Below are 144,179 nucleotides of genomic sequence, written 5' to 3'. Positions count from 1 at the left end.
TGAACATAAGTGATGACATCCTCATTCACTCAAGAACCCCGGATGAGCATTACAAACACCTGAGAGCTACACTAAAGCGACTCCTGGAACATGGCGTCACCCTCCACGGAGAAAAGTGCCTACTTTTCCGGAAGCAAAGAGTTCTTCTGATACACCTTCGACCAAGAGGGAATCCAAGTCGACCCGCGGAAGTCCCAGGTTATCAAAGACGCCCCAGTCCCACTGACAGTATCAGAAGTCAGAAGCTTCCTGGGGATGGCCACATATCGTGGCAGATTCATCCCCGATCTAGCCACCATCGCGGAACCCCTCCAGAACCTCACACACACCATGTGGCAGTGGGGGACTTTGGAGCAAACAGTATTCCAGTCAAGAATGCCCTCCTTGACCACACCACTCTGGGGTATTTCGACCCAGCAAACAGGGATACTGGTTGATACCAGCACCCTAGGCCTTGGAGCAGTTCTCACTCTAGAACAAGACCCAGGGAGATGGGCAGCCATGGGCCTACACCAGCAAGGAGCTATCACTGACTGAAAGGTGCTATGCGCAAATTAAGAGAGAGACCCTAGCCATCAAGTGGGCATGCTACCATTTTCACATATACATCTGTGGCCAACCGTTCAGGGTTATCGCGGACCACCAACCGTTAGTACCACTGTTCAAAGGGTCAGCACCACGAGCCATTGGGCTCCAACAGTATGAGATGGATGTGGGGTATCAACAGGGCACCCAGAACCCGCCGACTTCCTCTCAAGACATCTCGCCCCGCAAAGTGGCGAAGGAGAAGAGCCGGAAGCAGAAGCACTGGAGGCCCATTTAAACATGATTTCCACCATCACGTGCCCAAAGGGACCAACGTTGGAAGATGTGGCCGCTGCAGCAGAAGGGGATCCCGTCATCACCAAGGTCCGTACCGGTGTCCAAGGAGGGCACTGGCACCACTTCCTGCAGTCTGCTAACACCTGGACAGGCCCCAAGAAAGATGGCCTCAAGCAAATGTGGAGGATCTGGAACGACCTAAGCGTGACTCAAGGAGGAATCCTGCTGAGAAGCGCTCGGACCGCCATCCCTGCAGCCCTACAGCACCAGGCAACCAAGCTAGAGCATGGGGGTCACCAAGGAGTTGAAAGAATGAAAGCACGCATACGGGAAAAAGTCTGGTTTCTAGGACTGGGAGCCCTGGTCAAGGAAGTTGTAAGAAAATGCCCTGCCTGCCAGTTGACGAGTGCATCCAAAACACCAGCACCCGTCCAGACAGAAGAACATGGGAAGGTCCCATGGGAGAAGGCGAGCCTTGATTTTGGGAGTTTCACAGATGGCCGACCAACCCTGGCCCTGATCCACAGCTACTCCAAGTACCCCATCGTAGAAGTCATCAGCTCCACCGCCTTCTCCCAAGTCGCACCGGTACTTGAGAAGATCTGCGCAATGTTCGGGTGTACGGAGGAAATCAAAAGCGACAATGGACCCCTGTTCCAGGGCCGTGAATTCCAGCAACATCATGGAACACAACACAGTTGCATCATCCCACAGTGGCCCCAAGCCAATGGGGAGATTGAAAAATGTATGAGGACTCGCAACAAGGCACTCCGCATCGCGGTGGATGAAAATGTAGACCCCGAAAGGCACCTACAGATGTTCCTACGAGAATACCGAAGCACTCCCCACAATACCACACACCAAGCTCCGTGAGCGCTCATGTTCAATGTAGCATGCCGTGACACGCTCCCTACCTGCCCTGGGTGGGCGCCATCCCCCTACAAAGAAGCGGACGCCATGAGACGGAGAGAAAGACAAAACCTAGCTGCCAGCCGGACAAGGAGGGCCATGGCCTGAATGTTGCAAATAGGGCACACGTTCATACTGAAGGACAGGAGGCCAGGAGGGAAATTCCAGACCTGTTTCAAACCAGGTCACTGGTCAGAAGTTTGCCTTTAAGGGACCATTATAAAGGCAGAGAAAGGAGGAGAAACATCTCATGGTTTAAGAAAGTACCCGAGCAATCTGACGGTACAGGAACTGACTGGGTCGCTGACAAGTGGGAGGACAGTGGACCAAGACTGGAGGAGTCCTGCGAGAGCCAGCCGGCATGACCGCTGCCTGCCACACCCCGTGAGGTGATGGCAGCTGAGAACCCAGAGGCGGCGCCGGCGTAAAGAGTGCCAGAACCTCCGTCCAGCACCGAGGCTGCCAACCCAGGTATGAGCTGAGGGGAAATCCCCGACCGAGCACCGGACTGATGGACTTAGCATGCCAAGTAAGTGAACTGCATCGCCCCTGGAAAAAATAAAGGACTGAGTTGGTATATGATGTAATGAGTCAGCGGTCTAGCTGACTGCCCCGGCACACGCTGAATGTTGCACCCACTTGCTCACGCTGAGAGGGTGGAGTGCGCTAATAAAAGGGGGCATGACCGCACGTGGTCAGTCGGCACCCAACCTTACATGAGTGTAGTGTCTCATTCCATGCGCTCAGCCACGATACGCAGGTAGCATCGGCAGGGCCCAGGGAGGGTGGAAGGCTCTTTCTACAAGCCATAGTTTATTTTTTTGTCAAATCTGTTTTATTGGCATTTTTGGTTATATAGTGCATTAGAAGCATCATCAGCGCCAATGCAACAGCATAGGCACATCAGTCATATAAGCACGACCACATCATCATTTGATGCTGTGTTTACAATGTTCAAGTTGTGCAACTAATAAGACATGGGCTAATCGCCCAAAGTTGACTGAACCATGATGCTCCTCTCCTGATGCAAACTCCGGGACTGTCCATGAGGACCAGCATGCTGGACTCTCTCCCATCTGCGTGATTCTGGGTAGGCTCTCCAGCTTGAACTTACAAACAGGTGATTTATTTGGGAAACAGAAAGAGAAAACTTTAACTATAGCGGCAAAATCACATTCATACTTCAACCCTCATCCTCATTGGGAGCCGGGGGAGGGGGGCCTCCCTTCGCCACTCCCCCTCCCCCGGCTCCCAACCCTCCGCGCTCAGCCCCCGAGCACGGGCGCATCCCAGGCCACAACTGCACTTGCGTGGTTGCCTTTGTGTCTTGCTGGAGCAGGAGCTATACATAACAAGCTATCACGGCAGGAGAACGGCCTGTGGTATGCTCCCATCCTCTTGTACCTCCCCTGACCCCTCCGTGCCACCCGTGCCTCCCTCCCCGTCTGCCTGTTGTAATGTATTAAGCATTTGCTCCCAGAGTTCCGCTATGGGTTCCTTTCGGAGCCCCAGCGTTTCCTCCCTACGTATGGCGGTTCACTCTGCCCGGGCCCACGCCTGGAGGGAGGAGGTCCACGCCCATATGCATGGCGGGTCATGCGCCTTCCACCTCTTCATGAGGAGGCGCTTCGCCACCACCAGCCCCAGGTCCAGGAAACGGGACAACACCTTATGTTTAGGGGGTCTCCTGAAGTGGTGTAAAATGTACTCGGGCCAGTCAAAGGGTATAGTGCGGCCTGTGCATCTTCTTAACAGCTCGCTAATTACACTCCAGTAAGTGCCTAGCCCCGGACAGCTCCACAGCGTGTGCAGGAAACCTACCCCCAGCTCATTGCACCTGGGACAGAACGCATCAGTGCTGCAGAAGTACTTGTTGATCAGCTCAGGCTTGAGGTAAGCCCTATGGACAATGAAAAGTTGGATTTGACGGAATCGCATGTTTCTGGGGATGCGCATCGGACTTTTAAGGACCCTTTCCCACTTCTTGTCAGTTAACGGACGTCCCAGGTCTAGCTCCCATTTGCCTCTAAGGGGGTCTAAACTAGTTGGCACATGTGCCCGTAACGATGCCGCAAACAAGCGAACGAGGTGCTTGCCCCTTCCCATAACATGGAGATACTGCATAGTTAAATGCTACTCAGGCTCTGTCTCTACGTCCCCCCATCTGGCAGTCAGTTTCGCTATCAGTGAGCGACTCATTAAGAACCCCCCATGGAGGAGCCCCTCCTCTGTTACCAGCATCTCGTATGCCACGAGCACCCCATCTCTATAGAGATTGCCAAGTGTCTGGATGTCAGCCTCCCGGCACTTCCGCGCACCCCCTCACCTCCAGGGGAGTCCTCCAATGGTATAGCAGGCGCGAAGGGAATCATGCTGCATGTAAGGTGCAAGGCTCTTCGGTAGCACTTGTATGCCACTGCCAGCAAAAGTGGGGTAGGACGCTCAATCGCTGCTATCGGGTGGAAACGCTTACTTATACGTTATAAAGAGTATGGCGGGATCACCGTACCTGTGTCTTCCCTACCCTTATCCGTCAACCAGCGGGCGACCCACTGTAGCTGCGCAGCTAGGAAGTAGTGCTCAAAGCTGGGGGCAGCCAGTCCCCCCTATCCGTTGGCAGGAATAGTTTCGCCAGCGCCAGCCCGTGCCTAGAGGTGCCCCATATAAAGTCCCTCAGTGTCTTATTGAGCATGGAGAAGAAGGAAGCCGGGATAAATAAAGGCAGGGGAGCATGACCATTTTAGCAAGAGACACTCTGCCCGTGGTCGTCAGTGGGAGCGTGGTCCAAAAGCATTTCTGAGACCAGAGCGCTGCAACCGCCCTTCCAAGATTCCTGTCGAATAGGTCAGCCTGTTGGCGGTATATCTGGATCACCTATCTTAAGTGTGGGTCACACTTAACCTCTGTGCACTGCTGCTTTTTGTGGTTCACTACGAACACCACTGAGTTTTAACAAATAATGTTTTCAAAAATAATACTAATCAATTTTTTGCTTAAATAACTGTTTTCATTTACTTCATAGAATCACAGAATTAACTTTCATAAACATTTAACATCAGCATTAATTTTGTTTGAATCACAAAACATTGCTAATACAATATTATGCATTATCACAGTTATTTGACATCAATAACGGATAGCTCTTCTCTGTGCCCAATGCATTTTGGATCCCCAGATACCGAAAGGTGTCCGCTTTCCATTGGACTCATGTGCCCTCGAGGTGGTATCCCGGGTCTGCGGACCATTCACTGAACGCGTAAAGGCAAGATTTACCCGCATTTACTCGGAGTCCGGAGACTTCCGCGAACGTATTCAGCAGCTGGATTAGCTGTTCCGGTATACATCCCACATCCCTCACAAACACCAGCAGGTCATCTGCATAGAGCGATACCTGATGAACTGCGTCCCCCATCGGGATGCCAACGCCAAGAGTCTACCATATGGCCACAGCCAGGGGTTGGATAGCCAGCGCGAACAGTAGCGGGGATGGGGGGCATCCCTGCTTGGTGCCTTGGCCCACCGCCACCGCCTCTTAGATGTAAGGGCCCGGGCACACTCGAACTATGGGGTTCTTGTATAAGAGATAAACCATTTGCAGGAATCCCACATCAAACCCATAGCGCATGAGTACTGTTGACAGGTAACCCCACTCCAGGCAATCGACCGCCTTCTCCAGGTCTAATATCAGGCACCCTGCCCTAGGCCACTCCCGCGATGCCTCCGCCGCCATTCTGAAGTATCTCCTAAGGTTCAAGGACGTGGATCTTGCTGGTACAAACCCGTTTTGGCCAGTGTGTATTAAGCGAGGGACCACCGGTGCCAACCGTTCCGCAAGTGCCTTAGCGAAGACCTTATAGTCCACGTTAAGTATCGCCAGCGGCCTATATGAGCCTAGGGCTGTGGGGTCCCTGTCCGGTTTAGGCAGGAAAACCAGAAACGCCTCCTGCATAGAGGGGGTAAACAAGCCTTCCTCTATCGCTGTAGTGTACAACTGGTGAAGTAATGGTGTCAGGACTTCCTGGTATGCTTTATAGTATTCGGCAGGCGGGCCATCCGGCCCGAAGTCTTCCGGGATGCCATAGACTGAATCACCTCTCCGACCTCTTCCGGTGTGAGGGGGCCCCGAGTGTGTCCCTCTGCTCCTCGGAGGCCACGGGCAAGTGGAAAGAGCCTAGGAACCCCTCCAAAATATGCCTGGGGCCAGTACCCCGAGCCCTGTACAGCTGTGTATAATGATCAGTCAAGGCTCGGTGAATTTTGCGCTGCGTGTATACCATCTCTCCCCTTGCTGTACAGAGAGCTCCTATCAGGGCACCGCGCCCCTCCCGCTGTATCCACCAGGCCAGTAGTCGGCCCGCTCTATCCGCCCTAGCATGAGTTCTGGCCGTATGCGCTGCATAGTTGTGACACATTAACCTCTCCAGAAGCACAGCGTGCCTGGCACGGAGGTCTCCTAAACTATGCGAGTGCTCACCCCCCTGCTCGTATTGTAGGAGCTCAGCTTCCAGGCGCACCAGAGAGGTGGAGAGTGTTATGCGTATATTCCATGTGACCCCCATACAGTGCCCTCGGGGCAGCTACTTTGTGTGCATCCCACTCTACCATGGCATTGCTTGCGGTCCCTTCATTGACATCTAAGTAGGCGAGGATGGCCGTGTCCAGTGAGGACCGGAACTCCTCATCCTCCAGAGCAGCCAGCTGTAGCCTCCACATGGGGACAGGTGGGCGATCTGCCTCCCAACTAATCTGGAACCACAGGGGGTTATGATCGGAATATGTTCTCCCCAAGTACTCTGATTTTGCATTGAGTGGGAGCAAGGACTGGGTGCCCACCATCCTATCCAACTAAACAGGCAAATCGTAGGCTGAGGAATAGTAGGAACAGACCTTGTCTAATGGGCGCTGTACACGCCACAAGTCGGGTAACTCCCGGTGGGATAGCCAGTTCTGGAACGCTTGCGCATTGGACGCTCCCGCTGCAGCTCGGAGGGGGGGAAAGGACAGGTCCAGGTGTACATCCAGCACCATATTGAAGTCCCCGCCAAGCAGCCAGGGGAGGCCAGCATACGGGTGGAGGACCTGGGTCAACTGTGCCAGGAAGGAGGGTTGGTCTGTGTTCGGGGCGCAAAGTGATCCTAGGAGGACTTCCTGACCATTAAGCTTCCCCCGCACTAGGGAATACCTGCCCTCCTGGTCCACCCTTGTTTCCTTGCAGATGAAGGGGACACCCGCCCTTACCTATATCAGGGTGCCGCGTGCATGTGCAGAGAAGACCGTACCATATATTTGCCCCCTCCAGCGTCTACAGAGTTTATCAAGTTCTGTCTAGGTCATGTGGGTCTTCTGCAAGAAGGCAATCCCAACACGTGCCGCTGCAGGTAGGAAAAGACAGAGTAGCGTTTCGATGGTGTGTGCATACCATGTATGTTCCAAGTCGCTATGTTAGTGTGCGTCATGTGTCTGGTTGCGTCGCACCAGCGCAGAGCAGGGGGGTCGCCCGGGAGGAGAGGCCTAGAGATACTGTCCAGGGAGGGGGGGGAGTATCAGTGTGCTGCAACTGAAACATAACAACTGCAAACAGTGCAACTAGTGGGACGAATCCCAGAAGGAGCATACGTCCAAACCTCAAGGTGAATCACCAATGATGAAGTGTTAGTCCAGCGTAGTAGTGTGTAATGTCAGCAACTACTCTACACTACGCCCCTATCTCAAGCCTCCTGTGCTCGCTAGAGGTGTGTAATAAGGCACAGGCTAGTCAATCGTGTAGGTTCGGTGTCGACCACAGCAGCGGAAGCCCGCGGGTGCAGTATCTGCGCAGCGCATCCTGCCCTCCGGCAAGCAAGTCAAGCCTCAGAATTCACATGCATTACATCAAATAGCAGAAATCGCACTCAGCATATAACACATTTCAACAGCGTGAGCGTAGACATGTTAGAAAGATGCAATGTACAGAGTACCTAAGGGCATGGGCCCTGGGCGTGTGCCGCATTGCACCACTCGTTCACATGATCTGGTGAGCCGTTTGGGGCGTCACTTCTGGCATGTTCAAGTCTTCGGAGTACTCAGTGGATGGGGATGACAAACCACTCGTTCCCGGGTTACTGCGTGCCTGGGTCTCCAGGCAGATAGTAATGTTCATTGCTCCAAGGGTCGCTACTGCCTCAAGAACTTCCTGCCTTTCCATTCTCATCTTCTCTGGGCTGGGCGCAACTGGGCCTAGGCCCGTGTCTCGGCGAGCCCCTCGCCTCCTGCGTCGCCTCAATCTCCTTTCCTGCCAGCCGCCTTCCTCCATACCTGTAGGTCTTGTTCCTTTCCATTGCCCTTTCTCCTCCCGCCAGTCCCAAACGTCTGATGGGGCAGCAAAAAGCAGGTACCTTCTTTCGAGACCACACGGAGGCGAGAGGGGAAAAATATGGAGTAAGGCAACTCTAGCACCCTCAATTGTCGTTTCACCGCCATGTAGGTGCTACTCCATCTCTGAACCGCCGCTGTGTAGTCTGGGAAGAACATCACTCCGCTATTTCCCACCATGAGATCACCCAAGTTCCTGGTTTCGTCGAGCACTACGTCGCGATAATTAAGGAGTTTGAAGAGGAACAGGCGAGTCGAGCCCCCGGCCGAGGCTTCTGCGCTGGCACTTTGTGCACCCTCTCCACCGCAAAGTGTGGTGACAGGGCCCCCCGAGGCAGGAGTTCGCGCAACCAGTTTTCAATGTACTACTCCAAGTTTTTGTACTCCTCGCCCTCCGGAAGGCCTACCACCCGGACATTGTTTCGCCGAGAGCACCCTTCCGCATCCTCTATGCGGTCTTCAAGCACGTGAACCCGGTCAATCATGTCTTGGAGCGCTATAGTGTGGTTTTGCTCTACGGGCTGGATCTCTAGGAGTGTCTGGTTCTGCACGGCAACTGACTCCGCCAGCTTACGATGATCGGCATGGAGGAGACTGAAATCCGACGTGACTTAATCAATCCGGGCTTCTAGCGACACTTTTGTTTGCTCCAGGGTGGTGCTTATGCGCTCCACCGCCGCCAGCACAGAGTCCATCTTGGCCGCGAGGGCCGCCGCCTGTGGCTCCATGTTACCGCTCTGGTGCCCCAGGGGAGCGCCAAGACCATCAGCCTTCTGCTGTTTTTTTTGCGATTTGTCTCTTACCCAGCCCATCACCAATTGTTGCACCGTAGGCATCCGCGGATATTTGTTGAGGCAGACGTGCGCAGTCAACCACAAGCCCTCCGTTGCCAGGCCTCTGCTCGAAAGCTAAAAAGGGAGTCGCTGCACCAGTCCTATGGCGGCACCAACAGCAGACGGGGGAGCTCCCTCCCTCTGGGCCAGATGCCGCCGCTGTCAGGGGACGTGCCACGAATTGTTAGGGCCAACTCTGGGGATAGCTTAGGTGACATCCCTTCTTCTCCACATGGCACAGGGGTTTTTGATTTCTCCGCCGTCCCTAGGTGCCACCCCTTTTGTTGCGCCTCGTTGTCAAACGTATTCCGACTTCCTACTGGGTCCCCCAGTCAGCGGGAGGTTCAGTGTCGCAAAAAGATGAGCCCAACACACCCAGGACCTATTCGACCGCCCAGTGCCCCCTCTACATGCAGTGCAGTCCTCGCACTAGGGGGTATGCCGCTTCAACTGCCGTGTTACCTAAAATGTCGCTGTCTTCAAAATGGCACCCAGGTCCCAGCGTGCCAGGTCACAGTCTCTCAATCCCCACCGGCAGGCCTCACCCCAGCACCTCCAAGTAATATCCACACAGCAGAGTCTCAGTCACTTGCGCTACTAGGCTGCCCCTTCAATCGCCTCACCAGGCGCAGTGCAGCGCCTCATTTTCGTGCCAGCCATGAGGCTCATGAGAGCAGCCGCCTCAGTTCTTCCAAGCCACCAGCTCGGCTTCTCACTACAACCCCTGCCGTGTCATCCACTAGCACCGGCAACACTCATAGGCCGTGTCTCCACTGCAGGTTAGGCCAGATTCTGGACCCAGGCTGCCTCCCAGCTGGCTAGCGCAGGAGTATCAGCCGTGCCCCGTGTCACCGAGCTCACCGCTACCACTCGCTGCTGCCGTCGCCCCAGGTCGCAACACCGCACCGTCCGGCCTACAGCCAGAGGCCTCTTGGTTTCACCGCAGCTATTTCAGGCGTCGTGGGACATCAACCGGGACACCTCCTCCAGTGCCTCCGCGCCTCCGAAGGCCCTTCTTCGTCCGCCCTGGGCCCCACTTCTCACTGTGGATTTCCAGCAGCGCTGCAGTTAGGGCGAGCCCGCGGGTCTCAGCAGGTCTAAAGCCCTAGGCGGTACATGGCCCAGTCGTCGACGAGTCTCAGGGGCCGCCGTGTCCTCCGTCAGCACCGTCTCGCTCTCCGACTCTGGTCCTTAGGGCTCCCCTGCAGCAATTGCGGCAGCCCGCTCAGGCCGCAGGCCCAGGCCTCGTCAGCGTTGCTCAGCTGCCGTCTTACGCCCGCCTCTTGCCCTGGACCATGCCCAGTGGCAACCACAAGCAGCTCAGGACTACGGGGCCTGTCGATCCCCCGAGGGGCGTCGCCCGGTCAGTCTCACGAGGCGCGAGGGTCCAGGGCAACGTCCGGTGCCGTCAGTAGTGTTCCGACAGCGCCGCAGGCCTCGCCAATGGTCGTTGGACTCCTTTTCGCGCCTTCCCCCATCCGGGCCGCTCCGCCGCAGCCGGTCCTCGATCTCCGCTGCCACAGCTCCGATCCGGGAACTACCGAGGCCCATGGGCTCCTCGCTGCGTCCTCTCGCCATTCCCGCACAGCACGGATGCAGGAAACACCTCAGAAGGATAAACTGCAGGAAAATAAGGAGTCTAAGGACAGAGCGCTAACAGATCACGTCCGCCATGATGGCTGGCTGGCCACGCCCCCTTACACAAGCAACAGTTGCTCTTATTTATCTTATGCAACTAACAACCATTGACAAAGCCAAAAGTCCTGACTTGTGGGTATGATGTTACTTGTTATATTATGTATCTATCTGGCTGCGATGACAGAAACAGAAAAATACAAGGCTGTTGTGTAGGGTATTTCCTCTGTTGTATCTTGTCCCCTTCTTGCCCCAGTCCCTGCCGCGCGCGTCCCTGCGCTAGCCCTCAGGACGTCAGCTGGCATTCTAGAATGCCATCAGACAGTTACCCCTGACAGTGGCATGCCTGTCAATGAGGCGACTTGATTACAACTATGAGGTGCAGTACTTGCCGGGAACTAAAAACGTAGTGGCAGCCAATTCATCTCAGAAGGATTCAAAAGGTTCATAGAAAGGAATGGTATAAAACATAAAACAACCTCGGTGTACCATCTGGCCGGATATGGGGCAGTAGAACGCTTCAATAGAGTAATCAAAGGTACCATACAACTCGCAAACAACAATAGACTGTGTTGGAAAAAAGAAGTATACAAGATGATCTGGGCTTACAGGATTGCACCAAGCAATTGTACACACTACTGCCCTTTCGAGTTCATGAAAGGGAGAACACCTTTATCCGAAGACAATGTCGGATGGCTGAAGAGCGCGAGGCGAGCGGAATGGTTGAGTGCATCAGCTATTGGAAACATCCAAAAAAGCAAAGTGCTTGTAAGGAAAGATATGATGCGAAACATAAGAGCCAGGAATTCAAGATCAAAGAAGGAGACCGAGTGAGAGTGAAGAAAAGCGGATTCATTGAAAAGGGTCAAAACAGATTTACTCAACCTTTAGTAGTAGAAAAAGTGTTTTGCAATTCCACACTCCTCAGTGATGGGAGAGTGTGGCATGCCTCCGCATTATCAGCCTGCAAATCCACGGTGAAGGGAGAAGATGTTAGAACCAACGACCAGACTAAGGCAAGATCTATTCGACGCGAAGGACAGGAATACGCAAGCAAGAAGGACTACTATGACTGGTTGTTCGATGAAGTGTCAGCGACTGATGGTGAGGAGAACTGCACACCTACACGACACCCAACCAACGGCGTCGTGGAGGGTGGTGACAAAGTGCATATCGAGTCCATCGGAGAGTACAGAAACTGTGGGTCCAATAACTCTACCGGGTCTTCATGCGGGATAAGTGGATCCACGTTCGAGGAAGGTCAGGACCTAGAGGAAGTTGCTACAAAAGAAATAAACCCTGTCAACAGCAACATCGAGAGTGTTACTGGTACAGAGGACATCAAAGAGTCAGAAGAAGGACGAAATATAGAAGATTACACAGTGGAGGAAGCCGGTTGCATGTGTAGACTTGGGCGTCACGTGGTTATGCCTGAGAAGTACAAAGACTTCATTTGTGACTAAACTCTTCCTCCTGGCCCTTCCTCCGTTATTTCATGCCACTACTTTGTTTCCCTCCGGAAGGAGATGTGTTGTGTAGGGTATTTCCTCTGTTGTATCTTGTCCCCTTCTTGCCCCGTCCCTGCCACGCGCGTCCCTGCGCTCGCCCTCATGACGTCAGCTGGCATTCTAAAATGCCATCTGACAGTTACCCCTGACAGTTGACAGTTGTCATTGTTATTGAGCCTGTAACTATAATGTCGCTGGGCCGCAGTACAAGATGTAAATAACACCAGGACACCTTCTAGGGTAGTAAATATGTTTATTTCACTACCGACTCTATTTTATGTTAATTTGCTCAGGAGTGCCGGATTGGGCCGCTGACGCTGTCGGAATCCGCGCTATCATGCCATGCATGGCCGCTGCCGGATATCCGCTGACATCACCCAGGTGACGCAGAACTAGACCGCTACACCACATCTCCCCCTTTTACACTTACAACATACAACAGTCTTACTTGCTTTCCATGCTGAACTCTTCAAACCTCCTGGGTAGCATGATCCTCCTACCTCTCCGAGTGTGCAAGTCTTTCTGGGCGTTAACCGGCGACAGCCTCACAGTTGCTGGGCTGGAGATGACTTCACAGTTCCCGCCTTCTTCTTTCCAGTCCTCGTTGCTCTCCTGTCTCTCCGGCGACTGGGTCTCCCCTTCTTCTCTCATTCTCATCCACGGCGAGTCCCCTTGGGTGCTGATCTCCTTGCAGCCCGTTGGGCTCCTGATTGCTCCATCCGCCTTTGTTGTGCCTCTCTCTCCCTCCTTCGCAACGTCCCAGTTTTCAACCCGATTGCATTTCGTCATACGGTCTTCAGACCATATCTTGCCATCGCTAAGTAGTGCAGATCTGGAATATGGTTCTACTACCTGCAGGGGAGGTGTGAATTTGCTGTCCCCTTTCTTCCTCCGGACTGGTGGCTTGACCCTCACCCACTCTCCCCTTTCCAGACTGGTCTCTTGGGTGTTGCGTCTCTTATTGTAATGTTCTGTATATATTTGCTGGGCTTTCCCACCGCTGGTGGCCAGTGACTCTGGACTGTGAGGCGCTTCCATGTGACATTATCCTTTGTGAAGGGCTCACGTCCTCCTAGTATCCTGAACGGGCTGTATCCTGTGGCCGTCAGTGTTATGAGGTATGCCCATACCAATCGCTTCAGCTCCTTTTCCCAGTCCTTTCCCTGGCTGATGGCCGCTTGGATGGAACCCATGATAACACGATTAAATCTCTCCGCCAGGCCGTTACATGCCGGGTGATACACAGGAGTGTGTTTGACTGCAATGCCATTTCGTTCCATGAACTTAGCCCACTTGGTAGATGAGAATTGGGGCCCATTGTCACTTAGTATCCCATTGGGGATACCTTCCCTTATGAAAACATCCGTTAGGAAGGTCAGTACCGTTTCAGTTTCGGTGTTTTCCGTCACATCAATCTCTAGCCATTTGGAGTATCTGTCTATGAGCACTGTGATGTATTTCTGCGTACCGTGCAGGTCCAAGACAGGTCCTAGAATGTCAATCGCAACTTCTTCCCACTGATTCTCTGGGTATTCATGCCTGCCCAGGGGAGGGCGTAGTACCCTCTGCGTTTTATCAGCGTTGCTACAATGTTCACATGTTCTGACATATCTTTCAATCTGTTTGTCCATTCCCGGCCACCAATAGTCTTCCTTCAATCTCCACTTAGTTTTGACAATGCCTTGGTGCCCTTTATGTCCCAGGTGCAAAAGTTGTTCTGTCAGGGAGTGCGGTGGTATCACTCTGTACCCTCTCGAAAGGAAACACTGGTTGTCCCCACCGACAATTTCTCTCGGATCTCCCAATATTGTTTCAGTTCATCATCCAGCATCCTCTTGTCAGGCCATCCTGTACTCACATATGACTTCACTGCTTCGAGCTTGTTGTCTTTGGTGTACTCCGCTTCCCACTCCTGGATGCTTATCGCTCTCTCCGGGTCGGGTGTCGTCGCTATCACATACTCTTCCCACTCATTTTTTTCTTCCTCCTCCGCCCTTTCTTTGGCTGCTGCCCGACCCAAGTAGTCAGCCACTTTATTCTTGTATCCCGGCAGGTACTCCACGTCATAGACATAGTCCCGTAGTCTCAATGTCATTTTCGTAATCCTCGGGGTCGCACGCTCATGACCGCTCGATGTGAACACTTTTATTAATGGTTTGTGGTCTGTGCGTAAGGTGAATCTTCCTCCCCACAAAAACTGCTGGAATCTCTCCTTGGCCCACACCGCCGCTGGCATCTCCTTCTCGATGATGCTGAACTTTTGTTCATTAGGGGCCAACGCTCTTGAAGCAAAGCTAATTGTGGTGGTAGTGCCCCCTGCAGTTTGTTGAGTTAGCACCGCTCCCAATCCACGGTCACTGGCATCCGTGGTCAGTATTGTGTGCGCATCTTGGTCGAACCCTTGTAGGGGCACTGCTTCACAGATGCACCGTTTCATCTCTTCGAACTCCTTCTGTTCCTCCTCGGTCCAACGGAATGTCGATTTGTCTTTTAGTATCTGTCGCATGTGGTGGGTTTTTGCTGCAAAGTGTGGGACAAACTTTCCGTAGAACTCTGCCATTCCCAGGAATGTTCTTATGTCTTCTTTACTTCCTGGAGTGGGGACGTCCCTGGTGGCGTTTACATTCGCCGCCTTGGGCTCAATGCCTCGGTTGCTGATCTTGTGCCCTAGATATGTGACTCTGTTCACTCCGAATTTGCACTTCTCCCACTAGGCCGTGAGCCCGCTGTGCTGCAGAGTGGTGAGCACATCTCTTAACTTTTTGTCGTGGTCTTCCCTTGACGTTTCCATTATCAAGATATTGTCTTAAAAATACTGGATGCCTTCCATCTTGTGGAACAGTCGGTACATCAGTTTTTGAAAAACAGCCGCTGCGGAGGCCAGCCCAAACGTCATCCTCAAGAACTTGTAACACCCAAAGGGCGTGATAAATGATGTTAAGTGGTTGCAGGACCGGTGTACCTTGATCTGGTGGTAGGCCGAAGTGAGGTCAATAGTGGAGAACCATTCCACTCCCTTGGTTTTTGCCAGCATCTCATTTATTCTGGGGAGAGGAAACTTGTCCACCACTATACATTTGTTGAGTTCGCGGAGGTCGACACACAACCTCGCCTTCCCATTCGGCTTCTGCGCCACCACCAACGGCGCCAACCACTCCGCACTATCAATAGCTTCTATCACTCCATTCTCCTCCAACTTCTGCAGCTCTTCTTGTACCGCTGTCCTGATCCTGAATGGAACGTTATGCACTTTATGACTCTTGGGTCTAGCTCCCTCCTTTAGACAAATCTTGTGCGTGAACTTCCCCAGGCGTCATATGGTGTTTTTGAACACTTCTGGGAATTCCTCTTTCCAGGCTTTCGCTTCATACATTCCGGCTTCCTCCATTGCTAGTACTTGTGTGCGCCCACCTGGGTTTAGCTTTATCCCAAGGGCTCCTTGATCTTTCCATCCCAGTACGGAGGGTCCCTTCTCAGCGACATACAGTTTCCCTCCTGTTGATCTGCCTTTGAAGGTAAATGTTATTGGACATTATCCCACCATGGGAATGGGTTCCCAAGTGTACGTTACAGGGTGAATGTCTGACGGTAGGAGTTGGCGTCCTATTATAGGTTCGAACTCTCTCTCCTATATGCTTTTCTGGATGATCGTATACGGCGACCCCGAATCAGCTATCATGGTCGTTTGCACTCCCCCTATCTCCATTTCACATTTAGGTTTCTTATCAGTGGCACTATCGATTCCTAGTATTTGCTCACTTATCATCAGGACTTCATCGTCTTCGCTTCCGTCCGCGTCTTCATTTTCCTCGTTCGACTCTTGTGCCACGTACTTCACTTCGTTTCTTGCCGTCTTCCTTCTGCACACTTTCTCGTAGTGCCCCACGAGGCCGCAGAATGAGCACTTGGCTCTGAATGCCGGGCGACCCTTGTCATTCGCTGCGTGCGTAGTGCTTCTGCAGCTGTAACACGAGTTCTTGCTCCAGCTTCTTTGTCCTTGAGTCTTGTACGTTTTCTGGCTCTGTCTTTTGAACGTGTGTGTTCCTTGGCGTCCTGACCCTTGATGACTTGATCTTTGCTTGGCTTCTGAACCTCTTCTGTCTGTTACTCTGCAAACGGCCACACTTGGGCTGTTTCGTGTTTTGCCGCTTCTGCACACCTCTTGGACATCTCCGCCTTCTTCACCAATGCCACTACTTCCTTTAAGGTGCGTCACCGTTTACCCACGTTTTTCTTGGATAGATGTGATGACGGTGTGCATGATTATTTGGTCGCAAATTAATTCTTCTTGCAGGGCTCTGAACCTGCATGTGATGGCTAACTTCTGTAATGCGGCCACGTATTTGTCTACCGTCTCCCCTTTGGATTGCTTCCTTTGAAAGAAGTTGAACCTGTTGATGGCTTTGCAAACTACTGGTCTGTAATGAGCATCCAGATCCTCCAGCGCATGCTGGAACACGTGCGTGTCAGCGGCAGGTCTTTCCGGCTTGACTAAGTTCATATATATTCTCTGGCCCGCTGGGCCTAAGTTATGTAGTAATATCTTCTTGCGCCGCGCTTCCGTATACTCGCGGTCGCCTTCTTCCTGCAATGCCGAGAGGTAGTTAAGGAAGTATTGCTTCCAGTCCTCCGAGGGCATTTCTAGCTCGCCCATCTTGGGAAGGAAAGGCATAGGGTTCGTCAACGCCGATGTCTGGGCGCACATGGTGGGACTTCTGGCGCTACCGACAGCTTCCCCGTCGCTCTCTTCTGGGGTGGAGGAGCTTGGCGATGCTTCGCTTGGTTCAGCGTCCACTGGATGAGCCTGCTCTCCCCCCTGCTCTTGGCTTCCGCTCTGAGGATCCAGCGCAGCCTCCTTGGGATGCCTGGACGCCCACGTGCCCTTCTAGAGATTGAGCGTACTTGCTTGTCGAGGGTTTGGCTTTACAGCTCTCTGTGGCTGCCCGTCTCTGCCACGCTCCTGCTCGTCACTTCAGATGACTGGTGAAGACTGGTGTGGCCTGTATGGTGATCTTCTGTTGGGTTCAGGATGCGACGGTAGGATCCCCTACCTCCTCGCCATTATAATGTCGCTGGGCTGCAGTACAAGATGTAAATAACACCAGGACACCTTCTAGGGTAGTAAATATGTTTATTTCACTACTGTCTCTATTTTACGTTAATTTGCTCAGGAGGGCCGGATCGGGCCTTTGACGCTGTCGGAATCCGCGCTATCATGCCATGCATGGCCGCTGCCGGATATCAGCTGACGTCACACAGGCGCCGCAGAACTAGACCGCTACACCACAGTAACCTGTGCGCACCTATCCTCTTACCCAGTGTGTTATTTCTACTTGAGTATTAAACCTGACTTTGAAAGTTAACAGTGTGTGCCTTCTTCTTTACAAAGGCTAAGCACAGATTTTTAGCTTACCTGTTTTGTAAGGCACTGTTGTACTCGTTATATCTTGTCCTGGGGGAGTGTTAGACATGTGTCCCAGTATGTTTTCTATTTCCATTAGGTAGCGTCACTTGGAATGTTCAGATGTTATTTATGTGACGTCACTGTCATCTGTGTGACAGATGACAGCTGACTCCCGTTATGATTACTGTTATTCCCGCTCTCTGCGGGCCCTTGTACTTATAATAAATCCTTATTTGACAACACATCTTTTCCTGTCGTGTTGTCACACTACAATTGGCGACGAGGACCGGTGCAACAAGGGCCTGCGGAATTAATTGGAGGACGCAAGCTTGATTGAAGAAACTTGCGACCAGAACAAGAGCGCTTTCTTAAAAGTGAGTACTCAACTGGGGACGGCGAGCGCTGTTTGAGTTGAGAACGATAATAATTGGAAAGCAGGTTAAACACCAGCAGCGCGTAACGGAATGACAGACTCAAATTACATTAAATGAAGCGGAGAAATAGAATTGAAAACGAGACTGTGCAGTACGTTTGAGGAATTTGCTGTTGGAGGTAATGATTACGCTGCTTTGCCTGAAAAAACTATCGTGAGAGGCTTCGGCGCTTCGCTGACAGGGCAACAGCTGAGGCGTCAGTCAATTACCTCAGCTGAGCCGCGTGAAGCATGCCGGGTGTGTAAACGGATTGGTCGATAGCGGCGCACGTCACTGAGCGTGCATAGCGTGCGGCCATTTAAAAAAAAAAAAATCTGTCTGAGTAAAACGAGCGCAGAGGAGTCAGCGCTTGCAAAGTAAACATCGCGCATTTGAAGTTAATCGATCAGGCAACAAAACGCAAGTAAGCACAATCGCAACGCAGCAAACGGATAAGAAATAAACAAATAAGCAAAGTAAAGAGATAGAGTGCTGTGAAGTAAAAAGAGAAGTTCTAAATAAGCAAAGTATGGCTGAATGTAATAACATATGTGCCCCTCCTCGTTTTTTAGACGAACCTGGTAAGCCCACAATGAAATGGAAAAAGTGGGTGAGGGCTTTTGAGAACTACATCGTATCAATAGATGGAAAGGCATTTGATGCTGAAAGAAAATGTTCATTGTTGTTTGGGCTATTGGGAAAAGCAGGTCAGGATATTTTTGACAGCCTGCCTGAGTATGAGAGTCCACCTGGAACATTTGTGCCTTTAAATGAATATCAGGAAGCGTTAAAAAGGTTAGAAAGACAATTCGATGAGGAGAACAATATTATGGTGGCTAGACATAAATTTGCCCAAAGGAAACAACATGAAGGAGAAAGCGTGGAAGACTATGTTGCATGCCTAAGAGTTTTGGCAGTAGAATGTGAATATGAGGAGATGACAGATGTGTACATAAGGGACCAAATAGTATTCTACTGCTATACCAAAAAGGTGCAGGAAAGACTGTTAGCGTGCAAAAGACCAACATTACAAGAAGTCATAGACATTGCTAGGGGTATCGAAAGATCTCTGATTTCCACTAAAGAATTGTCTTCAACAACAAGTAACACTAATGTATTTTATTTACAGGACAAACGGAAAGTTGATGGTAAAGCAAGTGAAAAAAGTGTAAGTGAAAGAAAGGTGGGAGGTAAGCAGTTGTGCTGTTTCAGGTGCGGATCAAATGAGCACTTAGCTGATTTTAAAAATTGTCCTGCAATAGGCAAAAAGTGCATAAAATGTAAAAGATATGGTCATTATACCACCTTGTGTAAAACTAAAAGAGTGAGTAATAACATGAGTATAAGCGCAGTAGGAAATTTTGATGAAGAAATGTGTGAGAATATAGTTCTATATGTAGAAATGGAGGAAGGAAAAATAAAGGGTCCTGTAAGTGACGTGAAAATTGGTAAGGTTGAACTAAAATTTACAGCAGATTCTGGTGCACCCATAACAACCATATCTGATACCCTTTTTGAAGAAAAATGGAAAGGTGTACAACTAATAGAATCAGATGTTAACCCGAAAGCATTCGGGGAGAAGGAAATAAATATGCTTGGGTATTTCTTTGACACAGTGTGTTTCAAGGGAAGAGTGATTGAAACAAAGATTTATGTAGCAGAGAAAGGGAGGATATTGGTAGGATGGAGAGACTTAGCCCAACTAGGGGTGGTATTGGTGCCGGGGGAAAAAGACCCAGTGATACTAAGAGAAGAATGGATGAACAGCATATGTATAGAGAAATGTGAAGATGACTTAGAATCTGTTTTTGAAAAACATAAGGAAGTGTTTAAAAATGAAATAGGTTGTGTAATGGGGTTCAGCCATGACATCAAACTAAAGGAGAATGCCATGCCATCTAAGCACAAAGTGAGGTCAATACCTTTGTCCATAAGGAATGAATTGAGGGAAGTACTTGAGAAGTTGAAGGGGGAAGGTGTAATAGAAGAAGCAGAAGAATCTGAATGGGTTTCTGCTATTGTAGTATCGAAGAAGAAGAAGACAGGGGACATCAGGTTATGTGTAGACTTGAGGTCGCTCAATAAAAACATTATTGTAAACTGCCATCCCCTACCCAAAATCCAGGACATCCTTCAGTCAACATCAGGCTCAAAATATTTTTCACTGATTGATTTAAGGGCCGCGTATCATCAAGTATGCCTGTCAGAAAGGTCCAAGAAACTGACAACTTTCATCACGCCTTTTGGTGCATTCAGGTATATAAGGCTCCCATTTGGCCTAGCATCATCTTCAGGGGTTTTCCAAAAACTCATGGATATTCTGTTTGGAAAAATGAAAGGAGTGGAAGCCTTTCAAGATGACATTCTTTTGCATTCTAAAACGGAACGAGAGCACATAAAATTAATTGAGATGGTTCTAGACATACTGGAGAAGAAAGGCATGACTGTCTCGAAAGACAAATGCAAATTTATGTCTAAGGAGATTGAGTACTTAGGGCATGTCTTAACAGCTGAAGGTATATTGCCAAAAGAGGATCTAGTACGAGCTATAAAGGAGGCCCCGGAACCAAGAAACAAGGAAACACTCAAGTCGTTCCTTGGCCTCAGTGAGTATTATGCTAAGTTCATTGATAAATATGCAGAAAAAGTGGAACCACTTAGGAGACTATTGAAAAAGAATGTGGTATATAACTGGAAGGATGAACAAGTTGAAGCATTCAAATCAGTCAAGGAGGAAATAGCAAAGGCACCTGCACAGAAACCCTATGATCCACAACTGGACAGTGTAGTGACTGTGGATGCAAGTAATGAGGGTATCGGTGCTGTATTTTGTCAGAAAAAGGGAAGTGAAGAGAACACAATAGCGTTCATTTCCAGGAAGCTAAATGAGACAGAGGTCCACTACAGCACCATCGAGCGCGAAACGTTGGCTTGTGTGTGGGCTGTGCATAAACTCAAGGACTATCTATGGGGGAAAAGTTTCACCTTAATAACAGATCATAAACCATTAGTTTATATGATGGATGGCAAAGGTCGAGGCAATGGGAACGCAAGCTCTAGATTGATTAGACTAATGTCAAAACTCCAGGAATATAATTTCAAGATTGAGCACATTAAAGGAGGGAAAAACAGTCGAGCAGACTGTTTGTCCAGACTACCAGTAAAGGAGCAAAAAGGCGAAGAACAAGACGTCAATGAGTGTGTGGTTGCACATATTGATGCCACATTTATGTGCGAAGGATCTATAACTGAAAAGGAATGGGAGGAAAGTATGGAAAAGGATAATGTCATGTCCCAAGTAAAAATGTATGTGCAAACTGTATGGCCACATATCAGGAATCTTCCGAATGAACTGAGATCTTACCAACAGGTAAATGATGAACTTACACTAGAGAATGGCTACTTGAAAAGGGGTGAAGTTTTTGTTCCACCATATGAACTCAGACAAAAAATCATCAAGATGGCTCACAGAGGGCATCCTGGCACCACGGCCACTATAAAAATATTGAGGATGCATTACTGGTGGCCGGGAGTGGACAGCGAAATCAGGAGTTATGTGGACAAATGCGAAAAATGCTTAAAATCTGATAAGCATTGGAGAGTTGGAAAAAACGAACTACAAAAAGTGGAAATTCCCGACGGGCCTTGGGCCAAAATAGCAATAGACTTTGCTGGACCCTTCAATATCTTGCCAAATGAATGCAGGTACCTGATAGTTTTGACAGATTACTATACCAAGTGGGTGTGCTACAAGTTTGTGAGTGGGGTAACAACAGAAATAGTCATAAAATTCCTCGAAAAAGTATTTGAGAGTGAGGGACAACCCAAGATCATGGTGTCAGATAATGGATCACAACTGATATCACGAGTAATGGTTGAGTTTTTGGAGAAGAGAGGAATTGTACAAGAAAAAACACCCCTATACAGTCCAAAGAGCAACGGTCAAGTAGAGAGAATAAACAGATTCTTCAAAGAAGGAATCCAAATGGCCATTGCAAATAATATGGATGTAAAAGAATTCATCAAAGTAAAGATTAATGCATATAATAACACACCAAAGGAAGCGACAGGCTATACACCATTTTTCTTGATGAGAGGAAGAGCATGTAATGATATCTTGACGCCAAAATTGAAAGGATGGAAAGGAACAACTATGGAGGTGAGAAAGGTGTGTGATACAGAACTTAAAGTGAAGGAGAACATAGAGAATAAACAAGTTAAGAACAAGGTGTATTCTGATATGGTGAATAGAGCAAAAGACAAGTGCATAGCGCCTGGAGACTGGGTGCTAGTGAAGAAGCCTGGATTGGTGAGTAAAGGAGAATCTAGGCTTAGCAAACCCATGAAAATTGGCAGATCGTCAGGAGGTGCTGTTTACATTGAAGGAGAAGGGTGGCGTAGTAAAGATGATGTAGTAAGACTCAAACATGGGCAAGAAAAAATCATAATGAAGAATAGGGAAGAAGGAGATACAAGTCTAAATGAAAGTGTGCTGGAATGGGACGACATGTCGAGAGGCACAGAACTGTCGCAATCCAGCGCCAGTCATGAGAGTTCATTTGCATTGAGAGACAGTCCAAGAAGTTGTTCTGTTGGCAGTGGGGATACCGTTCTGGCTCAAGAGGACTCTGTGCTAGAAAACAATGCTGAGGTGGTTGGTTCCACTGTTACAGTAGCAAAAGACACAGAAATCAATCACACTGGGGGATTGTCTTCCAGGGTGGGCAGAGTTATCAGTTTGCCGACAAGGTTTAAGGACTATGTTATGGAGTAATCGTTTTGTTTTCATGGAGGGAAAGGAGATGTTGTACTCGTTATATCTTGTCCTGGGGGAGTGTTAGACATGTGTCCCAGTATGTTTTCTATTTCCATTAGGTAGCGTCACTTGGAATGTTCAGATGTTATTTATGTGACGTCACTGTCATCTGTGTGACAGATGACAGCTGACTCCCGTTATGATTACTGTTATTCCCGCTCTCTGCGGGCCCTTGTACTTATAATAAATCCTTATTTGACAACACATCTTTTCCTGTCGTGTTTTCACACTACAGGCACGCCCTTAATTACATTGGACACGCCCCTTTGAGAGATCTCACCCCCCACCCCCAGATTTTTCATCCCACTTAAATCCCTGAGTAACAGAGACAACAAAGAGCTATTACTGCAAAGTCTTGTGGCAGTATTATATTGTCAAAGAAGACAAGAGTTTTTAAAAGCATGTTTGAGTCGCACAGGTCGGCTACAGCACATAGGGAGACACAGTGCTTAATTTGTGCCGGTGCTTTCCGGTGCTTAGCACCGGCACTTATTTCTCAGGGCCGGGTCTACGTCGGAAAATATTTCAACTTGAATGCCTCTTTAATGCATGCATTGTTAAGCGGCACATTCCGCCTCCTTGAGGAGGGACTGCCCGAGACCGAAAGCATACAATTAAGCAGTGCCTGCCCATGATCCTAAGCCTAAGGTGATAACGATCATTCTTCTTCCCGGCTGTAAGGCTGTAATCACGTCCCCCCTGTCATAAAAAACAACGCTGCCCAGCCTCCAGGGCAGAGCGTGGGGGCACGGCACCGTGACCTTCCCCCAACGCTCTGACTTCCGCCGCCTCTCTGTTTCCGCTTCCTGCCCCTGCCATGGTCCTGACCTGAGGTCATTCGAATAGCAGCTAAACTTTTAAAGGCGGGCATTTCTGTTATTTATTTCCTCTCCCACGCTTAATTCAATAAATATCCACAGTCCAGTCAGTCTGTCATCATAGGACGGCCCCGCCCAGGACTCACAGGAGTCAGAAGGGGTCGCGTGAACGTGCCCAGCAAGACCTTTGAAGCAGCTGCCCTGAGGAAGGTGCCGTCCAATCAGTGAACACCATCCCAGTGCCCAGGGAAGAAAGCAAAAATATTATTTTAAAAACGACGTATGAGTCACTGTAATCTGCCCCTCTCCGCAAGAACTGCGGCGCAACCACGAGGCAGTTTACACACAATGCAGAGGTCATGTCACCTGCACAGCGTCTGCTCAAGTGTTAATCGTTATTTAATGAATGCACCTTGTCGCCCCACTCTGGTAGCTCCGTCTGCAAGCAGGTAATGTCTCCGTTCCAGGTCCGGAGAGAGCACTCAAAGGTCGCCAAAGGTGCTCACTTTGTGCAGCCTGCCCTTCCTGACTACTTCTTTAATACTCCTGCTTAGATAAGGATGGATGTGTGAGTGTGAAAGAAGAATGCAGGGCTCGTGTCGAGGGTAGACGGGGCGTGCCAAGACTTTGGGCCCCACAGAAATGTGCAGAACTGGTCATGTTGTATTTTTCCTGACACTTTCAGCAGCGCCTGCACGTTCTGCTTTTGTCCTCAGCAGCAAGGTGCAGGGGGGGGAGAGGGTTTATCAGTTTACTGCTTCGCCCATAACAAAATCGTAAATTAAGGGGGCATCAGGTCTCTTTTCCCTGGAGTATCCTGGCTGGGCCACATTTTAAATCTTCCAGGTATTTATCAAGGAAATGCTTTTGACTTTGTTCGGTCCCAGTTTATATGAGATATGCATACACTGTAAGAATGTCAGATGTGTTGGTCGCCCCAGTATTTACACGAATAACAATTTAAATACCACTATTTTGTTTTATTTCTTTAAAGCGCTTTAGCAATACTCATTCCTCTGCAGGTTGTCAGAGTGCTTTACATCACAGGTACATTGACAATAAATCAGGTGTGTACATCAAGATAAAGAATATGTTACATAAGACAATGAGGGTTATGAGGGGTAGGAGCCACATGCCCTGGCATCAGTGCTATAATTAAGGTCGGCTGACTGGCCTACTGCCATTCTGCATGCACAAGTGGTCTCTACTTTCAGCAAAACCCAGCAGCACCCTTTTCAAGGTAACTTTTCCTACTTTATTTTATTTATGTAAAGGGTAGTTTCACTATCTTTGTGTAACCTCTTCCAAATCATCTCCCCTGAAGCTACAGGATTATCTCTTGGAAATGTCTAAATGCTTCTTATTATTTACACAAGCAGTTTATTCATATTTATTTTCGAACAACAATATTGCTTGCACAAAATACCGAAATGTACAGTCTAACATGTACAATTTCAACCCTACGTGGCGTTAACCAGGTTGAAAGAAAGGCAAACAAAATATACTCAAATATACCACCAACTGAACTTTTCACAAGCATACATCCTACATCCACGGGGTCAGGCGGGCCAGCCATCCAAGAATGTTCCTGGCACAATAATTAAGCTCAAGAACAGTGCAAGGATCATGAGGCCTCCGCCCAGGGACCTGGCTGCAGCCCTTAAGGGAGTTTGAGGGGTGGTGGGGGTGAAAGGTTTGTTGGTAAGCATGCTCTGGACATGTTTGATGTACTTTTACTTTTATTTGGCTAGGCTCAAAAGAAAATAAATCCGTTAAAGGAATAAAAGGTGTGATAATAATCTTTTTGTTAAGGTGATTTGCACGGTGTGGGAAGTGTGAAGAACACTGCAAGAATCATGAGGCCTCAGTCCACGGACCAGGCTGCGGCCTTCCAGGGGAGTTTGAGGGTCGGTGGGGGTGAAAGGCTTGTTGGCAGGCATGTCCTGGTACATGATGTTCCTGCTTCTGAGTGGTTAGTCTGTAGACTGAGGCGGTGAGTTGACGTCACATTGGGGCACCTCCCTGTAGGGGAGTATGCAGTGCATTCCTAGAGAAGGTTAAAAAGTGGGGGTGGGGCTGTCCTGGAAATCCCTCCCAGTATGGACAGAGGAGAGAGCGGGAGAGATGGTGGATTGGAAGCCTGCCTGTAGAGGGCTGAGGAGGGCAGGTGATGTCAGGAGACTGGAGACCAGGAGGGGGGGCAGGGCAGCGCTGCAGGAGAGAGCACGAAAGAGGGGCGAGTCTATGTTTAGAAAGCAGAAGAGAGGAGCAAGTGTGCAGGCTTGCGGGAGGGAGGGAATCAGAAGGGCGTGTAAGATGGGGAGATGTCAGGCATAGCGAAAAGACCCAAAGGAAAGTAGGGGACAACCAGGCGAGAACTTGACATGGGGAAGGGGAGTCATGATCAGGGCAGAGCGGGGAGGAGGCCTCAAGTAGATATCTGAAGAGATGAGGACACGCCGCAGAAGACGGTGAGTTTACAGGCCTTGGAGACATCAGAAGGGGATAGGGGGTTAGAGCTTGCCTAGATAGAGGCTGAGCGCAAGAGGGGAAAATGCGCAGGTGTGTGGAGACAGCAGGAGGGAGGGAGGTGTAAGGGCGTTTGCAGGTCTGGTGGAGGGAACAGAGGGGCTATGGGGAGGAAAGGGCCCACTGTGGAGGAAGTGGGCGGAGCCAGGTGGAAAGTGGGTGTGGCCTCGGACAAATATTTGAGCACCTGGACTTCATATTTTACAAATTAAGCACTGGGGAGACAGTCTGGGGATGGAGGGCGGATGAGCCGTCCGCGCTGTGAAAGAAAACAGTTTACTTAAGAAGAGCACACCTTCACCTTTAGTTCTCCTTTCGGCATAACAGCATAACTTGACCTTTGTCCCAAAAGCCGGGACATTCGTTTTAAATTAAGAAAAGAGTCGAGACACCAGGGCAGTCCTTTGAAACCCGGGACTGCCGCGTAATCAGGAACGCCTGGTCGCCCTACTCTTGTGTCACCGATCACTGTCTGCCGTGGATGCATTTCTTTCCATCCTATTTCCTTAGGCAGTTGCGCTTGTTGTCAGCGCTGCTTAGCAACCGCAGCACTACCGAACAACAAGAAAGCATCCCTTAGCAACACGAAGAGAGCGCGGAATGGAGGGACAGCCTGAGAGAAAATTAGAAAGAAACGAGTCCGATTCCAAGAAAAGGAATGAGAGTTTTACGAAGCACATGGATGTTGACTTTGAAGAAAAATACGATGAAGGTTTACTATTGCTCCAGCAACGAAACCGGATAATAAAGCAATCAAAAACAAAGGACCTACTGCAAATTAAGTTGGAGTGTATGGAAAAGGGGTTTTCGTTATACTTAAATGGAGCTAATTCGGAGCTTAAAAAGCAGCCCCGACATCCAGTCCTAAATGATGAATTAAGAAGTGGGACTCAGACTGCAAAAACAAATGGTCGATCTTCGGCTTCTCCCTGCCGACCCCCTCGAAAAGAGGAAACCACAGCTAGAGAGGTGATCAAATCACCTCAAGATCCCAGAAGCCACTGTGCACCTGCCAAGACACAACGCAAGAGATGGAGTCAGGACTCGTTGAAAATGAAAACTGAAACTGGTCCTTGTGTGAACATCGATCTCCCTTCTAAATACTCAGAAGATTTTGAAATGGATGAAAGCGTTGACATGGGCATAGATGACCTTATTGCTGATGACTCCAGGGCAATACGGGCAAGCCCAAAGCAGTCAAACAGTCAACAAACGAATACGGAACCTGCTTCTATTGAAGAAGATGTTCCTGAAGAATGGGATCCAGAAGCAGAAACAAACAGCAGTTGTATACAACTGTATACAAACACAGCTTCACATATGAAAAGGAGTGAGTCAGAATTTCAGAGTACAAGAAAACAGTGGACCATAGAACCTGGAAGTGTATTTCTATTGGAATTTAGACCTAGCTCCAATGTGATACACAAGAAGCAAGAAAGAATGTTGTCAGCACAACGGAAACATGATGCCGAATGCTACATTCCCCAAAAGGCTGTAATTATAAAAAGCAAACCAGAAACGTCACATTTTGACTTTTCATTGTCACGATCGTCCAACAACCGAAAACCACTCTCTTCAACCCGGAAAACTCTAGATGGGAATGAAGATTGCGAACATTTCGCTTCAAAAGTTATAAGTGCGATGCAAGCAGAAAACAAGACTTTAAAGACAGAAAAGAGTTCTTTCTCACATGACATGGCTATTGGCCAACAAACAGTAGCCTAATATATATGTTTTTAAGAGACGTAAAATCCAAAGTCAAATAATTATCTTAGCAACATGTTTGAATAAGAGAACATACTTCTTTGTCATGTTGTCTTTTCACAAATTAGCTATGTGTCTTTCTTACTTGTTAAGTTAGACTATATTTCTCTATTTCCCGGTTGTAACGCTCTTTTATTTTTATATGTTGCATGCCTATGATGATAAAAAGTTTTCCTTTTTAATTGCATAAATCTACGTTTCAAATATGTTTTTTTTTTAAAAGCTTGTTTGAGTAGTTCAGGCTAAGATCTATATTACAATTAGATTACTGAAAATGTAATTCTCCGTTGACGTAAGATATATGCTACAAAAGGTCACAATAATGATTATCAGAAAAGAGGTTAAGCTTTGCTATTCAATAAACTAGAAAATTAACCATTTCACACATAGGAACCCCAGCTTATTTAGGTTCTTCTTTAGCACAAACACTGAGAAGTACTGTGAACTTCCACCATAACTAGAGCTCTGCCAGGACACAGTGGACTTTTGGGAAGGCCATAAGGCCATACGGGAGACAAGGAAATGTGATTAAAGAAGTTTAATGCTCAGAATGCAGTTCAGCCCAGTGATTAGAGACCATATCTGAACTGAAAGTGTAGTTTGCCAATTGTACCATACATGCAAAGACTTGGTCTATTAAACACCCACCCAAATATCAAAGAAAGAACACTGCCTTTGAAAAAGGTACTTTCCAGAGACACACTTGTTCCCATTTCAAGGTGGGGGAGAGGGGGTATGAATCAAAAGGTGACCAGTATTGTGGTGATATTGTTGGAAAGGAAATATTACCTGCATGCTACTCGAGTGTGTACCGCTGTCCTGAGTGCTCAGCTGCTTGCTAAACTGATATATTGACTTTATATTTTGAGACTGCATCGTGTGACTCTAACATGTGTGTACAGACCATGGACAGGCCCTAGTAATGTGAGTCCGAGAACCTGTTCTGTGACCTGGTGGTGCGAACCAAGTCCCCATAGTGGGTATTAAACTACTGTCCCTGCCTTGGGTGCATTACTTGAAGTAGTTTTGGCAGCATACCTTGTTTTGCTCATTTTTAGTGTGACCACAACTTTTTCTCTGTTAGAGAGAGTGCTGTCTACTCACACCTTTCATGCAAACTTCTTCTGTTATGTGAGCCCCAGAACCTTGTTCTGACATTCAATGTACATGTCAGCGTGTATGTAAAGTGAGTATGAAGCACATGCATGGTAGCATGACTGTGTGTGGTATGAGATGCATAGGACTATTTTGGAAGCCATATGCTAGCATAGGACAAGATGGAAGAGGACAGTGTCCCCAAAGAGTTAAAGTGTATTGATTTGTCTTCTGTCTGTAGGGTTGAATCTCTAACCCTGGTGTGAAGAAGGGTGGAGACTACACTCCACTTACAAATTCAATGAGGATCACGTTGGCCAAAGTCTGCTGATTAGTTCTTCCTCAGCACTGTTATTACGTAGATGTTAAGGGTGAGGTGTGGGACTGCAAGTTCTGTTGTTCTAAGTGAGGACATTTCTATATCGAGCCGTTCCCCAATTACTGCTTTAGGAAAGCTGATACCAGCAAAGTTGAGAGATCTCACACTTCATTTACCTTTGTTCAGTATAGTCTTGCTTGAAGAAAACACTGTTGTAGCCAGCTGTGAGAGTCCTCCCATCGCACGAAAGCCATGTCTGAGAAGCAGACAGAAAATGTGAAAGGGAACCACTCCTAACCAATTTTGATACTGTGCACAGAGGATTCACATCACGTATGGAAAATCTGTATTATAGTGGGATCCGACCCACCCCACTTTACTCCAGTTCTAAGTTCTTCTTGATTAAGTGAGTACTTCACAAAGTACTCAAAGTGACCACAGCTGGTGTGAGCATTACAGCCAGTCTCCCACAGGTAAGGGGATCTCACCTAAGTTTGAACAACCTGCATGAGAAGGTGAAGTTGTGCTAGCACCTAAAAGCCTGCCTGCTCGGGGATGAAAGGAGAGTGCCTGGACCTGCAGGAAGAGAGACTGTCCAGGAGGAGAATCCAGCTGCGTTCCCAGAGTGAGGAATATCAAGAAGTAGCTGATTGTCCTAGGAAGCAAAGCCGGGGCCGACTCATACTGAACTGGACAACAGATTTACTGTATTTGTTGTCTATTTTTTTAGTTCTGATCTCTTACTCCCTATACTACCTAATTGAGAACTCTTTGACTGCTCACCCTCGCTACCTAAGTCTTGTGTGAAAAGGGTGTACTTCGCTTAGTTGCAGAGCCATAGTAGGACGGACCCCATAGTGGAGTGGTGTGGCTCACTGGTTAGAGGCAGCAGACCCGGAAGCAGAAGTCGACCTGGGACGAGGGTTCGAATCCCAACGCGGCAGGGTCGTGGACCAGGGTCAGCGGACTCGATAATTCTCGCCTAGGTGCCCACTCTAACCAGGGGTCCCACTCGGCAACTCTGGGCATTAGCTTGCCTAATCTCCACAACGGCCCCGTCAACGCCGAAGATGCCTGGCTCCACCTTGGGGACTCCCAGTAGGGACCATCCCACAGGGAAAGCCAGGACGGGTTCCCCAGCGGTATACAGCACCAGGACGCCGGCTGGCAACAGTGTGCTTTACAAGTAATACATTACATTACATTACCCCATAGGCAAATTACCTCAATCCCAATAGCTGGGGACCAGTAGCTCCTGTCTGCCTTAATCCTACACCTCCCACAAACAGGAAATTATAGATATCCTTTGATGTGGAGAGGAAGCTAGTGGTTAGCACAGTCAGACTAGGAGAGAGGTTTTGTGAGTTTATGTAGTTTTAGAAAATGCAAAATACAGGAGAGGACAGTTAAGGAACATTCCCGTTATAAGTTTAGCGTCACAATCAATCACTGCAGGATTACCAATACAGAGTAGGGCTCCCACCCTCTGGAACTCCATAATGCTGTTGAAATCTGGATATAGAAAAGTAATGCAACTGGCATATTCCTACCACAGGAGACCTAAGATTAAATTCCTGATTTCATTAGACTTCCAAGATCTTAAGGCTAATGTCATGCTCGATAGAAACTGACCTCTTGCTGGTTTTGCAATGAAAAGAGACCTCACACTGAACTAAGATGGGCAATGCTGTTCATCTACTTTCGTGAAGGCTGTGATAGGAAGAGGTTATCAAGAAACAGAGTGCACTGGGATGGCCTGGAGAAAACCCGAAAGCCAAGTGTGGACCTGAAGCGAATGGTTGAAAAGTCAATATCACACTGAAAAACATCACCTGACACCCCAAATAGAGAACCTGAAGATTTGGGGATATTTCACAATGAAATATTAGCCATTTGCTACCAGTTCTGAACGTTTGTTCACTTGTGTTCATCATTACTGTTGGATCGGGGCATTTGCTACACAGGTGGCGCTGTGGTTCTAGACAGTAAGCATTTTCTTGTAAACTGAACTGCTTTAAAAAACATTCTCTGGTGTATTCTTTGTTCTAGTGTTAAAAAATGCACCAATGTCCCCTAGTGGTTGTTTTTGAAAAGTGCAAACATGTCACAATTGCACAGAAATGCTTTAAACACACAATAAAGATCCAAATTCATTGTTTCAACATTGCCTCATTCCTACATAAGATTAGATTATTTGTGTGACATTTTAAGCAGCTATTTTAACTTTTTGTAATTCGAAAGAGTATTTCTGAAGTTGAATGCGTTCTTTTTTTAATATCTATTTATAACCCGTTGTGTTTGTGCACTGCTGTCCGGGCCGTAACCCATATGTACTTTCTCGTAGCCTGCACACTTCTACGAAGTTACCAAAGGTAAACCCAGAATTCCTCACAGAAACCTACTTTGATTTTTTTCGGAATTAGATTATTCAATTTGTGGGAGCTCAGACGCAATTTACATTAAGATCTCCCACCTTCCTACTCATCATTCCAATTTGTTTAAGAGCTGTGTTCAATATACTAGTTCTGCTGCTAAAGTTCTGGCTTAACTTGTCAAAAGAGTTACATATTACAACTTCAACTCGTTCTAATTTCTTCTTGGTAACTATATCAAAACTTCCATTTAAAGAAACATTGAAATACTAACGGATTAATATACTTAAATGCATAATTATAAACAATTTATTCCCAGCAATTGCTTGCAGAGACTCCCGGTTAAAATAAATGTGGCGCCAACCACAACGGGGCAGATTTACAAGAAAGGGACAAATCTGTAGAGGTGCCTCACCCTGAGAAACACTTGCACCAACATGGATGCGCCGTATTTACAATACGGCGCACAATGTCACAAGGATTGACAGATGCGTAAAAAATTCTGACGCATGTTTGCGCAAAAGTCACGCATAGCTGGTGTTATGTCGCAAGCACGACGCAACTCCAGCAATGCATGGGAGGCCTATCTTCATTAGGCTGCTTCACTCTTTACGCCTGCTCCAAGCAGGCATAAGCTTTTGACACACTGGTGTCCTAGAAGTGGCGCAGTGAAATCTTGTAGTTTTCAATGCGTCACTTCTACTAGGCTTTTTTGCTTGGGAACGCCCACCCTTCATACATTATACCTGACGCTGGTATAATGTGACCCAGGACTTTACAACTTGACGCATCTCCCTAGATGCGTCACGTAAATGAGCCGCATTGTTACGCAGCAGCTGCGTCACAAAAAGTTATGCAACGGCAGCGCTAAAGTGACGCAAGGGTCTTGTAAATCTGCCCCTAAAATGCACCATTAGTTACAGAACTGTCCCAAAAACACTTGAAGCTGAACCCTTCATTTTCCATCTCCACATGAATTACTGAAACTAGCTTTCAGAAACGTAAGGGGAAAAAATGAGAGAGAAGTTCCTAAAAACACCATTTACTAGTTCGCTTTCTCTCACTGGACAGCATCTACTGCAAAATATTCGGGTGGGTGGCGTGCCTTTCAAATTCATGTAAATCTAGTATCATTCATGGAGATTTTAAGATACATTTTAGGTGGATGATGGCAAAGGGGTGTCTCCAGAATAATGAGTTTAATTAACTGTGAGGCGGTCAATGCAAAGTAAAGTAGCATAGACATCAAAACTGTGTCTATTTTTTTGGGGGAAGTTTTAATAGGGCGAACTCGAGCCGAAGGTATCTGCACTTTATATGAGCACAAGTTCCATTACAGACGTACACATTCATTTCTAGGCAGGGGGAGATTAAATGATTTGTCCAGAACCACAGGATGTTTGAACCTCCCGCCAAACTCGAAACCGGTTCCCTTGCTTCAAAGTCGACCGCTCTAACGGGGTTACAGCCCATATATCTATTAACGCTGAGGAAACAGACTTCCATGTCTTACGCAAGATCTACCATTTTTCATGTCAAACCGGAGATGTGAAACGAACTAAAAGTGTAATCATCTTGTATTTTTCCTTAGAGTATTCGAAGCGGAAATTACGTATGCGATAACTCAAAAGTAAGAAAAAAGACTAGAGATTCCAGCTTCCAAGCCTTCAGCTGTCACGACAAAAGCGGCCATATTGGAAAATTAAATTGCTATATTTACGATATAAATCGCCGAGAAAAAATGTTTTATATACATAAATACTCGATTGCAATATTTAATTCACTTTCATTATTTTCTTTTTATAATTATGTAGATTTTTTTAATTTCAAAAGTATAAATATTCACGGCATGTATAGAACAGTAAGCCCATTATCACACGTGTTAAAATTATATCTGTATATGAAAAGGTATGAATGAGCAAAATTTGTATTCTGCTTTCGCGTACAAGGAGATTCCCTGCTTGTTCTAACAAAGGCAGGCATTTCAGCGTCTTAAAGAGTTGCGCGCGGCTTGCTCGCCCTTCTTTTATGTCTATGCTGTTGAAGTCTGAATCTGTCGATGCGGGCAGTGCAAGCTGTAGGCTGCGGACATGCCTCCAAAAGGCAAAGGTGGTGCAAAAAGCAGCAAAGGTACTGTGGATGAACAGTCATGTAATCCTCTGTTAACCTCTGTATTTAAAGGTTGAACAATTAATACATTTTGGTTAATTTACCTGCTCCGTTCACTAGTTGTTTGTAGAGGTGTGAACTCTGCCAAGTAGTGTCTTTATTTTTTTCGGTATATACTGATTTCTTGACTCCCAACTTCTAGCTCTCTACATGGATATTTCCCTCTTCTTGCATAGCTATTTTGGGCCTTAAAACTGCTTGAAGCTTCCCAGATTTCCTGTTTTGAGAGCATCGATTCCGAGGTGAGTTATCAGATATAACCGAGACAATGGTTTGTGATCTATATTTCCCTGTTGAGTTGGTAACTCGGTTATCGGCCACATTAGGAATCATGAGGTCCGCAAAGTTACTGCAGACCTGTAAAGCAGACCCCAGATATTTCAGCTTCTGAAAGCAGCAGAAATCCTGCAAGGAAACTCGCTGTACCCCCGACGTGCCCATGATGCGCACTCAATATGGAGCTGCAATTAGAGCTTTGCAGTAGGGAGCTGCAATCCTTTGTTGTGCGTGTCTGTTTGTCCATTGCACAGAAGTTGCCTGTCACTGTCTCTCTCCCTCTTCTTATGCTCCCAGTGTGGACCGATCACGTCACCCTTACTTTACTGCTTGGGCTTTAGAACACGTGTACGGTGAAAGATGCACATTCGCCGAGTGGTGGCTGTCACCATCGAGAAGAAGAGCGTGGCATAAGTGACCGACCTGTGGTGGTAGCTGACAGATGAGGGCATTTACGTTTAATGCGAGTTTAACCCATACGAGGCTATTGCTACCTGCTAATACCTTAAATGTGAATGGTGAGCAGAGCCGGTCTGTTTAAAACTCCTGCATCCTTTATTTCACACCGTTGCAAGGCATTCTTTGGTATGGGGCCCGCAAAGCCCTCGTACATCTCAAGGAATCTTAATTCAGCGAACCGCATTTCTTTCTCAAGCTCCCCAAGGCACAGTTCCTGTCAATAACAATTGTTAGAGTTCTAGTCCCGGTGTCGCCTCCCCATCACTTCATCTATCTGGGCCTAAAAGAAACATGTGTCTTTCTGTACAGTAACTGGTGTCAATATAACCTGGTCGTGCTCATGCAAAGTGCTCCAGTATGAGTTTGCGCTACGTAAAACTAAATAAACCGTTTCAGGCACCATTACCCTTTAATCAACAAATCTAAATCAGCAGAAGGCGAGAGAACAGCAAAGAATCAGTCTTACCAAGGTTTTTTTTATTCCTGGTCCATGTATGATGTGGTGCTTAAGTCTGTCACATAGCGCTACGACCAACATCGATTTCACATTCATTCAGCCATATATAGACCCTATCAGAGGAGAGACCAGGTTCGAGTATCCAAGGCTTATCAGTGAGTTTTGCCTAGAATAATAGGATGTTGGGATCTGCTGCTCTTGTGATGTCACTTCCTGCCGTAATGTCATTACCTGTGACACCACCTAACTTGGAGAGTCCCCCCACTTGTGCCCTGGAAACTACATAGAAAAACTGTCAACACTCCCCTTATTAGAGCTATTGTACTTACTGCTATTCTTTAATGAATGAAGGAGTTAAATTTAGCCCCAATATTTCGCGTTGGCCCACAGTAGTGCCTCCCTGAACTCAGAATGTTATTACAAATAACAATAGCTATTGTTCATGAATCATAGAGGTAATATGTCGTTCTTTTGGGTCTGCTACAAATTGGAATCCTTGAGTGACTGTCAGGGTCCATAGCCTTGTTTGTAAACAAAGTCATTTTTATTGAAGCAGCACAACGTAACAGAACATACATTACATGTGAGATGTGGGTCTGCGATGGATAGAAGTACGTGTGGGGCTCGAGGGCCTTCCTGATGACATTCCAAAAATAATCCAACCAGCAGAATTATAGCGGTATAGACAGTGCTGCAATAACGGAAAAAAACACTCTGAATAGACCCCTTTCCCCTACCCCCCCCCCCCCCCCCCCCTCCTGGACCCCTAACTCCCCAAGCCCTCCCACCTCCCTTTTCTCCGTCCAGTGCTCAGGTCCATCCCACCTCGAATCTCCCTGCTGCAGCCTCGGAGGGAACTCCCATGTAGAGCCAGTTCAGGGATCCTCCCCTTCAGGTGCAGTGAGCCGTAATAGGCAGAGATATCTCGGGCAGGTGATTTCATTAAATTCAGTTTCCAACAGGGAGTGGAATGGTTGCCACAGTTCATCATACTGGTCTATGTCTCCGGCTAAGGTAAGTGACAACTTCTCCATCCCCAGCACATGCCACAGTCTATGTAACCACCCCGTAAGTGAAGGAATCGTATGAGTGCGCCAATGTGTAAGTATATTCTGCACCGCAGAGCCTAGGGCGATGGCAATCTGAAGTCCCCTACGTGAGCGCAAGGGGTATGTCAATCGGTTAGGGAGCCCCAGTAGAATGTAGGCCGGGAAGCGGGACAGTTCGGTCTTAAAATGGGCATCAATGTCATCGATCACCTGTTTCCAGTAAGAATGTAAAAGCGGACAGTCACACAAGATGTGTTAGTGTGCCTACCTGCCCACATTCCCGCCAACAGGTTTTGGGCTTTCTGCGGTCCATCTCATGTATCCGTTCCGGGGTGTAATACCAGTATGTAGATACCTTGGTCAGGGTTTCCGTTAGCCCTGTGTGGTAGGCTGAGTGTCGGGCTCTATATAAATCTGGTCCCATTGTTTGACTCAACTGCCTGCCCAGTTCCCATTCCCAGCGCTCCCGGCCTGGATTATGAAAGTGTGTGGATGGTGGTTGCAGGAATCTGTAAAGATCTGATATATGTTTAGCGTCGAAGTGTGGGATACAAGCCACTGTTCATAGGGTAGGAGTTTCCTATCAGCCGTATCTCTCACTTGTGGGTGCAGCGCCCAGTGATAGACCTGCATGTAGCACAGCCGTTCTGTCTCTGGTAACGTGTATTCTTGTTTAAAGAGTAGGAATGGGATGACGCCATCCGGACCATAGATATGGTAGAGGAAACAACACCCCGCGGGTCGCCAGTGTGTGAAAGCTCCCTTGTCTAGCCCCGGGGTGATATCTGGGTTATCGACCAGTGGAGTAAGTGGTGAAGGGAAAGTGGTAAGCTCGTGTATGGTATTGGTGGCATCCCACACCTTCAGGGGAACTCTCGTGATAAACGAAGCGTATAAGTTAGCGGGCCGGTGGGCTTTCCGTAGGAAGGGAATTTCCTGGAGTTGGTGCCCTGCTACCGCCTGGTCCTGGAAGAGCCAGTGTTTGTCCGACTCCCACCTGCTCCACTCCACCAGGTAGCGTAGCTGTGCTGCCTGAAAGTATTTGTGCAGATCCGCTATCCCCAGCCCCCGGCCTCTGGGGCCAGAGTGGACAGTGTCCTCTTTAGGTGGGGTTTCCGACCCTGCCAGATGAAGCGCGAAAAATCTGCCTGCGTTTTGTTGAATCCAGCCCAGAGGTGGCTGCAGTGGTAGCGCTCTAAATAAATAGAGAATCTGGGGGAGGACGGTCATTTTGACTGCGGCAATTCTAACCAGCCAAGAAAGGGTACTGCGTCTCCAACGTCTCAACTCCTCCTTTATCTTCCCATGGAGTGTGGTATAATTGGCCCTTACTATGGCCGGCAAAGTAGGGGCCAGTTGGATCCCCAGATACGGCAAGAGGTCTGATGACCAGTGTAGGGGGAAGAGGTCCTGCAAGAAAGTTCTGGTGGCGGGAGCAAGGGACAGATCTAGGGCTATGGATTTATCTAAGTTCATTTTGAACCCCGCCACCTGTGCGAAGGTGTCTATCTCCGCGATGCAGGCCGGAAGGGCTGTTTGCGGCTACTCTAGTGACAGTATGACGTCGTCTGCATAGAGACTGATAGTGTGGGTGAAACCTCCAAACTTCACCCTTGTTGCCGCTGGGTCCTGACGGATTCTCTGGGCGAATGGCTCCATATATAAAGCGGAGAGAAGGGGCAACAACGGGCACCCCTGTCTCGTACCTCTCTCGATGGAGAAGCTCCGTGAGGTGTAACCATTCACGCGCACCACTACTGCCGTAGGGAATTTGTAACAATTAAATACGAGGGAGCGAAATTTTTCTCCGATACTGACTTTCATTTGGACCCTTTCTAGGTACGGCCAGTGTACACGGTCAAATGCCTTTTCCGCGTCCACCGCCAGCATCAACCTCTCCCCGGGGATCCGGGAGGCCTTTTCTATGAGATGGACTATTCGCTTGGTATTGTCCACAGTCTGTCGTCCGGGGATAAACCCCGCCTGGATCTACGAGTCCTGGCAGGTGAGGTGCCAGTCTAGCCGCCAGGATCCCGGTATATAACTTAAGATCCACATTCAGGAGAGATATCGGTCTATAGGAGCCGCACTTGGTTCTATCTTTTCCCGGTTTAGGAATGACTGTAAGGGACGCCCTCAGGAGGTCAGGTGGGATAGCGCTCGGAGCTGAAGGAGTTGAAAAGGCGGGTGAGGATCGGCGCTAACGTCGTGCAAAATGTTTTGTAGAAAAGGGACGTGTAACTGTCCGGCCCTGGAGCCTTCCCATGTTTAAGTTTGGCAATGGCGGAGATCACTTCCTCTATCCGAATATCCCTGTCTAGGAATTCCTCCTGCGATTGAGTCAGAGAGGGGAGAGCGACCGAGTCTAGATATTCCTCCGCTGCTAGGTTGTCTAGAGGGCTACTTGTGTAAAGAGCTGCATAGAATCTGCGGAAGGTGTCTGCGATTTGGGCATCCTCCGTGACCACGGACGCGCCGGGTCCAGAGAGTTCCTTCACCAGGTGCCGTTGGCGCGCTACCCGCAACCTATACGCTAGGAGACGGCCACATTTGTCCCCTCCAGTGTAGTAGGCGTGCCGCAGTCTCAGTGCCGCATACTCCGCCCGGTCCATGTCCAGGGCTGCAAGGAGTTTTCTCGCCACTTTAAGTCGCTTTCAGAGTCTGGGAGCTCCCGTGCGTTGGTGCATGTGTTCGAGTTCGCGCACCCGTTGCGTGAGCTCATCTTGTTTGCATTGCCTGTCCTTACTTTTGGCGGAGGAAAGGGCTAGAAATTCTCCCCTAAGGACAGTCTTCATGGCAGCCCATTGGGTTGCTAAGGAGGTGTTGGTGTCGGTGTCGGCGTTGTGGGCAAGGTAGTCACGGATAGCGCCCTGGATGTGTGTCACCACCGCTTTCTTGTGCAATAAGGTGTCTCTGAGGTGCCAGACCCTGGGGGGGGTATGATATCGGTGGCAGCTGAATTGTGGTAGATACTGGTGCATGGTCGTACAGGGAGATAACTCCTATCTCCGTCTCAGTTTCTAAGGCGCACACAGGCCCCATGACCAGTAGATGGTCCAGTCTGGCGTACGTTTTATGCGCATTGGAGTAGTACGAGTATTCCCTATCCTGGGGGTGTGTACGGCGCCAGAGATCATGAAGATCAACGTCTGCCAACCTGTCCCTACACTCGGACGAGAACATACCAGTTTGAGGGGTGCGTTGGACGTACCTGTCCAGGACATTGTCGAAGACCATGTTGAAGTCCACCCCCCCCCCCCCCGAGGACGATGTGTCTGTCAGGTGTGCCTGTGATGTCCGTTAGGTCCGAGTGGAGAAAGTGTTCCTGGTTCTCGTTAGGGCTAAATAGGGAACCAACTGTAAACGTGAAGCCCCCTATCCGAAATCGGTATGCCAGCAGTCTCCCCTTCAGTTCAGCGCATTTGTGTAGAACCTCCCCTTTAAAGTGCCGTGCCGCCAGAATCGCCACCCCTGCCGTCTTGTTATTACCTGAAGAAAAGAGTTGTGTCGGGAATTTGTATAAACGGAGTTGGTGGCAGTCGAGGGCAGCAGATGAGTTTCTTGTAATAAGCAAATGTCTGCGTGAGTGCTTTCTTAGTGGGACAGTATCGCTCGCCGTTTTTACTGGATTATTTAAGCCCCGAAAGTTAAGGGACAGAATCTTAAAGGTTGTAGGTGGCATTTGGGACCGTGGAGACTAGAATGCTGTTTCCCTGCCGAAGTGGCGGTTGGCGTGGACTTGTACCTCCTATAACTGAGACCTGCTTTGAGCACTGGACGACCCAACCCCTCCCCAAACCCCCCCTCCTACCCTTCCCGGTGCCCACCCTAACCCCAACTTCAGAATCCTCAGCCCTCTCTCCCAACTTCAACCTCCATCCCCCCACCCCTATCCCAACGTGAAAAGAACGAATACACACCATAGTCTCAGGCCTGTTAGGACAAAGTCCAGGTCTGTAGCGTGTCATCGTGTAAGGAAACATGGCAGTGGCAACCCCTCAGGCTCCCCGGCATGTCCCACCCGCCATAGCAATGCGTTAAAGCTGTCCCCTCAAATACGAGGCCTCTTAGGGCGTAGCTGTGGTGTCCTAGACCACCTCCTGGACGGCCGCTGCTTGCTCCTGGGCCATTGTCTCCGGGTCATGGTTGAGGAGAGCCCTCGATTGGCATCGTCGCCGAACTCGCTGCCAGCCATCGCGGTTGTGCTGTACGGGCCCACTCTGCGGCCCACGTGGGGAAGCCTCCCAAGGTTCCGTGTCGTTCGGCAGGTCGATTTTCAATATAGCACATGTGTCCCTAAGAGAGCGGAGTTGGTGCAAAGATCCCTGCCATTTGAAGACAAGGCGAAAACGATGACCCCAGGAGTATGGTACCTGATTGTCGCGCAGAAATGTCGTGACCACCTTGAAGGATCTCCTCTTCTGCAGCGTGATGGCCGATAAGTCCTGGAACAGAGCGATGGAGTCGCCCCGTAACTGCAGAGGTTGCTTCTGGCGAGCCACCTGTAGAATCCGCTCCTTCAGGGGGAAATCCGGGAGGTACGCCAGGATGTCCGGTGGTGGGGCCGGTGCACGCCTCGTCGGGCCCACTCTGTGTGCACGGTCGATCCGGATGACGAACTCAGGAGGTTCCCCAAGGATATCCCTGAAGAGGTCTTGTAGGTAGCTGGTGATGCTATTCCCCTCCGCCTTTGACGGCACACCCCGGACCCGAATGTTGTTTCTCCAGGAGCGGTTCTTGAGGTCCTCTGCGTGAGCCTGTGGGTCCACTTGTTGTTCCTGAAGTCTGTGGACCTCCTGCTGAAGATGAGCTAGCTCTTCACTGCGGGCATGGTCCGCTTCTTCCACAGCGGCCACCCGCTCTCCTAGCCCATCAATGTCCCTGCGGAGCTCTCGCTGCTCTCCAGCCAAGTCCTGGTTCAGTGTTCGGAAATCTTCCCGCAGGGTATTAAAAAGGGATTCCAGGAAGGACCTTGTAATGGGCGCCTCTCCTTCCTCTCGATGTTGCCCAGTGGAGGTGGTCGTTGGCGAGGGGTGCGCCTGAGTCTACCCCCCCGCCCCCCCTGAGAGGTTTATGCTGAGCATGTCGGCGATCGAGCAATTGCTTTTGCGCCCCCCACTGGCCATGCCGCAGCTGGGTTCAGGGATCTGGGGGTTCTTGTGGTCTTCCGGGGGTCGCTTCCACGCATCTCAGTCTCTGTCAGTGCCCCAGTCCGTCTTGAGAAGGGGGCCAACCCAGGAGAGGAGTCAGCCGGTGTTTTCTTCGGTGCTGGGCCTTCGGGATCGGGGCCGCCGTGGCGCGGATAGCAGGTAGGCTGGGAAGCAGTCCGCGGCAAAGCCCACTCCGATACCGCGCTGCGGCGCCGACCGCGGAGGGCAGAGTCCCCGGCCCAGCCGCAGCGGGGCCCCCAAGCTGGGTGAATGGATGTCTGAGGGCTCGCTGGGACGGTCCGCCCCCTGGCGCGCAGGCCAAAGACCCCTCCTAGCCGACGCCAGTCCAGGCCGGAGCCGGGGACTAAATTTGGAAGTTCCTCTGTGCAGCGCGAGTAGGCCACACCGTCCGCCGCCGTCACCCAGGGCCGCACACGCCTGGGGGGCGGCCCGCCCCAGACTGAAAGGTCTCCCTCCTCCCGGAGTATGGCCTCCGGGCAACGTTATGGGCGTAGTATTGGGCGCTGGGTTTAGGCCCAAAGCCGGGGGCTCAATTTCAGCAACTGCCCGCTGCTCACCTCCATCGGATGTATGATGCTCCCACACCAGCTTCGGTGCTCCGGGGACCGGCCACTCTTGCCAGGTCCACAGCTGAGGGCAAGTCGGGGTAAATAATTGCCTTGCAATGGCATGCAGGGTAAAAGCATGAGTTGTAACGTCATACAATCGGCAACAACATGTAAATAACTGTAAATGAACTGCACTCATTCAGCAGTTAGGAAAGCAAAATCAAGCATATTTGTTTTTGTAATTCTGAAGTGTGATGGAAGCTAAGATTTTAGCGGGATCAAATCAAATCATTACCCTTTACTGGGTGATAACCAAATAATAAATATTCACTGAAACCCGTTTCCCAAAAATTATCATTTTTGTGCAGTGTAGTTTTATCTATAAAACTGTATGTCTGTGCATATTTAGTGACCATTTTAACAGAAAATGTGCTGTCTGCAAATAACTGCGCTACCACGCGATGCTTTGGTTACATTAAAAAATCGCCCACCTCGTGTCCATTAAAGCTACTTGGGACACAAACGTTTTGTAGTGCTAAAAAGTGGGTTGCTGTTCTTATACGTTTGGGCGCACTGCTCTAATGCATTCTTGAAAGACAGCTTTACAAACTGTATCCAAAACTATAATTTCATGTTTGATGCATGCCAATATTTAAAAAAAGATAAGCAGTATCAGTGTGAAATCAATATATAAAAAATGGGTTTCATTCTTTAAGAAAGTCACAAAGCTGCACCAGCAGGCCTGTGACCATTCATTGGTGCAGATTTAGGACTTGCAGGAATTCAGTGATCCTCAGTTGGGAACCTAGGTACTCGACCGCAAGTAAAATCTGAGTTTATTTGCAGCAACATTTTATGAAATCGAGTGAATGCTTAAAAGAGCATTTGCCAGAGCAACTTACAAGACACTACTACATCAGAAACGAAAGTAAGGAAGAGAGCAATGATATATCCCGAACTCTTCTATAATCCGAATTCCACATGTGCTAGCATATTCAGAGTCCTATCGTGGTTGGAATGCTAGTCTTACCAGATCCCATTCATAAGCAGAGCCTCTGCATTTGTAAAGGCTGTGAATATTCAATGATTTGAGATAACTAGATCTCTGGTATTTTTCATAGTTGCAGATAATCAGAAAGGTGCACGATCAGAGCCTTGCTAGAATCCAAATTCTGATCCAACATGAGCCTTGCTATAATCAAATAAGTTATTATCAAATTTCAGATCTAATGAGCATGCTGCTATTGTTTTGCCTCAATACATGGCACCAAATGGGGCAAGTCGATTTGTTTTACATTACAGTCAATTTCTGAAGCTTCTAGTCTCTTGGACAGATAGAACGTTTACAAAATTGCACAACATTGCTGGTTGCTACTTAAAGTCACTCCTCATAATACCCTGTAGGTTCTTAAGGAAGCCACAAAAAAGAAAGCATTTGCCATAGTGGCCAGTGATTCGCCATATTCTTATAGATATTTAATAATCGTGAAATAAAAGGGAGCCTTTGATACAAAGAGTAGCGTTCCTCATTTTGCAGTTTGCAATGTATCTGTGGTGAACAAAATGCACAAAGATCACAACGAGAGTCCTAACCATTTTCTGAGGAGTGAACTGCACTCTCAAATGCATTGCAACCGGTTTGAGACATAGCTCCGTGATCAAAATCATCTTTGACTGCTGTAGTCTTAGGTCATCTCTGTAGGATCTGGGTTAAAGCTTAGATATGTCCTAGTAGAGTGGAATAACGCAAACATTCTCAGAATTTGAAACTCGGTCCGTCAGTGCACAAAGTAACCACAATTTAATTTGTGGTGTTTTAAGGACCGCCAAGTTCTATTTATGTCGAGTCTAATGACTTCTTGTGGACATACTAAAAGCTTCCCTGGGAATGCATTTTGGCCATTGCTTACCATTGGCTTTGTGGTTTCTAACTCACAGTTGCTTACTTTCTATTTGCTGGCTTTATTTGTTTTAGGCTGCCCAGCTTATTCATCCGCCTAGTGTAGCAACCCTTGTGTACTGTATCCTTCTGAGTACTTGTTTTCTGTAAACAGGCCTTTAAATATTGTTCTTATCTTGTCACGTTTGCTGAGCTTTCAAAGACTGAGGTCAATTGTCAGGCTGTCTTCCAAGGGAGCTGGGTCTTCACTTTTCATTTTATGACTTCAAAGTGAGAGAATGTATCTGACAATCCTGCTGGGTACCCATCTGAGAGGAGAGGCTGTATGATGTTATTTTTTCTAACATGCAACAAAAATTAACTGTGCTAATATTTTAGAATTTTTTAGAATTAGGAAATTACAAATGAACCACATTTGTTTTGTAATTCTGAGGTGTGGTGGAAACAAATATTTGAATCCGATCAAAACACATCAATACACTAGGTCATGACATTTCCACACAATCTGTAAAACTGCAAGTCTGTGCAAGTTAAATGTTCATTTCAATTGAAAATGTGTTGCCTATAATGGCAGTGCGCTACCACACCATACATAATCCACACTACGCCACTCTATCTATGCCACTCTGCCACAGTACTCTACGACACTCCACAATGCCAATCCACTCTACGGCCATCTGCTCATAGGACCCTCTAAGACATGCCAAACCACTCCACTCTATGTCCCTCCACTTACCCCACTCCACCCCAATCCAGTCCACTACTCTCCAGTCTGCCCCACTCCACTACAATAGACTCCACTCCAATCTACCCCAATCCATCCCACTTGACTCCAGTTTCCTCTACTCCACTCCATTCTACCCCACTCAGTCCACCCTACTCCACCGCAGCGCATTCCAATCTACCAACTCTACCACTCCCCTCTACAACCTATCACAATCTACCCCACTGTAATCTAGACAAATCCATCCTACTCCACCCTAGTCTAACTCACCCTAATCTACCCCACTCCACCCCAATCTTCACCATTCCAATCTACCCCACCCAATCGACCCTACCCCACTCTAATCTACCACACTCTCTCCAGTTTACCTGACTCCAATATACCCTAATCCACTTCACATCTATACAATCTACTCCACTCAACCCCCAATCTACTCCACTCCACCCCAATATACCCCAGCATGCCCCAGTCCACTCCAATCTACCTCACTCCAGTCCACTCCGCTGCAATCCAAACTACCCCAATCAACTCCATTCCAATCTGCTTTACTCCACCCCACTCTACTCCAGTCTACCTCACTCCACTCAGTCTAACCCAATCAACCCCATGCCGCTTCAATCTACTTCTCCAATCCACTAGAAACTACCCCACTCCAATCTACCTCACTCCACTCTACCTCAATCCACCCACACTACCCTAATCCACCCCACTCCACACCAGTCTACCCCCTCCACCTTAATCTACCCCACTCTACGTGACTCCATTCTACTCTATTGTTATAAAAACAAGCACTGGCGTTGCCGATAGGTTTCGCATTTGGAAAGTTGGAGCTATTGGTTTTGTAAATGACATTTTATATTTATATATTGTTATTGACGATGCCAATAACGATATATAAATATATCAGAAATACTACAGAAATCAGGGGTTAAGAAATACATTGGCAATGGTCTCTGTATGCAAATCATGTCACCCTACCTATCACTGCCTATGTCAAATTGGGAACGATCTCTACTGTTTCGTCTAAGGGCAGGAACTGTGAAATTTTTGCTCTCTTTTCCTCTGGGGTATCAACACCATACTGACCTTACCCCCTGCCCCTGTGACGGTACAAGCACTCAAGACGATTTGCACTTTCTGTTTTTCTGTAAATTTTATGCGAGATATACCAAATGGCTTTTAATCCCATATTTTAGAAAACTTAGACCTCTTACACTTCAGGAATCTTATATGCTGCTGCTCACCTTGGACAATGATGAACTGACATTTCGCACTAGCACTTTTCTAAGACTAGCCATACGCGCACGCAAGACTATGGAAAGTCCTTGAAATCAGATTCAGTCAAAAATACTACTGCTAAAACCTTATAAGTTTATGAAATGTATTGTCTAACCGCTGTATGAATTGCTTTGTCACTATGAAATGTAAATTATTTAACTGTTTTGTATTATGTGTATGTATATGTTCTTTGATGTGTTCGGTACTTTTATGAATTTTAACAAATTCGAATAAAGGTCTTTTGAAACTTGAACTGATATATAAATATAAAATGTCATTTACAAAACCAATAGCTCCAACTTTCCAAATGCGAAACCAATTGGCAACGCCAGTGCTTGTCTTGATAAGGTCCAGGCTCGCCTCCAGAGAGCTGTGAGAGGCGACACTCCCTCTGGAAATAGTGACTAGAAACCGCATTTACTGGTCATGAAATGTAGGCCCAAAAATGTTTTAATGCCGCTGGTAAATACAAAAATGCAAACCATATTGTTTTCGTATACGATAAAGTGACATTAATATCCACGGTAAACAAAAGGCACTTAGGTAATTTGACGAAGAAAACGACATGAAGCAGACCCACTTTGGTGGAGCTTCCCCGCCCCCGTTTAGCCTCAGCTGTGAACAAATTCCAAGCACTGGGGAATGCAGTGCAGATCTGCGCAGAGCGCTGGAAACCGGATGCGGGCCTCACTCAGCTCTAGTCTAGCAAGAGAATGCACTGCATCCTTTCGGTGCTGGTGCCGGGAAACTTGCACGCTGCTGTTTTGATGGCAGAGAGAAAAAGAGACATTTTGGAGGAAGGCTAGAAGTACAGTTAGCACAAATAGTTTTATTAGTTGAAGAAAAAGGCACACACACTGTCAAGCTTTTAAACTAGAAAGCAAAGTGCAAGCTGTGTTTAAAGAGACGCGGGAGTAAAAGTGAAAGCGAAGTGAAAGCGATGACACAGCCGGGCGGCCGTGAGATGCGATCTGTGTTGGGGGAGGGGGAGGGGCGGTTGTGAAGGAATAGAGAAAGTGTAATATAAATCGAAGAGGATGGAGTAAGATACAAGTATAGAGAGAGCGGTAAATGAAGTAATTTGAAGGGAAATGTTTCTCAATGTTTATGAAGGTAGGCAGCACAGGACTGCAGATTGCTCCGATAGCCACGACCACTCAAATTATGTAAATAAACCGGTCTGTGACGTAAGGCTTAAGAGGGTACAAGGGAAGCCGGATGGGGGCGGGAGAGCCTGGTGGGGGGGCGGGAATGCGAGCGAGGGGAGGAGAAGTGTGGCAGGCAGATGCGCGGAGGGAAGCCGGATGGGGGCGGGAGAGCCTGGTGGGGGGGCGGGAATGCGAGCGAGGGGAGGAGAAGTGTGGCTGGCGGATTAGGGAGATGCGCGTGCTTGTGTGGTCACGTGACCCGCTTTTGTGGTCACATGACTCACATGCACTGTGAAGAAAGGGCAGTGGTTTGACGAGTCGATCGAGCCCTTGAATTCTCGCCTATTACATTCGCAAGCGAATGATAATAGGCGAAACCTAAAAAGGGGGGGTATGAGATGGGCTTATGGTAGGTCCAGCGTACTTGCCCTGAACACAGTGAGACAAAGAGGTGTACGCAGTTCCTTGGTGAAGTAGTATTCACCACAATGATCCAAGACCGGGTTGTCTAGCCATGTAAAAGGGGGGAAAAGAGAGGGGGGAAGAAGAGGGAGGAGAGGGGGGAAGAAACAGGGGTCAAAGAAAGAAGTAAGGAGGAGGGGAATTCCTCCTTTCGGAACTAGTACTCTCACACACCCAGCAAGCTAGGTGTCATGCTTCATCATATAAGTATGCTCCTCGTTGGGCTGGCGTGATGGATTAAACCCAGATCAGTTGACTGGGGTGAGTGTTTGATTTGCTCTAACGCTCCGTCCATCATCCCCTTTTGTTTTATTTTAAACCACAGCACACTCATCTGCACTTAACTAGGCCCCTCACCCCCACTGCACCCTTACGGCGAGGAACAAAAGATCTCCGACAAAGAGCCCCTCTAAGGGTGCCCGTTGGGCATTGCAGCGCCGGCCCAACGAGGGGCATGTTCATATGATGAAGCATGACACCTAGCTTGCTGGGTGTGTGAGAGCACTAGTTCCGAAAGGAGGAATTCTCCTCCTCCTCCTTACTTCTTTCTTTGACCCCCGTTTATTCACCCCTCTCCTCCCTCTTCTTCCCCCCTCTCTTTTCCCCCCTTTTACATGGCCAGAGAACCCGGTCTTGGATCATTGTGGTGAATACTACTTCACCAAGGAACTGCGTACACCTCTTTGTCTCACTCCATTCTACTCTACCCGACGCCTTTCCAATTGACCCCACTCCAGTCTATCCCACAGCATTCCATTTTACCCCACTCTCTAATCTACCCCACTCCAATCTGCTCCAGTCTACCACAGTCTGGCCCACTCCAGTCTACCCCACTCCACTCTGATTTGTGCCACTCCATTCCTTTCTCCACTTTATCCCACTCTACCCCACTTCTCTCTTCTCCAATTTGCTGCAGTCTACCCCACTCCAATGCACCCCACTCTACTCAAATCTACTGCACTCCATTCTAACCCATTCCACCCCCCAAAAAACACGTCTCCCCAATAAACCCACTCCACTCCAAGCTTTCCCACCCCACTCTACTCCACTATGATTCAATCTACTCCACCCCAATATACCCAACTCCAGTCTATCCCACTCCATTCTTCCCCACTCCACTCACTACAACCAAATCTACCCCACTCTGCTCTATTCTATCCACTATAAATCGACACCAATCTACTCCACTCCAATCTACTCCAAACCAACCCCCTCCTCCTTAATCTAACCCACTCACCTCCAATCTACACCACTCCAACCTACTCCCCTCAACTCCAGTTTAGCCCACTCTCTGCTCCATCCCAATCTACCCCACTGCACTGTCCACTCCAATCTACCCTACCCCACTTCTCACTACTTCAATCTACCCCACTCCAATCTACTCAACTCAATCTACCACACTCCACTTTAATCTACCACCCCACTCCAATCTACCATTGTACTCCAATCTACCACACTCTACTCTACCTCACTCCCTCCAATCTACCCCACCCCACTCCCATCTATCCAACTCCACCCACTCAGTGTACTCCATTTAGATTAGAATTTGGGGGTCAAATTCTATGATAATCTGTCCGTTAAGACACTAATTATGTCTGTGGTAGGTACTTGCTTTGGTGTACTGCACACCCTAAAAACTTTCCTACAATACCAGCCGTTCACTGCCAAAAAAACGGTTATCCAGGCCCTGAAAACCTCTAGGTTGGACTATTGTAAAGCTCCCTATTTTAGTCTGCCAGAACATCTGTTGGATAGGCTATAGGTGGTCTGAAATGCTGCAGCTAGTTTTCTCCTGAATCTGTCACTTAGAGAGCTTATTTCCCTTCATCTGCGTGGTCTTCACTGGCTTCTTATCAGGGAAATAATCTTGTTCAAGGCACTAGTACTAGTTCACGGGACACTTTACCAGACCAGTGCGGTCTACTTTAGAACAAGGTGCACTGGTCTACTTCAGAACAAGGTTCGGTTTCTATGCTTCGTCAAGAAACCTGAGGTCTGAAAAGCAGTGACTCTTAGAATTCAGTGGGTTAGAGCGGGAGATAAGTCTCTTGCCCATCTAGTACCAGCAGCTTGGAATTAGCTCCCTCTCAAGCTCCACGCAGTAATCAATATTGCAGTGTTTAAAAAAAAAAAAAAAGGCTAAAAACCTGTCTTTGTGTAGGATTAAAACGTCTGGACCATCTATCACATCTGAACTGTGCTTGGCGCCGGGATGCTCCTTGGAATAGCTGTACGCGATACAAGTCAATTTCATCATCATCGTACTCCCTCCAATCTACTCCTCTCCAATGCTATCTACCCCACTCTATTCCAGTCTACCCCAATCTACCCCTCTTCAGTCTACCCAGATCTAACCCACTTTAGTCTAACCCGATATATCCCACTTATGCTACCCTGATCTATCCCACGTCAATCTACCCCACTCCACCCCAATTTATCCCATCCAATCTACTGCGCCAATCTACTCCAATCTACCCCACTGCACCTCACCATGCTACACTCACCCTTCTCAACTCCACTCTACCCAACTCTACTCCACTACAATATACCCCACTCTACCCTTCTCCACTCACTCCACTCTACTCTAATCTTCTCCACTTAAATTTACCCCAGTTGATCCAATTACACTCCACCTCACCCTGCCTCAATCGACCCCATTACACTCCACCCTGCCCCACTACACGCCACCCTACCTCACAACACGCCACTAACTTTGTGCCTTTCTGAACAATAGCCACACTGGTGTACGGCATGGCTAAAATACATTGCCAAAACCAGTGGCTCTAGCATAGGTGAGACCTATTGGCTTTGCCAGTGCTAGTTTACAGTTAGCTTGTGTAGGAAGGTGGCTACCTGACTATGGTTACCCCAGATTTTTTGCCTTGTGTTTAGCTGGTTTTCGACTTAGTTGGCCTGGTTCCCTGCTAATCAGGGCCCCAGGCTATCTGCTCTCTCTGTAAAATGGATTCCATGTACCCTAGGTGCATAACTAGATTGGCTTGGGTCACCTTATCAGCCCCTGTACAGAGCACTATAGGTGCCCAGGGCATAGGTGCATCCAAGGCCTACCAGGGGCTGCAGCATATCTTTTGCCACCCCTGGCTGGCTATCTAAAATTGACACAACTGGCTGATCACTCAGCTGGGGCAAGGTGGTGTAATCACCCCTTGCTTAGATATAGTATGCCTATATCTAAACCTATCTGGACACGTATAAACCTGTGAGCCACTCCTATGGCAGGCCTTAACCATCCTGAAGGCAGAGTGCGTGGTTTAATGTGAGATGGTGCTCTAGCAGGAGCTGAGCCTGTCTGCAGCTGTCGGGACCAATTCCCTTAGCTGTTCCGGGATAATGCCAAACCATATACTATTAAGTGCATTATAATCCTCGCGGTTATATGTCAACTTTGGTTTGGCCAGTCCTGGCGACGGGGGTAGCATTCCACCCCTCTAGAGGGGACGACATGTTACTTTTGCTAAAACGCGGTTGATTTTTAAAAGAGCCTCAGATCCACAAAATGGATGCTTCTGCCACAGACACATGTCTGACCTCCTGCTGCTGACCGAAACTCAGCAGAGGAGGCCTGGACAAAGGATTTCCTGTCACAGGGAGGTGTGACACCACCCCAGACAGGAGATAGTGGATTGTAGCAGGGAGGTTTGAATGAAACCAGACAGTGCCTGGGGAGCACAAGGCTTCCCCTTGCATAATCCGGTCAAACCGGTTCTGGGGCAGCCCAGCCCCAGCTCCAGTGAGACCTGGACAAAGGAAAGGGGGTGTAACCACCCCCCTTCCTGGTCCCACCCATAGGGGAGGGACCTAGCAGGAGATCCACCCCTCAGATTGGAATAAGAGGGGGAGCAGTGCCAATGCAACTCAGATCATCCTGAAATCAACTTTAAACTAAGAAGACGACTGGACTTCGACATTCTGATGATAGAAGACTGAAGAGCATCTCCCTTGTGGCCTAGGAGGGGCCACCCCGTGAACACAGGCACCACCCAGCACCTCGACGTCTGCTTTGCCGCCGCCTCCCGCCGGAGCCCGAGTGCAGAGCCTGACAAGACCCAGCTTCCCAGACTTCTCCCAGCCCGATCCACAGTCCCTGCAAAGAAGGGACCCGTGGAGGCACCGAGAGACGTGGGAGCGGCCATCTTGAAAGACCCCCGAGACGCTGACTGCGCAGCACCCGAGGCACCCTCGACTCTGTGCTTTGGGGTTTGAGAAGCCCCACAACCGAGCAGCATTTGCACCAAAGATCAGCCCTCCAGCATCTCCACGATCTGCGTGGGGCCCTTTTGTTTTGTGCCACTCGACTCGCCATCCCGTCCGCTTGTCACGTGGTCAGCGGCCATCTTGGCGACGAAACCTACGATTTACACTGTGGGTCTGGTTGCTCCAGACCTGCCCTCGCTCCTGTAGATAGGAGTACCCGCTCTGACCTTGCTGGTCCGAGTAATAAGCCTTTTTCACTTTCCCCGTGGCTTGCATTAGCCAAGGCTTGTTTGCTTCAATCGAGTTGCCGACACCGCCATCAGCTAGAGCCTTCAAGGGACAGCTCGTGACCGACTCCTGGACGTCTTTGACCTCTTCGTGTCCACGCAGCTGCAGAGAGAAGCAACCCCTGATCACCTGTTTGCACCCGACTTTGCCTGGTTCCAATCTGGTTCCACGGTGGTCACTGGTCAGTGACTTTGAACATTGTGCCCTCTGCTTTCAGGTCTTCACCGCTTCAGATCCACCCTTGGATCCACCGGACACTTCTGCTTCCCATCGCCTGAAGCATCTTCAGCTCCAAGCGCCAAGAACCTGCGTGTCAAGACCCGACGCCACTTCGACCCTGTGCACCCACGGCCTGTGGGTGAGGTAACATTGCAACGCCGGTGTTCCCACACTGGTACACACCTCTAGGGTCTGTGTCTAAAGTTTTGTTCCTCTAGGTTCAGCGGAAGTATCTTTTAATTCACTTTATCTAACTTTTACGCACCATTGACATTGCATTGGTGCGAGCCGCACTTTCCGTGCTGCACCCGTCTCCTGTGGGCTACTCCCGACTTCAGCATTGCTAGTCCTGACTGCTCCCAGCGAATCTCTAGGCCCTAGGCCTAACCATTGTTCGATAATTGTTCCTTATACCACTTTTATAGTATATGGTCTGAGTGGCCACCCGCCCTCATCCATAATTGTGCAACTTTATATGTTTTACTGTGCTTTTGATTTAACGCTTGTGCCCCTTTCCTCATAAAGAGTACTGGGGAGTAATTTAGAAATAAATACATATATTTTTATAATATATACTTGTGTGGTGTCCTTTCATTTGATTACAGGATTGTATGTGGTAAAACAGCTCGCTTAACACGACCTCTTAAGTTAAGCCTTTAAGGCTGCTTAGTCCATGCTACCACTAGGATAGCTTGTCTAACAAGGTTGACTTACAACCTGACATCTTTGGGGTTTGTTTGGACTGATACCCAGTGGTTCCAGAATTGGAAACACTACATATCAGGCCAACTTCTCACAGCTTGAGTACAACTGAAATGCAGCGATGTCCTCGTCATGCAGTGCTGTTTACATCTGACCCTTCAACTGTGATAGTAGTCTTTTTTTTCTCTTTTTCTTTGAAGGTGGAGGAGCATCTGGCAGTGATGGTGGCGATAAAAAGGCTCAGGCTCCCAAAGGTGGCACTGCAGTAAAGGTGAGTTTACATTCCAGCCTTGTAGACTTACCCCAGTAAGGTACTATATATGTCTCTGCTAGACACTGCATGCTCTGTATCGAAGAGACATGTTTACAATTTGTGGGCTTCAGCCCTCCCATAGGCTTACCATTTGTTTGCTCCATCGTCGCTTTCAAATCCTTCCTTCGCGATTGTGCATGGCATGGCATGGCATTCTTATGTTTACCCTTCTCCCAGAGCATGTACCAAGTACTTGTGTCCATCCACTGTTCCCGTTTTAGGAGCCTCTTTTTCTTTGTTTCAGCACTCCTCACAAGTGTTGCTGCCTCTTCTCCTCCCCCCCCCCCCCCGCCCCACCACCCCCACCTGCCCATCCCAACCAGATCTCTCTCACATCCAACGAAGTTCAACTCTGTATATGAGATTCATTAGTTCAACTCTGTATATGAGATTCATTAGTTCAACTCTGTATATGACATTCAAGACTAAACAAGCATTTGCAATGCAATAGGTCTCGCATTTTCGAGCGTTTGAGCTATTAGCTTTGTGAATGACAATGCTTTTTATTTCTGTTTTTAAAACCTGCAAGCAGTGCATAACCACACACTTTGTTCTTATAGTCCTTGCTTATGAGAACCAAGGCTGGCAGTAAAACAGGCCGTTGCGGCCAGCTTTTCTTCTTGTAAGCAACGCCTATAACTAGAAATGTGTTTACGCACCGCTTGCAGGTTTTCAAAACATCTAAATGCAAGACCTATTGCATTGCAAATGTTTGTTCCTCCTGTGTTCCTCTTCTGCCCTTCCCAATTCTAAAAATAGTTGAAATGTAAAGCATGCAAAAAAATTTGAATATGGTAGTGTCTCTTCAAAATTAATCAGAACGTGTTTTTGTTTTACCTGCAGTAGCATTTTACCTTCGGACATCAGATGATATCACTGTATTGAGAGGAAATTAATCAAGTTTCTAAACATGAACTTAGAAACATTCCCATTAGTGAACTATGAGGCACGTCACGTGTCATATGTACTCTGTGTGGTCTTATTAGACCTCTAGATATACTGTAGATCAAATGCATGAGGTTTTTATACATCGCACATCCTTCACTCATTGAAAGCGATTTTACATTTGATAATAAATTAAAAGAAAGTCTTTGTGAAATAAAATATTTACCTAGGAACAAACAAGGCAGGATTGCTCTCATTTCTGGTTTCACTTTGTGCAATTCAGCCACCGGATGATTATTGATTTCTCATGTTTTTACATCCGAGATCTATGCTCCATTTTTATTCTTGCAAAAACCACAGTTGATGGACAGAATGCAGAACAATGTCATACATTCCCCCCCAGTACAGAGATCTGGGCCTAAATCCATCGTTTTTTTGCACTCCACACCACCCCAGTTTAGACATGGCCATATGCAAATCAGTCTGACCCTGTGCCTCATGGGAACAGTCCAGCCCGAACTGCCAAGCCATGCCTTCTCTGGACCGGAAACAAGCTTCCGAGGACCGGTTTCTGGCATTCCAGCCGTCTTCAGCCCGGCTTGCTTGAATCCAGTGGTGTGGAGAGCATGGGACTCACGTCTGAGCATACCCATCCCATCGGGGTGACAAATGCAAAAACCACAGTTGATGGACAGAATGCAGAACAATGTCATACATTCACCCCAGTACAGAGATCTGTGCCTAAATCCATCGTTTTTTTGCACTCCACACCACCCCAGTTCAGACATGGCCATATGCAAATCAGTCTGACCCTGTGCCTCATGGGAACAGTCCAGCCCGAACTGCCAAGCCATGCCTTCCCTGGACCGGAAACAAGCTTCCGAGGACCGGTTTCTGGCATTCTTCCTGTGTTCCTCTTTTGCCCTTCCCAATCCTAAAAATAGTTGAAATGTAAAGCAAGCAAAAAAATGTGAACATGGTAGTGTCTCTTCAAAATTAATCAGAACGTTATCAGAACATGTTTTTGTTTAACCTGCAGTAGCATTTCACCTTCGGACATCAGATGATGTCACTGTATTGAGAGGAAATTTAATCAAGTTTTTAAACATGAACTTAGAAACATTCCCATTAGTGAATTATGAGGCACGTCACGTGTCATATGTACTCTGTATGGTCTTATTAGACATGTAGATATACTGTAGATCAAATGCATGAGGTTTTTATACATCGCACATCCTTCACTCATTGAAAGCGATTTTACATTTGATAATAAATTAAAAGAAAGTCTTTGTGAAATAAAATATTTACCTAGGAACAAACAAGGCAGGATTGATCTAATTTCTGGTTTCACTTTGTGCAATTCAGCCACCAGATGATTATTGATTTCTCATGTTTTTACATCCGAGATCTATGCTCTATTTTTATTCTTGGCACATGGGAATAGAGCGCAGGTGTCATGTGCAGTCACATGAAAGCTTGGCTTGATTCGGGCTCGAGGGTCTCGGGCGGGTCAAGAGCCTAACATCTGGCTGGAAATTTCAGTGACTCACCCACCTCTAGGTCATGAACCTTTTGAAGTTTATCATTCGAGAAACACTTGTAAGCAGAATGGTGCTTAATCATTAACATATACGCTTTTCAGCAAAAAGTGATGGTTTGCTTGCTGCCTTGAGCAGGACAGATCAGTTATGCTAAATCTAAAGTATGCTTTGCCCAGAAGTAGTGTGCTGCCTGGAACAAGTATATATACACACACACACACATACAGCAAACATGCACCACTGCCTACTGCTTGTTCACATAGGGCCCAGGCCACCGTCGGGGTGGCTTTGAGTCCCCCTACCTTGAGCCCGAGTGACTACGAGTGCATCTCTTATTGGCCGACAGAGGGTTTCTTGCAGTTGCCATTGTGGTCACCTTTTTAGGACTCTTCTGCTGACACTTTAAACTGTACTTGTTTTCTGTTGGAGAAGTTTGCACAGCTGCTGCCTGAGCTAGACCCAAGTCCATCCTGCCAGGTACCACGCATCAGACTAACTAATTTCAGTGTGGTGCTCCGCATCACCGCACTGAAATGCATTGAGCCACAAATTTGCATGATACGTTGGCTGTAACTGAGGCGCTGCAAACCTGTGTGTAGCAGCTGTCCGAGTGCGCCGCCAGTGCTTGCACGCTGCTCCCGCAGGATTGGGGCGCTCCATGGTACTTAACCCCTTCGATGCTCATGACGAGCTCAGCTCGTCATGAGGCACAGTGGAGCTGTGCTGATGACGAGCTGAGCTCGTCATGAACAAGGGGCTTTCCAACAATTCAGCACCGGAGGAAAATTTCTCTAGCAGCCAAGGTGTTAACAGGACTGGCAGCTAAGGTCACTCTGGCAAGCCCACAGTCAGCGCTCCGGCGCTGCTTGTGCAGCTCTGTACAGTAGTACACCCAATAGTAACTAGTACTACTGAGACTGTCTCGTTGGATAGATTGGCTGTGGCGCCGCAGGAGGGGCGTGACGTCCTGCCTCCTACTAAACTAGTGTCACCATGGGATCCAGGAGTGTGAAGGCGGGCGGCTCAGTGGTTTGTGGGTGGCACCACCAGCCACAATCATTATGGCGTTCCTGGCTCTGCTCACAGCAGTCCATGCCGTCTCGAGCAGCGCTGAGTGATCTAGAGCAGTGCTGAGTGACTAGTGCTAGCACAGGCCAGTGCCGCCCACGGACAGGCCAGTGCCGGCCACGGACAATTCAATATTGCCGAGCCCGGTAGGGAGAGTGCAGTGCATGGCATTGTCGGAGTCATGACCTGTGACCGACCGCCACACTCATTCACTGCAGCACCGCCAGGAGAGGACTCTGACAGGCTACCTGAACTAACCAGGCACTGGCGGCAAACTAAAAACTAGCTTTAAAAAATAAACCCTCAGAAGCTGGGAGCAGAAATGGGTGTGAAAAGAGAGGCTGAATTCCAACAGCATGATCCCACCTGCTGAGTCAGAGACTTCTCTGCTCTCTTATGCCTACCTTAGCACTATTGTATTGAATTTGCTTTTATATAACGCTTACAACCCCTGACGAGGCATCGAAGCGTGTTATTCAGGAACTCAAAGAATTTGTTGCAAATCGCTATTAGCATTGGTCGCGTTGCCCTGGAAACAGATTGGTGACATTCGTGTCACCCCACCTCGGAATACGCAGCTCTTGTTTGACGCGCAGTAAATAGGACGACCACAACACAACTTATAAAAAAAAAAAGCAATGGCCGCGCGGCCGTGAAAGTGACCAGGCCGCGCGGCCGTGAAAATGAAAGTAAACCAGTGGTGCCCACGCACCACAGAGGAGCGGTGACGAGGGAGCATGGCAGCGAGGTGAACGCGCGCTGCTGCGCGTGCTAGCCACGGAATGGAATGGGCAGAGCACAGGCAGGACATGCGCCCGCCTTTGCTCAATTGCGTGCCTTTCTTTTTTTAAAAAAAAAACACTCGAAACCCAATGGCTGCCGGCAAAAGCAAAACCACACGCACAAGCGTGTGGTTAGCCTTCGAAACCCCCTACATAAGGTCTAGTGCTGCGCACTGCAACGCTAGGCGCGAGACCTAAAAACTGTTAATGCTCGGGTAAGAAGTAAGCAGGTTAAACATGCTTGAATATAAATGTATGTAGCCACATATTTACTTCCAAAACATTACTTCTTGGGGCTGTTCCTATGTTCACATTCGTATGTGCTCCTCCATTGGTGTTTTATTGCTTCTTTCACTCTGGGCCGGACTGGGAACCAAAACCGGCCCTGGCAAAGTGCTTGGCCGCCGGGGTCGAGGGCGAAGTTGGGGAGGTTGGGGGGGGGGGGGGGGGGGGGGGGGGGGGGATTGCCGAGCACTTTGCCAGGGCCGATTTTCAGCCGATTTTGTTACAGGGCCGATTTTACAGCTATGCTGCAAAAACGGCCCTGTAACAAAAACGGCCCCCAGGGGCCCAAAACCGCCCCCACCCTTGCGGCACACACCGGGGAATTGCCCGGTGCCCGCAATGGCCAGTCCGGCCCTGCTTTCACTCCCTGGCCACGAAAACGCGGCTTTATCTGGGTTTATCCACGCATGGTGCGCGGGAAATCGATCTTAAAGCAGTAAAGATGACCCTGGTCTTCCTTTCCTTGTTGACTTCGGTACAGCCTGATCCACTTTGCTGTTCAATGAAATTGAAGCTGATTTGTATTTTCAGTTTAATCCCATAATTCTCTTTGTTAATTCTGTGTGATGAGAGCTTCTGGCACACGCCGGTAGAAGATGGTACAGAGCAAGAATTCTGGCCGGGATTAGAGACCTGAAGCCGCCACAGGTTTTTGTCAGCTATAAGAAGCAGCTAGGCTCTGCTTCCTCGGCACAGTTTCTCTGTAATAAGGTAAATGTGGGCACGCACTGGAAAGTTCTATACAATCGGACTCCAGCTACAACTTGGTGACTTTGCCCTCATCTGTCATAAGTCTTTCCAGGCTTCTTAAGCTTTTGGACGATGCCAATAACTATCGTCCAATCTCTAGAATTCCATTCTGTGCAAAGGTCCTGGAGAAAATTCTTAATATCCAACTCTCCACCTTCATCTCCTCAAACAATCTGCTGGACCACTCTCAAAATGGATTCAGAGAAGGGCATGGGACTGAATCGGCCCTGTTGACTGCTAGTGAGGATCTTGGTAAGAGCGACTAAACTCTGGAACAGCCTACCCATTACGATTAAAAGTAGTCCGAACCTCATCATGTTCAGGAAATCTTTAAAAACCTGGCTTTTTCAAACCGATATTTAATACACATGCATTTGCTCTGATGTCGATTTTTAATGTCAGCGCCAAGACGCCCCCGGGCATTCGTTGCGCTTTATACATTTTAAAATCAAATCTTAAGTGAGCTCAGATCCAATTTTACTACAGCACACTGCCCAAGAAAAAACAAGCTGTTTCATCTGCCAAACATAAAATAAAAGGCACCGCAAAACCAACTGATTTAATTTCTGCTGTAACTTTGCACTTTGTACTTCCTCTCTGTTGAAGCTCACCTTTTCTGAGAAAATATTCTTTTTGAAATACAAACAGAAAAATAAGTGTACTCTGGTTCAAAACATGTTGCCTTTGATTGGACTAATTGGATGAAAGCAGCAACAACCACTCAACACTTTTGAAAAGCCAATAGCTCTCACATTGTGACTATTTGCAAGCTCAGTGCATTAATATACAGATTTATTTTGTTTTCTTTGAAAACAAAACTTCCCTTGCCCAACAAAGTGCGCGGACTGTGCACGGGAAATTTCACTGCTCACTAATACAGCTTTAATGTTCAATCTGCCAGCACCATTACTTCCTCTGCAATTCCTTCAAGAGGTCATGGTGGAACAAAGATGAACCATTACAAATTGCAAAGTTTTGTTGATGGGTCTAATTATGTACTTGTGCGAAACAACCTGGTGATAAATGTAAGTAAATAATCCAAAAAGAAGTTTGTAGCTGCAAAATACACTTAGGAAACAAGGCTATACAAAGCCTATTAGTCTCACCTCTAGGTCCTAATGGCTTTTCCAATGGTTTAAAACAATGCCCAATAGCATCCTTGATGCTGTGTAGCATAGGTAAAGCATTAAAAAAAAAAAAAAAAAAAAAAACACTTTTGACTCGGCTACCCATGCAATTTTATGGGCATATAGAGGAAAATTGTAGGAAAATAGCCAAAATATAACTGCATTCTGTTTACATTTCAAAGCCATAATATAGATAATTCTAATTGGTAATAACAAATGTTCTACTAGTCTCTGTTCTCACTTGTTCTTCAACAAAAACGGTCCAGTGCTTCTATGGCTGGTTTTGGCACCTGTGACACACGGGGCCCGATTCACAGAATGAACTTAAGACTCAATCCTAAACTTACTACTATTTTGGTATTCACAGAATGCACTTACTCATTTCGGTATTCACAGAAGGCACTTACTCATTTCGGTATTCACAGAAGGCACTTACTCATTTCGATATTCACAGAAGTTAGTAGTCCTAACTTTAGGACTCCTAAATGCCTTCTGTGAATACCGAAAGTCTTAAAATTAGGATTTGTCTCAATTTAGTAGGAGTAAAGTTAGTAGTCCTAACTTTAGGACTCCTAAACTGCTGCGAGGACTTGGGTGGCGGCCCAGTCAGCAACACAGCCGGAGTCACGCTCGCAGGGCAGGGGGCCCGCTGCCGTGAGGAGGAGCCGGTCGCGCGGCCGTAACTGCCCAGTCGAGAGCCCGTGAACGGGAGGACGGAGCGGCAGGGGGGAGAGCGACGGTCTTGTAGGAAGGTGTTGGTGATCCTCCGTGGGGTTGGTGGAAGAGCTGGCGAGCGGAGAGCAGACGGGACCACCATCTTGCGAGGGGTCCGCAGTGCAGCAAGACCGATCGGAGGGGCGGCGAGATGCCTGGAGAGATCGTCGGGGCGGAGGGCACTGTCGAGGCCGGCCCCCCGCTGCTGTGTGAATTGAGGGGTCTGGAGACTCTGCCGTTGCGGAGAGCGCCGCCATTTTGGATTAGGCTGAGGCGGCGGGCCAGAAGGCCGCAGAGGCTGTAGTGGAGCGAGACAGTGGCGGTTGGAGTTGCCCGCCTCTTCAAGGGACAGCGCCTGGGAGCTGACGGCGGAGGAAGACGGGGGCGAAAGGGGGGCCTTGCTGTGAGCGCCGGGGAGCGAAGAGACTGTTCCGGGCCTATTCCCATATTCACATTCCCTGCACCGGCTTGACGCATTACAAAGGGCACTGCCATTGGGACAGAGGCTGCATCATATCCCCCTGCGTGGGTATCTGGCGAACATCTGGGGGCACGGTGAGGAGCCTGGGCGGCAAGAGCCTGTGTGGATGTGAGCGGCGCCCATCCCCCACAGAGCCATAAGCGAGGCTAAGAGAGGCCGCGCTGTGGATCCCGAGGCCCGGGTGCTGAGTGCAGGGCGGCTGCTTGTGTACCCCGGGTGAGCCCGGTTGTGTGCTGCACCGGCGCCGTGGCGCAGTGGGAGGAAAGCGCAGCGACGTCCCGGGGCATCGGAGGCCCGGAGGAGCCGCGGAGCCGCGGTGCTGCGGGGAGAGTCCAGGGAGCCGGAGTATCGGCCGGAGGTGTGGAGGAGGCGGCCTGTGACACAGCCGGTGTGAGGTTGCCTACGCTTGGGGCAGAGAAGTGCTCCGAAGGCGAAGTGAGCGCCCTAGACAGACGAGCCTACACAGGAGTACTGAGGCGAACCAGGGGTGACGCATGGGGCCTTGGTCACATCTGACAGGCGAAGGCGGCGAGGCCTTGAGGAGTGTCCCGGCGAGGCGCCATTGGGTAATTTTGCCTGACATCTGGGGTCCCGGCTGCAGTGAGGCCAGTGTCAGAAGTCCACAGGCCTCTGAGCCAGTGCAGGTGAGGAGGCCCACCGGCCCGGGAGCTGGGAAAAGGTGAGGAGGACACCGCAGGGGCTGACGGCGGCAGTTGCCAGAGCGCCCAGAGGAGTGTGTGGCCCTCTTGTAAGTGTGTGGAAGAGGCCGATTGCCCCAGAATTTGCGAAGCCGGGCGCGGAGGGACGACGAGCGGGTGCTGGCAGAGCGCAGGGAGTTGAGTGTGCCAGACGTGGCGGGTTGGGAGCGTGGATACTGCGACAGATCAGAATCGCCCCGCAGGCGCGGCAGGGAAGGAGGCTAGGCCTACAGTCCGAGGGGTCATAAAATGTCGGCTAGCAGGGGAAACCGCGGCAAGACAGTAAAATACCTTTTTGCGAAAACACAGACCCCCCCCCACAGAAGGACACCGCAGTCCCAGGCCCGAAGAAAATGGAGCAGGGCGCAGACAACGGGTCGGAGCCCATCACGAAGGCGTTTTTGGAATCCCTCTTTACTTCCCTACGGGATGACATCCAAACCTTCAAAACAGAATTTGACAGCGAAATTAAGGAAGTCCGGCGTGAGATGGATGGTCTAGGAGAAAGGGTGGCGGACCTTGAGACCAAAAGCGACAATAAGGACACTGAATTGGCGGCTCTATAGCACGAAATCATCCGCCTGCATGACCAGCAGGTGGATCTTCAGCTTTACATGGTAGATTTGGAGAATCGTTCGAGACGACACAACATCCGGATTCGCAATGTTGCCATGTCCGAGGCCACTCAGGACATGTTTCGCTATGCCAGGGAGCTCTTTAATCATGTGCTGGGGCGCCCATTGGACTCCACCCTCCTGCTCGACAGGGCACACAGAACGGGACCTCTTAGAGCATCGACGGCGCCCCCCTCCAGATATACTGGTGTGTGCCCAAGACTTTCGCACCAAGGAGGAGATACTGCAGAAGGCGCGACAGAAGCACCCTCTCTCGTTCCAGGGTACGTCACCATTGCTTTTCCAGGATTTGGCAGCCCTCACGCTACACAAGCGCCGTCTTTTCAAGTCGGTCACATCCCACCTACAACAAAAGAACATTCCATATAGCTGGGCACACCCCTTCCGTCTAGTCTTCAGGCTGGAGTACAAGCAATACCAGCTCCGATCGGTTTCAGAAGCCTGCTGTAAGTTGGGAATTGAACAACCGGAGACGACCACGAGACCCAGAGAGCCACCTCGGAGACGGAGGAACGCAGGCCCCAATGGCGCCAGCAGCGGCTGCGGAAAAGAGTGAAGAAACCTCCAGCGACGGAAATTGCAGCGGGTCAGCGTGCAGCATTGGAGGCAGTGGCCATAGATGGGGGTGCTGACCCCATGGGGTGAAGGACCCACGAAGATCTGGTGGCATTGTTACCCGTTCAAATCACGTGGCCGTTGGCGGGAGAGTGCTCCCCAACACATTAGTGAGACTACCCCGTGTTGAGAGACTTTTTCCTTTTCATCTCTAGATGAAGGACTACCACAGTTTGCACCTTTGGTTTTTTGGGGGGAATAGGGGTGGTAATTGTTTTTTTTCATGGTGGGGAGGGGGGTTTTGCTGGTACGGGGGGAAGATTCCGGATCCGAGAGAGTGTTAAAATGAAAGAGGGCTGTGAGCTACGGAGACTAGAGGGTCCCGGGTGGTCGGGGCAACTGCGGTACAGACTAGGGCTGATGTTTAGGCCCATGGCTAGAGTCTCAGGGTGTGTATCGGTGATAATTCTTTATGCCTGTGACTGAGTTGTGTGTCCTCACGCTGAATGTGCGCGGGCTTAATAACCCCGTAAAAAGGCGGACGGTGCTGTCTCTGCTAGAGAATTCCAAAGCAGATATCTGCCTCCTCCAGGAGACGCACTTGCTAGCTAAAGACTGCCACAGGCTGAAGTCCCGTCACTTTCCAATGCAAGTTTTCTCCTCCGCATCCACAAAGACTGCAGGGGTGGCGATCCTGGTGTCGAAGCGATTTAAGGGGAAGATGCTACACTGGGGGACCGAGCTTAAGGGGCGACTTCTGTCCTGCGGGTTCTCACTGGGAACTAACACCTTCACGGTAATTTCGGTTTATGCACCAGATGAGGGACAAGAGAGGTTTTTCCACCAAGTGCTTAATGAGGCGGCGGCAGCACCTGATAGACACGTTCTGGTAGGGGGGGGGACCTTAATTTAGTTTTTGACAACCTCCTTGACAGATCGGCGCAACGGTCCACGCAGGCAGGTACACTATCAGAAGGGGGACGGAGTAGACTGACAGAGCTGGGCATGACGGACTTGTGGTGCTCCTTCCACCCGGGTGACCGGGACTACACGTACTATTCCAGTGCCCACAAAACCTATGCGCGCCTAGATTACTTTCTAACATCTACCTCGCTTCGAGCGCTAGCGTCTAGTGTGGAGATAGGAGCAGCAGCGCTTTCTGACCATGCACCTCTCACTGCAGTGTTCGCCTTTCCGCCTGCAGGGCGCAGCGCGCGTTGCTGGAGATTGCGTGACACGTTATTGCATAGACAGGAGGTAGTGGCCAAAATCAAGGGAGCCATAGCTGAGTATCTGGTGCACAACCATCCAACGGACACTTCCCATGCGACTCACTGGGCGGCACTCAAATCGGTCTTGCAGGGCGAATTCATTGCAATCGCGGCGGCAGAAAATGCGGAGAGGGCCCGTAAGAGGGAAGAGCTCTTCCCGCACGAAAGAATTAGAACAGGTACATTAAAGGACGGGGGCACCACGGGTGTGGAGAAAGTTGCGCGTAGCGCGTCAACAGCTGGCAGCATTGGACCAAGATAGGGCAGAATATGCGGCACTGCGGGTGAAACATGCGTACTACACAGGGGGCGACAGATGCGGGAGGCTGCTGGGCCGCGCTCTCCGGGAGCAGCAACAGCGACACACGGTGCAGAAGATCCGCACGCAAAGAGGGGAAATAGTGACTGAGGATGGAGCCATAGCGACAGCCTTCAGCGACTTTTGTACTGCACTATACGAGGGGGCTCAACCAGATCCTGCGGACTGTGCAGCCTTTATGGACTCAGTGTCCCTTCCGGCGTTATCGACAGAACAGTCGGAGCTCCTTGAAAGAGTGATCCGTCCCGAAGAGGTTATTGCGGCGATTGCGCGCCTCAAGCTAGCTAAGGCGCCGGGACCGGATGGCTTCACCGCCACCTTTTACAAAACTTTTTGCCCCCAGGTTGCCCCGTTATTGACTGCTCTATTTAACTCCTTCTCAGACCCCGGTGCCATCCCGAGGGACCTGATGGGTGCCATGATATCAGTTATTCCCAAACCGGGGAAGGACTGAGCACAATGCGGGGCCTACCGCCCTATATCATTGCCTAATGTGGATCTTAAGCTCTACACCAGCATACTGTCGAAACGGTTAGGCCCACTTATGCAGGGTCTGATAGACCCGGACCAAGCCGGCTTTATCCCGGAGCAACAAACGGTCGATAATACCAAAAGGGCGCTCCACCTGGTGGAACGGGCCTCTAGGTTGCCGGGAGAGTTCATGATGTTGGCGATCGATGCGGAGAAGGCCTTCGATCGTGTCCACTGGCCGTTCTTGGAGCAAGTGCTCATCAAGGCAGGGTTAGGAGCAAAATTCCGCACGTGGATTCTAAATTGCTATACCTTCCCCACAGCGTCGGTAAGGGTAAACAGCTGCTCATCACCCACATTCCCCATCGAATGCGGAACTCGGCAGGGTTGTCCGCTCTCACCCCTGCTATTCGCGCTGTATATGGAACCTCTGGCGCAGGCCATGCGTACGAATCCAATTATTAGAGGAATTAAATTCGGGGCATATATCCACACAAGTTTATATGCAGATGGCATCCTGCTCTCCTTTGCCTCCCTGCGACATCCTTACCGGCCGGCGCGGCAATCTTGGATGCGTTTGCAAAGGCTTCCGGTTTTAAAGTTAACATGGCAAAGTCAGTAGCCCTCGATCTCTCCCTGGAGGCACAGTCGCGGGCTTCGTTGGAAGCGCAATTCCCCTTCCGGTGAGCAGACGGTGCAGTCCCCTACCTGGACATACAACTGACGGCCACACTGCCGGACACGGTGCGTATCAATTATGCCAACCTTAGTCGCACTATTCGTACGGAGGTCGGGCGGTGGCGTCATCTCCCGCTCTCCTGGCTGGGCCGAGTGGCGGCGCTAAAGATGACGATTCTCCTGCAGATTTTGTACGTTTTTCGGGCTATCCCGCTTCGCCCCCCTGAGGGGTGGATCTGTCGCACACAATCTGAGTTGGCGCAGTTCGTTTGGAACGGGAAGCGGCCCAGGCTTAAGCTGAGGTTAGCGTTGCTTCCTCCGGAAGGAGGTGGTCTGGGCCTGCCGGATTTACAACTCTATTACCAGGCGACCCAGCTACGGAACCTTGTGGAATGGAGCAAATGGGAATCGGAACGACATTGGCTGTTCCAGGATCAGGCAGTGGCAGGCGACCGTTACAAGAGGTGCCCTTCTTGCGTCGCCAGCATCGGCCCCCAAATCTATATGCCTCATTTATTACAAGGGTCCCGCTTGAGGTCTGGGATCAAACTTGTATCCTGCACGGCTTGACGACCTTTCCGTCCCCCCTTACGCCTTTGTTGGAGAATCCCGACTTTGGCCCGGGCAGGGATGTCCAGGCATTTGCACGGTGGCGCCCAGCCGGATGCCGGTGCCTCTTTCATGCGTACTCAGGTGAAGGAGTGAAACCTTTTGAAGAATTCCGGACGGCCTATGACCTACCGGAAAACGAACGTCTTAGGTACCTGCAGGTCCGACACTGGGCGCTTCACCCCCTGACCCGTGAGGACGCAACACGCAAGCTTAGAAAATACGAATACTGGCTTCTTACGCGCACTACAGACAAGCGGCTCATTTCAGACATATATCGGCTCCTCCTGGACAGATACTCGCGCGTTTATAATGCAGGACGGGCAAGATGGGAGAGGGAACTAGGGCGAACTCTGCGCAACAAAGAATGGGAGGACATTTATTATCGCACTCGGCCTACCACATGGGGTTGACTGACACATTTACCAAACTAGTAACCTACTGGTATTATACACCAGAACGCTTGCATGAGATGGGCCAAATTGGGGATGCTTCCTGCTGGAGAGGTTGCGGGGAGAGAGGCACATTGACACACCTTTTGTGGGACTGTAGACACATACAGGGCTATTGGAAGTTGATTCTGGATGAGTTGGACATCCACTTTGAGACGGAGATCCCGCAATTTTCGCCCTATGTCCTGTTGGGGCTTCCTAACGCTCTTAAGCTTCCCATTGAGAGCTCGCAGGGGTCGGTTAATGGCGATAGCGCAGGTCCCCACCCTTCAGAATTGGCTGTGGCGACTCTGGTCTGTCCTTGGTATGGAGAAACTCTCCCTGGTGAAAGCAGGGGAGGGGCCGAGATATGCGGAGCTGTGGCAGCCTTTTCTGTCCCTGCTGGCCACCGAATTTCGAAAAGTGACCTGTCCTAGGTATTTAAGGTTGCTCCGCTTGTCACATGTGAATGACGGAACTGTATAGAAGTGTGAGGTGGTATGCATGGGGTGGGAGGTTGGATCCGGAATGTGGGAGAGGGGTGGGGGGGTTGGGGGATAGTTCAGGGGGGGTGGTTTGAAGTTAAATGTATTTCCTTTTTGTGGCTCTAGGAGCACTGGCACTCTGAGGTTGGCTTTTTCATAAAGTGGAGCTTTGCTGATATTGCTATAACATTGGGCACATTGTTATCTGCACTGTATCTTGATATTTCTCAGCTTTATGTAAGAGCCTTTCTTTTTGCAATAAAAAGATTTAATACTAAAGTGGAGGGAGGAATGGGAAGACTGTATCTCCCTCTATGCCGATGATGTATGTCACCTCACCTACGCAATCCCTTCATGCAATACTTAATATCTGTGCTTTGTTCGGCTCCGTATCAGGATATGCCATTAACTGGGACAAGTCGGTACTATACGTCTTACATGGAGCACCCCCACGGTTGCCGAGAGACTGTAAGTTTAAGGTAGTCATGAATAGCTTTGGGCATCCATGTCACCTTAGATCAAGATTCCTTTTTTGTCCTCAACCTACAGCCCCCATTGCGAAGACTGAAACGGGACATTAAACATTGGAAGGCACTACCGCTCACGCTGCTAGGTAGAGCGGCCCCCTTTAAAATGATGCCCCTGCCCAGATTCCTTTACGTCCTGCATAATACGCCATATCGAGTCCCCGACTCATACTTTAAGGCAGTGAACTCAGAGGTTGCGGCCCTTCTATGGGACGGCAAACCGGCCAGAGTGGCTGCTCATAAATTGATGCAGAGTTGGTACGATGGCGGGATAGCCCTGCCAGATATAAAGGCGTACTATTGGGCTTCGAAACTCACGGTAATCAACCAATGGCTGCATATACCAGACACAGACCCTACATATCACCTAGACAGAATGACCCTGAGGAGTGGACTTTACACCCAACTAAGAACCCTTGGCTTCATGGGCCCAGCGATGCATACTATTCGTATATGGCGTACGGTTATTAGACACATGTGATGGGCGGGCAGATCTACACAACACACGCCGTTATGGGACACAGGCCGACTAGGAACATTAAGCAACAGCAAAGGGTTTTGCAACTGGGACCTGATCGGTATCTCCCGGCTGGGGGACCTTTGGCGTAATGGAGAGGTAGTCAGTTTCACCTATCTGCAAGAACAGTACAAAATGGGAACAGTTCAGGTATATGCAAATAAAACATGCCATAGTGGCGGTCCTCCCTCCTGCCGAGATTCTCCCGGAATCGTCACCGCTAGAGGACCGATTGCTCATGGACCACTTGTATAAACGAGCAACTTTACTAACATATAAAAAAACATCAATAACCGAGCAGATCCACTGGGCCGACTCAGGAAAGCCTGGCAGTTAGAGGTGGGAGACATGGATGAGCCCGACTGGCGAGACGCCATAGCGTCGCCCAAAGAGGTGGCAATCTCCTCTAGACTACGGCTGGTACAGTTCAAAATATTGCATAGGACCTACTACGCCAGGGTGGTTTTACACAAGATGGGAAGGTTCCCTGACCCGGGTTGTCTACGGCAGTGTGGGGACATAGGTACCTTCTACCACACATTGTGGGGCTGCATGAAACTGGGACCATATTGGGAGACCGTGGTAAGAATCATTGCAGAGGTAACAGGGAAACAAGTCCCGATGGAGCCCAAATGCGGTCTTTGTATGTGTGGGGACCTATGGATCTTACTCACGCTGAACGACAATGGGCAAGGACAGACATGATGATAGCCAAGAGGAATATTGCGTAAAAGTGGGGGAGTCGAGAATGTACCATCTGTGATGGAATGGGGTAATGATATGGATGTAGTCATGGTAGCGAAGAAGGCCACATTTATTAATAGGAAATGCCTCAAAAATGGGGTAGAATATGGGGAAAATGAAATGCATATAGGGGAGACATCTGCACCCCCCCCCCCCTCCCCCCCCATAAGAAGAGAGTGATTCAGATGATGACGTGTAATAGTGGGGTGGGCATATGTGAATTCTTAAGTTCATAAATGTATTGAGTAACTGTAATGAAGTGTTGTGCAGATGATTAATTGTACATGCAGATCTCTGTTGTTTACAATAAAATTTTATAAAAAAATACCGGCGAAGGGTATACTGAAAGGTAAAGGTAATTGTAAAAGGACATCCTGCAAACTGACAAGCAATTGTTTAAGTCACCACCATGATAGATTGAAGTGGACTGGCAGATTGGGCCGTAACCCTGGGGAGAACCCCGACAGGCCACTAGCAGACTTGTACTCCGCGCTCCATGGCAAGTCGGCGGACTGTACCCACTAGGTACAAAGACCAACAGTCTTGTGGTGGGAGTTTGGTGGTGCAACCCCCCCCCTCCCCATTGGTGATACTAGCAGGCAATGTCTGGAAACAAGGGAGCAAAAACCACGCACCAGACAAAAGTGGACAAATATGTCTCCTCCAAGATTACGGAGGCAGATGGGGCCAGAAAGACCAAAGTGAAGAGTGCAACCAATCATGATGTCGAGGATCCCTCCCTGAAGGCTATCATGGATGCCATCACTGGTGTGCGTACATCGCTCGAGACTCAGATGGACTCAATCACAACTGAAGTAACATTAATTCGAGCATATCTACAGAAAATCCTTGAAAAGGTTAAATCGATAGATACAGTCACAACAGAACTTTCCCAGGAGTCCAAAACACTGCAGCAACAAATCAAAGACCTACAGGCGAAGGGTAATATGATGGAAAATAAACTAGACGATTACGAAGGGAGATCACGCAGGAATAATGTTCGAATGTTTGGAGTGCTGGAACAGGCTGAGGCACCTATGCCTGATCTTTGTTGAAGATCTGATCACAAAACGCCTTCCAACCAAAAAATCTCTGAAGCTTCCTTTCAGTGGAGAGGGCGCATCGGGTCCCAGATGGAAGGCCGAAACCTAGGGCACCCCAAGACCTATACTGGCCCGCTTGTTCAACTTCAGGGACCAAGGTGTGATCTTACAGACGGCCCGCTCGGCTACGCCCCTCAGGATTGACAATAGCACAGTGGCATTCTTCCCTGATTTTACAATTAACGTGCAACAACAGAGGCGATCTTTTCAAGGCATTAAATCTCGACTATGAGAAAAAGGGATTAAGTATGCTATGTTTCCTGCGAAGATCCAAGTGGAGGCTGATGGGAGGGTTTCGTTTTTATTTTTTATTAAACAGTAGTCGGCGTGCATAAACATGATCTTTTTCTTAAGTTGGGTTACATACATTTTCAATGGCATACCAATTCCACTTTACAAAACATGTCATGATACTTGTAGTTCCTCTTGTCTCCAGCTGTCGGATTTCCCCATCCTTGCCCCTCCCCACCTAACTAGTCTATACCCCCGAACCTCCTATAGTCTTCCCACCATTGCCAAATTTTCTCCCATTTCTTGGGACATCCCCGGCTTTCATAGATTGTTTTTTCGTCCGCGTATCACCAATCCATATCTTTTTCCCACTGGGAGATTCTAGGCGGCTGAACCACCCCCCAAGCTGCAGCAATCTTACTTTTGGCCACCATTGCTGCCACTTTTTGCCATTTTCTCTGATATTTAGGCCAGTTTGATTCACCCGACACACATAATATAACACATAATATATGCCACCTGGCATCAAGGGGGACTTCTTGTTCCCACACCCCTGACATGATTCTGACCACCTTTCTCCAGTATTTTTCTATGATTGGACAGGCCCACAGAATATGGAAAAAGGTCCCCTTCTGAGTACAACCCCTCTGACACTCCTCCGTTAAGATGCGTCCTAGCTTATACATAAGTTTGCTAGTGCAATAAGACCTATGCAATATCCATAAGTGGACTAATCTTTATCGTGCTCTGATTGCTACCTCTCTGGGACTCTGTACAGCCTCTACCCAAACATATCTTCCAGCAGTCCTACCTCGGATTCCCATGCTTCTCGCACCTTGGGTTGTAGATCTGTTGAGTTGTTCATGACTTTTTTTTATATGTGCAGGACAATGCCTTCTCCGGAATCAGATCAAATAATAATCTATCTTCGAATGGAATGTACTCAGGGACCCGGTCCCCATCTTTAAGATGGCTGCCCAGCGCATGCTTCAATTGCAGATATTTATAGTGCTCCGTGTATGGCAAGTGAAATTATTTCTGTAGCTCTGAGAACGACATCAATACCTGACTTCTTCTCACATCCCCTAAATGTACAATGTCAATCAATTTCCAGTTTGAGAAACCCTGCAGCCGACCCTCCTCCCGAAGCATTTTGCTGGTCCATAGTGGAGTCTGCTCCGTCAGCCTTCCAGCCCATCCCAGGAATCGATTAGCCTTGGTCTATGCCAAGGGTTTAGTTTTTTGATACCCCGGAACTGGTAGAAGACTGGCTTGATGGCTGGAGAGTGGTTAACGGAAACGGTGCTAAACAAAGGAAAGATCAATTATCTAGACAGTCAGACACAGCAGAGTCTGCTGGTGAACAAGCGCTATAAAGGTTCCTATAAACATAACATAACCCCGTTTTCTTTAAGAGTTCAGCATGGGGCGACAGCCAATCTGCATCGTTGGGGATATGGGCACTGTTTTGGCCAGATTGCAGGGACGAGGGTTGGGGATTGCACTCATGTTTAGTTTTGTTACTTAGATTAGTTGACATTACTACATTAGACACAAAAACAAGTGACACTGTTCAAGATATATGTCTGAAAAAGTTATCCACGTGCTACATCACCGTAGTGGTTGCAAATGCTAGCGGGAAGCAAACGCAGAAAGAATCATTCAACAGACTGGGTTGTATAGACAAAGAGATAGATAGGCTAGATGGGGTAACAAAGCATTAAGCTACTGTCGTAGAATGTGACCGGCTTGGGTGATCAGTTAAAAAGGGGGATTTTACTCCAGCTCATAAAGACGCACTCACCGGATGTGGCGCTCTTCCAGAAGAAGCACCTGATGGGAAATGCGTGCGGGGCCCTCACTAGATGGGGATATAAACTAGAGGCACATTCGGCGTTTACGTCCAGCTTTAGAGGAGTTGGCATTTTGATCAACAAGAGCTTTCCACTTTTGATTGACCGCACGTGGACAGATAATGTGGGCAGATACAACGCACTATCAGGTACGTGGGAGGGTCAAACTTTAACACTACTCTCCATGTACCTGCCTTTCCGGCCTAAAGGCGGCAGCATTTAAGGATCATGGGGACCTGCTATTGACTCTCCCTAATGGAATATTATTAATGGGAGGAGACTTTAATGCAATAGTCCACGAAGAACTAGATTGTCATCCGCCAATGGAGGCCCCATCCTCGAACGCAGATTCGAGATTTCATGGAGGCAATGGGTTTGGTAGACCCACGGCGAATTCTTCATCGCAGTTTACGTATCATTTCAGAGCTCACCGATCTTTATCCAGACTAGACAATATAATTGTGCCAGCGGCACAGATGAGCCATGTTAGGGAGGTACGGCAAATGGCAAGCGGCATATCGGATCATTCCCCACTGCGGGCCGTAGTGGAGACTGGAGAACGACAGATGGGAACGGTGGCACCGATAAACCGCTGGTTTCTCAAAAATTATAAAATATAATAATAACCAAAGAAATAGAAATGTTCATTCGTGAAAACGGAATAATGATGGAATCGACACAAGCGCTGTGGGAGGCCTTTAAATTGTCATCCAGGGTCATGCACTCACCCAGATAGCTGGGGTGCGCAAAGAGAAAGCCGCCCACCTGGTGGAGCTGGAGGAGGCAATACTTCGACTAGAGGGGAGGCTGGGAGAAGAGGATGAGACAACAGTTAAGCACATGCTGGAAATTAAGACCAAAGAATATAAAGACCTGGCCACAGAAGTGAGCAGAGGGCGTCATAGAGCCATAAAGAGTAAATTATACGACATAGGGGGCAAAGCTGGCAAACTTTTGGCAGGGTTGGAGAGAAGGGAACAAGTCAACAGACTAGTGGTAGAATTGACAACTGAGACGGGACAACCCCCTGCAGAACCGCAAGACATAGTGCAATGGTTTGCTGACTACTTCCCTAACATATACACGTCACACACGACCTCCACAGAAGACGCTAGTGCCCTGCTGGTGGATATGGCCCTCCCTGCTCTCTCTGGAGAGGACTCCTCTAGCTTAGATGAGGTACTCACACATACTGAGATTGAACAGGTGATCTGGGATCTGCAATCTGGGAAGGTGATGGGTTCCAACGGGCTACCCATCCAATTGTATAAACTTGCACCTTGTACAATAGCGCCACATCTCACGGATATGTTCCTGGAGAGCTTGGATAGGGGGATGCTCCCGGAGGACCAGAGACTGGCCATGATAGTAGTTATTCATAAGATTCGTAGGCTCAGAGACCGATGCTCCTCGTATAGACCGATATCATTGATAAATGCGGAAGCAAAGATCTTGGCCAAGTTATTAACCACCCGTCTCCTAGGGGTAATCGCAAAGCTTGTACATCCGGATCAATCCGGCTTCATGCCATTAGGAAACACCTCGCTCAATCTTCGGCGTCTACACATAGTTATGTGCAGAATAGAGACATAGAGAGGAAGCAGTGGTGATATCCTTGGATGCCACTATTGCTTTCGATAAAATAGAGTGGCCCTATATGCTGGCGGGCCTAAAAGAAATGGGCTTTGGCCCTAACTTTGTTGTTTGGGTGAGACTCCTATATAATGAACCACTGGCGCAAGTAGTAAACACTAGAAAGTTAAAGACGTTTGTGCTAGAGAGAGGAACCAGACAGGGCTGACCCCTTTCCCCGTTGCTCTTTTCCCTGCTGCTTGAATCCCTGGTGCTGTGGATAAGGAAGGATCCAGGATCCAGTCATGAGGGGACTATAGTGGGCAGAGGACTGGAAGGATCAGATCTCCCTGTACGTGGACGATATACTACTATATATGGCGTCACCAAAAGCTTCCATCAATAGAGTACTTCACGAACGTTGGTAAATAATCTGGTTATCAAATAAAATGGTCAAAATCGGCCATTCATGTATTGAGGGGAGACTTTCTGGTCCTGCCTAGAGGATACGAGATACAGGAGGCAAAAAAAGGGTTTAAATGCCTAGGTATCTTCGTTACCAGAGATTCAGTTCTCTATTATGAGCGCCCCCCCCCCATTGCTGAAACTCAAACGCGATATTCAACATTGGAGATCCCTCCCACCGACTTTTTTGGGACCTGCCGCGCTATTTGAAATGATGGTATTGTTGCGATTCCTTACATATTACAGAACTCTCCGAGCCCAGTACATGCAGAATACTTTAAAAGAATTGAGAACGTGCAGGGGGAACTAGTATGGGGGAAAACCATCACGAATAGCGACCCGAACGTTGACGAGAGGGTGGTACGCCGGTGGCATAGGGCTCATGGGCATCAAAAAATATTATTGGGCGGTGCAACTGTCTGCAATCAACCACTGTATATACAGTACCAGAGACAGCCCCTGCTATAGGATGAATAGATGGCTCCTTCCTGAGGGGCACTATACACAAACTCTGCAAAACTAAACTTGACGGGCCCAACCAAGCATGCAGTCCAAATATGGCACACTGAATTAGAGCATTTGATGGTAAGGAAAAATAACACAGGCAACATCTTTGTGGGATACAGAAAAACTAGGCACTTTAAGGAAATCCAAGGGATTCACTGCTTGGGACTTGATTGGCATCTCTCATGTAGGTGACCTATGTGGAAAAGGAGAGGTGATTCCATTTGCCCAGTTGCAAACAGAAAATGACATGGCCGAGACAGAAAAGTTCAGATATTTACGGACCTGACACGCACTTCAAGCACTCATTCCGCAGGGTCAGCAGCTCCCAGAGTATATCCACAGGAAAGCAATCTCATTGGTGTATAGGAAGTTAATAAATAACATGCTCTACCCCCTTTTGCAACTTCGAGAATACTGGGAAAAAGACATAATGGAAATGGTAAACGAGGAATGGCAAGAAGCTATCTCGTCCCCTAAAGAGGTTGCAATCTTGTCAAAACTCCGACTGGTGCAACAAAAGATACTACATTGAGTATATTTAGTGAACACTGTTCTCGTGAGGATGGGTTATAAGGAAGATCCCAGATGTAACCGGTGGTGTGGCCAGGAGGGAAACCTTTTCTATTTGATTTGCTTATAGAGCGCCCGAATCACCCCATAAGGGTATCTCCGCGCTAGGACCGCCTAAATGAGCAGATGAGGGACGATCAGAACAGCAAGGTTTTCAACAATTTTCTGAATGCCAGGTAATCTGTGCTGCATTGATGCATGTGAATGGGGAGTTTGTTCCAGTAGTGTGGGGCCAGATGGTAAAAGGTGTTACCACCTTGGCGGGATTTTTTAAAGCGCGGGACTTGGAGCAGGGCTTTAGCTCCGGAGCTGAGGGGTCTGGAGGGAACATAGTTAACACATTTTTCAGTTAGGTAGCTGGGGCCTAGGCTGTTTACAGCTTTGTATGCCATATAGCAGATCTTAAATCTGATCCTTTTCCGTATTGGCAGCCAGTGCCGTTTTTGAAGCAAAGGAAGTGAAGTGGTTCTTGGGGGGGGGGCATTGGTCACCAGTTGGGCTGCGGTGTTCTGAACCACTTGGAGTCTGTTTAAGGAACTTTCATTGGCTTAAATCAGCAGCGCATTACAGTAGTCCAGGCGGCTTAAGATTAGAGTCTAAATCAAGGTTTTCCTGGTTGATAGTGGCAGGAAGGGGAAGACTCTTCTGAGCTTGCTGAGGCTATGGAAACCAGCTCCAACTGTAGAAGCGTGATCTCCCAGAGTGAGTTTGTGGTCCAACCGAACTCCAAGTTTTTTTACCACATGTTTGGGACATGGGGTAGGACCTAATTCCTCTGGCCACCAGCTTGGGGATCATTTCACAGTGGCTTCGCCAAATAGCATTATCTCCGACTTCGCAGCATTAAGTTGGAGAAAATTGACTTTCAACGACTCCGCTATGGCCTTCATTCCTTCAGCAAAGGTGTTATGAATATTGGAGTTCGATTTGTCAAATTAGAGGAGTAATTGGGTGTCATCAGCGTTAGGATATGGGGATAAATCCCAATTTCCTCAACAATCTCGCCAAGGGACTAACATAAATGTTAAACAAGGTGGGGCTCAGGCATGAGCCCTGTGGTACTCCCTTGGTCTCCCTGGTAGTCTGTGAGTGAAATGGACCTAGATTAACGGTCTGAGTTCTGTCGGACAGAAAGTTGGATAACCATTTCAGTGCATTTCCTTTGATGTCTATATCTCCCAAACTTCTAAGTATAGTCTGATGGGAGATGCTATTGAATGCTGCGGAAAGGTCAAGCAGCACCAAAAGCACCGCTTGACCATTATCCAGCAACATCCTGATGTTGTCCGTGACTGCCACCAGTGTGAATTATGTGTTATATCTGGGACGGAATCCCGATTGTGAGGGGTCCAGGCAGTTAGTGGATTTAGCAAAGTCTGAAAGGTGTTTATTAATGTGTTTTTCCAAAATTTTGGTGTGAAGGGGAAGAAGAGAAATGGGGCGATAGTTACATCTTCCGTAGAGATTTTAGGATTCTTTCTAATTGGGAGGATCTGCGCAGATTTCCAATCCAGGGAGAGGGTGCCTTCCTTCATGGAACTGTTTAGAATAGAGCAAATGGGTCCGGCTAGTTGTTCAGACAGAGTAGCGGCTATTTTCGCAGGAATGAGGTCCAGTGGGGACCCTGATTTAGTGCAACTTAATTAAGCTTCTGTCTCCTCTGTCGTGAGTAACAGGAAGTTCTCTAACAATTTAGAGATAGGCAAGGCTGGGGGGGAGATCAAACTCTGGATCAGTTTGGGGATCTTTTGTAGAGGTAATTTTATTATAAATCATATCAATTTTCTGGGTTAGATGGCTAGCTATTTTGTTGCACAGTGTTTGAGATGGGGCAGATACAATGTCGCAGGCCTTAGGGTTTATGAATGTTTTTAGGGTCTGATAGAGAATTTTCTGAGAGCTCCCTGCTTGTTCAAGTGTGGTTGCGATGTGTTTTTAAATTTTGGCGGTAATGAGTTAGCGCATACTTACATGTTTCTTTATTTGTAGGGTCATGTGTGTGCCGCCACAGGCGTTCACATTTTTTACATAGACTTTTTTCTAGCTGCAGGGGGGCAGAGTACCATGGTGCCTGGCGTTGTTTTATGTTCGTGGGGCTTTGTTTCAAAGGGGCTAGGCTGTCCATGGTGGATAGAAGGCTGGCATTAAAGGAGGCTAGGCGTTTTTCTACATTTTCCGATTTAGGTGTTGAGGTGGACAAAAGGTGGCTTGAAAGTGTGCTGGCCTTTATACATACCATTTGGAACTGTGTGTATATCCAGCGTTATTGGGCAAAAGTGACTCAATGCATTACAACTGTACAGTGTAAGCAAGTAGAGCCCAAGAAACAACTATGTATTCTGAATGCATGGGGCCCCACAGACAGGGAAAGAAAGAACCTGGGTGGCATTGGGATTGATGGCAGCTAAGAGCAACATTTCCAAATTATGAGGGGAGATTGAGACGCCTTCACTGGATGCATGGAAAAAAGATATGGACTGGTACATGTTAATGGAAAAGACGAGGTATATGTTGCATGGTTGTCCTAAGAAGTGGTCGCAGATTTGGGATAAATGGAACGGATATAGAGGGAATATTTGTAGGAACCCCCCCCCAGCAGCGAGACACTCCGCACTAGAGGTAGAATAAGCACTGGGATTGGCAACATTCATAAGTTATAGATGAGAGTGCTGGAATGTATCCTATGGATATTGTAAAGTTTAATATGTACTTATTACTATTGAAGATGTCGACAATAAAAAGAATTTTGAAAATATATAGTTGGGACCAATTTTTCACATATACAAAGTGTTTTTGTTTTGGTTTTGCTAATAACTTTGACCTTGTTTGATGAATTTGTACAACATATTCAAAACTATTTTGCCACTAACTTTAGCGGCGGTCTGGAAATTTCGGGTTCATTTTGTCAAAGGGAGGGGTCAGGGTCCCAAAACCCTTTTTCCCCATGCAATGTCTGAGTTTTTTTTAAACACTACTGCAGTAGTTTTGGAGTTATTAAAGAAATACAAAATTCTATATCTGGGATGTGGATACTCGCGGATCCGAACCCCAACTTAAGGGAAAAAATACCTTACCACTCACACACCATACTCCTTCTACAAAGTCTGTGTGCAGCGTAGGGTTGATTGCAGGACCTGCAGCCATCCCCCGCTGACCTCTGCTGAAAGCAGTGTGTGGTAGTGCTTGTGTTAATTTACGGTAATTATATATTACTTTGCATTACAACACCTTAGAAAGTCACTGAAAAAAAACAAAGGTTAGAGGGACATTATAGTTAAGTTTAAGCTTTACCCACATAAAACCATAGACATTGTTATCTTTATGCTGTTAAGTAACCTTAGGCCATGGGTTTTAGCTCCTTAACATAAGCATAACTAAAACTCATCAATTTCTATGGTTTTGTGTGAGTAAAACGTAAACCTTCACTGCAACGTTCCTGTAGCGTTTTGTTTTTCAGTGAATCTATATGTGTGTGTGTGTGTATGTGTGTGTGTGTATATGTGTGTGTGTGTGTGTGTGTGTGTGTGTGTGTATGTGTATATATATATATGTGTGTGGATACACTGAAAAAACCACAGGTTTCACACCAGTTATAGTTAGGAATTAGCATTTAAAAAGCCTATTAAATTCACTGAAAAAACCATAGGTTTCACACCAGTTATAGTTAGCTGGAAATGTTACTGACCTAAAACCATTGAAATTCCCACGTTATAGTTAGTTGGATTCACTATAACTTGCGCGCCTGCAATGCACTGCTGATGACATCACATATTACATCACTCATGACATGGTCAGTGACATCACTCATGACAGCAGGGAACCCTGCAAAAAAATATTCATTTGGGAATCACACAATGCTACGCCACATGCAACAAAAGCACCCCAATAACTATTCTGCAGCAGAGGTCAGAGAACTGACCAGAAACCCTCCCCAATCTTCTCCGAGAACCTCTAAACAACCCACTCCATCGGGTCCTGAAACTAGAGAGATGGTCCCATGCATCCAACGCCAGTTTGGAGACTACAAGATTACTTGTATATTTTGTGGGACTACTATTTCTTATGGGGAGCAGAGCATCAAACTTATAAACCGTGCTGGAGACAACCACCGGTGCCGAAAGAAGCCTTAATTTTTTCCTGTTTTTTTTTTTGCTCCAGTTGAGCTGTTTACAATTCCCTGTTTTTTGTTTGTCCCCATAAAAAATACAAAAAAAATATAAAACTGTTCATAAAACCCAAAAAAAGTATAAATGTTCCAAAAAACTAAAAAAATATAAAACAACAAAAAGAAGAAAAAAAACAGTTCTTTTTAGAACTACCTCCAATTTATAAAAAAAGGCTACATTTTTTTAAAACTCTATCATTCTTTTTTCCCCATGGTACACTCCCCGGTCCGCTCCCCGGTGCGCGTCCCGGGCGCTCCCCCGCGCAAATCGAAGAAAAAAAATTTTTTTTTTGCCCCGCTGGGCCCTTTTATGGCCCCCACATCAAACCTAGGGAGTTAGGGGGGGTCTATCCTGCCCCTTTTTGGTCATTTCCCTCTTTGTTTTTGCCACCTCTTGTGTCTCGATCCTACCGAGACACAAGATGGCGGCCGCTCCGGACTGTTTACAGACACCCGAGAGCCAATCGGCTTTCCGCGCGCAAACTCGCGTAGCGCGCTGGAGCGCGCCCCGGTGCGCGTACTGGGGCGCGCTTATAGATATATATTTTTTTTAACCTAAATTACTCAAAATCCACTGGAGCACATATCTTAAGACATAGCAAAGGCACATCGGGCTACCAGTCCCTACAATTTTGCCAAGTTTGGTGGAAATCCATTCAGCCGTTCGGGCTAAAAGTGAGGTCGACCGCCCTATGGAAATTAACATGGGGAAAACACGTTTTGGGACCCCCCTTTTATCCCTTTTAACTTTCAGGAAAGGACCGGAGCGCCGCCAGGCATTTTTGAGGAAATTTTCAGGCAGATTCCTCAACCGGCGCCAAAATTATTCACAATAGAATGTTGTGATTTCCCTATTCAAAATAATCCTAACTATAACTACCTACTGTCGACCGCCAGTAGGATAGAAATATATATATATATATATGAACAAAGATCCCCTCCGCATAGAAAAGGAAAGGGGTCACATCGGGGAAACCAGGGAAACTCTTTAATTGGATACAGCAATGGCATGATGCATTTCGGCAATTAAGCCTTCTTCAGACGCCGCTGTTAGTTAGTTTGATCCCTGACATCGCCTTTATGTGTCCTGCTTGACCCTCATTGGAGGGAGAACACCGCCCCCAAGTCACTTGACCGCACTGCCACTGCGGTCACACACCAACTACATGTCCCAGAAAGCAGTGTTCCTAATGACGGGTTGCAAGGGGAAGGCTGCAGGGAGAAAGGCACGTTGATTCAGGGCTGATGATTCAAACAAAATATTGTCCGTAGGTTCCCTTGGGCCCCCTTTACGCTCCAACCCCTGATACCTGGATTCAGCAAGATGCAAGTCACAGTGACGGTGCACCTGGCTCCTCGTGTAGTCACGGTCCATTTCTGGCTACATCCATATCCTCGTCCTAGGCGGAGGTGGGCAGGAGTAAATCCGATCCCTCGGCAACACAACAGAAAGCTGAAACAGCTGGTGCCAACAAAACTCCTGTCGCTTGATAGAGCGGGGCCTCTTTCACGCCGCTGGCAAGCGTGTGAATTGTCCATGAACAAAGATCCTCTCCGCATAGAAAAGGAAAGAGGTCACATCGGGGAAACCACGGAAACTCTTTAATTGGATACAGCAATGGCATGATGCATTTCGGCAATTAAGCCTTCTTCGGACGCCGCTGTTAGTTAGTTTGATCCCTGACCTCGCCTTTGTGTCCTGCTTGACCCTCATTGGAGGGAGAACACTGCCCCCAAGTCACGTGACCGCACTGCCACTGCGGTCATACACCAACTACATGTCCCAGAAAGCAGTGTTCCTAATGACGGGTTGCAAGGGGAAGGCTGCAGGGAGAAAGGCACGTTGATTCAGGGCTGGTGATTCAAACAAAATATTGTCCATAGGTTCCCTTATAATATATATCAATATATAATCACTCCCTGGTGTCTAGTAGGCTTTCTGCTCCCCCACCCTTCCCCTAGAAAAGGTAGATTGGGGCAAACCTCCAGCCCCCGAGGGGAGGGGTGGGGGCGAGATCTCTTTTCACAATTTCATTTGTCTTTCGAGATCTTGTTGTATATGAAGGAACATATCAAGCAATAGAAATGTCCGCAACAAACAATGTTTGGTTGCATTCTGCATAGTCAAAATGACATTGTTGTATCCTCAAGTTTCTTAATGTTGTAGGAATATTTGGGAGATTTGCCAGTGACCGTATGTCTGAATGCCGAAATATATATTTTTTTATCTTTAGAGAGAACAGGCCTAGGGAAGTTAGAGCATCATTGTGTAGTGTTTCCCCTTTGGCTCTGTATCTGGGACAACCGTATTTTCCACATTTGTGGCACTGGAATTGAAATACTTGCTGCCTATGGGTTCTATTTTGAGACTCATTTGGAATCTCACAAGTAATGTACAGCTCAGTGAATGATAGAACTGACTCATCCGTATCCTGCCCGAATTTGGGAGCACTCTTAATCCACAGTAACTTGTGAATATGTGGAGAGTCTACAGGTTAGTACTCTAGTCTCCAAAAGATGTTGGTAACCTCACCAAATGGAAGATTTGTTTTTGCTGCAGATGAAGCGAAGTAAGGCTTGAAGCCTCTGATTGAAGTACTTACAGGCATTCGCTGAATCCATGGAGCTCAGTTCTCCAGGCTTCTTGAAATTGATACCAGCAATATTTCAGTTGGCTTGCCTGAGGAAGTTCTGCAGATCATCTCAACCACACTCTGCACAGCTGAGAGTTACAACACAGGTAACTGCATCTAAGTTACTCAACATGCACTTTAGCACATCATGCCAATGGAGCCAGTACTTGTTCGCAACAAGTTGACATGCTATTAGATTCATGAGGTTGCAGTTAACAATTTAATCTTTGCAGAACAATTTCCTTCTCAGATTTTCATATAAAAGGAATCCTGCTAGTTTTTTACAAATATGTGCTGCAGCATAGCGCATCACAGCCAGATCACTTTCAAACTGAGGATAAAAAAGATAATAAACATTCTGTCTGATATGTGGATCTCCAGAATGTTACCTACACTCAGAAGCAGGACTCTGCATTAGTCGATCATCATAACGACTCTTTTCCCATACACTAATTGGGTCCGTTTAATTAGCCTAATTTGATAGGCCTCTAAAGCTTCACCCATCACATCTCTTGAGGGTGAATACTGTAATGCTTATAAGTGTCTTGTGCTTTAAGATATAGAGCTACACTTGAATTCACTTTGATAATGATGCTAAAACCATTTTACTTGCTATGAACGCCAGTGCAATTCTCAGACAGTTCACTTTACAAAATTCTTCTAACTTTGCTGTCAGAGAAAGAAGAGTAAACCCCAAACTCCACGATAAAATAAACAGCAATTTATTAGAATACGAAAGCTGACATTTAACCTCTGTCTTGGAACATGCAGCAAATGTGACCAGATAACATCTTTAGCACTCATTCACTTTCTGAATGAACATAACAAATGTTCCTAGCCAACAAAAGTTAATTCGCCGGAATGAATGGGTTAGTATTCCCACCTGGCCTATCAGCAAACACTCCACTAGGCAGACACAGTAAAGAGGGGTAAACTACAAGGAGGTTTAATGATCCTATACGCAACCAAACCCCCAAAAGATAAATGACCATTGAGGTGGCAAGTAATAGGTGATGCTAACACGGAGTCACCAAACACAAACTCAAAGACCAGCCCACAGGCTATCAAGAAAGACCCAACCTAATAACAGACCACCACCAACTAGACAGACACAATAGAAAATAGCTAATCAATAGAAAATAGATAAACAACCAACTAGCACTAAGCAGAGATGAGCACAGCCCAGGATATCAACTAAACAGACAACACCCCTGGACCCCTATCCAATAAGGAGGTGCAGTCTTACCCAAACCTGGGGGATATCTTCTGCTAAATGGCAGTTACAGACCTATTTCCCTACTAAACTGCAACATTAGAATCCTGGCTAGGATTCTGGCAGACCTTTTGATTAACCACTCGCAAGTAGGCTTCGTACCAGGCCTCTCCTCAAGAAATCATCTCCATACCTTGGCACACACCCTTTGGACAGCCAAAGACCTCCCAAAGGTTGTGTTGGCTCTCTCCCTTGACGCCGAAAAAGAATTCTACCGCATTGAATGGGACTACCTATTTGCTATAATAGAACGCTTTGGCTTGGGAGACCAATTCATTGCCAAGGTGCAGATGCTGTATGACTGCCCAGATTAACTGGGGGTGTTCCTGTCCAACCCTTTTCCAATTTGGAGGGGCACACGCCAGGGTGCCCTCTCGCGCCACTCCTATTCCTTTTGCTATGGAACCCTTATACTATCCACAACTCTGCCAGCATTGTAGGAGTCCCAGCCCTAACGCCACTCCAAGATATACCTCTATGCAGATGATATCCTACTTACTCTGACTGATCTTAAACTATTCCTCCCTGCCTTGTTGGGTGTAATCATTGACTTCTCGATCCTCTCCGGCTATGAAGTAAATTGGGACAAGAGTGAAGCTCTACCAATTTCGGTCGGCACCACTAAAGCAACCATACACGGATACCCCTTCCACTGGCAGCCCTCCCGCCTTAAATGCCTAGGGATACTGATGAACAGGGGCACTGAGTGGATAATCTCAGATAACACGGATGCACTAATAGTCCTGATTAAACGAGACTTTGAGAAGTGGTCTAACCTGGGGTTCTCCATGTGGGGCAGAGTGCAGGCAGTACAGATGGTTACAGTGCCGTGCTGCACATACACGCTTGGGATGCTCCCCATCCAGGTTTCTCTTTCCATACTACGCCTCATTGATTCCCAAAAACGATCTTTCGTATGGGTATCTTCGAAACCCAAACTAACCGTGACCAAACTGATGGCGTGCCATTCATGCTGTCAGTCCAAACTGATAGCTGCCTGGGCCTCAAATCAGTGGAGCGTTACGCCCTTGCTCTCCCAACTGGGATGTATGCTGCCTGGTATCCCGGACCTACCACAATGGGTCCAAATTGAACGGTAAATATTCTTTGCTGGCACAGGACTTTCTATTCTATACAGGGACTGCACCCATCAACCAGGCTCTACACTACACATCCTGTGCTACGTGCCATGCAGAAGGCCTGGCTGCAGACCCACGACTATATGAAAAAGCTCCCCCCATGGGCCAACAATGGCATATGCATAGACGGACAGACTTAGTCTTGGACTCAATGGAGGGCAGCGGGCATTCACACCTTAGATCAGCTCCTACTTAATGGAGACCAGCTGAGAGGGAATATGGCCTACACCCGATACAGAGTTTGCGCTACATGCAATTGCAACACTGCCTAAGGAGTGGCCTGGGTCCTCACCCCTGGTCCCTGCAGTCTTTGCCCGTAGTATCTTAGCTGAATGTGTGGGGGCGTCACAAAGGAGCGATGTCAGGATTATACGGCATACTCTCATTCAACCTTTTCTCGCAACCCCTTTTGCAAGCTCTTCATGCCAAGTGGCACACCCGCTTGCAGGTCACCTATGAGGACTATGAATGGACAGACGTCCTAGAAGCTCTGGATAAGTGTGCAAGGGAGGCCCGCTTTAAGTTCTGTCTTTTCCAGACGCTACACGACTGGCACTGGAAACCGACAAAATTGAACCAAGTAGGATTTCTCCCCCATGCGAACTGCTGGCGATGCACGAACACCCACTGTGATATAACCCATCGTCTTCGAATGTCCTTTGATCCAACCCTTCTGGCTGCACCTCGGATCAGTCTTGAGTGTCTCCATGCCAATACAGCTACTACTTACCTCCTCAGTTATCCTCCTCCCGACGTAAGAAATTCACTTGAACTCTCTCGCCTACAGCGTCGCCTACTCCATATCGCCTTGGCCACAGCCAAGATATGTATTCTCTACCAGTGGAGGTCACTCGTACCCCAATGACAGGAGGCCTGGCTGGTGGTAATGATTCAAACAGCCTAAGACGAACAAGTCATCTGCAACCTGCAGACCAGACTGAGTTATTTCTACAGACGTGGGCACCCTTCCTCAGCGACGAGACCATGACAGACACCCTGCCCCAGATTCCATGCCCCCTTAAATCACACTGAATTACATTGAATCGCATAACTAATTACTGTTGTAACAACGGGATGCTTATTTCCCTTCCCGCACCCAATTCCCCCCAACCTCGCTACCCGCTTAATGCTGGTCTGCCGTCATCTCTTCAACCCCCCCACCCCCACTCCTACCACACTTTACCTCCCCCCTCCCTCCCCAAATGTACCCCCTTCTTTCGCCCCTCCCTCCCCCTTTCCTCCCTTATGAACCCTACACCTCATCCAACCTAGTTCTCTCTCACCCAATCCCCCCTCCCGCCCCAACCCCCTTATTTTTGTCTTTTTGTCTTTCTTTCTTCCTGCCCCCACGAACCCTTCCTCATATAACCCCCCCCCCTCCACAGACACACAGACCCACAAAACGATAAGACCCCTCTCTCCCCCACCATCCCCGCCTGTGCCAAGGGGATGGGGCTGCCCCCAGCCCCATCAGCCCTATCTTTTACCTTGTCAATCAAGACACCACCCACCGTCTCAACAAAACATGGGCGAATCATTGGCAACAAGGACAGAGGGCCTATCTTCTTTTCTCCTTGTTCTCCACCACAACCTCGGCCTCTGCCCCATCCACTACCTGCTCGTTCCGACCCCAGGCATCCTACTTTGTTGCCCCACCACTCCTCAACACAGGCGATGCCTTCTATCCAGGTGCTCACCTCAACACACCCCCACCCGAAAGCCCTAGACCCGTTGGTCCTCAACGCATGCAACATATGGAGGCTAGACCTACATCAGGGAAACGGACCTCCCGGGTTACCACAATTGGACTTTAGTATCCCTTACAGTATTTCATAATATTCCCCAGTAGTTCTCGGATATTGTCTCCTACCCTGTCTCCTGCAACTTCCCTCTTACCCCTCCATCCTTCGTACTATGTATCATATCATCCTATCTACTGCTGTACGGAGTAATCATATCTAGCTGTTAGATGAAGCTCACTCATACTTTATGGCTCTTCTTTACTTTAAAAAATTGCAACACTAAAAAATAAACAGACCACACACCAAATACCCATGTACGCAAAGAAAGCTCAACATCTGAGACACAAAACAACCTGTAACAGAGCAGAACAATAAATAGCACACTTGTGTCACTACCAAGAAGCACTCCATGCTAGATCACCTCCTGACCTGATCACAAAACTACCCTACAACTGATAGGCAACCGTATCCACTATACAACATAGGCAGTATGATCAAGCACAACACCAGCCAACCACTAATAACTAAATGAATGCAGACACACCTGAACTACATCTCTACATGGCTCACAGAAATGATGAAGACAAAAACAGGGATCACATAGGTGGAGAGCCTATGGAAACCCGAGGGTTAAGAGGTCTCTTCACAGATTGAAGAGCAACGGAGGGATATGTCCTCCCTTAGAAACTTATAACTACAAAAATGTATCCCACCTGAGGTGACCAGGTGAATAAGGTATATTGTATGAAGCACGGATGGGGTAGTTGTTGGGAAAGACCCCTAGTGGGAAAGCTTACCCAGCATGGCTAGTGTGTGGAAGGAAAAAATTATCATGGTTTTATATATCCCTCACACACCCTATTAGTGTCATGCTTCATCATCGGGTTCACCCTGACTCCTATAGGTCAGGGTGGGCTCAACCATGTTCCAGGGAGAACTTAGTGAGGAGGGGTGACCTGGGGGCTAAACTAAAGATTAAAACTCCCTCATCCTCTCCAAGGTATCCCTTTATTTTGAAGATGGTGGGGAAAGCTAAAAATATAAAAAGGCTAATGTGGACTTTTATGGTCCTATGACCCTATGTTTTGGTTCACCGACATTTTCAGTCCTACTTTATGGCCTATAAAGGTCCCGGGTTTTCTTCAGGGTATCAGGTACACACACACCTCCCTGGTTCGTCTGTTGCACTCCTAGGTAATGCATGCTTTAATAAGGCCAAAGACAATACTTGCCCATTCTGTTTTTCAATTGTTCTGTTCTCACCTGTAATAAAAACAACCCACAGTGCATGAATGTGGAGAAAGAACATTGGGAACAAACTACAGGGGAGTACATAACATGTTGTGATAAAAAGAAGGGATGCTTGCATATCCCACTGCATGTGTATTTTTGCACTTGCCTGTACTAGAGGTTTGTGCTAAAGTTCCTTGTATCTCTTAACAGATGCGCAGTGACAGGAGTTTGAATTGGTCCTCCTTGTGTGACTATCAGATCACCCAACCAATATGCAGGGGTCTATCTAGATGCCGGTATAGTAGCGGCCCTTTGGTGCAATAGTTTAATTGTGACTATCCGTGTGCTAATATCATGGTTTCAACATGTACCCATTAACATATACTCGGACACACATTTAAAATAACAACTGACACCATATCTTGAAGCTTACCCCACACCAGAAACAATGGCTATCTTGGAACAATGTAAAAACTCATTTGACAACGAGGAGTCCCTAGCAGACATACACCCACACCTAAAACAGAAGACGGAGGATAAAGAGACCGCAGCACATCCATCCCTGCTACCCTTGAGACACATACAGTATGACAGATATTCAAAACACTTGAATAAAATTGTCAAAATCATATGTGATCTAAAACCGACAACTCAAATGGCTGACCCCTTCCTATCACTACTAATTAAAGAACTCAAACACATAAAAGCACCTATGTGAACAAACATAATCAATGCATCATTAACCTAAGGCACAATGCCAGACTGCCTTAAGCTAGTTTAAATGGCTCCACTTCTCAATAAACTAGGTCCAGATCCCATAGTCCTAAACATCTTCTGCCCAGTGATCAACCTTCCTTTCCTAGCTAAAGCCCCCGACAAATGCATACAATATCAGCTCAATCAATACAAAGAAGACAAGCTCATTCCTGACGTTCTCCCGTCGGGCTTCAGAATAGGCTACAGTACAGAAACAAGCATCTTAAATATAATCGATTACATATAGAGGATGCTCGACTTGGACGTCATGTCTGCTAATACTTCTAGATCTTTCCTTAGGCCATCCACACAGTTGATCACACAACTCTACAAAACGCCCTAGAATCATGCATGGGAATCAAGAACGCTGTCCTAAAATGGTTCATCTCTTACCTTGACAGACGCTCACAGTATTCAAAATGAATAGCTTGCCACCCACACAGTCCCAGTCAACAAAGGTGTGCCTCAAGACTTAATCCTATCTCCCACATTATTCAACCTTTACATGGAACCACTGACCAGGATCCTGAACAAAAACAACTTTAACTACCACTAGTATGCTGACGACAAGCAGCTATACCTTAAAATCACATCACCAAAGGACATCCTCCCTCCAAGTCAGACACTAATGGAAGTCCAACATACAAATCACCTGTAGCTCCATCACCAAAAGACAGATTTTCAACTTATCTTATTTCAAAACAACACATCTCAGATCAAAGAACAGATTACTCAATTGGACGCTCTTAACTGAGAACCTCCAATTTTAGACCACACCAGATCACTAGAGATCATGCTTGACAAACATCTGAACATGACCCACATTAATACCACAACAAGAAGTAAAAAAAAAAGAATATCTGAGGAAGACCGCCACACCACCAAGTTAAAAATCAGTTTACACCTCAGGCAGGGTCCCATTGCACCCCCATTCCATCCAGGGGGTAGGGTAACCCTTCCCTGCCTCCTTTATCCTATTTCTAGTTTATTTATTTATGATCTGTGGATTGAATCCTGAGATGGCGGCCTCAACTGTTCCTTCAGGTTGTGGCAAGTCAATCACAATATGTGCTTGAGCTTGCAGATTCACTGCATGGGTTCTGTGATGTGAAATATACATACATTTTTAACCTTAGTTTATTCAAAATTCACATTGCCACCATGTTGCTTCTCCCCCACCCCTCTTCCACAATATGATCACCCTTTTTAATTTTTTTTTTAGGTACACATTTTCATACTGTGTTTTAAAACAACACTTTCAAAATAAACCCTAGCCCTCTTGGAGTGGTAAATAAAAAGAAAAAAATACCCACTTCATTTTGTAGGTGGGGTCTTACATGCTTGTTTAACACGCATGTACGTGCCTACAAAATGTGGCAGCTGTGTATTTTTTTTGTTGAATAGCCAAACTGTACAGGAGCTGCGATTCTGTATGGCATGGCTGAAAAAGTTTGGCAAAGCCAATAGATCTATTAGGCAAGCCCTCTTGGCGTTGCCAATGCTGGTTTCCGCTAGAATCAACTTCACCTTCTGCTATTAAGTTCTAAGCATTGGTAATCCTAACTGTCTCTCATATTCCTCTTCAGAGGCATTTATTAATGCTTTGATCAAATTTTGATCCAGCACACAAATTTCTTTTTCAATTATGCAACAGTAACCATAGTGTATCAAGCACAATGGTGAAACATTCGATAGCAGAAACAGTGATGTTGTTTTGAAGTTCAATCTTTATTTAATCTTCATAAAACACTGTAGCCAACGCGTTTCGTCCTCCACGGACTACTTCAGGGCAAATGAGAGAGCTCTTCTTCTAATATTAACGAGTGGAAATGTATCCTTCTGTCCAGTCCAATATATATTAAGGTATCTTAAAGAGAATCTCCCTTTCTTCTCCTTAGGTTTTATTTTCATATAGTAGAAAGAGCACTGTATTTGCAGTATCGACTCGCTTAGGTTTGATGGCATAGCAATTGGTGAAATCTTATCAGTGTGTTTCGGCCGGCTCCATCGCGTGGCGTCTTCCGAAAAATAAATTTGTGTGCTGGATCAAAATTTGTTCAAATTGAAAGTTAGGACAACTTTTTGTCCTGGGAGGTTTAGAGGATATTGAATCTCCGATCCGTGGCACCAACAAAACTAAAAAAAGCAGTACTTAGGATAGGTGCAATTGTGCTTAGACTCCTTTCCCCAGTTCTTTTGTTCATAAGCATTTATTAATGCTGTTTTGTCAGCAAGGAGTATACTACTTACAGCCTTTAAGGAAATATTCAACTTCCCAAGTGATGCACTGTTTAGGCTTCCAAAATCCACCGCCACCTCTGTCTCCTCTCTCATTCCTCTTACAGCGTGCCAGCTGGCTCGCTGTGCAATGCACACCTCTCTATATAGAAAGATCAGTTGTATTGAAGGGCTCATTTTCCAGACAGAGGCATTGTTTAGACAGGGGTAATAGTTTAGTGAAATGGTTTCTCTGAATTGTATGTCCTATAAACTAGTTTTTCCATGAAATTCCATACAATTACAAGTGAAGAGTAGAACGTTGAAGTAAACCAAATTAAATGTTAACGAAGTAGATATCTTGGCTCTAAGCATCTAAGTGCAGACCTGCTGAGACTTCAAGGAATCAGAGGGAAGGCGTATGGTTACCGCCTGTGTCAAAGGTAGACAAGGGATACAAAACTATAAACAAATATATTTAATAGGTTTGTATAGTGTAAATGTAAACTTTTTTACTACTGGCAAAAAAATATGTTGACAAAGGATGACTAAGAAAGGTTGTAATCAAGAGAAGGGCAATCTCTGGATGGACCTGGAGGGGTTCCATTAAAACACAAGAATGAATATTGTTGTTAAAGTTTAATTTGAAGGTTTTATTGTACCTCTAAAACTCCAAAATGAGGTGAATATCTTCATGATAAAACCCAGTGTCAACAAAGTGATGGATGCTGTGCATGAGTAAAAATCTGTTAACTTTTGTTTTCTTGTACTGCTTTTGCTCTTTAGGTTCGACACATTCTCTGTGAAAAACATGGCAAAGCAATGGAGGCCATGGAAAAGCTGAAGTCAGGAGTACGATTCAGTGAAGTGGCAACACAGTATAGTGAAGACAAAGCCAGGCAAGGGGTATGTATTCATTAACCTCACTAAACACAATTAGAATACGTAGGAAATTGGGTTATTGGTTGAGGGGGGTGAAACCCCTCCCAAGCAACAACCATAATCCTTGTCTGGGTGAAGCGCAAAAGTCAGTAAATTAACCTGTGCTTAACCCTCTGGTATCTTGGTACAAAGCAGTCCGGCTTAACTAACAGAGGTGCTTGGTAAAGTATTAATGCAGCACACAAGCAGTAATAAAGTGAAAACACAACAAAAATCCTAAATTTAGAAATATAGAGTATATTCTAATAAACAAAATAACACTAGAACGGAAACATCCAATCAGTAGAACCGGAGATATGTAATTTCAAAGTTTTAGGTAAGTAGAGTGCCTAAAAGCACAAAGCACTATCTGTGATTATTGGTCGCGCTGGACCGGGACAAAGTCACAAGTTCAAGCCAACTGTAATGGATCGCAGGCCTGGCACAGGACCAAGTTTGGTCCGCTGGGAGTTGTACTTTGTGTGCTTTGTGTGAGGTCTGTGCGGTGTTCTATGTATGACTGCGACACTCTGCGTCGGTTATGATTAATCTTGCAGCTGTGCGGCGAGACTTCTCTCTTTGCATCGCTTCCCACCTGATTTGATGGACCATCAGTTAGGCAAGGAAGAGTGCTTTCTGGTTATATGAAATAGACCGTAAATCCTGAGCTAAAAGAGTTCATCAGTATCAAAAAGACAAATGTTGAGTTCCAGATTTCAGATTCTCTTAATTATTCTTCATTTATTGTCATTTTCAATCCAATCTTCATCAAAAAAAAGGAAAGCAACCTCTGCCAACACGTGTTTCGTCTCGGTCGTAGAGACCAAAGACTTCGTCAGGGCTGTAAATGTTACAATAAATATAATCATAATTCCATTCCACTTGAGTTATATCACATCAACAACATATGAAGTGTAAAACAAAACAAAGTGGCGTCAAATTCACAGTTGAAATTAGTACTAAGTGTGGTGATTACAACCAAGGAAGGAGGGATTATGCAAGTTAATCCTACAAAACTACCAAACATAATATATCAGTTAGTGAAGAGACTGCAACTATATTCACTATTTAGTCAGAATAAACGTTGAAAATTTTAAATCACCGTCTTTTAGAAATTAAACAAGAACCAAGAATCAATGAAGTAGGATGAAGGAGAGTGATAGAAACCCGAAAGAGAAAAAGTGCTGTAGTCAATAGGATATAATCGTATACAGTGAGAGTATATAAATCTACCAAGGACACGAGCTGAATGGTGTAAATTTGTGAAGATAAATAAACGACAAACCATCACCCAAGCCTGAGTGATAACACCCAAAAGAAATAGTGGTGCATCAGTAACAAAATAGTATAGTCTCCAAGTGAATAAGGATAGCCAAGGGACTCACGCCAGCCAAGCCGAGCAGGTCCAGTGCAACAGGACCGCTGAGCAATTTAAAGGAGGCATGTGGACCTTGTGCCCCTGTAGCTCATGACAGGTCTGCCAACTGACCCTTGGAGTCACTTGGGTAAACTGGGATCCAGGAGATAGTCAAGTTCTCCTTCAGCAAGGCAGGCCTCATTCAGAAGAGCAGTCTTTTTGGGAGCAAGGCATGCCTTTGGCAGCAGTGCAGTCCTCTGGTAGCAGCAGGGACGCCCTGTTGGGGTCCAGGCAGGCCTCAAGCAGCAGAAAAGTCCTCCAGGGAACAAGTCAATCATGGAGTCTTCCGCAAGTCTAGGAATGTACCTGAAGAGGTATTCAGAGGGTCTAATATTTATAGCTGGTGCCAGTTTTTGAAGTGGGGTAAACATCCTGGCCTATCTCCCACAACTAACTCTGGAAAGGTCTTCTTGTCAACTTACAGGCTCAAAGTAATTTGTGGTGGCAAAGGACTAGTGTTAGGTTTCTTTGTCTGTACTGGATGAAAGTCCGTTTGTAGTGCAAGTGGGGCATGGAACAGGCTCCGCCCCCACCCATCCTTTCAGGAAGGCACACCTGGGAGATGTCAGTGGCACCCACAGGACCTATTGGGAGTAAGTTCTCCTTTACACTGAGGTCAGAGACCCCAAACTTGGTACCACTAGGAGAGTGGTAGTGCCTCAGCAGTTTAAAGAGTTTCTTCTTACTTTGGCCCATGACATCCCCCTAGCTGGGCATCTTGGCTAGTCCAAAACATGGAGTAAGTTGGTGAACTACTTCTACTGGCCAGGTATGCCCCAGAAGGTGGAGTTTTGTAACTCCTGAGCCTCCTGTCAAGCCAGTGGGAAGACAGGTGGCCACCTGAAGGCCCCCCTAATTCCACTTCCAGTGGTTGGGGTTCCTTTCTTTTGTTAGGGTAGGGATTGACATTATTGGCCTCCTTGACCCGTTTGCTGCCTTGACCCTCTAACAGTATCAGGAAACAGATTCATACTAGTAGTAGTGGATCATGCTACCAGGTATCCTGAAGCTATTCCCCTTAGAACAACCACAGCCCCTGCAGTGGCTAGGGCTCTCCTTGGTATCTTTACCAGGGTGGGGTTACCTAAGGAGGTGCTATCAGCAGAGGTTCAAACATTATGTCTGCTTACTTAAAACATGTGTGCTCAGTGGGGAACAGGCACGGCCCGTGTAGGGCGTTCCACCGGGTGGTGACGTCAGGTGGGGGAGGGGCAGGGTAGGGATTTGTAAAATGAGGGATACGGACGTTTTCATGTAAGTACCGGAAAAAAAGCAAATTTCGTTGCGCGCTCTGCATTGCCAAATGTGATGCAGCGCGCGCAACAATTTTTTTTTTTTTTCCGGTACTCCCCTGAAATTGTTCGTATCCCGCATTTTACAACCCCCCACCCTGCCCCTCCCCCGCCTGACGTCACCGCCCGGTGGAACGCCCTACACGGGCCGTGCCTGGTGGGTATGACGTACAGGTTCACTCCCCCATATCATCCGCAGACCAATGGAATTGTTGAAAGGTTGTACAACACATTGAAATGTTTGATTGGTGGACTCCATGAAAAAATTGAGGAGATGGGATGTCTTACTACCATGCCTGCTTTTCGCCTACAAGGAGGTGCCACAGAAGGGAGTAGTGTTTTCCCCCTTTGAACTTCTGTTTGGTCATCCTGTAAGGGGACCACTGTGTCTTGTGAAAGGAAGGATGGAAGAAACCTCTCAAGCAGCCTAAATCAGATATTATGGACTATGTATTTGGCCTTCGTTCCAGAATGGCATAGTGTTGGACCTAGGGAATCCTAGACTACATAGGGTAGCCTGGCACAGTAGGGGGAACAGCTAAACTCCAAGGCCCCACACCACTTCCCATACCAACCACGCCGCTAATCTAGCGCAGCCCCAAAACGACACGCACCTCTCCTATTCCACCGGCACCTTAGCCATGCTCCCATCCACTGCTGCTACCCCACACCCCTCAATCACTGACATTGATCTTGGCCCCACATACACCAGCCATACCCCCTCCCCCCATACACCAGCCCACATTCCCATTCTTTGCACCCATGACATCACAGCCCCCACCCACATCCCGCCTAACCAAGCTAAGCATCTGATCGACAAGCTCACAGATAAACCCCACCCGTTATCCCCCCCCATTCTCAGCCCTCACCTCCACTCATTAACCAACCACGCAGAACACGCCACCCCTATCTCTTCAACTACGACTCCTCAACAAAGAACGACATACAACCCCTCCTCCCCCCCATTCTCACCCCTCACTACCGTACATGCGCCCCCTTCACCACTAATAAACGCCCATCCTCCACTCTGCACTCTCCGCGTACCACCAATACTCTCAACCACACCACCAACATCTCCCCGATGTCACCCACGCCCGACCCTCCCATCCCCGCCCCCAACACAACGCCCGACCCTCCCATCCCCACCTCCAACACATCTCCCACACTGGACTGCACTACGACCTCCCTCCTCCAGCTCAAAGAAGACATGCACATCATCAAGCAACAACTACTCTGCCTATCACACTCCAGTCACCCCTCACCCAACACCCTCCACCAGATCAAACAAGACATTCACATCATCAAACAATTACTCAGCACACATCCCAGACAGCCCGTACGCGCCTCCACCATCACCACCCCTCCCAACTGGACCTCCACCCGGGTGGCGAACTCTCGCACTCGACTCCCACCGCACTGGACCACAATCCCTGTTCACAACCGCGAAAACCGTCCCCATCGCTCCTGTAATCCTCTCTCGGACCTCGACACAATCGCCCTCCTCCGCTCCTACGACCCAGCTCCCCATAGCAATACACCCAACACTCTCACTGCCATTCCTACGATTCACTCCAATCCCCTTAGACCCCCCACACTGAACAACAGAATAGCTATCCATAGTAACCTGAGTAAAGTCCCCCTCGCTCTAGAACCCCCCTTCCACCCTCGACACACCCCGTCTCAAATGCACTCTCCTCAACTGCAGATCAGCCGCGAAACACTCCTTCGCTATCGCCGATCTCATCCTAAAACTGGATCTTGACTTAATCATCATGACTGAAACATGGCTAACAGAATCTTCTACACCTATAATGGACATTCTGGTTCCCCCCAACTACCACATCACTAGACTTGACAGGACTGGCAATAAAAAAGGTGGCGGAATCGCATGTATACACAGGCGCAACCTCTCTGTCCTGAAAGTAACTTCCCCCTCCCTACCCTCCCCAACCTCCTGTGAATATATCTGCCTCGATATTATCAGTGAGGGCAAACCGATTTGCACTCTTCACGGCGTTTATCACCCACCCGGCGACAACCTTACCTTCTCCCAGCAAATCATGGATATGATCTCAACCAACTCCGGGCGACAACTCACACAAATATACCTTGGTGACTTCAACCTCCACTGGAACGATCATAATGATGCGGTGGTAAAAGGTCTGAAGAATTTCCTTAACGCCCTTGACCTCACTCAAATCTGCAATAGTCCAACTCACAAGAAAGGCTCTATCCTCGACCTTATCATCTCCAAAGAAGCATCTATCCAACTCGAATCTATCCAACCCTGTGACTTGTCAGACCATCATATTATCACATTCTTCATCAATGAAAAAGTTAAATTTAACCCTGTTCAATCCGCCAGGCCCAAAATTTGGAAAAGAGACATGAAAAAACGAAACTCAAACTCTCTGCCCCCCAACAGCTGCAACTCACTACTTCCTCCTACTGGCGTTAAGGACGTCCAATCCTTGACTGATCACTATCTTAATACTATGTCCTCAATAATTAATGAAGTCGCACCCCTGCAGCTAAAAAAAGCCTCCGCAAAAATCTCCAATCCCTGGTACGACGGGAGTCTCAATGACGACAGACGCGCCATGCGAATGGCAGAGCGCACCTGGAGATCAGCTCCCTCTGCACTGAACCTAAAAACCCTGAAGAAAAAGAGAAATGCCTACTTCAGGAAAATAAAACGCTCAAAATCAGTCTTCTTCAGCCGTCAGCTTGACCTAGCCAAAAATCGTCCGAGAAAGCTGTTTGAGCTTATCCGAACGCAATCCAAAGAACACCCCCAACCTCTCAACACTATGGGTGAAGCTCCCTCCTGCGAAGACTTCGCCTCTTTCTTTATCCAAAAAACTGACAACATAAAGAATGATCTACTCATGGATGCAAGCCGCTACCCCAAACCCCACTGCATAGCACCAACTAAACCAAAAAACAATGCCACCTGGTCAACCTTTGTCACCTACACGGAAGAAGAAATTGGCAAACTGCTCAGCACTCTGAAACCTTCCAATCACCTCACAGACCCCCTTCCTGCTAACGCTGTCAAAGTCCTTACCCCGTCGCTCCTTCCACTCTGGACTAAAATCATTAACAGCTCACTTCAACAAGGGTCCATTCCCGACTCCCTCAAAGTTGGACAAGTCACACCCTTACTAAAGAAACCTACAGCCGATCCCTCAGACCTCAACAACTACCGCCCCATCACCAACATTCCGACTCTTGCCAAACTGCTGGAAAAATGCGTACAAATACAATTGTCTAAACACATTACTCAGTTTGATCTTCTCAACTCCCATCAATCAGGCTTCAGAGCAAATCACAGTACTGAAACTGCTATGACTCACATAATCGATGACGCCCTCCAAATCCTAGATCATAACGATACCTGCCTCCTCATCCTCCTTGATCTCTCCTCCGCATTTGACACCGTCAAACATGAGAATTTACTCGAACTATTAAACACAAGAATGGGCCTATCTGGAACTGTGCTCAAATGGTTCACGTCCTTTCTGCATAACAGGTCGCAGAAATTCAAGAGCAACAACTTGATGTCCGCGCCAAGACCTGTATCGCTAGGCGTACCACAAGGATCCTCCCTATCCCCAACTTTGTTCAACCTAGTTATGGAACCTCTCACCACCTTGCTACAAGAAGCCAATGTATACTTCCACATGTATGCTGATGACACCCAACTTTATCTCAAACTTCAATCACCCAATGACATCACGCTCTTGAACTCAACGATCAGCAGCACCCAATCCTGGCTGGCCGCTAATCACCTCAAACTTAATGCCCTCAAAACAGAGTTCCTTTTGATCTCACCTCCCACGAAGATCACTACCGCACAAATGTGGCTTAAACACCTAACGGCACTCAATGTTCAACCCACCATCGTGGACTCAGCGAAATCCTTGGGCATAACACTCGACACCAATCTCAGCATGCAGGAACACATCAACAAAGCAACTAAGGGAGCAAATTACCAAATCAACACCCTTAGGAAACTTAAACCCTTCCTTCCAGCCAAAGACTTCCAAACTGCGGTACAATCACTTGTCATACCTCGAATAGAATACGGCAGCACCGCCCTCTGCGGTCTCCCCCTAGCTACTACGGCACCCATAAGAGCCTCTTTAAACGCCGCAGCGAGACTTATCACTGGATCAAAAAAACACTCACACATTTCCCCTGACTTCAAATCCCTGAACTGGCTGCCTTTTGAAGCCAGGATACACCTGAAAATCGCTTGTTTGACGCACAAGGCTGTCCACCTTAGCTCACCTAGATACCTCGCTCAGAAGCTAACGATTTCTGGAGGATCCAGAAACACTAGAGGCACAAACAATCTTTTGCTAAAGCCTAAAAGATTCCGCAAAGAAAAAACATACAAACGCTCTTTCTCAGGAATGGCCCCCAGGATTTGGAACTCACTCCCCCCTGAAATCAGACTCATCCCATCTACCATACTTTTCAAGAAAGAAGTAAAAGCGATCCTCATGGCTAAATGCACATGAACCACTACTGGGGATCAACTTCAAAGACTCAGTGCTCATCTGTACTACTTGTTCGAACCCTTTGCTTTTTTTGTTTGACTTTGAAATTGACTACTTGACTGTTTATTATATCATTTCACTGTACTTTTAACACTATAGATGTATCTGTGTATATTTGCTCTTCTCCTATGTAAAGCGCTCTGATATCTGCAAAGATCTTGTTCGCGCTATATAAAACTTTCAAAATAAATAAATAAATAAATAAATAAATAAATAAGGCGTTGGTTAAGTGCTTACAGAACCCACTCACAGTATCCCAATGACTTACCACTAAAAATAAAGGACCTACACCAATTTTGAAAAATACCAGTACCTTTTATAAAAGTTCTCTTTGTTCTATTCTTTGTCAAAAGCAGTATACATTCAGTTCAGCATAAGTTTTCATATACAATTCGCCATTTTTAACACTTTTCTCAATTCACGCGGATTAATCAAAGGTACATTACATTTGAGGTAAATCACCATCAGTTACATCAGTATTGCTTCCCCAATCAGCTAATACAGAAGTGAAAATTCACTGTATAGGTTCAATGCGCCACTTTACATAAACCTGGCATGTACATTACCCATCTGCTCTCAGGATCCAGAACAGCTCAACAGAATTCTACCCCCAGCAGCGTTCCTCACAAAGCTTGCAACCAGCTAGATGGCTAAAAGAAGACAAGGCGAATTAATTATGCTTCCTTGTGTCTAATCTTTTACTAAACCCCTCTTGAAGTTGATCTGACTCAAAGGGATTCACTGCCTGGAGGGGTTTTCAAGGTGAGCTCTGATCGCTACTGGCACCCTGTAGCCCAGCTTTCAATACTCTTGCACAAGGCACATGAACCCGGTGCTTCGTTTCCCTTCTCACTTCCCCCCCAATCTCTGTGTTATTCTCGGAGGGTTGTAAACCAAGATTCTCGAGTTTTTGTTCCAAGCGGGACGACAGTTTACAGTTACTTTCTCACTATCAGCGATTCAGGGGTCACTGTTAGCCGGCTCTGCCGCCTCCCGCTTCCCCACGTTTTCCCCCGCTTACTTTCTCTGACGAGAGCAACCCGGCTGGAGTTGCTCGCTCGCTCCGGTGTTTGGCTCCGGCGCCGTAGGTGAGGGCTCCGGGGGTGTTTGGCTCTGGCGCCGTAGGTGAGGGCTCCGTGGGAGCTGGCGACGGGGGGAAAATAGAAGTGGTTCCGGTCAATGCTGCTCCACCGGCGAGTCTGATGGCGCTTCCACCTCCTTCCGCGCTCCCTCAGGCCAAAGCTCCGCCTCTTCCGACCAGCTGGCTTGGCTTCAGGCGCGCCTCCTCTGACGCCGCCGGCTTCCTCCCGTCTCCGGACTCCGCCTCTCCCTCAGCGACGACTCCTCCCGTCAGCACACGGGACAGCTGGGCACTTCACTTGTTCCCGGTCTAGCGTCAGGGATAGGCTTGGTGACGGCGTCCCTCTCAGGTAAGAGCCACAGCCGATTCTACCGCCTTTCTCCTCAGTGTGAGACCCGGACTCGAGTGCTGTAGTTGCGGTTGTCCGTACTCCTCGCCCCCGGACTCCTGGGTCAGTCAGCACGTCTCTGGGTCGAAGTTCACCTGCTCTGCACACAGCCTTCAGGGCGGGGCGGTCAGGTCACTCGAGGGTCACTCAACAGAGAGTCGCAATGATTTGTAAACTTGTCACAGTCTCTGGTCACTGTTTAGGAACGCCGTGACAGTGGGGTTTGGTCAGCCTAAAAGGGGGCACTTCCCAGTAGAGCGACAGCCGGCCCCACAGGTCGATCTTGTCTCTACTAGTGCGTAATCCTCCTCCTCAAGTCGCCTCTCTCCTCACTGGTCACTCCTGATACTGCACAAAATGGCTGCTGGTCACTGGCCTTTTATAGGCTGGCCTCAGACCCCCTGGAAGCCACTAGATGATTCTGGAACCTTCCTCATGTTAGCCTATGGGTCTGCCTTCCTGGGATGTCCGTTATGGCAGTTGGTGGCCACCATTTTAGGTTCCTGAGTGTCCCTAGATTTTCCAGAAGCTTAACTAGGCCTCACAGAGTATGAAGGGGAAAATGGCCCCATAGTCAAGGAACACCTAGCCCCCTGACAGCACTGAAAAATCCTGGTGGACATAAAAAATAAAAATAGAAACACTGGGAGGCTAAGGGTGACAAAAATAAATAATGATGGTTAGAACCCCCCCAGATGCAGACAGGTCTAACACATAGCACATGGAAAAAGTAGCCAGCCAAGAACCCCATAAGCTATGGTATGACCAAAAGGATGCCATGGTAGAGCTCCAACCAGGGCAGAAGTTGTGGGTTTTTGAGCCTGTGGCTCCTAGTGCCTTCCAGGACAGATGGACTGGGCCCTGCCCTATCCTGAGAGAAAAGGGGAGGTCACCTACCTGGGGGACCTTGGCACTTGCAGGAACCCAGGTGGGTCATCCATATAAACCGCCTAAAACCCTATTATGACAGGGCTGAAGTGACCATGCCCTGCCAAAACTCTACCATAAGTTTTTGGAACACAATCACCGCAGAAGTTAAACCAAACATAGTCTTAAAAATGTGTAGGCTCCAACCATGTTACAAATGTGGTCTACGGTTCTACTGTGAGTGTAGTTGGGTGATATGCTGACCTGAGATAAGGAGACAAATTTGGCATTGCCAATATTGGCCAATAAATTTTGAATTTTTGGCAGGAGGGTGACAGTCTATTATGATATTTTTATTAAGTGTGCGTAGGTCTGCACACAGGCGATTATCTCCTGGTTTTTTACCCGCACAATAACAATTGGCCTGACCCATTCAGAGGAATCAGTTGTGGTAATAACGCCCTCTTCAGAAAGTTAGTCCAATAATTTGTTTGGGTTGTCACTAAAATTCAAAGACTGATCAGGATCACAAAGGGCAAGCGAACATCCGAAGTAACAACGTCTATTGATCTGTTAGAGTATTTACCCAACAGACCAAGTCCAGGGTCTGGTTGTGTGAGGAAATTGTCCAAAACTTAATACAGGAGATCCAGAACCCTATCTTAAGGAAGGATACCTGTCATAACCCCAAACGATTTTGAACTGTCCTGGTGAAGGTGTGACCATATCCAAGGGCTGATACACCGAAACGCGTCAACGTTTTTTTTCCATAGAATTCAAGCCTAGGAGATTCTCGATATTTTGCACATTGTAATACGGGAACCTTTATGAATTAATGCATAGGCTGGTGAATCTTACAATCCGTAGCAACAAGAGGTGTTTGTTTTAGAGCAGGGGGTTCTTTTTAGTAAAAATCTGTCTTTTTTTCTTCCTAAATAATTTTCTCTGTGAACAATGATAGGATTATGTCGATAATTTAGAAACTGTATTCTCTTTTCTTGTTTGACACACTGTATAAAAATGATTGTTTTAACTTCTTTTTAACTTATTGCACAATAAGAAATGTTTTTATTTTACATGTTTTCAGTATTATCGAATTGATTTCACACAGAATTTTTAATCTATATGTTTTTTAATAAAAAGACTGTGAACTGTATAAACTAGTTTGTGACCAGTGATTTGAATAACATCTGTAGTATATAGTGTGAGTGAGTGAGATAGCTTTCCGAAAACTACCTTTTCCAGGGATAGTCCTTTGACTTCTCATTGTCTGCAGTACCCTGTTCCCTGGAACATGTGGGGTCTTCTCTCTTATTATTGAATTGGTGAAATAGCTCAGAGGATTACGCGCCTGCGCCAGTCCCGTTTGTAAGCCGCAGCTTTACGAACTCAAACGGGCCAATTTACACTATCTTTTCAACGAGGATTGAAACAACTACCACTTATTGTGTTGATGGTATGAACTATTAAGTGGTCGCCAGCAGGCAATACTGTTTGTCTGCTGAGTCTTATCACGTGTACTATTTTACAACACGTTGTTGTGTCACTGTTCATCATTGCTTTTTACACAGCTGTAATTTTGGGAATTTTTTACTTAACAGAAGTAACGCCCATAATTGCTGAAATTATGCTAATTAAACTGCCCTAAAGCCAATTTTGCTTAGGTCTACTGCCAGGCTGCTACTGTTCTCATGTTGATGCAGGTTTTTTTCCTGTTCCAAGATGGGCTCCATCATCTTAAAGCAGTGAATTTAATCAATAAAAATCCTAAAATGACTGCTTCGTTATTACACATGAGCGCACATGCGTTATGACATAGGGGGGCGTCTGAGCACCCAAACGTAGCATGCACACATATTCAGTCCCACTTGTTTATTTTCTTTTTATTTTTGCCAATGGGGTTTAATATTGCAATTATTATTATTTATGTTTTTACCCAATAGGTCCACACTGGCAAAAATAAATGGTGATTCATGTTGGCTTTGCCAGTGATTGTTCTCATGTGCTGCTATTCCCATCTGGGGCTAGTGTGCATGGCTGTAGGGTATTGGTGATGTGTACAAGTGTGGTGCGGTTGTAGCAGAGAGCATTGTTTCACTGTTTCAGGGAGCAGTATATGTATGAATGTGTTAATTGCAGTTATTTGAAACCATAAAAAAGATACCACAAACTCCCAAACATCTTTCTCAAACTTTCACGTCTCCTTTTTTGCCATGCCATCCTTTTAGCAAGCACACACAACCACTACTTAAAAAAATACTTATACCCTTTTTCAAATCCATTCCTTACATTATATCCGTATTCCAAGCTCTACTCAACACACATGAATTAAGAGCATAATCCTAGCACAATTTATGCACAAGATATTTTTATTTACTAACCATTAGCTACTAATCCTGCGTTCCGAGTAGTATACTGCTCTCCAAAAAAGCACTTCAATACCTTGTCAGGAGTCATAAGAGCTATATAAATTAATTTACAATTACAGAGTCTGTAACGGCAAGTAACGATGCTAGGAATCTTTTGTAAATAATCAGGTCTAAAAAAACCTTTTCTCTGATTCTTCACCTTTCTGTTTGATTCTTGCAGGGAGACTTGGGTTGGATGACCAGAGGATCCATGGTTGGACCTTTTCAAGAAGCCGCCTTTGCTTTGTCTGTCAGTACCATGGACAAGCCAGTGTACACAGACCCTCCTGTCAAAACCAAATTTGGATACCACATCATCATGGTGGAGGGAAGAAAATAGAGGTCTGAGGCAGTAAAAAAAATACTGAATCCTCTCCAAGATCAAATGTTCCAGTCGGCAAGATTGCCTGTCTCGAGTGGCAAGACCTAACTACAGAATTTGTCCACCCAGTAGAAAAATATTAAACCCTGGATGCAGATGCGACACAAACACAGATTGCAGAATGTACCACAGTTCACTACTTTGCATAGCGTTTCGTGTACTCCGTAATCAGCAGGCTATCCTGTGCTAACTTGCTTTGCTGTGAAGACAGAGAGCTTGAAGAGATGGTCTCAAAGCTGACTCTCCTCCTCCATTTGTCTTTTTACCCACCTCGTATCCTGGCATCGATGGCAAATGCTTACCCACCACAAGCTGGTATGAAGAGCCCTTCTTCATCATTTTTACAAAACATCCGACAAATCACGTTTGTGGGGGTGTACTAACTTGGGGCACGAAAGCAAGAACCATGATAGGTTGTCAAGCTATCCATCAGATGTTTTTATGCTCACTGGTTATTCTGAAAACCTGGCCTCGCCAACCACCCTTTGACTCTAGATCTAGGCAATATTGTTGCTTGTGCCGCGCACAATACTTTGCCGTATTAATTCACTATGAAAGGCGACAAAGTACGAATACATCACACTTTAGTGTGTCACAGAAACATCTGTTGAATATAAAAGTAAAACATCCATAATTTTCTAGCTTTTTATTAATAGAGACTGCCTGCTTTACATCATCTCCCCTAGAAGCAAGAGGAAATAGTAAAGGCCATTTTCAGTGTTGTCTGTCTATTGGTAAGAAGCTTGTGGCATCTTTTGAATAAGCCCTTTTAAAATGTTTTCAAAGACAGTTATACACATAAACCAGAAATAACATGCTTAAGATGCCTTTTCAGTTGAGAAAGTCAAAGCTTATAAACTATTTAAAACCTCCACAACATGTCAAATAATCTGTTTGCAAATAAAATTGATATGCAGTTTCTTTGAAAACTCTGAAATATATTTGATTGAGCTGATTTTGTTTAAGCTGTAGTTCGGAATGTCTTGCAGACTCTTTTATGGCATCAATTTGTGTTTTGTAAGGTCATGCTTTCATTCATTCAATTCTTACTAAATCTTATTTTATTGTCCAATAATAAAAGCACTGCCCTTTTTACATGTCTAGTAAGCTTGCTTCAAAACTATCCTCCTGCAGACACCACTTACGGTACATATGTTTGCATGCACTATGTGTTCAGTATCTGATAAGAACTGTTCGAGGCATGTGGGCTGCTGAATTCATATCTGTGCATAGATCGCCGCCTAGTGTTGGGTCCGGATGAATGCACATTGTTGTCCTGGAAGAGTCTTCGAAGTATTACGAGATAGGTGGCTCCTCCCCTGGACTACAGTGCGCATGGGCATCGACTCATCCCCAGATTGTTTTTTTCCGCCATTGGGTTCGGATGTGTTTCGGTTCCCTCTGTCGGAATCGATAATTGTTTAACTTTCTTTACTTGAGACCAAAAGGTCTTTAGGACTCACGTCGGTATTGTCTATCGTTCGGGTTTGTTTGTTCATCGGCTACGAACCATTACTACCCTTCCGCGTGCTTTCGGCGCGGACGGGCCTACACGACGCTCCAGACTACTTCATCATGGAACGAAGTCCATTTAAGAGGTGCCCGGTGTGTGCCTCAAAGTACCCGCACATCGACGTGCACCCAGTGTGCAATAAGTGCTAGTCACCGGACCACGACGAGGCCAAGTGTATGGCCTGCTCCAAGTTCCGGTCAAAGAAGCCTCTCAAGCTACGCCGGGCCGCAAGACTGCAGGCCCAGAGTTCGGCACCCCCTCCAGCGAACATCTTCGAGGAAGATGTTGGCGACGACACCATCTAGAATATCTCGGACTCTAACCCGGCGTCGGAGGTAGAGGAAAACTACGACGCGGAAAACGAGGAGTTTGAGGAAGTCGTCGAGGAGGTAGGGGACGACGACGGGGCCATTGCCACCGTAGAGGATAGCTCGGAGGAGGAGCTTCCTCAGACTGACTCCGAGGCCATCCGCCATTATGAGGCCCAGGTCGAGGGATCGCCTTTGGGCCTTACCCAAGACCTTGATACCCGTCCCACGGCTCCGCCTTCCGACCCGGCCACGGACATTGGTGCGGCACCACTCCCGGTGCTGAAACCGAAAGTGAAACCATCGGTGTCGACGCCACCCGTATCGAAACCGAAAGCGCAAGTCGCACTGGTTGGGTCGAAGACTTCAGAGGCCTCGGCGCCGGAGAAATCGAAGATGGCCGTCGAGCTCAAGAGCCACGCCAAAATGGCCGATCCGAAGATTACGGTGTCGAAGCCGAAGGCGAAGACGCCCGACGCGGCTGCGTCGGTGCCGAAGTTGGTCGACGCTCTGAAGAGTCGCATCGACACCAAGAAGGTCGATGACCATAAGAAGGCCCCAAAGAAGCGGCAGGACGACCCCAAGTCTCTGGCTGCACCGCTTCCACTTGACAAGGCAAAGGGGGGAGCTGCGTCTGCTCCGAAGACTGCGTCCTTGGTTGCCGACCCGAACCCGGCTTCGGAAGACTCTCTCGAGCCGGTCCGTCCCTCCGCCTCGTTCACCAGGAAGGTCACGGAGTCCCTTCAGCGTATTCGGGAGGGGGCCGCGGCGGTCGAGCCAAAGGACACTGTGCCGCCCAAGCCTCTACAGAAACCAGCGAAGGCGCAGACGCCAATTCTCTTCACGTTGCCGCCGAAGACGGCGCCGAAGGCTTTCACTGCGAAACCTGGGGCCGGAGTGCCCTTGAAGTTGACTTTGACGCCTAAGGCATCGTTGGTGGTTCCAAGCCATCGCCACCAAGCACTGGCGGAGGAGGAGCGTTGAGAGGTGATCATCGACGCCAACACAGGCAAGCTCTCTCTCCTTAAACGGAAGATCACCCCGGAGCCGGCTTTGGAACATTTCCACATCCCACTTAAAAAGAAGTTGGACTCTGCAGGTGCATCTGCCCCTATGGAGCCTGCATCTCCACAAAGTCAGGAACTCTCACCCACTCATTCTAATGTTGAGGAGGGTGATGGAAACGATGAGGATGAGTATGCTTATCCAGTTTACTCAGACCCAGAGGATGTGACTGCGCCATGGTCTGCCGGGGGCGACCCTGGGGACCCTCATTCGGGACAGGAGCCGCAGCTTTTTGCTGCAAAGACTTCCCCAACAGAAGACTCTGCGGCCTTCAACGCTCTAATTGAAAGAGCTGCATCCAATCATGACATCGATCTCCATGCAGACCCAGTGGACGTCGATTTTCTTTTTGACACCTTTTCAGTGGCTGAAAAAACTGTTAAGACATTGCCAATGCTCAAAGGAGTGTTAAAACATGCGCCAGAGGTTTTCAAGGAGCCCACCCGGGCAAGAGTCATTAATCCTCGTATTGACAAGAAGTACAAGGCAGCGCCCACTGATCCAACATATATCAAAGGACAGTTGCCACTTGACTCTTTGGTTGTCTCCAACACACGCAAAAGAGCCAACTCACAGACTACGGGTGATGCTCCTCCCCCAGACAAGGAATCAAAAGTATTTGAGGCTTCGGGGAAACGTATTGCTGCGCAGGCAGCCAATATGTGGCGCATATCCAACACGCAGGCGCTACTTGCACGCTACGACAGGGCACACTACGACACTCTAGAGACCCTTCTACAGCACTTACCAGATCAGTATAAGGAGGCAGCTGAAATGTTGATTCAGGAGGGGAAGCTTATTACCAATGCTTCAATTAAGTGTGCTCTGGATGTGGCTGATACCGCCTCACCAGCAATAAACACTAGCGTTCTACTGCGCCGACATGCATGGCTCAGAATATCAGGCTTTAAACCAGACATTCAAACTACCATCCTAAACCAAACTGTCAATCCAGACCACCTGTTTGGCCCAGAAGTGGATGCCACCCTCGAAAAAATGAAAAAAGACACTGACACTGCTAAATCTATGGGTGCCCTGCAGTCCCAGCAGTTTCGGTTTGGTTCTTTTCGCCGCTCCAATAACAGAGGCACCTCAAGGGGTCAAGCGTCACAATCCACGCAATTCTATAAGAGTAACACCCAATCCTCATATGCCAACAAGGGTCGGGGTGGATACCGTGGCAACAACGTCAAAGGCAGAGGACGTGGAAATAACAGCTCCAGGTCCTCCACCGCCAGCAAACAGTGACGCCTTGTCGCTGCCCCCCGACCACGCAACACCGGTCGGGGGGAGACTCCAGCAGTTCCTGCCCGTGTGAAAGTCCATCACCACGGACAGGTGGGTCAGATCTCTTATTCAATACGGTTATTGTCTGGAGCTCACATCCACTCCACCCAACATACCTCCAAAAAGCCGTCCTATGTCCGGCGAGCACTTGCACTTGTTGCAGCAGGAAGTCAACGTCATGCTGCAAAAAGGAGCAATAGAGCTCGTTCCCCTGCAGGAAAGGGGTACAGGGGTTTACTCCCTGTACTTTCTAATTCCAAAGAAGGACGGATCCCTCAGGCCCATCCTAGACCTCAGACCTCTCAACTTGTACATTCTGTCAGAACATTTCCATATGCTCACGCTGCAGCAGGTTCTCCCACTGCTTCGGCAAGGGGACTTCCTGGCGACTCTGGATCTCAAGGATGCATACTTTCACATTCCCCTGCATCCTTCACACAGAAAATACCTAAGGTTCACCATTCAAAACCAGCACTACCAGTTCAAGGTTCTGCCTTTTGGGGTCACCACAGCGCCCAGGGTCTTCACAAAGTGCCTAGCGATGGTGGTGGCGCATCTGAGACGTCAGAAAATCCACGTCTACCCCTATCTGGACGACTGGCTCATTCAAGCAAAGTCGGAACAGCAGTGCGCCAACCACGTGTCCCACACCATTCACCTTCTGCACGATCTGGGGTTCTCACTGAATTACCCAAAATCCCATCTCCAACCCGCCCACATACGGCAGTATCTGGGTGCGACCATAAACACTCTGGCGGCCACTGCGCAGCCGAATTCAGTGAGAATCGACAGCATTCAGTCGCTGATCCAAAGATTCAGACCTCAGCACTCGCTTCCAGCAAGAGTGTTCATGCAGTTGATAGGCATGATGGCCTCCTGCATCTCCATAGTCCCACACGCGAGACTACATATGCGTCCGCTTCAGGAGTGCTTAGCACGTCAGTGGACTCGGGCTCACGGGCAATTGAAGGACCTAGTGTTGGTGAGCGGTCGGGCATACAACTCTCTGCATTGGTGGAATCCACAAAACCTTTGCAAGGGCCGACCGTTTCAAGAGCCTGTCCCGCAGATCATCCTGACGGCGGACGCTTCTCTCCAGGGTTGGGGAGCGCATGTCCTCCAATACACAGTGCAGGGACTATGGACACTACAGCAGAAGAAGATGCACATCAATGTGCTAGAACTGATGGCGATCTTCATGGCCTTAAAGGCGTTCAAAGTACATCTGTGCGACAAGGTCGTGTTGATCCGGACGGACAACATGACGGCCATGTACTACATTCAGAAACAGGGAGGAACACACTCTCCGCAGCTGTCTCATCTGGCTCAGAGCATGTGGAAGTGGGCCATTCAAAGGAACATCTTCCTCATGGCAGAACACCTCCCAGGCAAAGACAATCAGATGGCGGACCTGCTCAGCAGGCACAGCCACCAAATGCACGAGTGGGAGATATATCCATCAGTACTCCAGCCGTACTTTCAAAGATGGGGTCATCCAGAGACAGACCTGTTCGCCACAAGGGAGAACGCAAAATGCCAAAGCTTCGCCGCCAGGTTCCCACACCCGCAATCGCAGGGCAATGCGATATGGATGAACTGGTCAGACAAATTTGCGTACGCTTTTCCCCCAGCACCCCTGATACCGCTGGTGGCGCGCAAGCTCAGGCAGCACTCAATGACTCTCATCCTAGTTGCTCCAACGTGGGCTCGCCAACCGTGGTACACCACGTTTCTGGAACTTTCCGTGGTACCGCATCAAAGGCTTCATCTCACACCCAGCCTTCTGACGCAGAGCCATGGCGACATTCAGCACCCGGATCCACACCAGCTCAACCTGGCGATCTGGCTCCTGAGGTCCTAGAGTTTGGCTACCTTAACCTTCCTCCCAATTGCATGGACATCATTCGGGAGGCAAGAAAGCCCACTACTAGAGCATGTTATGCGGCCAAATGGAAGCGGTTTGTCATTTATTGCGCAAACCACAACATTAATCCACTGGATGCTTCCATTCAGAACATCATCTGTTACCTGTTCCATCTGTACCAGTGTAATTTGGCATATACTTCCATCCGCATTCACCTGTCTGCGATGGCCGCATACCTCCAGAATAGACAGCACCTTTCACTTTTCAAAGTGCCTGCTATCAAAGCTTTTCTGGAAGGACTCAAAAGGGTCATTCCACCACGGACCCCACCAGCTCCAGAATGGAACCTCAATGTGGTTCTTACAAGACTGATGGGTCCTCCCTTTGAGCCACTACATTCTTGCGAACTTCAGTTCTTGACTTGGAAAGTGGCTTTCTTAGTAGCAATTACATCGCTACGGAGGGTTAGTGAGCTGCAGGCCCTCACAATCGAAGAGCCTTTCTTCCAGGTTCATGCTAACAGGGTAGTGCTCCGCACTAACCCTAAATTTCTACCCAAGGTTGTGTCTCAGTTCCACATAAACCAAACAATTGAGTTGCCGGTATTTTTTCAAAATCCTGAGTCACTGGCGGAGCGGATGCTCCACACCCTTGACGTTAAAAGGGCCCTAATGTATTACATTGATAGGACCAAGGATTTTAGAAAGACTAAGCAGCTTTTCGTTGCCTTTGCGCCACACCACAAAGGTAACGCTATTTCCAAGGCTGGTATTGCTAGGTGGATCGTGAAATGATTCAGATCTGTTATGCGAAGGCAAAACGCACTCTTACAATTCCACCAAGAGCCCACTCCACCAGAAAGTTGGGGGCCTCTATGGCCTTCCTTGGAAACATTCCCTTAGAGGACATATGTAGAGCAGCCACATGGTCTACCACACATACATTTACTAAACATTACTGTGTAGACGTGCACTCTAAACAGCAGGCAGCTGTAGTGCAGGCTGTTCTCAAGACACTTTTCCAAACTGCTGCAGCTGGCACGGGCGGCCGCCGCTAATGGAGGGACTGCTGTGTATTCTATGCACAGATATGAATTCAGCAGCCCACATGCCTCGAACTGCAAATGCTACTTACCAGTATGCATCTGTTCTTGGCATGTAGGGCTGCTGACATTCATATCGCCCGCCCTCCTCCCCGGCGCTTGTAGCAGCTGCAGTGTTTACATATCATTTCATGGCATGGTCATCTTTCACTAAGTTCACGCCATCTCGGCCACAATGGCTAAAAACAATCTGGGGATGGAGTCGATGCCCATGCGCACTGTAGTCCAGGGGAGGGGCCACCTATCTTGTGATACTTCGAAGACTCTTCCAGGACAACAATGTGCAATCATCCGGACCCAACACTAGGCGGCGATCTATGCACAGATATGAATGTCAGCAGCCCTACATGCCAAGAACAGATGCATACTGGTAAGTAGCATTTGCATTATGGGGCATCTAAATATGCGCTGCCAACCTGAGGCCACAGAAGAAGGAAAGAAATAGGAGGGGTCATAAAAAAAAGGATGTAACAAAAGAAATTGACGCTACTCAACTCAAGAAAAGATGGTGAAAATAATGTATTGACCGTATTAGAGTGAAGAGATGAGAGGAAGGAGATGGGTGAGAATAAAGCAAAACGAAAAGAGAAATAGGGAACAACAAAAGACATATTAAAGAATTGATGAGAACTATACAATAAATCAGGACGAGAAGTGTGGCCGAATATTTGTTTGGATGGAAAGAGACAGGTGAAAGAACAAAAGGTTGGCATTCATGTAAAAGATAAGCCAGTTAGTTGATAGAGGTCAGAGAAAGTGAGAAATTGAAGTAATCGATTCAGATGGAGGTAGTCAGGTAATCGTGACTCAGGTAAAGAATTTGATGGGTGTCCTATAAACCAGGGTGGCCCAGGCACAAAATGTCCTCCTGGGCAAATTGTAGGCATTCTGGTCATTATGGTGGACCTCTTTGCAAAGTGTGACCTAGGCATTGCGGTGGCATAATGTTGTCCTTCTTAACATAATGTGGGCTTCACAAACGCCACGGAAAAATCCCCCCCCCCGTCCAATCTTTCCTTTACCTCAGTACCATTAAAGATCTGGGGGCCTTATTTATGACAAAGTAACTCAGCACGGTGCCGCAAGCCATTTGGCTGTGCCACGCTGCGTTACTTTGGAAGCAAAGGGATGCATCGTTCGAGGCATGTGGGCTGCTGAATTCATATCTGTGCATAGATCGCCGCCTAGTGTTGGGTCCGGATGATTGCACATTGTTGTCTTGGAAGAGTCTTCGAAGTATCACGAGGTAGGTGGCTCCTCCCCTGGACTACAGTGCGCATGGGCATCGACTCCATCCTCAGATTGTTTTTTTCCGCCATTGGTTTCAGATGCATATTTGTTAACTCAAGTTCGGAATCAATAGAAAACTTTCTCTTTGGCCAAAAGGCCTTTAGTATATCGTCGGTATTGTCTTGCGATCGGTGCCCAGTTCTGTTCTAGCTCAGTTCCCGAGCCGGACATCCAGAGGAGCCTCGTGGCTCTTTGGCACTGAAGGCCCGGTCGATGCCAAAGGCCTTATCGACAAACCATCATGGAAGGGAGCTCGTTCAAGAGATGTCCCGTGTGCAACTCAAAATGTCCTCGCATCGATGTCCACCCGGTGTGCAACAAGTGCCTGTCGCCGGATCACGAGGAAGCCAGCTGTATGGCTTGTTCTCGTTTCGGCTCCGAGAAGACGATTCGACTTCGACGCGCAGGGCGCAAGGAGGCCCAGCAGACAGCACCTGACCCGGTGAACATTTTCGATACCGAGGAGGATGAGGGATTCGAGCAGAAAGTTTGTGAGAACCTGTTGGATCCTGCATCGGAGATCGACTCCAGCTACGATACTGATGTTGAAATGATCGATAATGACGACGTCGTCTACGAGGTAGGAGACGACTTTGGGGCCGTGGAAGATAGCTCGAGCAAGGAGCTAGGCCCAACTGTTGGTGCGGGGGCCGAAACTGACACAATTAATAAGGCTCAGGTTGAGGGATCGCCACATGGCCTTACCCGAGATCTTACACTTGGTTCTACAGCCTCGCCTCAAGGCCCGGCTTCGGACACTTCTAAGGAGCCACAGGTTGACCAATCGAAACCGAAAGTGAAAGCATCGGTGTCAACGCAACCAAAAGCACTGGAGGCGAAATCGAAACCAAAAGTGCGTATTGCTTTGGTCGGCTCGAAGTCCTCTGAACGATCGGCACCGACGAAGCATTAAAGTGTTATCGACCCGGTGAGGTCGCTAAAGGCTGTCGAGCCGAAGACTGGGACACCTAAAAAACTGGTCAAGGACGTCGACCCGAAAAAGTCGGCGCCGAAGGCCGTCGACACAGACAAAGGACTCGGAGCTCTGAAGGTCCTCGATCCTCCGCGTCGACCAGGCAAGACTAAGAGCGGTACGAACCTTGAGTCCACGCCTGCCGGGGGCTCAAAGGAACCCGTCGAGTCGACGGAGCCATCACCTCCTTTGCGAAGCAGGTGTCGGAATCGCTAAAACGGATTAGGGAGAAGGCTTCAACTGTCGGACCGAAGGATACTCCGCCAACGAAGCCTGCCAGTAAACCTCCAAAATCGTCGGCGCCCATCCAGTTCATGCTGCCGCCGAAAGTGATACCTAAGGCCTTTGCCCCGAGAACGGCCGTCAAAGCACCCAAAAAGGTGTCCACGGGGCCGAAGCCCACAACTGCGGTAGTGGTCACAAAGCATCGACAACCTCCGCTTGAAGAGGAGTCGGAACAATTCATCGATGCAGACACGGGTAGACTTTCAACTTTACAAACAGAAGATCGCCCCGGAACAGCCTATGGAGTCATACAAAATTCCCTTAAAAAAGAAGAAGGATTTGACTACATCACCCAGTCTTGTCGAACCCATATCACCACATGGACAGGACACTGCTCCTATCTCGCCCATTTACTCAGATGTGGAGACAGGGGAAGGGGACAATGCCCCAGACAGTCATGTGTATGCTGTCAAAACCTCGCCTACTGAAGACTCTGCGGCATTTAATGCACTTATTGAAAGGGCAGCCAAAAATCATGATGTCCAGCTCCATGCTGACCCTATTGAAGTGGATTTGTTGTTTGACACCTTTTCCACCTCAGAAAAAAACTGTCAAGACTGCCAATGCTAAAGGGTGTTTTAAAACATGCTGGAGACATTTTTAAAGAGACCGCAAGGGCCAGGGTGATAAACCCCAGAATTGAGAAAAAGTACAAACCAGCGCCTGGGGACCCTACCTACATCAAGGGACAGTTGCCGTTAGACTCTCTGGTTGTCTCCAATGCCCGGAAAAGGGCAAACTCGCAAACAACGGGTGATGCTCCTCCCCCTGACAAAGAATCTAAAGTGCTAGAAGCATCAGGGAAAAGAAAAGGGTGGCAGCTCAAGCGGCCAATATCTGGCGCATTTCCAACACTCAGGCACTCTTAGCCAGATATGACAGGGCCCATTACGATACACTTGAGACCCTGTTACAACACTTGCCAGATGAATATATAAGGAGGCAGCGGAGATGCTCATACAAGAAGGGAAGCTTATATCAAATGCATCTATCAAGTGTGCACTGGACGCAGCAGACACCGCGGCCAGAGCCATTAACACAAGTGTGATGTTACGGCAACATGCCTGGCTGAGAATCTCCGGGTTCAAGCCAGAGATACAGACCACCATACTAAATCCGCCTGTAAACCCTGATCACTTATTTGGACCAGAGGTGGACACCACCTTGGAAAAGATCAAAAAGGACACTGAGACTGCAAAGTCTATGGGGGCTCTTCAGTTGCAGCAGTTCAGGGGTGGTTCTTTTTGTCGCTCAAACAATAGAGGAGTTTCCAGAGGCCAGCTGTCCCAGCAAACACAGTACAGTAAAGGTGGTGCACAAACCACCTACACCAAACAAAGTAGAGGTGGCTATCGTGGAAACAGCGCCTAAGGCAGAGGTCGTGGAAACAGCTCCCGATCCTCCGCCACTAACAGTGACGCCTTGTCACTGCCCCCTGACCATACAACACCGGTCGGGGGGAGACTACAGCGGTTCCTGCCAGTCTGGAAATCCATCACTACAGACAGGTGGGTTAGGAAACTTATCCAGTACGGTTATTGTCTGGAGTTAACATCCACTCCACCCAACATACCCCCAAGACACCGTCCTATGTCCACAGAGCATATGCACTAATTACAGCAGGAGGTAATCCTCATGCTGCAAAAAGGAGCAATTGAGCTCGTGCCTGTGGAAGAAAGAGGTACAGGAGTGTACTCGCTGTACTTCTTAATCCCAAAAAAGGACGGGTCCCTCAGACCCACACTGGACCTCAGACCCCTAAACCAGTACATTCTATCAGAACACTTTCACATGCTAACATTGCAGCAGGTTCTACCGTTACTCAGTCAGGGAGATTTCCTCGCAACATTAGATCTGAAAGATGCATATTTTCATATTCCGCTACACCCGTCATACAGAAAATACCTCGGTTTCACCATTCAGAATCAGCATTATCAATTCAAGGTCCTCCCTTTCGGAGTGACAACGGCACCCAGGGTGTTTACAAAGTGCCTGGCGACAGTGGCTGCACACCTACGGAGACAAAACGTTCACGTCTACCCTTATCTGGACGACTGGCTTATCCAAGCAAAGTCGGCCAAGCAGTGTGCCGCCCACATGTCCCACACCATTCACCTTCTTCACGATCTGGGATTCTCACAGAATTATCCAAAGTCCCACCTTCAGCCTGCCCACGTACGGCAGTATCTGGGCGCGACAATAGATACTCTGGCAGCCAAAGCACAGCCAAATTCAGTGAGGATCAACAGCATGCAATTGCTGATACAAAGATTCAAACCGCAACACTCACTTCCAGCACGAGTGTTCATGCAGTTGATAGGCATGATGGCCTCCTGCATCTTCTTAGTCCCGCACGCGAGACTACATATGCGTCCGCTTCAGGAGTGCTTGGCACGTCAGTGGAATCAGGCTCACGGACAGTTGAAAGACCTAGTGTTGGTGACCGGTCGTGCATACAACTCTCTGCATTGGTGGAATCCACAAAACCTTTACAGGGGCCGACCGTTCCTGGAGCCTGTGCCACAGATCATTCTGACAACTGACGCATCTCTCCAGGGATGGGGAGCTCATGTACTCCACTACACAGTGCAGGGACTATGGACAACGCAGCAAAAGAGGATGCACATCAACCTTCTAGAACTGATGGCTATCTTCATGGCAATGAAAGCATTCAAAGTACATCTGTGCAACAAGGTCGTGTTGATCCGGACGGACAACATGACGGCCATGTACTACATTCAAAAGCAGGGAGGTACACACTCTCCACAGTTGTCTCATCTGGCTCAGAGCATGTGGAAGTGGGCCATTCAGAGGAACATCTTCCTCATGGCGGAACACCTCCGGGGCAAGGACAATCAGATGGCAGACCTGCTCCGCAGGTACAGCCACCACATGCACAAGTGGGAGATACATCCATCAGTACTCCCCCCGTACTTCCAGCAGTGGGGCCATCCAGAGATAAACCTGTTCGCCACAAAGGAAAACGCCAAATGCCAAAGCTTTGCCACCAGGTTCCCACAGTCGCAGGACAATGCGATATGGATGAACTCGTCAGGCATATTTGCGTACACTTTTCCCCCAGCACCTCTAATACCGCTGGTGGCACGCAAGCTGAAGCAACACTCGATGACACTCATCCTGGTTGCTCCAACGTGGGCACGCCAACCATGGTACACCACGTTTCTAGAACTATCCGTGGTACCGCATCAAAGGCTGCACCTCACACCCAGGCTTTTGACGTAGAGCCATGGCGACATTCAGCATCCAGATCCGCAACAGCTCAACCTGGCGATCTGGCTCCTGAGGTCTTAGAATTTGGCTACCTCAACTTGCCTCCCGACTGTATGGATATCATACGAGAGGCAAGAAAGCCCACCACCAGAGCATGCTATGTGGCAAAATGGAAGCGGTTTGTCATTTATTGTGCAAACCACAGCAACCCGCTAGACGCATCTATTCACAACATCATTTGTTATCTGTTACATCTATATAAATGCAATCTGGCCTATGCTTCCATTCGTATACATTTGTCCGCAATAGCTGCTTATCTACAAAACAGACAGCACCTCTCACTTTTCAGGGTGCCTGCCATCAAAGCTTTTCTGGAGGGACTCAAACGAGTTATTCCTCCACGACACCCACCAGCACCTGTATGGAACCTGAATGTGCTCCTCACCAGACTGATGGGTCCACCTTTTGAGCCTCTACACTCATGCGAGATAAAATTCTTGACATGGAAAGTGGCTTTCCTAATATCAATCACATCACTGCGACGAGTTAGTGAACTTCAAGCACTAACTATCCAGGAGCCGTTCATACAGATTCACTCCAACAGGGTGGTACTCCGCACTAACCCTAAGTTTCTGCCTAAAGTGGTCTCACAGTTCCATATCAATCAGACTATAGTACTGCCAGTGTTCTTCCAAAATCCTGAGTCAGTGGCGGAGAGAATGCTCCACACACTAGACGTCAAAAGAGCTCTAATGTACTACATAGCTAGGACAAAAGATTTTAGGAAAACGAAACAACTGTTTGCTGCCTTTTCGCCACAACACAAAGGCAACCCCATTTCCAAGGAAGGTATAGCCAGGTGGATCGTTAAGTGCATTCAGATTTGCTATCAAAAAGCCAAGCGCACATTAACGGTTCCCCCAAGGGCCCACTCCACGCGAAAGTTGGGGGCCTCCATGGCTTTCCTTGGTAATATTTCTTTAGAAGACATATGTAGAGCAGCCACATGGTCTACCACACACACATTTACAAAACACTACTGTGTAGATGTGCACTCCAAACAGCAAGCAGCTGTGGGGCAGGCTGTTCTAAAAACACTTTTTCAAACTGCTGCAGCTGGCACGGGCAGCCGCTGCTAATGGTGGGACTGCTATGTATTCTATGCACAGATATGAATTCAGCAGCCCACATGCCTCAAACCGAATATGCTACTAACCAGTATGCATCTGTTCTTGGCATGTAGGGCTGCTGACATTCATATCGCCCGCCCTCCTCCCCGGCGCCTGTAGCGGCTGCAGCACCACAATGGCTAAAAACAATCTGAGGATGGAGTCGATGCCCATGCGCACTGTAGTCCAGGGGAGGAGCCACCTATCTCGTGATACTTCGAAGACTCTTCCAGGTCAACAATGTGCAATCATCCGGACCCAACACTAGGCGGCGATCTATGCACAGATATGAATGTCAGCAGCCCTACATGCCAAGAACAGATGCATACTGGTAAGTAGCATATTCGATGTCTACAATGATATGACAGTTCCCTCTGCTCTCCCCTGCGCTGGTGCACAATTGGCTGCCATACGCCAATGCAGGCACTGTTGCACCAAGGTGGCAGAATGCAGCATGCATTGAAAGAGGGGAAAAACGAGGAGAAATGGGAAAATGTCTCCTCGTTGCACCTCCCTACACCTCCCCTAGGAGGCGTAGCCATTCTGAAGCATTTCTAGGTTTACAATTTCTAGTAAATCTGGAAATGCAGCAGAATCCTTGGGTGTTGTCGGAACACCCATAGCCCCCCCACCAATGGCACGCCCCTTTCACGCAAAGTGTACGTGATAAGGAGCCGTATTTACAAAGCCACGAAAAGCCACAACAGGTGGCTTTACCTGGTCTTGTAAATATGGGGCAGCACACTGCGCCGCTGGTGTGTTACCAAAAGTGAAGCACTGGCGGCCCAAGGGTCTTGTAAATATGCCCCTTGGTTCATAGTGGTGGGTGTTTTACGATTCTAGCTACTTTCCTGTTTTAGTTTATAATTATTACTATTCACTATTAGCAGGCTGGACAGCAGCCAGGACAATTGCACAAGGAACTACGCTGGCAGTCCCACTTCCACATAAAACTCCAGCCAGCTCGGCAACTTGAAGGGGTGTCTTCTGGCATGTTTCCTGCTGCTGCTTGTTGCTCGGCTTACCATACAGAAACCATGTTGGTGTTTACATTTAATTACAACATGTAAAGAAACGAGTAACTGATGCATGGAGAAGGGAAGCTATGTTTTTGTAACCATGTTCAATATTCAGAGCCGGCCACACTTGAATCCACTCTCCATCGAAGTGTTGGCGTTAAAGGCGGATTTGAGAAAGATGTAACATAAAGACACGTGTTTTACAGACAAAAGGACTTCTGTGTTATGAGTTAGTTCCACAAAAATATATATTATGCATTTTTGCTACACGGATACACGAAAATCTTAACGCTTTATTTGCCGGTAGGGAACGTCCTGTCTTGTGTGTTCAGTTGAGGAGGAATTTTTTTAGGTCTGGCTTCGATAGCTTTACCTGTTTTGCCAGACTGCTGGTTTTCTAAAAAAACATTCATAAATAATATATTCGTAGAGGGGCTTTTCCCTCTGCAGGCTTCATCCATCGGTCTTTTAAATTGCCATTCACATTTTGCTTCCACACTGGTGACCCGGGAAGGCTAGACTTGCAGCGCTTCAGGATCACACATCCAGGCCCTTTTCAAGGAGGCCACAACAGGACGCATTAACCATTTGAGTGCTCGTGACGGAACCACTCCGATACGAGCAACGGACAAGCTGTGCTGGTGACGCAGTGGTTCCTTCACAGTGCGGCCGCCCCGCCTACGCAGCGTCAATTCCGCGCCTGCGTGGCCGTTTTATTGAGCTGGTGGGGCTGTGACGGGACCACTCCGTCACAAGCACGGCGCGCTCATGACGCAGTGGTTCCGTCACGAGCATGGCGGCGCCGCGTGGACCCCCCAGCGCCGCGGCGGAATTACCGCGGCCAAGGGGTTAATTTGCACCTGCTTTATACACCTGCTTTTTGATGACTACAAAGAGCAATTCTACTGCATGCTCTTCATCCCACTAAAATTGTAACCCTTGGGGAACAACGAACCCCGGTTCCCCCAGCCATTTTCAAGTCCTCATTGCCCTGAAGTTCATTCCTTAAATGAACGAACCTCTTTGGCTGGAGCTCATGTTGTCTGATGACTTTTAAAATAAAGGATTACTTTACATAAAGTAACTAGTCAGCCTTACTTATTGATAATACTTTTTGGGAGTGCACCTCTCCAAGTTTGTTCACATTGTGCTTCTGCACGCCGCAGCTGCCGGAGCTCCTCTCCAGGGCTTACCTGGGCCGGAGCCCGCCTGGAACTTGCCTGCACGCGAGCTGGCCCGTTATAGGGTCGGTCCCACAGAGCCCTCTGCGGCGGTAACAGGCGGCAGGTGGCAGGTAGGGGGGCAGCTGGGTGGCAGCCGTGAGCATCTATCTGCCCCTCCCAGCCCAGCAGCGCTGCTCGTGGCACCTGCCAGAACCCCTCACCTGCTGCGGATTTCTGCAGATTTTTAAACCTTGACATCCCCGAATTGCGACAGAGGGGATTTCCGACGGAGGCTGTCAGTATGCTAGCGCTTGAGCCAGTGCATGTCTGAAGCGCTAGAGTCCCGCCAGAGCCCTGTCACGGGCCAAGCCCGAGCCTCAGCACCAGCACCGCAGTACCGCCGCGCCAGCAGCAGAGGCAGCTCCCGGTAGCCCCCGGTACCGACCTCAGTGTGGACAGAACAAGGGAACCTGTGCTGTCCCGCTGATTTACTGTTAGCTATTTCTGCGCTGAGGACGTAAAGCCCGGAAGCCTGTAACAGAGCTGTGAGCTGGACACGCAGGGGCCTCAGCATCCATAGTTGAGGGAGCTGTTGGGTGCCTTTGGGTCTTTGGACTTTTGGAATTTTCCGGAGTGTGAACCGGAGCGTGAACCGGAGCAACCGGAGAGCCTGGAGCCTGGAGTTTTGGAGGCTAACCGAGCAGCCAGCGTGGAGGTAAGTGGCAGTGGCAAGCGCGGCAGCCATTAGAGGCAGTCGCAAAGTAAGAGCCGAGGGTGCGGACCAAGGGGCTACCTGACTAGGTCTCCCAGCCTGCGGTCCCCCTGTGTGCTCTACTTGCCGCCGCCCTCTCCCCTTGAAAAAGAGGCTGCCCAGTATGTCACTGCTCACGTGGAGAGCTAGTAACTTTCCCTATACTCATACAATAAGCTCAAGGCTCCCACAGGGGAGTCGCCTCAATAACCAGGAATACAAGCAAGTGGATCCCACCGCTACCCCCCCACATCACACAGCCCCAGCTCACGGTGCCTAAAGGTGCTCAAAGGATGATGCTTAAAAAAATCAAGACGAGCACAGAGGAGGAGGTGGGGGCGGAGGCGAACCCTGAAAACACGGCACTAAGAAGAACAACTAGGAGCACTAAAGGTACCAACTTCCAAAATTCTCAGGACTCAGTCCCCGGCAATTCCCTCCCACAGGGTCTCATCACCCAATTCTTCCAGGCCCCCAGTGGCCCGATAACCACGGACATGAGTCTACAAGGACCCGAGGGCAGTGGCACACCGAGGTTGCCAATATCGAAGCAAGATCATCCCTGCTGTTACTCTTGCGAGCCTGCAGACTCCGGAAAAGCCCAAAGCCTGGAAGACGCCCGAAGCCAGGAACCCCTACCTCATTCTACTGCCAGAGCGAAAAGCCCATTAAGGATCCTAGCAGAAGTTCACAGGAGTACCACCGAGGGTGTACAGAAGGAGACTGGTAGCGCAAAGCAAAACACGGGCACCGCACCCTCTCCCCCAACGAGCCCTGGGACGCACCTGTGCACGCCAGTGAAACCCCGGGTAACAACGGAGACGAACACTCCGGGTACGGCCGCGCTAACTGCATCGTTCCTGCAAAAACTAGAACACTCAATTGAGCGCACACTTGAAGATACCCCATATACTCAGCCAGAATTAATCCCAGGAGATCGCAGCACCACGGTCACCAGCTCGCCAAAAAGTTCGCTGGCAGTGCCATGCAGCAAGCGCACCATGCCAGAACAAGGAAGCGGGGACCTTGAGGTTTTGGACCCTGACACCGAAAGCGACGACTCATCCGTCAGCATTCCTCTCTCGGAAAAGGCCAAATGCGAATCGGCTGGCGCAAATGCTCCGCTGTCACGGAGACCAAAAAAAAGACTAAAGAAACAAGTAAAGAAACTTAAAACCAAAAGCAGGATCTTACCACCATCCATAATAACTTCCGGCGCCACTATAACTGAAAGTACTCTCAAAACACCCTTTCCTATCTTCACCTCAAACCGTGCACTGAAGACTGTCAAACCTAGTGACGCACCAGCTGTCCCTTGTGAGGCCCCCAGACACTCAATCCCTCCTCTGGAGGGCCATTGTAATGTGGAAGATATTCCACGGCCCTCACAAGTGGTTTCCGGAGGACTTTCCAGCACCAATGGTCCAACGGATTGGGTCCTCCAACATAAGATAGAATCAACCCGCCCTCCGTATCTGGGAGCGCAGTTGGGACTGCCCTGTCTCGTAGGTCCACCAACTGAGGCACCAGGCAGCCAGCAATCAGGAGCTATATACAACAACCTCCCACACCCGAACACTATCAATGATGATCAGCAAGGACTGTCGAGAAAGGCAAGCCCCCCAATCACGATCTCAGACAGAGTGCCCAGGTGACCGTCACACAATCATTGCACATCCAATTCATCAGAGGCACATGTCCCCTGGTGAAGGGGCACAATGGCGCTCCCCAGAAAATAATAAGCCACCAGATATTTACGAGCTGCTGTTCACCCCCAGATTTATAGCCATGGACTCCTTTGACATCCTGAACAGGTCTAATATTGTACAACTCTTCGGCCACATCACCTCGGGGATGATCGAATGGGTGAAGTTCAAGAGCCTGGAGACAGACACTCACGGTGACTCCACCATAGTCGGACTAGCAAACCAGCAAGCCCAAAAAGCTGTCCTCCAAGAAGCATCGCAATTGGCAGAATGGGGTATAGAAGTCACCGCCCCCAGGGTTCCAAAATATCCGCACGTTCTCAGACCACATTATGGTCTACAACAATCCATCTCTGTTCTCAAAGGCACAAATTCCACAAGTTCTGACGGAGGGCTGAAATCAGGGAGGCCAAGATCCCCGCTAAAAATAAAAATCTTGCTAAAAGAAAAGCAGCGCATCGTGCAGCGTCCTCAGCAAGGACTGGCCCTCACGGAGGACACATGGAGACGGGGCTCCTAACCCCTCCCACACATATGAAAACACCAGTCGCGTATGCCCATCAAGAGGCCAGGATCGCAACCTTAGCATCATCTCATGGAACATTGCAGGGTTAAATAACATCCGCAGGGTTACAGCCACCCATGACTATCTCGCACAGGGGGACATGCTATGTATCCAGGAGACTTGGGCGAGGTCCACTTCACCAATTGCTGGCTTCCACGAATATTTCAAATCGGCAATCAAAAGGACGATATTTGGTCGCCCATCAGGGGGTCTCTCAATCTTCGTAAGCCACGCCTGCAAATTTAATGTAAAAGAACTATCTCTGGAGTCACCCGACCTACAAGCTATCTCAATAGAAGGACTGAGAGCGGACCAAACAACCCGACCGCTTTTATTAATCAACTGTTATCTCAACCATGCAAAACTTCACTCCCCACACGGCTTGGAATCATTCATCACCGCCCTGGAAGATCTATTAATAAGCTGCTTGCACCACGATGTAATCATAGTTGGTGACTTTAACTTGAGAGGCCTGGACCTGCTACCCATGATACCACCTAGCAGGAAGTCATCCCAACTGATTGAACTTTTAGCAAATTACAACTTGCATCCACCCACGGGATACAAAAAATGCGCAACCCCGCATGGTCCGCCTATCCGACCTTCAGGAATGTCTCCACTATAGACTATATCTTCATCAATGCAGGGTTGGCTAACAAACTTCGCAACTTCACTGTGGACGACCGAGCCGAAACGACCATAGGCCCCTTCGTGTCCCATTCAACCTGACACGAGAACAGGCGGACCCCTACGCCGTAATTGGTATGACCACAGGCGAAGAACACCACTTAGTCCTTAAAAGAATAAAACGGTCGACCAATCTTAGCCACAGACTTCATGCATTCGTAGCCAACAGGGTGACAGTACCAAGGCCACAAGATAGTGAATGTATAATACACCTATGGGAAATACTGACCAATGACTTATTGAAGCGCCTGGGCAACACTTACCAATCAAGAAGCGGACAAAAAAATGTCATCCCAGGCCACCAAAAAACCCACAGTCTTAAGCAAGCTAAGCAGGCACTTAACAAGGCAGTGAGAGCAAAAAAGAAAGGTATCTACCTGCCAGCGGGGCCCCCCATTGCTGTCTTGAAAGCCAAGTATAAAAAGAACATCTGGGATCTGAAAAGAAAACGGACCGAACAGAATTGTCTGACAGTGTTTTCCATAATTAAAGGTAAAGATAATAGCAAGCTCTGGCGCTACATCAACAGCGTACACAAGGTTAACAGTGTTGGAGGAAAAGTGTGGGAACAATCTGCAAAGGGGCTGTATACCTGTGAGCCAAATCGGATGTCTCACTGTATCACCAGGTGGTCCAAGGCGGTGGCAGCTACCATCAGCTCTAAAAGTGCCCCGACGAAGAATCAAGTCCGACCCGACCTGGAAAATTCTCAGAGGCGGAGATTGCAAAGTACATCAAAGCCATCAGAACCGACAGTGCCCCTGGCCCCAACGGGATCCCCGCACAGGTTTTTAAGAAAGATCCTGCATTCTTCGCTTCCAAACTTACTCCTCTATTCAATCACACATTCGCAACTGCAACCCTGCCATTTTCCTGGAAAGGCTCAATCCTCTTTCCTGTTCACAAAAAAGGTGACCACTCGAACCCGGCTAATTACAGACTGATAGCCCTCCTTGACATTGAAGCTAAGGTCTATGCCCGCCTGCTACTTAAGGACCTGGAAACCTGGGTGGATAAGAACGGCATACTCCCGCCCTCAGACTGGCTTCAGGGCTAACTGTTCTACGCTGGACAACATCATAGCGCTTTGTACCTCGCTAAGAAGGCCAACATGCGGAATAAGCTGCCCCTGTTCTCATGCTTTCGACTATTCAACGGCCTTCAACCGTGTGAACAGATGCCGGCTCTGGACAAAACTAGAGTCTTGGGGGATCCCTAGAGATCTTCTAAAGGCCATAAAAGCACTCTACGAGGAGACCTGGGTTCAGGTGAAACTAAGCGCCACATCTGCAACCACAAGAATTGCCACCAACTCTGGATTAAAGCAGGGGTGCTTTCTGGCTCCCCTGCTTTTCAACTTGTACACTGCAGACATGGGGCACGCCCTGAAAGATGCCAACCTAGCACTGCCCGGACTGGGGAAGCTGGTTCTGGGTACGCTCCAGTACGCAGATGACACAGTAATTATGGACCACACCAGAGTAGGCCTCCAAAGAGCCTTAAACAGTCTGGCCACGTACAAGGAGAACGAGCTACATATTAATGTGAGCAAGACCAAGATAATAATCTTTGGCAAACATCCACACAAAACAAAAGCTTCATGGTCTCTGGGGGAACACCAAATCACCACGGCCCCATCCTACAACTATCTGGGCACATGGGTATCAGAGAGGGCCACTGCAGTCAAACATCTGAAGGCGCTTAAACCAAAAATTGACAAAATAATTACATCTCTAAGACGTCTAAGCCACAGCCTGGCCAGTCCCTCTGCAGATCCGATGCTGACAGTACTCGGGGCTAAATTGATCCCCGCCATCACGTACGGCCATATAGCCTATCCAGGGGCTTTTGAGAAAGTGGTCCAAGTGGCACAGGTGAAAGCCTATAAGATGGTGCTACGGGCCCCCAAACAGGCACGGAATATCAGGGTGAGACTGGAAATAGGCCTGAAACGTCCTGAACTGGTACTACTGGGGGAAGTGCTAAAATACTACATCAGAGTTCTGAAGTTGCCCGAAAACATCTTAAAGCACTCGCAAGCCAAGGTGGAACTAGCCATTGAACTTCTGAAGATCGAGGGGCGGAGTCTGCACTTACACGAAATCCCATATTCCGCCTGGGCAAAAGCTGTCAAGCGCCAAGTCCAGTCTATTTCCTTTGAGCTAGACCTCTCCTCGCTCCGGCCCAACCCACTAACGTTGGCCTTGGACAAGTCCTACACTCCCGGTAAACCTCAACCATACTTACAAGACTCACTAACAATCGAAGCAAGACAGAAAATTCTGTTTATGCGCCTCTTGGCCCTCAGGATAACGGACCTCAACCCACGTTGGACACGCTCGGACGGAGCCCCTGCCTGCCGACTTTGCAGCTATCGCAGAGAATCCTGGCTACACTTGCTATGTTGCTGCACTAAGCTGACCAGTGACTGACAGCGATTGCTACATCCGGCACTACATATCTTGGACCACAGAACTTGCAGAGAGGCCTCGGATTGGTGTTTCTCTGAAACCACAACATGTTTATTAGCCAGGATAGGCAAGTTCATCTATCAAGTTAAAATGGCACTCGAAAATCAACTAAAGGATACCATCCAGAAGAGCCCTGTGACCCGCCGCCCTAAAGTTGGCACTCCACAGATAACACAGGGAGCCGCCGAAAAGAAAATGGTCCCATCAGTCAGAGGTATCCAACTGGGGCCGACTAAGGGTCCGATGAAGCCCACAGTGCAACTGAGGATGTCGAACTTTTACACGCCCTCCAGACTCTAGTAAGCGAGGTCTCACGATGACTATAAAACTTTAATTCTTTTAATAATGTATAGTACCAGTGAACATAGTCAGTATCGAGACCACATAGCTGCACCAATGGTCCTTGACCGGTGTAGATCGAGCGGGGGGTAGGTATTTTACTGTATTTTATTGAACCAAACTGTATTTTTTATACTGTAATAATTTTAAGTAATCGCACAGCTCTTTTTTTTTTTTTTTTTCAAATCGTTTTTATTGAAGTAAGAAAACAAAAGCAAAAGACATTACATTAAATCTTCCATCAAAAGTGAATTGATACAGATGTTGTCAGACCAGTACAGAAACTACAAATAATAAAGATAAAGAGAACACTCTTGCTTGCCACATGGTTGTTGATTAAGTTGTTAAACACTCGACGTGTGGATGTAATGGGAATAGCTTAACATACGGACTAGGTTCACACCCATACATCCAAGGTACTATTACAAGGTCATATCACTTCAAGGCGGCTCAAAATGAAGGGATGAATTGTCTAGTGACTTCCACAACTTCTTATTGGATGGACACCACGTAGAGGACTGTAGCGCCTGATTCGTGGCACCTCTTAGGAAAGACAGCCATTCCTGCCAAATCTTGAAATTTACTTCCTTAGCACATTTCCACTTGCATAAAACAACTTTACAAGCCAATGTCAACATTAAATCCAAAAGCTGGCGGTCATGCACATCTGCTAATCGTGGTTCCAGCCCCCCTAGAATGACATATATAAATTCCTCCATTGGCTTTATCTTAAATACATGATGAATGCATACAAATATTTTCTCCCAGTATTCACTCAGTAGGGGGCATTTGAATAGCATGTGAGGGAGATCACCAGTCCCTGACTGGCAGTTCCAGCACTCCGGAGAGTCACGTAATTTACATTTAAATAGCTTTTCGGGAGTCCAGAAGGACCTATTTATGAGCATATACTTTGTCTGGAAAAGGATGGGTGATATTTTGTGGGCAAGTGCTGACTTATGAATCAGTTCCCAATCCAACTCTATTCCTGTGGAGTTAGGTTCCGCTTCCCATTTCGCCTCCACAATTCTGTGAGATTTGCTAGGCATCGGTAGCAACAGTTTATACACCTTGGAAACGAAGTGACCTGTGTGCATAATGCGTGGGAGATGTGTTGTCAGCCACGGAGTGTAGGGTTTGAAGTTACGGCTGGTAAGTGTCGCCTTGACTTTTAGAAAGTTATAGAAGTCTATCGGGGACAGGTCAAATTTCGTCTGTAAGCTTGAGAACGGGATTGGTTCGCCATTGTCATACAAATCTCCTGCGAGATTAATGCCTTTCCCGGACCATGACTCCCAGAAGAGTTCCACGCCCACGTGTTTAAGATAGGGGTTTCTCCATAATGACATACATGATGATTTAGAGAATGTCAATGTAGTTTTATGGGATTGGTCAAGTCTGAGTAGGGCCCTTCTGGTATTTAACATTATATATCTGGAGTGCGGCAGGTGGGATAGATCCATGGTGAGTAAAGATTCAAGTGGGGCATTGCCAACTAATGACTTCTCGATGTCAATCCACACAGGAGTGTAAGTTGGCGATTTTATCAACCATTGAGCACCTTGTTTACAAAGAAAGGCTGTCTGGTAGTTCCTGAACGATGGCAGACCCAGGCCGCCTTTATCTTTTGCCAGTTGCAGTTTCTTTAGAGATATCCTGGCTTTCTTGCCCCGCCACAGGAAGTTACCAAACAGCTGGTCTATTTTCAGGACAAAATTATTAGAGAACGTCATGGGGAGCATACTGGCCAGGTAGTTAACTAAGGGTGTCGACATCATTTTGAGAGTCTCAGCCCTGCCCCACCATGACAGAAATTTTGGGGACCAACTTTCTAGAAGGGTGGATATTTTTTTCAGAGTCGATTCTTCATTTATTTTTAGAGTGGAGACTAAATCCTTATCAAAGTCCAACCCCAGGTACTTAAAGCATTTGGGCTGCCATGTAAGACCAGAATCCCCCAGGATCCCCTTATCCCCTATATTATTCAGCAGTTTAACCTCCGTCTTGTCTTTATTTAGCTTGTAACCCGATACCTTCGAAAAGTCTTCAATTTCCGACATGAGTGCAGACACTGCCTCATCCGCCCTTTCAGATAGGACAAGCACATCATCCGCATATGCGGTCAACTTGATCGTGCAGTCTCCAAACGGTATACCTGTGATTTTAGGATCTTTTCTTATATGGTGTAGGAACGGTTCGATTGCCAATAAAAACAACGATGGTGATAGGGGGCACCCTTGTCTCGTACCTTGTTTCAAGCAAAAGGAGGACGAAAACGATCCTCCGGCTCTGACTCGTGCCGAGGGGCAGCAATAAAGGGACATCACTAGCCGTGTAAATGTATCCCCCAAGTTAAATTTATTGAGGACTGCTTCGAGAAAGGCCCAATCAACCTTGTTGATTCTTGTCGCAAAGAAATCGAAGGTGGAGGTTTTGTCTCATGAGGCAAGCTTAGACGGGAGGTGGGTCACGGCCAAACTAACCAAGGATAATACAGAGTTTTATGTCACGAGCGTATATGCCCCTAACAACAGCGATCTCAAGTTTTGGGAGGACTTAAATAAACACATGGAAAATATCCCAGATAGCGCTGTTCACATAGTGGGTGGTGATTTTAATCTCCCAAAAGACGCAACGCTAGATAGGGACTCCCACTGCCCTTTCAAACCTAATAAATCTCATAGAGCCTTCAATAATCTGTGTGAACGCTTTCATTTAGTGGATGCTTGGAGGCTCCAGAACCCTACAGGGAGGGAGTACACTTTTTACTCTACACCGCATGACTCATACTCCAGGATTGACTACATCCTCATAACACAGAACGGGGTACCCAGAATAGAGTCCACCAGTATAGAGCCTCGTGTGGTGTCGGATCATTCTTGTATTTCCCTGTCCGTTGTAAATGCCAAATCATCTCCTCGGCAGACGTCTTGGCGCCTGAATGACGAGATACTAAGCGATGCTCAACACAGAGCTACAATACAAGCTGCCATTGCCTCTTACCTGCAAATTAATAAAGAAGGAGACACATCTGATCTTATTAGATGGGATGCTATGAAAAGTACAATACGGGGAGTATGTATAAAGATTAGGTCTGCCATGAATAAAAATTATAACGCGAAATTAGATTCCCTTGAAAGTGAAATTGGAGATCTAGAAAGTAAGCATCTAAGATTAAGAGACAATATGACTCTTTATGCTCTGGCAAATAAAAAATATGAATACAATAAGTTAATAAGTGAAAGGGCGGGAATCTGGCTAGACAAAGGCAGGAGGTTTAAGATTTGTGAATCCAACAAAGCGGGTAAGAGTCTTGCTTCATATTTGAAATTTAAAGTACAAAAGAACTGTATTAACATACTTAAGGACGCCTCAGGGAACTCGCACTCTGAGCCAGACAAGATAGCTGAGGTGTTTAGGGTGTTCTATGAGGATCTGTACGCGAAAAATACAAAGGTGGAGGAAGATAAAATTAAGAATTATTTGGATGAGTGTGATCTTCCAAGGTTGACTGCTGAAGATCAGGAGGGTCTAAATGGTCCGATCAGTGCTGTAGAAGTGGAAAGTGCTATTAAAAAATTGAAGTCAGGGAAGGCACCAGGCCCGGATGGCTTTACAGCAAAATTCTATAAAACATTCCCAACTATGTTGACAAGGCCCTTGCTAAACCTATTCCAAGAAATAAATAGCTCTGGGGAGGTAAAGGGCACTCTGGCGGAGGCAATAATTGCAGTACTCCCTAAGGATGGGAAAGACCCATCGCTCCCAAAAAACTACAGGCCAATTTCACTAATCAATATTGACTGTAAGATCTTAGCAATGATACTTTCTGCACGTCTCCAAAAGGTGCTCCCGCAACTAGTTCATCCGTCTCAAGCGGGCTTTCTAAAGCATAGGTTGTCCAGTGATAACACACGAATTTTGGCGCATGTCCTGGAGAAAGCTAAGCTTTTGGAAACCCCTACAGTGGCAATAACGTTAGATGCAGTAATCGCACAGCTCTTTAATAAACTATTGCTACATTGCTTCTGCTGATCACAGCATACATTATGGGCTAGTGGGTCAGCCCACCTCACCCATTTACTCTTCACTTTTATTGACTACACGAAGGCAGTGAACAATGTTTACATCCACCTAAAAGTAGTTCTTTTCTCTTAAGTGACAAATCTGCTTCAAGGTGGGCTTTTTATATTATCTGTTTATATTAACTTTGAATACAGTATAATTATTTTAATTGCATATTGGAAGCTCTTTTTGATAGGTAGGGATTTATTGTACATCTCCTTTTTAGTTTTCGCCTGCACAGCACTTGCGCTGTGCGTGTGAAATCTCTTGTATTTAATATATCTTAATAAGGGGCTGTTCTGTCGCTGAATTACTGTGCCCATCTGCTGTTGTGTGGAACATTTTTTTTTTGTTTACTTTCCATGGCCTCGCGCATGGAAACCACTGTGTTTATTCCTGATCTTTTCATCATGACGCCACCGAGGAGTATTTATTTGGTCTCACTTTAGATTTTATGTGGGCTTAAGTTCTTGAACTTAATTTTATAACTTTGTTTTCGGTGCATATATTAGTGTGCCTGCATGAGCCCATGTGAAAATATTCTCTTTCTCCCCTTATTGGAAGACCTGAACAACACTGCCATCTACAGGTTATTTTTTTAGTTGAAAATAAAGATAGCTCTAACTGACACGTCCTTGCCTCTTGTCACTCATCACGTTGCATTATTCGTATATTTTTCCCCATTTAGTTTCAGTTTGGTTAGCATTCGTTTGGCATTAATTTGTTAATATTTTTTATGTCCATGAAACGGCTTTACTCTCCATCATGTGGTTCAATAGACTATTTTCGAGCAGTAATCTGTTGCATCTTCCCCTGTTACTACTATGGTGTAGTGCAATTGGAAATATCTAAAGAATTCTACCGTAAGCATCTCGAATTCTTATTTAGGTGGGGAAAGACTGCATAGCATGTAGTCTCCATTTGTCTCATGTTGTCTATTCCAACTGTGTCCTTGTCCCGGTTTTTGAAACCTGGGTTGCTGACCTCTTTCATACATATTTCGATCCATTATGGAGTATCATGGATTGCTTTCTTTACCATCCTGTGCCATTGGCGGTCCTGCCTATCTTATCACCTTCGTTGGAGAGATCAGGGATATGAGTGTACTTCCCCCTAAATCAGTAGGTCAAGTATCCCTTCAAGCCCATTGCAAATCTAGCTATCTGAAGAGATGGTTCAGTCTGATCCTTAAAAACCCACTCATTGATTATTCCCAAATAATAATTCTGCTCATTAGACAGGGAGATAATTCAATCATAAATCCTGTAAGATGTGAAGGAAGTTTTTTTTAAGTCTAGGCTCCACAAGGGCACTTTCCAAAATATAATGTGATATAATGCTTTCAAATTCTTTGTAACACTAACCTTCCCAGGAGAAACAGTGGGGGTAGTCCACCTGCCGGCAGTTTCTGACCGGAACGACTAAGCTGCGGTTCCTAACTTACCTCAATAAAACCTCTCTTCAGTTCTTGTTGCAGATATCCTCCGATATTTAAAGGCTTCTCCATTTATATTAAATGGGGCTGTAGTGTTGGCTGTGGGCTCCCTCTCGCTTGCATGGTAGAGTATTCACTTTCCCCAGTTAATTCAAAAACCCAAGAACCAGCAGAACTCCTGAAATATTAAATATCGATTTATTGTTGTGTAAGAGTTTTTAATATGCAACAAAATATTGTCTTCCCTGTAACCTGATTGTCTTTCGTACTCCAGGCACAATCTCACTCCCCTAATTATGCATCTTTGTATCCCACTTGCAAGTGCCTTGAGCACCACAGCACAAGGAATTGATGATGCGGGAAAAACCTGTCTGCCGCCTCTCTCAGATAAGGGGTGGGATAACCCTCCATTTAACCTATCCCTAGCATTACTGACCTATAAAGCAGCGTAATCCATGCCACTTGCCTTTAAGCCCTTAAGGACAATTCTACAGAATGAAATGCCTGTTCGAGGCATATGAGCTGTAGATTGTATACTTTATCATAGATTGCCATCTGGTGTTGGGCTCAGATGTTTGCACCTTATTTTTGTCGAAGAAGTCTTGGTAGTCACAGTAAAGGTGACTCCTCCATATGGTGATAGTGCGCATGGGCATCAATTCCATCTTCAGATTGTTTTTTTCCGCCATTGGGTTCGGATGTAAATGGCTGCGCTCCGGGTCGGTATCGTATTCAATCCCCTTCGACGCGCAACCCTCCACCACTCGACAGTATTGTTTTCGATGGCGCTCCTCGAAGTGGATCCATAAATCTCAACTCCTTCGATTCTGGTTATTGACGCCGGCTGTTGGGCCTATCCTCGCTATAAGGCCCTTCAGCTAATGGAAAGAACTCCATTAAAAAAATGCCCCATGTGGTGCCAAATTCCCACACACTGATCTCCACGAGGTCTGTAACCTTTGCCTCTCTCCAGAACACGAGGACAAAGATTTCCTGGCCTGCGCTTCATTTTTGATTGAAGAAAACGATACTTCATGTAATGTCTCGATCCACTACCTCGGTGCCGGACGACATCTTCGATGCAGGCCAGATGCTCCTGAGGAACAATGAAGACATTCGCGTCTCGGAGGCCGACGAATCAGAGACTGAAGATCAGACGATTACTCCAGGTCAGCGAACTGTGAGTACTGACATCGACACCCCTACCTCATCTGAAAAACATAAAGCTCGGGGTAACACCTTCACCTTCCGGCTCAGTTTGACACTGTGACAAAACTTCTGATGCCCCGGGGTCAGCCCCGAAGTCCAAAGACAATCCCTCAGGCAGCTCGGAACCGAGCCAGCCATGCATCGGTACCGAACTATCATCCCCGGTACCAAACTCCAAACATTTAGCTCTGAAACACTGGCACAATAAACCCTCAGAGCCGAAACAAGACTACAAATCCTCGGAGCCGAAAAAGAGCAAATCTTCGGAACCGAAAAAATCCTCTGAGCTGAAAAAAGACCATAAATCCTCGGAGCCGAAAAAGTCCTCGGACTCCACAGCTCCTCCAATGAAAAGGGACACTAAAAATCCTCCTAAAGCTTCAAAACCAAAACAACCAAAATCATTGGCACCAAAGAAAGATTCTGGATTAAAAGTCCTTTTTCAACCAGATCCAGTGGTTCCTAAATGGAAAACTCTTCACATTGATACTAAAACTGGTCATATCAAGACAATTCTATCTAAAAAGAGACCTTTGGACTCCCCAGAAGAACCCAAGGTACCCTTAAAGAAGAGAGACATAGGAACTTATCCAGCCAGACCCTCCTCTCCTCCAAATATCCCCACAACACCACTTTCTCCAGCACACCCTAAAATACCTCCATATTCACTTACACCACAAGATGATGATGATCACCTTGGGGGTGGGGGTGGGGGTGGGGATGAGAACTCATAGGAGGATAATGATTTTGACACTGTCCTCCCACCACCTGATCCTTGGGAGGATTACGATAATCCACCAGATGTCCCAGATCCAGAATCTTACCCATCTAGGCCACCCCGCCAGGCAACAACATAGGCTTTGCACAGCTCATAAATAGAGCTGCACAATATCATGGGGTGGAATTACACTCAGACACAAAGGAGGAAGATTTTTTGTTGTAGAAACTTTCACACAGTCACAAAAATAAACAAGCATTCTACCCATGTTAAAATGTATCATCAAACATGCACCTGATGTTTTTAAAGATCCTGTCAGAGCTAGAGTTCTCAACCCCAGGATTGAGAAAAACGATAAAGCCGCTCCCAACGACCCAGCTTACATTAAAGCACAACTCCCTTTAGATTCCTTGGTTCTGTCAAATGCACGTAACCAAGCAAATTCCCAAACATCAGGGGATGCCCCACCTCCAGATAAGGAGTCTAAATTACTAGATGCATCTGCCAAACGCATGGCCTCACAAGCAGCAAATAACTAGCGCTTTGACAACACCCAAGCTTTGCTTGCCAGATATGATAGGGCTCATTACAACAAGCTTAAAAAGCTCATACAACATCTTCCCAATCAGTATAGGACCAAAGCCAATGACCTTATACAAAAGGGAACAATAATTACAAACACTTCTATAAAGTGTGCTCTTGATGCAGCCGACACAGCATCTCGCTCGGTTAACACAAGCATTTTACTACGCAGACACGCATGGCTGCGCATATCTGGGTCTTAACAGGATGTGCAGTCTACAATTCTTAATCAACCTTTTGATCAAGAACACTTATTTGGACCTACTGTAGACACATCTTTAGAAAATTAAGAAGGACTCAAACTTTAAATCCATGGGAGCTCTACAGGCAACAACCTCTAGAGGTTCTTTTCGTCGCTCCTTTTATAGGGGCGGCTCTAAAACTATTGGGACACACAAGACCTCATCCTCCTACAAAAATGCTACTCAAACCTTCCCTAACAGAGGCTATTTCAGAGGAGGCTATAGAGGCAACAACAATAAAGGTAGAGGTCGCAGTAATAAAACCTGCACCTCTCCTACTACAAAACAGTGACTTCCCCCGACCATTCCACTCCAGTCGGGAGCAGACTATCACAGTTCCTACCTGTCTTGAATTTCATCACCACAGACAAGTGGGTAAGACAAATTATCCAGTATCCTAAAACTCACTTCAACTTCCCCATTCATACCCCCCAAACAATGTCCAATGAACATCGTACTCTGTTAAAACAAGAGGTTATTACAAAAACACGCAATAGAACGGGCCCCCTTAACTCATCAAGGAGCAGGGGTTTACTCCCTTTACTTTCTAATCCCAAAGAAGGACAGTACTCTCAGGCCAATACTGGACCTCCGACCGTTAAATCTCTAGGTACAGTGGGACCAGTTCCACATGATCACTCTCCTAGAGGTTCTCCCACTGCTCCAACAGGGCAATTTCCTTGCCCCCTTTAGACCTCAAGGACGCCTACTTTCATATTCCCATTCACCCCGCTCGCAGAAAATATCTATGGTTTGTAGTGGACGGACAGCACTATCAATTCAAAGTCCTCCCATTCGGAGTGACTACAGCACCCTGAGTCTTCACAAAATGTCCCGCAGTAGTCGCAGCTCATTTGCGCAGCCAACACATTCACGTGTTTCCTTATCTCGACGACTTGCTCATAAAAGCCAAGTCTCTCACACACTGTGTACGCAATACACACAGAACAATCCAGTTGCTCCACGACTTGGGATTCACAATAAACCTACCCAAGTCACACCTTCAGCCATCCCACCTCATTCAGTATCTAGGTGCCACAATAGATACCTCAAAAGCTCTTGCATACCCCAATCCAGTCAGGATAGCCAGCATGCAAGCTCTCATATCAAGGTTTCAACCTCAACACTCCCTTCCAGCTCGAGTGTTTATGCAGCTAATAGGGATGATGGCCTCTGGCATCTTCATCGTTCCTTATGTAAGACTTCAGATGCGTCCCTTACAGGAATGTTTAGCACATCAGTGGAACCAAGCTCAAGGACAGTTAATAGATCTGGTGTTGGGGACAGCCTCACACATCGCTCTCTGCAGTGGTAGAATACACAAAACCTATCCAAAGGGTGGCCGTTCCTCGACCCGATTCCACTGATAGTGCTAACCACAGATGCATCGCTCACCGGCTGGGGAGCTCTACTCCAAAATCAAACCGTTCAGGATATGTAGACCAATCAACAAAAACAACTCCACATAAATCATCTGGAGTTACTAGCAATCTCTCTAGCACTAAAGTCTTTCCAGCTCTTGCTAAAAGGCAAAGCTGTATTAATCCATACAGATAACGTTACAGCAATGTACTAAATACAAAAGCAGGGAGGGACGCACTCTCTTCAGCTTTCACAACTATCGCAAAGCATATGGAGATCGGCCATTCCTCAAAACATTTACCTCCTCGCAGAACATCTACCAGGAGTACACAATCAGATTGTGGATCTGCTCGGTCGTCAAAGACAGCAGAGCCACAAATGGGAACTTCATCCTCAAGTTCTTCCATTCCTTCAGATGTGGGCTCATCCAGATATAGATCTGTTCGCCACACACCAAAACGCAAAATGCCCAAGCTTTGCCTCCAGATATCCACACTCATTGTCCAAAAGCAATGAGCTATGAATGAACTGGTAAGGCAAATTTCCATACACTTTTCCGCCTCTTCCACTCATTCCGTTGCTCTTCGGAAGCTCAAACAACACTCCCTCACAATGATCCTAGTTGCTCCAACATGGGCATGTCAACCATGGTTCACAACCCTGTTGGAACTTTCAGTAGTGCCTCACCAAAAGCTACACCTCTTCCTCCAAATTCCTCACTCAGAACCATGGAGAGATAAGAATCCCAGATCCCAATCAACTCAATCTCGCGATCTGGCTCCTGAAGTCCTAGAGTTTGGCTATCTCAATCTCCCGCCAGACTGCATGAACGTCATTATAGAGTCTAGACTAGACGTTCTACTACTAGAGCATGCTATGCAGCAAAGTGGAAGCGATTTGTCATTTATTGTTACAAATAACAAAATCGATCCGCTTGATGCTTCAATCCAAAATATTATCTGTTATCTTTTGCATCTACAACAATGTAACCTAGCATATACATCTATACGACTACATCTTGCTGCAATGGCTGCTTACCTCCAAAACAGACATTTATCATTGTTTCGAGTGCCCGCTATTAAAGCTTTTATGGAAGGACTTAAAAGAATAATTCCACATTCTCCTGTATGGAACCTCACTATAGTCTTCACCAGACTCATGGGTCCCCCATTTGAACCTCTACACAAATGCGAGTTGCAGTAGCCTTCCTCGTAGCTATCACATCACTTAGGAGAATGAGTGAACACCAGGCATTAACCATACAAGAACCATTTTTACAAATACACCATTGTAAAGTGGTTCTTAGGCCTCATCCAAAATTTCTACCTAAAGTGGTATCTGCCTTTCACCTTAATCAGTCGGTTGAACTTCCAGTATTTTTCTCTCAACCATACTAAGTAGCCGAACGCGCACTCCACATGCTCGAGGTTAAAAGAGCGATACTCTACCACATAGAAAAAACTAAAAGTTTTAGAAAAACAAAACAACTTTTTGTAGCTTCCTCCGCACCTCACAAAGGCAATCCCATTTAAAAAAACGGTATTGCAAGGTGGATTGTTAAATGCACCCAAATATGCTATCTTAAAGCTAAATGCACATTAACTTCCACCCTAGAGCTCATTCCACATGCAAACTAGGGGCTTCTATAGCATTCTTAGGGAACATTCCCCTATATGACATTTGCAAACCAGCAACTTGGTCTACACCGCCTACTTTCATGAAACTCTATTGTGTAGATGTGCAAGCAAAGCAACAAGCTACTGTGGGCAAGGCTATATTAAGAACACTTTTTCAAACTACTGCAACAGATCCAGGTTGCCACAGCTAAAGGGGAAACAACTGCTTTACAGTGTATGCTAAAGTATACAATCAACGGCTCATTTGCCTCGAACGGAAAATGCTACTTACCAGTATGCATTTGTTCTTGGCATGTAGAGTTGCATACGCCCACCCACCTCCCCGGGTACCTTTATCTCTTGCAGTATTATCCTATTTAGATACAACACATGGACATCCTCTTCTATTCTCATACTAACTCCATCATCACCCTTTAATCTGAAGATAGAGTTGATGCCCATGCACACTATCACCAGAAGGAGGAGTCATCTATCCCATGACTACAAAGACTTCTTTGACAAAAACAAGGTGCAATCATCCGAGCCCAACACCAGATGGTCATCTATGCTAAAGTATACAACTCTACAGCTCTACATTCCAAGAACAGATGCATACTGGTAAGTAGCATTTTCATTTTGGCATCAAGTGACAGAATTAAGTTTGCTTCACCCTTTTGTCATTGCAGCACAGTTATGTAACCTTCTAATATTCATGATGCTGGTTAATTTTGCATAAGGCTGGATGATCAGAGTGCATAATAATAGACCCCCATAAGTGGGTGTTTATTATCTCTACTAAAATTTTCTGCTGACATTAAGATTTGAGTTTGGGTTGTATGACGGAAGAACGAAAGCCTTTATAACGAAAGCAGAATAACGCCAAAGCCTTTATAATGCATGGATCTGAAAGAAACACGTTAGTGTTAGATTCCTTACCTTAGAATATCCCCAGGCGTCAGTCTGGATCCGGAAACTTTTGCGTAGCAGTACCCCTGCGCGTCGGTAGGCGTCGTCTGCAGGCGTCCCCTGCGGCTCCGCGTCCGTCGTCGGCGTCGTGCGCCGTGATGACGTCGCTGGAGTATATAGACGCCGCCTCCGCGCGCTGACGTCAGTTCTTCTTTTTTCCGCGCCAGTGGACGCAGATCTGAAGAGCAGTACTCCGGTCTTTTGACCAAGTTTTTCGATTGTTATTTCTCTAATTGTGCCTGATAGGATGCCTGGGTTCAAGCACTGTGATGACTGTGAGCGCACGATGTCGGTCACAGACCATCACCGCCTCTGTCTCCGGTGTCGGCCCCGACCACGACGTGGACTCCTGTGTCAACTGCCGGGCCCTCACCAACAAGGCTAGGCGGGAGCGGTCCCGCAAGCTACTGGAGCTCCGGGTGTCGGCCCCACGTCGGGACCGGGAGCGGTCCCGGTCCGGCCGGAGGTCGAGAGAGCGGTCGCGGAGCCGCGCCGAGCGTTCCGGAAGTCGACACCACTCGTCAGGCTCATCAGGTAGGAAGCACAAGAAGTCGGGGCGTCGTCATCATACCCCCGACTCCCCCCCCCGACGCTCGCGCGATGCGGCCGGGGGCTCGGGTGACCCCAACCCCGCGGCTCCGCGAGAGTCGCCGGCGCGGCCTGCCTCATACCCTCCGGTCCCTGGGCATGGCGCGACGCCTGAGATCGAGGCGTTCCTCATGGCCATGAGGGCGCTCGCTTCTCCGACGGGGCCTATGGCGCCTTCGGGCCCAGTGCTACCGTCTGGGGGCCCTGGCGGTTCGGGTGTCCCTGCCTCGGCGCCGTCGGGTGCTCCGGCCCCGGCTCCGACCCCGGCGCCGCAAGGGCCTTCGGGATCTGCGCCGGCTGGTCTTCCGGCCTCCCCGGTGCCGTTACCATCGGGGTTACCCCCGACGCCGCCCCCGCGCGGCGCCGGTTCTCCGGTGCCGGCTCCGGCCGGCGGCGGGGTTCCGGCGCCGGCTCCGGGCGGCGCCGTCCCCTTACCTTCACCGACGCCGGACGCGGCGCCGGACGGGCGTCGCTCGACGCCGGTCCCGGCGCCGATGGGGCCCATGAACCCCGAGGAGCCGGTCTACATCGTTGACTCCGAATACGGAGAAGATGAAGAGTTCGGTGAAGGTTGGGAGGGGTCCGAGGACCCTCTGTCACGCGAGTGCCAGTATGACCCGGACTGGACAGGTGACTTGGGGGATGCCAGTGGTCTGGACGACTCTCCTAACCCTGGTTTGATCTCTCCTCCTTCCGTGGCGTCGGTGGAGGGAGCTGCCTATTCTGTGGTGCTGATGAGGGCTGCCAAGGCCTTACACCTTGAGCTCCCCGTCGCGGCCGTGAGGCCTAACATCCTCACCGAAGTCTTCAAACCGCAGTCATGCCCACAGGAGCCACTGCTGCCGTTTAATGAAGCCTTGTCAGACGTTTTGTTGGGCACGTGGTCCAGGCCCGCTTCAGGTGCGCCTGTTGATCGGAACGTGGCCAGGCGCCACCGTCCTTGTCCGGACGACCCCAAGTTCCTGTCTACCCACCCCACCCCTGAGAGTCTGGTGGTCCAGGCCTCGACCTCCCAGTCCGCATTCCCGTCGGCCCCGCCCGACCGGGAATCCAAGAGGTATGACCAATTTGGCAAGAAGGTCTTCTCGTCCATTAGTTTGGGCCTGCGGTCTTGCAACACCGCCTGCCTCTTGGGCCGCTACACCCACTCTGTGTGGGATACGGTCGCGGAACTGCTGCCAGAATGCCCCATGGAGGTGCGGGCAAAACTCGGTCAAGCTGTGGCTGAGGGCCGGGATGCAGCGAAATATTCGATACGGTGTGGTCTTGATACGACCGACTCGCTGGGCAGGGCTATGTCAACGACGGTGGCGATTCGTCGCCACGCCTGGCTGAGATCCGCCAATTTTTCGGCTGATGTCCAGAATACATTGATGGACATGCCGTTTGATGGCTGTCACCTGTTCGGTGACAAGGCGGACCACGCGCTGGAACGCTTCAAGGACTCCAGGGTCACGGCCAAGTCCTTGGGTCTCTCGACCCAGCGTCAGCAAACGGGTTCGTTTCGTCCCTTTCGTGGCCAAGGAAGGGGCGCCCCCACATGTGCTGCCAGCCACGCGCCGCAACAATCCTTTCAACGCGGTGGCGGCCGTGGAAACCGCCGTGGTGGCGGTCGGGGACAACGGCGGGGTCAGACCACACCTTCCCCCGCAGCATCTACCCCAAAATCCTCCTAGTCCGTGCTTTCGGCCCCATGTGACGCCAGTGGGTGGCAGGGTTCGCCATCACCACGCTCACTGGCGCACGATCACTTCGGACAGGTGGGTGCTGCAAATCGTCCGAAGGGGCTACTCCCTCCCCTTCGAGACCTCTCCTCCAGCCATGCCACCGCAGAACCACCGTGTGTCGGGGGACCACTTGACACTTCTACAGGAGGAAGTTACGGCCCTCTTGGCCAAGGGGGCCATCAAGCGCGTTCCTGGGCCAGAAGTAGGGCGTGGTTGCTATTCCCACTACTTTCTGGTGCCCAAGAAGGACAAGGGGGGCCTACGTCCTATCTTGGATCTAAGGAACGTCAACGGCTTCCTCCGGAAGGAGAAGTTCAAGATGTTGACGTTAGCTCAGGTCTTGGCTGCTCTAGACCCACAAGACTGGATGGTAGCGTTGGACTTGCAGGACGCCTATTTTCACATTCCCGTCCTGCCGGCCCACCGGCGTTACCTGCGGTTCACGGTAGGCCTGGAGCACTTTCAGTTTATCGTGCTCCCCTTCGGCCTTACCAGCGCCCCACGGGTGTTCACAAAGGTGATGGCGGTGGTCGCAGCCCATCTGCGCAGGTTGGGGGTTTCGGTCTTCCCCTACCTAGACGACTGGTTGTTGAGGGCGGGCTCGCCCCAGACAGTCGTCCACCACCTTCAGATGACGGCAGACCTCTTGCACGACCTGGGGTTCTCCATCAATGTGCCGAAATCACACCTGTGTCCCTCTCAAAAGCTCCTTTTCATCGGAGCGGTTCTGGACTTGGCGCAGTTTCGGGTTTATCCTCCGGAACGGCGGGTTCGGGATATTCAGGCTTTGATTCCCATCTTTCAGCCGCTATCTCGAGTTTCGGTCAGGTTGACCCTGCGGCTGCTGGGACTGATGGCTTCCTGCATCCTTCTGGTGCATCACGCCCGGTGGCGGATGCGGGCTCTGCAGTGGGACCTGAAGTTTCAGTGGGCACAGCATCAGGGCAACTTGTCCGACCACGTCTTGATCTCGGAGGGCACTGCGAGACAACTGCAGTGGTGGCTTACGGACCGCGATTGGGTCAGGGGCAAGTCCCTCTCCCTTCCCCAACCGGAGCACGTTGTCGTGACGGACGCGTCCCTCCAGGGCTGGGGTGGCCACTTGGGAGAGGCAGAGATCAGAGGCATCTGGTCTCCGGCGGAGTCCCGGCTCCATATCAATCTGTTGGAGCTGCGGGCGATTCGTCTGGCACTGAAGGCATTCCTCCCCTTTGTCAACGGGAGTGTAGTGCAGGTGTTCACCGACAACACCACCGCCATGTGGTACTGCAACAAACAGGGCGGAGTGGGGTCGTGGACCCTTTGCCAGGAGGCTCTGCGCCACTGGCAATGGCTGGAACGTCAGGGCGTGACTCTGACGGTTCAACACCTGGCAGGTTCTCTGAACGCCAGGGCGGACGAACTTAGCCGTCGGTGCTCGATGGATCACGAATGGCGTCTGAACTCAGACGTGGCGCAAGGCATCTTTCTTCAATGGGGAGAGCCTTGGTTGGATCTATTCGCCACAGAAGAGAACGCGCAATGTCATCAGTTCTGCGCGTTGGAGTTTCCAAGACGGCACTCGCACGGCGACGCCTTTCGGCGCGAGTGGAGTTGCGGTCTGTTATACGCCTTTCCGCCTATACCACTTCTGCCCAGAGTGCTGAAGAAGATCAGGCGTGACCGGGCCCAAGTTATCCTTGTGGCTCCGGACTGGGCTCGAAGGTACTGGTATCCCGAGCTACTCAGCATGTCAGTCGGTCCCCCAATCCGCCTGCCCCTTCAGGAGGACCTTCTGTCGCAGCAGCAGGGGACGGTCCTCCACCCGAACCTGTCCAGTCTCCACCTCCATGCTTGGAGATTGAGCGGCGGCAGTTGAGGCCATTTGACTTGCCTCCTGAAGTCTGTGATGTTATTCTGGCAGCCAGGCGTCCCTCCACTAAGTCGGTATACGCCTGTCGGTGGAACAGATTTGTGGCATGGTGCACAGCAAAGGCTGTGGATCCTCTTTCTGCCCCTCTTTCGGAGGTTCTTCTGTTTCTTCTTTCTCTTGCCAAGCAGGGCTCTGCTCTGGGCACTATCAAGGGCTACCTTTCTGCCCTTTCAGCCTTTTTGAGGCTTCCTGATCAGCCTTCTTTGTTCAAATCCCCGATTGTAACTCGATTCTTGAAAGGCATCACTCACATGTTTCCACCTGTTCCGTTTGTGATGCCTCAGTGGGATTTGAACCTGGTTCTAACTTTCCTGATGTGTGCTCCCTTTGAGCCCCTTCATTCTTGTCCTCTCCGTCTCCTGACTTTAAAGACGGCTTTCCTGGTTGCCATCACCTCTGCCAGGAGGGTGAGTGAGCTCCAGGCTCTTTCTGTCCAACCTCCTTTCCTGTCCATTCATCCTGACAAGGTGGTTCTGAGGACTAGACCTTCTTTCCTGCCCAAGGTTGTTTCGGCATTTCACATCGGGCAGTCTATCACCCTCCCTTCCTTCTTCCCGCCTCCGCATCCTTCAAAGGATGAAGAGCGGCTCCATCGTCTGGACCCAAAACGTGCGCTTTCCTTTTACATGGATCGCACTCGCCAGTTCCGGGTGGATGACCAACTGTTTGTTGGCTACGTGGGTGCGAAGAAGGGACGGGCGGTTTGTAAACGAACCATCTCTCGATGGGTCGTCCTCTGCATCAAAGCGTGCTACTCTTTGGCTCGGAAGGAGCCTCCTGTTGGGCTGAGGGCCCATTCCACTCGGGCCACGGCGGCTACTACTGCCCTGGGCCGGGGAGTCCCCTTGCAGGACATTTGCCAAGCGGCTACATGGGCCTCGCTGCACACATTTGCGAGGCACTACTGCCTGGACAGTCAAGTCCGGAGGGATGGCTTCTTTGGCCGTTCTGTCCTCCAGGACTTTCTGGTGTAGTATTGTATTGGTTCGCAGACCCACCACCGGGGTTGGTATTGCTGGGGTATGTATTCTAAGGTAAGGAATCTAACACTAACGTGTTTCTTTCAGATGAACAAGTTACTTACCTTCGGTAACGATATATCTGTAAGAAACATTAGTTAGTGTTAGATTCCTTACCGAACCCACCCATCCTCCCCGTTCTGCGAACTGATACCTAGGGTTAAGGTCATCCCTTTCAGGGCCCTAGTTTTACATGGCACCAGTGTTGGTTCTCTCATGGCTCTGCGTCTCCTGGCGCGGAAAAGCTGTGTGCAAAGAACTGACGTCAGCGCGCGGAGGCGGCGTCTATATACTCCAGCGACGTCATCACGGCGCACGACGCCGACGACGGACGAGGAGCCGCAGGGGACGCCTGCAGACGACGCCTACCGACACGCAGGGGTACTGCTACGCAAAAGTTTCCGGATCCAGACTGACGCCTGGGGATATTCTAAGGTAAGGAATCTAACACTAACTAATGTTTCTTACAGATATATCGTTACCGAAGGTAAGTAACTTGTTCTTATGGTACAAAGTCCATTATCACACCACCTCATAGGTTTTTATTAAAAGTACAGCTACAACTAATGTCTCTTAAACACACACATTTACAACAATTATGTTGCCGTAAAAGAAGTTGAGCTGTGCTTCC

General features: G+C 48.2%; 1 protein-coding gene across 1 annotated transcript; it reads left to right on the top strand.

The window, feature by feature from the left end:
* The first annotated feature begins 33,607 nt into the window (after positions 1 to 33,607).
* On the top strand, positions 33,608 to 104,413 carry PIN4 (peptidylprolyl cis/trans isomerase, NIMA-interacting 4). Its single transcript, XM_086941998.1, has 4 exons — positions 33,608 to 33,718; positions 52,854 to 52,924; positions 90,785 to 90,904; positions 103,119 to 104,413. The coding sequence occupies exons 1-4, from the start codon at positions 33,679 to 33,681 to the stop codon at positions 103,275 to 103,277; spliced, it is 390 nt and encodes a 129-aa protein (XP_086798124.1). The 5' UTR covers positions 33,608 to 33,678; the 3' UTR covers positions 103,278 to 104,413.
* Positions 104,414 to 144,179: the final 39,766 nt, after the last annotated feature.

Source organism: Lissotriton vulgaris, chromosome 10 (assembly GCF_964263255.1).
Source record: "Lissotriton vulgaris chromosome 10, aLisVul1.2, whole genome shotgun sequence".
NCBI classification, from domain to species: Eukaryota; Metazoa; Chordata; class Amphibia; order Caudata; family Salamandridae; genus Lissotriton; species Lissotriton vulgaris.
The sequence above is the reverse complement of the archived record's forward strand: the minus strand, read 5'-3'. Positions and strand labels throughout refer to the sequence as shown.

Excerpts from the sequence above, each read along its gene's own strand:
- PIN4 (XM_086941998.1), top strand. The coding sequence starts at position 33,679 with ATGCCTCCAAAAGGCAAAGGTGGTGCAAAAAGCAGCAAAG. Across the intron at positions 52,925-90,784 it reads AAGGTGGCACTGCAGTAAAG|GTTCGACACATTCTCTGTGA; the intron begins GTGAGTTTACAT and ends TTTGCTCTTTAG. Across the intron at positions 90,905-103,118 it reads AAGACAAAGCCAGGCAAGGG|GGAGACTTGGGTTGGATGAC; the intron begins GTATGTATTCAT and ends TGATTCTTGCAG.